This window comes from Hemiscyllium ocellatum, chromosome 28, assembly GCF_020745735.1.
Source record: "Hemiscyllium ocellatum isolate sHemOce1 chromosome 28, sHemOce1.pat.X.cur, whole genome shotgun sequence".
Lineage (NCBI taxonomy): Eukaryota > Metazoa > Chordata > Chondrichthyes > Orectolobiformes > Hemiscylliidae > Hemiscyllium > Hemiscyllium ocellatum.
The window spans coordinates 31,563,225-31,707,403 of NC_083428.1; the positions used below are offsets into that span (position 1 = coordinate 31,563,225).

The 144,179-nt window shown below is 40.3% G+C and overlaps 2 protein-coding genes across 3 annotated transcripts in view; one reads left to right on the forward strand and one right to left on the reverse strand.

Moving 5' to 3' along the window:
* Positions 1–285: 285 nt before the first annotated feature.
* On the forward strand, positions 286–75,028 carry grin3bb (glutamate receptor, ionotropic, N-methyl-D-aspartate 3Bb). The gene is made up of 9 exons (XM_060846596.1): positions 286–714; positions 26,035–26,633; positions 35,664–36,711; positions 61,689–61,834; positions 69,083–69,198; positions 70,616–70,767; positions 71,410–71,574; positions 72,341–72,408; positions 74,558–75,028. The coding sequence occupies exons 1-9, from the start codon at positions 286–288 to the stop codon at positions 74,952–74,954; spliced, it is 3,120 nt and encodes a 1,039-aa protein (XP_060702579.1). The 3' UTR covers positions 74,955–75,028.
* A 22,133-nt stretch (positions 75,029–97,161) lies between these two features.
* Positions 97,162–144,179, reverse strand: part of tmem259 (transmembrane protein 259) — a 52,253-nt gene continuing 5,235 nt past the window's right edge. The window contains exons 2-11 of one of the 2 annotated variants that reach the window (XM_060846037.1): positions 132,013–132,264; positions 127,670–127,793; positions 124,525–124,635; positions 122,995–123,117; positions 118,510–118,610; positions 115,217–115,274; positions 111,152–111,235; positions 107,533–107,665; positions 106,297–106,396; positions 97,162–98,637 (exon numbers count right to left, since the gene is read on the reverse strand). In XM_060846037.1, the coding sequence (XP_060702020.1) occupies positions 97,873–98,637; positions 106,297–106,396; positions 107,533–107,665; positions 111,152–111,235; positions 115,217–115,274; positions 118,510–118,610; positions 122,995–123,117; positions 124,525–124,635; positions 127,670–127,793; positions 132,013–132,264 (1,851 nt within the window). In that variant the 3' untranslated portion in view covers positions 97,162–97,872. Of the gene's footprint in view, positions 98,638–106,296; positions 106,397–107,532; positions 107,666–111,151; positions 111,236–115,216; positions 115,275–118,509; positions 118,611–122,994; positions 123,118–124,524; positions 124,636–127,615; positions 127,794–132,012; positions 132,265–144,179 lie in introns of both variants that reach the window. The other variant, XM_060846036.1, reaches the window with a different exon arrangement.

Sequence of the window (144,179 nt, forward strand, 5' to 3'; positions counted from 1 at the left end):
TCTCTCTCAACCTCTCTTCCTTTTCTATTTACTTTCTCCCTCTATTTACCCTTTTCTCCCCCTCTACTTTCTCTCTCTTCACCCCATCCTTCCCTCATCAGCAGGGAGTGGGGAACTTGACGTGGCTTTGCAGATTTTGACCTGAGTGCCTTGTCTCGGTGCGGCTCCGAGCGGAGTGACCGGCTCCTCGCTCCCCTCCAGCCAATGAGGGCTGCGGCACTGAGCTGGCGCGGAGCCGGGACTCTCTGCACATTGCTGCCCACGGCAACAGCTCACACCCCGGCCATGGAGTGCAGGCAGCGCCTCTGGACCCTGCTCGGCTTCCTGCACGCTGTGCTCAGCCTCTGCCAGCCTCACCCGCAGCCGTGCCACATCCTGAACCGGATCGGACACACCGTGAGACTGGGCACCGTGCTGCCCGGCTCCCGGAGAGCCCTCCTGCAACAGGCGCTGCTCGAAGGAGTGGAGGCGGCCTTAAGGGACACCCTACTACCCTACAACCTGAGCCTGGAGACGGTCAGCAGTCAGGGCTGGCAGCCCGACCCGCAGTCCCTCCTGCAATCCGTCTGCCAGTCAGTTGTGGTCCGGGGAGTTGCGGCCATTCTGGCGTTCCCACAGTCTACAGACCAACTAATCCAGATGGATTTTTTAGCATCTTTCCTGGAGATCCCTTTCATCAGTATCATGGAGCGAGGAGAAGGGCTGGTTACTGAGGTAGGTGACAGAGCAAGTTATCCAACTTTTATCGGCGTTAAATGGGCAATTCCGCTCTGCCTTAAGGAGGTGCGTTTCGTGCCAGCGGTTTATTGTGGAGTGAAGTGATGTACAGAGGATAGTGTGGAGTGGCAGATTGTGGATTGTGGAGTGGTGTGTTGTGACGTATTGTGGAGCAGGATGCTGTAGCATGGGACATTGGGGATGGAATGGTTAATTGTGGAGTGGAGTGTTTTGTAGCGTGTTATAGAGTGATGTACAGTGGAGTGATGTACTGTATAGTGGAGTGATGTACAGTGAAGTGATATAGTGTTTAGTGGAGTGATGTATAATGGAGTGATGTACTGTATAGTGGAGTGATGTACTATATAGTGGAGCGATATATAGTGGAGTGATGTATAGTGGAGTGATGTACTGTATAGTGGAGTGATGCACTGTATAGTGGAGTGATGTACAGTGGAGTGACGTATAGTGGAGTGACGTACTGTACAGTGGAGTGATGCATAATGGAGTGATGTACTGTATAGTGGAGTGATGTACTGTATAGTGGAGTGATGCACAGTGGAGTGATTTATAGTGGAGTGATGTAGTGTTTAGTGGAGTGATGTATAGTGGAGTGATGTAGTGTTTAGTGGAGTGATGTATAGTAGAGTGATGTATAGTGGAGTGAGGTACAGTGGATTGATGTATAGTGGAGTGATGTACTGTATAGTGGAGTGATGTATAATGGAGTGATGTATTGTGGAGTGCTATACTGTACAGTGGAATGATGTACAGTGGAGTGATGTACTGTATAGTGGAGTGATGTATAATGGAGTGATGTATTGTGGAGTAATATACTGTACAGTGGAGTCTTGTACTGTGGAGTGATGTATAGTGGAGTGATGTATAATGGAGTGATGTATAGTGGAGTGATTTATAAGTGGAGTAATACACTGTACAGTGGAATGATGTACAGTGGAGTGATGTACTGTGGAGTGATGTATAGTGGAATGATGTACAGTGGAGTGATGTATAGTGGAGTGATGCATAGTGGAGTGATGTACTGTAAAAGTGGAGTGATGTACAGTGGAGTGATGTATAGTGGAGTGATGTATAATTGAGTGACATATAGTGGAATGATGTATAGTGGAGTGATGTACAGTGGAATGATGTATAGTAGAGTGATATACTGTACAGTGGAGTGATGTACAGTGGAGTGATGTACAGTGGAGTGATTTATAGTGGAGTGATGTATTGTGGAGTGATATACTGTACAGTGGAATGATGTACAGTTGAATGATGTACAGTGGAATGATGTATAGTGGTTTAGCGTGGAGTGAAGTGGTGTATATCGGTGTTTTGTGGATTGGTGGTATATAGTGGTTTATTGTGGAGTGGAGTGGTGTGGATTGGTGTGTTGTGGTCTCTTGTGGAATGGTGTGGTGTATATTGTGAATTGGAGTGGTGTATAATTGGGTGTTGTAGAATGGAGGTGCATATTGTAGAATGGTGTGGCGTACAGTAGAGTGGTGTACTGCGGTTTAATGTGGAGTAGAGTGGTGTATAAAAGGTGTTATGGAGTGCTGTACTCAGTGGTGTGCTGTGGAGTGGAGAGATTGATATTGTAGAATGGGGTGGTGTATAAATGGTGTGTTGAGAAGTGGTGTACATAGGGGTGTGGTGAGGAGTGGTGTACTCTGGTGTGGTGTGGAGTGGTGTACACAGGGGTGTGGTGTGGAATGGTGTACACAGTGGTGTGTTGGGGAGTGGTGTACACAGTGGTGTGGTGTGGAGTAGTGTACACAGTGGTGTGTTGGGGAGTAGTGTACACAGTGGTGTGGAGTGGAGTGGTGTACACAGTGGAGTGGTGTACATGGTGGTGTGATGTGGAGTAGTGTAACAGTGGTGTGTTGGGGAGTAGTGTACACAGTGGTGTACACAGTGGTGTGGTGTACACAGTGGTATGGTGTGGAGTGGTGTACACGGTGGTGTGATGTGGAGTAGTGTACACAGTGGTGTAGTGTGGAGTGGTGTACGTTGTGGTGTGGTATGGAGTACGCTGTGGTGTGGTGTGGAGTGGTGTATACAGTGGTGTGGTGTGGTGTACACAGTGGTGTGGTCTACACAGTGGTGTGGTGTGGAGTGGTGTACACGGTGGTGTGATGTGGAGTAGTGTACACAGTGGTGTAGTGTGAAGTGGTGTATGCTGTGGTGTGGTATGGAGTACGCTGTGGTGTGGTGTGGAGTGGTGTATACAGTGGTGTGGTGTGGTGTACACAGTGGTGTGGTCTACGCTGTGATGTGGTGTGGAGTGGTGTATACAGTGGTGTGGAGTGGAGTGGTGTACACAGGGGTGTGGAATGGAGTGGTGTACACAGGGGTGTGGAGTGGTGTACACAGTGGTGTGGAATGGAGTGGTGTATACAGTGGTGTGGTGTGGTGTACACAGTGGTGTGGTCTACGCTGTGATGTGGTGTGGAGTGGTGTATACAGTGGTGTGGAGTGGAGTGGTGTACACAGGGGTGTGGAGTGGAGTGGTGTACACAGGGGTGTGGAGTGGTGTGCACGGGGTGTGGTGTGGAGTGATGTACACAGGGGTGTGGTGTGGAGTAGTGTACACAGGGGTGTGGAGTGGAGTGGTGTACACAGGGGCGTGGTGTGGAGTGGTGTGCACGGGGTGTGGTGTGGAGTGATGTACACTGGTGTGGTGCACATAGTGGTGTGGTGTACGCTGCGGCGTAGTGTGGAGTGGTGTACACAGAGATGTGGTGTGGTGTACGCAATGGTGTGGTGTACACTGAGGTGAAGTGTGGAGTGGTGTACACAGGGGTGTGGTGTGGAGTGCTGTACCCAGTGGTGTGGAGTGATGTACACGTGTGGTGTACACAGTGGTGTACACGGGGTGTGGTGTACACAGGGGTGTGGTGTACACAGGGGTGTGGTGTACACAGGGGTGTGGTGTGGAGTGCTGTACCCAGTGGTGTGGAGTGATGTACACGTGTGGTGTACACAGTGGTGTACACGGGGTGTGGTGTACACAGGGGTGTGGGGTACACAGTGATGAGGTGTACACAGTGGTATGTAATGGTGTGGTGTACACAGTGATGAGGTGAGCGTGGATCCCAGTCTCTCAGAGTAGCTTAGAATCGAAACTCACTCGGAGAGGAGAGAGCTTCACTCGGGTTCCTCTCGTGAACTCTCCCCGGGGTTAAATGCGAAGCTTTCTCCTGTACGCAGCAGAACTTCAGTGAAAAATTTAATAGTTCTTAATCCACAAATCATTTCATTCCTGGACAACCTGTCACTTTGAAAGCAAATGATTTAAACCTGAAAGCGGTGCAGTCTGGAGGCGCGTGTACAGTGAATCCTCCTGAGACCCAGATTAACCGGTCACTTCAGAAATCCGGTTCGACAGAGCGAAACCACAAGTGGTGATTATTCATTTTAGTACAAATAAGACAGTCCATTCTGCATTGGGCACCGTCCTGTATTGGACCCGCTATACAATGTCAATAAGAGATTGTTAAACTGAACTAACTCTCTGTCTCGGGAGATTTGAATTACACTTTTAAAGTATTCCTTTTTCGAACTAAAATGACTACCAGTGAATAGCTGGTGTTGATCACTGAGTCAGAGTAATCCACTGAGACTTCACCCTGCAGCTGACTGGGTGCAACTCAGTGTTCTCTTGGTCTCGGTCCTGCGATCTCCAATGATCTCATCGACAGGCTCGAGTTCCTGCCGAACCGTGGGTTGAGGAGTGAAGTTCACTCTCGCAATGTCTAACCCCTGGGAGAGACAGAGATGGTTGGGAATTGTAGGATCCTGAATGGAAAGAGAATGGTTTCCACCATAAACAAAAGTGTTCCGTTGTCAGTGACCAAGACTCGAATTTTGTTTTAACATTGTACATGTAATTTACCACGTAAAACCTGCACAGTTTAACATTCCTGGTGTTCCATGAACCCAGTGGGTAAATAGACCAACCATTGTGATATTCAATCAAGGTGTGGCATATACATGAGAGTGAGTGCTTTGATCTCAGACCCTCCAGGGGTATGTGGTGGTGGTGGTTCAGGACCAGGCAATGGGACAGGAATGCTGAGCCCTGTGCTGCTGAATGATGGATATGGGCTGACGTTTGAGTGAGAGCTGTATCAAGTGATGCTCTCATTGTAGAATAGCCTATTGACAGTCTTTGCCTGTACTCCTAATTGAAGATTAACTATGTGTACAATTACTACAACAGCCAGCTCCTTCCTCCAACAAGAGAGCTCAACCACTTCTCCTGAATCTTTAACATCATCACCACCTCCAAGAGTAGTGTTCCAGCTCTCTGTATATACATGATGGATACAGCACCATTTTGGCGGACACCCAGTATCCTGAGCAGTATGTTCAGTCCCTGCATGTTCAGACCTTACTACCTACAGAGAACACTTCCATGGGGCTCACCATTGACTCCAAAACTCAATAGCTATGCAATTAATAGATACAAGTAATAGATCAGAGACTCCCTATTCTTTGGCAAGCAATTCCCATTGTCTGTCCATAATCTACAAGGCTCAGGGTCAGGAATGGAAGGAAATATACTCCCCTTACCTGGACAGTTCAGCTCCAACAGCTAGGTACTGTCCAAAGCAAAGCAGCCCATTTAATTGACATGCCATCAACTGGCTTAAACATCCACTTCCTACACCATCCACCTACAGTGGTTACAGTGAGTACCATCTACCACACGCATTGCAGCATGAATGTTTCAATTACCCACTATGCCATGGGTAATAGGTATACAGGAACATCAGTTCGTCTCAGTTCCCCTCCAAGACAGGAGTCTGACGCGCCCATCTTAATAGTTCTGTAGAACACTTTCACTGTCCAGACAGACAACAATGGTCCACCACTGTCTCATGGATGCTCAGAATGCAGGAAAATGCAGGGTTTGCCAATGATGTCTCACATCCTGAGAACATAAAAGTGGCCACACCCTCATGAGAAGGGTGTAGAGAAATTGAGTAGACCTTGAGTAGAGAAATATAGAGAAGATGTTTGATTCTATGACTCTATGTGGCTGGAGATGTGGCATTATTTATCTCCAACTTCTCTTGCCCCTTTCCTGGAATGAGTGCTGGCTGCTGACTTGGCCTTGGGAAGGTTATAGCTGATCCTGATCTTCTGTCTTGAAATTCACAGTTTCCAGCAAGGGCCAATGTATTGTAGGCTTACCTTTCCCTTTGGCTGAGCACTGAGCAGACCATCATTTTTGTTACACTCTTGTCTTAGCATCAATAGGTGTCACTAGTGTGCTGTAACTAGGTAGTAATTGGTACAAAGTGGAATGAACTGTATTATTGTTGGTGATAAAATATAGCAGCAATAATATGGTTTTGGGTGAGTGATGAATGACTGGTGCGTTTAGTTTAAATGCCGTATGCTTCAGCATTTCACTTGCTAATTAGTAAGATACCCTTTGGCATAGTTCCTGGTGCAGTCCTGGGGCAATGCCAAATAGTGTCATCATTGCAGTTGTACAGAATGGACCAGGGCTATATCAGTTAGTACTGTAATCATTCTGTGCGGTGGTCATATTTTATTTTTGACTGACTGCAGTCTGCTGAGATATAGAGTGGCATGGGTAGCTTATAACATTCTGGGTTAATGGGCAATGAATATCCCAACCAACACTTTCAGACATTAGAGTCCCTTCTCAGGAAGGAACTTAAACAAATATCTTGCCTTATTTTTCTTCCATGCGCTATAATCCCCTGACCCTCAGACTCACAGGTTCTTCAATGTACCACCCAAATAACTATCATTCTTGTGAGAAATTAGATGGTGTGTACTGCTTGATATTCCATTTATGGAGGGCACTACAACTGAGGTTGGTTCAGTTCTCATCCAATACGCACTCCATCAGGAGTCACTGAATAATAATTAACAAAAAGAATCAAGAGTGTTGAGTTTATTTATAAAGTCTGTGCTAATACTTACGGATCATTTAAAAAATCTGCTCAACATGCTTATGATAAATTCTTTATATTTGGAATTAACTTTAGATCTGAATGACAGCATAGCAAAGATTAAAATCACTATCAATGAATGTTCATACTTGAACAAAATTCAATTCTGTTCAGTGCAACTTAAGCACAAATGTTGGCAGGTGCTCAATTACCATGCCATCTCTTATAAAGCTGCCTGATTATGACAAACAACATCTTCCTGGCCTTTGTACTATGTGAAGATTCACTGCCATATTCTTTTATCACCTGAGACCAGCTGGTGAAATGTACCATGCAAGGTGCTCCCAAGTACGACCCTCAATCTGTGTTGAGTTTAGTATATCTGAGCTGAACTGAAGCTAATGTACTAAAGCTGGCAGCACCTAAACTACGGAGAGAAAATCAGCCAACGTTTTTTCTCATAGGATTTCGCTGAGTGATTTGTGCTGCAGATTCATGTGTCACTGGGCAGGGACAAGATTAAACTTAGCCATGATATCCATCATGCTGTCAAAACTCAAAGACTGGCCAGAAGCAAGCCCTAATGAGTTGTCTTTTGAAATGTTACCCCCACAGTGTCAGAGGTCCTGAATTTATGAAGAATTGAGGAAATGGGCATTCCTGACTGGAAATCCCGCATTTGGTCTTCCTCAGATAGCCTTCTGAAATTAACAATCGGACACCTTTTAACCAGGTTTCCCTTTGGACTGATTGCTTGGCCATCTCCTCCCAGACCACATCAAAACATCTTATAACGCAGCTCAAACATTAAATCCCCAGATTATTCCTGTTTTAAGCCTTGGACTGTGGCCAGATCGCAAGGACTAACAGGGTTTTAGATTTTCATTGCAGAAACAAACATTAACATGCAGCAATAAAAAGTTAGTCAAACCTTAATCTTGCACATGTTTGAATCAAATAAAAATAAAAGTTTAATCAGTTTTTTCCAAAACTTGAAACATCTGCTCACTTTTTCTTTCTGATTTCCGTTCTGTTTCACCTTTCCTTTTTTTCCTCTTTATGTATTTTTAAAAATATTTTTAAGGTTGTAAATGTACAACTTTGCTAATTTCTGCTTCACTGCCTAAACAAAAAGTATCCTTGTTCAGAATATGCATAGTTTGGATCTGTTTGTTAATCATTTGTGATTGAATAGCCGATTGTTGCAGGCAGAATGGAGGTGTATCAGAGGATGCTCAATGCTACTGGAAACTGTACCTGAGCAGCAATCATTGTCTTTAGGACAGTGTGGGGTGGAGGAGAGGGGATGGGTTATGGGGATAATTAACTTTGTCATTATTTTTAATTTGTCAAAGGAATAATCAATTTCAATCTGTGGAATAGTTACGAATTAGGAGAGATTTACCTGTGAAGTCAGAACTATTATTCCCATCCAGAATTATTGACATTATCATCTGTCTCCAACTCTAAAGATCAGATACTTCATTAAAGAATTCCCACATCCAAGAATCTGTATGAATGTGCAGTGGCATACTTAGAACTAAAACTAACTAATATTATCTACTGTACCATTATAGAGCATTTAAGCAGCTAAGCACATAAACTGACATTGCCTCCCCATTTAGAACCAAGGTAAGGAGAAATTTCTTCACCCAGAGAATAGTGAGCCTGTGTAATTCACTGCCCCTGAAAGTAATTGAGGCCAAAACATTGAATGTTTTCAAGAAGGAGTCAGATATACTTCTCAAGGCTCAAGATATCAAGGGGTATGGGGAGAAAGTGGAAATGGGATATGAGCAAATGATCAGCCATAAACATATAGATGGTGTCACGGCTTCGAGGGGCTAAATGGCCTACACCTCTTCCTATTTTCTATGTTTCTACGCAAATAAATACATACATTCTGCATTCAATCCAACTGGTCAATGTTGATGTTTACACTCCAACAACCCTTTTCCAATTCATTTTAATCTAACCTTATTAAGACATTCTATTCCTTTCACACCTATAAATTGCCTAATATCCCCATAAATACATCAATGCTGTTTTGATCAGTTAGTCCATGTAGTAATAATGTACCCACAGTGATAAGTGGACCTGGCGTTTGCATTTGTAGGAGTGAATTGTGTGGCAATTCAAGAGTAGAACGGTAGGTTAGTTGGCAGGTAATTTCAGGCCAGTGCTGAATTAGCTTATCATAGTTACAGGAAAATCAAACCAAGCTCCAGCTTCTAAACACTATGCAGTGATTACTGCTGGAAGTGAGTGTTAATTGAGGGCAAACAAATGAGCTGAAGAATGATGCACTTCATCATAAAACATCTGACTACTTCTCAAAGATTTGGGCAACACTAAAAATGCTTTTCTTGGAACCAGAACCAGAACCCTGCATGAGTCAGCAGTGTAGGAGAGGGAAGGGAGGAAATTGGAATGAAAAATTATAGAATTAATGGTGTTAATCAAGTAATGATCCATTTTACATTGACGCATTGGTTTTTCTCTCCTTGTTTCTGTTTGATGCCTGATATATGCAAGTACACTGCACAATGCAAGCAGAAATCTTTGCTTTATTTGTCTTTTTAATTGATTTGCCTTAATCAAAGTTGACTTGTTTTCTTTCATTTTCCTGCTATTCACTATATTACATCACTGCTTTAAAAAAAATACAGAGATTCCCTGGAATAGCAGTTAGTGCTCCATTGCATACCTATCATTAACAGTCTGAATGAAATGATTTATATCCACTTTCAGGAAGTCTACAATGAGAGCGCAATGCTAAAGAATCATACACACTATGTAAGGGAAGGTGAATAGTGTGCACATATGTGTCTGAAGTGGGATTTCTTTGTTCCAATTCAACTGTTTACAGTATTCATGTTCATTAGTCATTTCAAATTCAGTCTTATTCTAGGATTGCATTCTGAGTCCCAGTCATTTTACAGTGAAATGTATTCATTGAATCCTATCTGATTTTGTGATGATGTATCCATTGCCCTTGCCTTAGACTTGTCCATTTTTATTATTCCTGTTGTGTCCTTTGTGACCTCATGTAGCATAATGAAGGCTGGTGTTCTCCAAGTTTAACTGTAAAGATTTAGTGCAGGACAATGTGTAAAGACGAAAGCACTGCGTTGGATTTTTCGGACTTCCTCCTCTCCTGCCCTGCAAATGTAGATTCATCCAGGGTTGGGGAGGAGGTTAAATCAGAAAGAAGTCATGTTTTGATGAGTAGTAATTTTGCTGAAAATTACTGAAATCAGTAAGGCAGGATCAGGCTTACCTTTTGACAGAATCACAGGATCAGGCTCATCAACGATGCAGTCTGCAGGACTTGACAGGCTCACAAATGAAGAATGGCCATTTGTAACAGGAATGAAGGATATCTGTGGAAAGTAAATCCCAATAAGATTCTTTACTTTCAATAGATGAGGGGACATCAAACGCACACAAGAAAGTAATTAAGCTATCTCATAGAAGTAACTTTTTAAACGATTCCAAAAGGCATTTTCAATGTAGTTAAAATTTGCTGATGGATGTTATCAATTGTATTAATATTACAGGTATTGGCAGTTTACTTAAAGGAGGGTGGACAATTTGGCTGACTTTGCAAAAATAATACAAGTATCTTGCCAACCAGCTTCATTCAGTTAGGGTCTATTTTCACTTTGGCTTCTCTTTTCCCTTCTTATATATTCAATGAAGATGTTGCTGTCCATTTTGAGATTTACAGATTCCTTCAAGATTCACAGCTGTTTCACTGCTCATGTTCATATAACATCATTATATTTGGCTCCGGGACACCCGCACCAATCAACCACACCGCCATTTCAACTCCCCCTCCCACTCTGTCGAGCACATGGAGGTCCTGGGCCTCCTTCACCACCGCTTCCTCACCACCAGACACCTGGAGGAAGAACGCCTTATCTTCCGCCTCGGAACACTTCAACCCCAGGGCATCAATGTGGACTTCAACAGTTTCCTCATTTCCCTTTTCCCCCACCTCACCCCAGTTCCAATCTTCCAGCTCAGCACTGTCCCCATGACTTGTCCTACCCGTCTATTTTCTTTTCCACCTATCCACTCCACCCTCCTCCCTGACCTATCACCTTCATCCCTTACCCCACTCACCTATTGTACTCCATGCTACTTTCTCCCCACCCCCACCCTCCTCTAGCTTATCTCTCCATGCTTCAGGCTCTCTGCCTTTATTCCTGATGAAGGGCTTTTGCCCGAAACGTCGATTTTGCTGCTCCTCGGATGCTGCCTGAACTGCTGTGCTCTTCCAGCACCACTAACCCAAAATCTGGTTTCCAGCATCTGCAGTCATTGTTTTTACCTTATATTCGGCAATGCTTAATGTCCCCTTCAGCATTAACTCTTTGACAATCTTACACACTTATAAAACATTTCCCTACAAGCTTTTTCTCATTACTGATATTATACATCAGTGTATATAATTACATTTATCATGACTTCATCAGCTCCCATGTCTCAGATTTCATAAATTTGGCAACTTAGAGGTTTCACTGTTCACCCAGAATGTATTCTGTTTGAACTTGGAACATTGATAGGTCTCTAGGTTGAATTTTTAAGCTGTTCACTTTGACATTGTTCTGAACAGTGTGAAGTCTGTGACTTCCTTTGAAGTGGAGAGCATTTTATCTCTCGGATTTCCTTCACTGAGGATGTCTGATAGAACAGGCAATTGTTCCATTATAATATTTAGATAACTTTTAAACTCAAAGATTTTGGTCATGGAGGATAGCTATGTTGGTAAAACCAGTGGTTTCTTTTTTTCTCTCTGTCTTGGGTCTCTTGGCCAGGCAAGTTCTTCCTTTTTTATGATATCCTGGATCTCCAAACCAGGCAGTTTTCATCCTTAATGTAACATTAATCTGTGTACATTGATCATGCCATTTCACTGTCAGGTTCATGGACTTGCATGCACTATCTAATCTGCGTGAGCAAATTTTTATTCTCAATTTGCCAGTAAATTTGTAAAAAGGTGTGTAGACTATTTACCTCAACTGGTTCAATAGATTAAACACCCTGTTTTTGCCCACAGTGATTGCATGATTGATCAAACCAGCTTGTTTACTTCCTCAATTGTACGACTGGGGATTGCTTCTTGTTGGCATAATCTTTGACTTTATTACTGATGGTTCTTCCTGTCAAAATACAGGAATAAAACACTCTGCATGAATTTGTGTTTTCTCAACATCTGATATCAAGCTTGAATCTGTCATTACTGCCTGTTCACCAAACTGTAAAGCAGTCTGAATTCCATTTGTTGAGGATTCATCACTGAGTTCCAAGTGGGGTATGCTGCTCAATTGCTGTCTTATCATCTGCGTTTCCTCACAAACTCTGCTGATCGGTGTTGATAGCTGGGGACAACATTTCTGCCAACCTTGTATAGTGATGGGTTTCAACCTTTCTGACAGTCTGAAACAAAGTTCTTAAGCTAAAATAAAGTATCACAGTGGATTTTGTCTTCTGTTCCACTATTTATCGAGGAAACCCTATAAAACCTTTCACTGGTTGTCTTTGACTGGTTGTTCAGAGGCAAGAAAATTCTTTGACCTATTGCTCCATTATTGGCTGTTCCTTGAACAAAAGTGTCTTAATTTTAATTAATTTGCCACTTTTCCACTACTTAAAAAAAATTCAAGTCAAAGCATACATTCATGCTCAAGAATGAAAATTCTGTATAGCTTTATCTTTAATCCTAAAAGTCACACCACCTGGATCATGTGATTGCTTGGCTGTCAGCTGTAGATAGTGATCCTTCAGCCATGCTACACTATTTGGTAATAATGTGGCACTTGTCTCTGTATCACATTTGAAATTGGTGAGAGGCCCAGTGACATAAATGTCTGCTTTCTAAAATGCTAGGTCAGGACCATCTACCTTCCATGGGAACACTGTAGGCTTTCCTCCTATTCTAGCTCAAACTAATGAAATTTGTTTCAGTAGGTATTTACTTCTTATGCCTTGAGATTGTGTCCTACATAACCATGTTTTTTAAAAGTGATGGTATGTAAAACACACTTTTTTAAATAACTGGGCACTGTTTGTATCTGTGTGGTGTCCTTGCTCTGTGGCACTGAAACTAACTGTCGTATCTGTGTCTGTCCTACTCTCTGAACTATCTTCTTCTGATATTTTGCACCTTAACAACTGAATAGTTTCTGCTGATCTCTTATGATGACTATGATCCTCTCCTTTAAGATTCGGTCTACATTGCTTCTAGACTTCTGCTTCACCCACAATCAAAATGGTTTTGTCCTGAGTCAAATTTTATTTGGACTGTGACTAATCTAACAACAACTCATCAGCAATTCCAATAACAGTTGAATTTTGACATTCAAGTTTCAAAGTCACATTTCTCTACTGCTTGGAGGTCATACGTGAAAATATCAGCGGATTCCCCAGATGCTGAACTCCTTTGTTAAACATTTCTCTTCAAGAATTTTATTTGTTCTAAGATTAAATTAATTCTCAAAGACTTGCAGAACTTGATCATAGTTATAGAAGCATGCAGCACAGAAACACAGTTTGGCCCAACTCATCCTCGCTAACCAGACTCCCAATCTGATCTAGTCCCATTTGCCAGCACTTGTCCCATACCCCTCTAAAACTTTGCTATTCATATACCCAACCAAATGCCTTTGAAGGTTGTAATTGTATCAGTCTCCACCACTTTCTCTGGCAACTCATTCCATACATGCATCACCCTCTGCATGAAAATGTAATCCCCTCAGGTCCTTTTTATGTCCTTCCCTTCTCACTTTAAACTTATGCCATCTCGTTTTGGACTCACCCATTCTAGGAAAAAGACCATGGCTATCCACCCAATCCATGCCCTTCACGATTTTATAAACCTCTACAAGGTCACCTCTCTGCCTCCAATGCTGGAGGGAAAAAAGTCTCAGCCTATTCAGCCTCTCCCTATAACTCAAACCCTCCAATGCTGGCAATATTCTTGTTATTCTTCTCTGCACCCTCTCAAGTTTAACAACATTCTTAAAAAAAAACTGTTAGCTCCTTGTATTACTTGGCATGCTATAACATCATCAGCTATAGTCCCAGTCAAATACAGAAGTGAATTAACTTGTTCAGCGTCTGGTTTAGTATCTAGTTTTAAAGCCATTCTATATATTAGGAATTGTTTTCTCCAAGATGTCCAGTTCTGTGTTATATTTAGCCAATCTTTGAACCTAAATCTTCCTGGCAATATTATTTCTGCAGCTATGTCTTCCTAATGTGACTATTCATTTTCTTTACTTCAAATGCTTTTATTTCTGAAGTGTATCTATGTTGCTACTATGTATTGCTATACTGGACTGTTTTCATGCACCATTGTGGCTAAGTGGAGCCCTATTCTTTGTTAATAATATTCCTTTTTTGCAGCTTCTCTAGGTGATTCCCACTAATCATGTCTTTAATAAATGATTCCTAATTCCTCAATAGTTTCACGTAGTGAATCTGCTCTTTGTGGCTTTATGCGTTAAATCAGAAATTGTTTCTGTAGCCCTTGATTTCCCTTCCTCCTGCTTCATGATACCTGCATAGTATGGAATTGTTGCTTACTAATGCCTGTGAGTACTTTGCTGATGTCTAGCTTGTGCAGCATGTAAACTTTGCTACTTTTAAAGATTTGTATTTAACAATAGGGACTTCAATTTTGTTCTCAAAACCTCTGATGTCTGTACACTTTCCAGCTGCACCTTTATTCAGGACTAACCCTGAAATCTGTAACCCTTTGGGTTTAACTAGCGCAGCAACTCCATGCAGTTTCTAAGTCATGCTAACTGAAGCACAAGTTCAATCAAGTCTGAAATACTTTTTATCATCACGTGCATTGCAAACAAATATACCAGTGAATAGGGAATAATGGACCATGCAGCCCTTTGAGCCTCCTCTGTCATTCATTAAGTTCATAGCTGATTGTAATCTCAAACTTACATTCCTGCCTATACCTAATAGCTTCTCATCCCTTGGTCACCAAGAACTTATCCAATTCTGCTCTTTAGAAACTTGCCTTGAGGTTCTCTTCTACAATATTTGGCTCTTTCAGCTCTGTTTCCTCACATGGATTCCTTAAAACTGTCTCTGATGAATCTTCAGACCTCTGCAGTTACCAGAATTTCATATGTTACAGTAGTATGGAATCTGCATCAGCAGCCACCTTGTTCAGATGAATCCTCACCACAGATCATCATGATATAAGAGCTATTCTGATGATTTGCTGCCACCATCCACTTTCCTGTTGGTAATCTATGGTCTTGACTTCATTTAATATGGTAGAGAAAAATCAACTGCTAGCTAAAGAGAGGACTCTCTTGGCTTAAACAAGATATAGTTTATTGCATGACCGCAACTAAATATAAGTGACATTTATATGATGGACACTGTTATTGAAAGAAGTAGGGAGATCTTGACTTAAAATTTTACTCCTTTGAGACCTATAGTTGTTTCCCCATCTATGTCCATATGATATTATCATATTGAGTAATACTGAATGAGCTCTTCACCCTTTCACCTTTATACAACACTTTCATGGTCCAGCATCAAAAACTTTCATGATTTTTGAAACAGCTGCATTTTATTTCAGAAAACTATTTATGTTTTCTGCATTTCCCTGTAGAGCACTGTATTTGTGATTATAACATAAGCACATGTAGTCTGGAAGCAGTATTTGGGGACTTGTCAGTGAGAGAGGAGTGATGGGTAATGGCAGCTCCTGTACTTGCATAAGGAAATGTCACTGGAAAGGGAGGGATAATTGGGTGTTATTGTTCCAGGTAATATTGTATAGGAAATGGTTCTTTTGAAGTGCTGAAGATTGTCATGCTGGAGATAGTGAAAATGGTAATGGTGATCTATTGTGAGTGAAGACTGCTGGGTTGAAGTCAAGACAAGCCATTTTGCTTCTATAAAAAGAGGATAGGATCAGGGCAGAATTGTGGAAAGTGGGAGGAATATGGTAGCCCCTATAAACTACAGTTAAAACACAAATAAATTATTGTGGGTGAAGCGAATTAGCACACAAGGGAGTATCATTCATTAATGTAGGCTGGGTACAAAGATGTTTGGTATCCGGAAATACAGGTAGGTTAACTAGGGACAAATCCTGCCTTGTATTTGTTAATGCTTAGTTATCCATCTCCCATTTGTAAGTTAGTTATGTTTTTTTGTTTCAGTTTGGATCATATTCCTGTTTTATATCATGCTTGCCCAGTCCCTGAGGCACATATATTGGAACTGGCCCAGCCAAGGTAGTATGTCTGATTGACAGCTATGTCTAAGACCTTTGTGAAAGGAGTAGGGTTATTGATTGCCTGTACTGAATTTTGACATACTGTGGTGGCTAGGGATCTCCAATTACAGGATTAAATTGAACTTCAAGGGTTTGTCAAGATTTAGTTCTGCAGCCTGCAAGTAAGAGTTTTATATTTAAGTCCTGTGCCATCCAACAGAACAGTTGAGCTAGATTTGAAATAGAGCCTGTTCCATAGTGTGATAAGTGATTTTCTTTTTGCCTTGGTGTGCATATTGCTGTGGTGTTTTCATTATTAACAGACAAGAAATTTGGTATGCAATAATAGCCCAGAACATGCATTTAAAAAGGGAGACATATGAATGGACACATAAGATGAGGATCAGCCAGAAAGGGGTATCCTTTGAATTGCAAAGAGCCACAAGTTACTGGTTGATTTGACAACTCCAGCATTACTTTCACAAAAATGACATTTCATCCTGAACTTTCTTTTGAGTTCAAACATGATGTGCTCATTAAATTTATTGCATAAAATTAGGCGTAGCATTTAATCACATAAAAATAAATAATGATGGCCAATCAACCTCACAGTACTGGAAATTGAGCAATTACATTTTTAAACAGGTAAATACCTACACACAACAGTGTATAAATCTACCTTTTCTGGCCTTTGTAATTTAACTCCCAGCATGATGCTGGTCAATCCAGTGTACAACTCTTCCACAACTGATATTTTTTTCCCTGAGATGAGGTGCCTGGATATTTCCGGTGAGGATAAAATCCTGGATATGGAGATTGAGTCTGGATCAGGTAAGGATGTAAACAGTATTCAGCAAAGGGAAGGAGAATCACATGATAGCAACTTAATTATTTCAGTATTTGGAACAAGAGTTTTCTGTTGAGTCCCACTCTGTTTACTTGAAAGTAGGACAAAAAAAGGGGCATACAAAATATGCAAAATTTTTGTCCATACTCAAAAATGACTCACCACAAAATACCAGAAAAATCTATCACAGAACTCTTGCTAACCGTTTTCAGGACACAGATACTTTGAAGCTTACTCCTTCAGAAGATTATTTCATTTTTCTCCTACCTCACATCTCAACTGATCGTTGTGCAGTCCTGTCATACTCCTCACTCAGCCTCAAACAAGCTACTAGGCATTTAATCAGCTCTGACTGATGTCCCACTGGTATAGCTGTGCCGAGTGTCAGCCTTGAAATTGTTTACAACTTTTGTTACAGATTTTTGACAGAAATGCTGATCCCAGTTCTCTCTCAGATGCGCTCTTTCTTTTTGTTTCAGTCAAATTCAGTTTTCAGCCAAAGTCATAGAGATTTCAGATTTTTAAAACTAATTAGAGTCATAGAGGTGTACAGCACAGAAACAGACCCATCTGTCCAACCCATCCATGCTGACCAGATATCCCAACCCAATCTATCCCAACTGCCAGCATCTGGCCCATATCCCTCCAAACCCTTCCTATTCATATCCCTCCAAACCCTTCCTATTCATCCTATTCAGATGCCTTTTAAATGTTGCAATTGTGCTAGCCTCCACCATTTCCTCTGGCAGCTCATTCCATACACGTACTACCTTTTGAGTGAAAAAGTTGCCTCTTATGTCTGTTTTATATCTTTCCCCTCTCACCCTAAACCTATGCCCTCTAGTTCTGGACTTCCTAACTCCAGGGGAAAGACTTTGTCTATTTATCTTGTCCATGCCCCTCGTGATTTATAAACCTCTACAAGATCACCCTCAGCCTCCAACGCTCCAGGGAAAACAGCCCTAGCCTACTCAACCTCTCTCTATAGCTCAAATCCTCCAACCCTGGCAATATCCTTGTAAATCTTTTCTGAACCCTTTCAAGTTTCACAACACCTTTCCAATCAGAAGGAGACCAGAACTGAACACAATACTCCAACAGTGGCCGAACTAATGCCCTGTACAGCCACAACATGACCTCAACTGTCTGTTTAATTCAAAGTAAAATGGGTTAATGAAGAGATTCATGTCTTAAATGTTAAAATTTTTAACATCATAGTTTTAAATTTGGTGACTTGATTGTCAAGTTGCCGTATGAAGTCAAGAGGGTCTGTGACAAAATATTCACACCTTGAAACAAATGCACGAGCAGCTGGGCTGACTGCAGGCATACCTTTAGTCTCTGAGATTTCAGGCAGGGTAAAAAAGCAAGAGGTCTCTGTCAGAGAGACAGTGGACTGCAGTTTATAAGGCCAGCAGGCAGCAAAGTAAGCCCTTCCTGTGGACTGCTAGACAAAATGCTGAGGGAAGGTTGTTTCTGGTTAAAAAGATGTATCCCATGGCAATCTCAGCAATTTGGAAAATTTGTCCTTGTATGTCCAGAAAAGCAAATTGATAGACCTTAACTGCTGGCATTTTGTTCAGGTGTTTTCTGGAAACTGAATTATCTATTTAAGTTTTCAATGACTTGATGTTATATCTGCACTAAATTGTGCAAAGCAGATCAGTTGCAAGCTGAGAATGGTGTTTGATTAGTTCCTGTGAAAGCTGTAATTCTGCAGAGAGAGGCAGTGAAGTGTAACCCTGTGGGGTTATTATTTTGTTAAAATTTAAATATAATTTAGAATACCCGTTGCCATTAAATAGTATATAGTTGACATTGCCTTTAGTTTGCATGTTATAGGAAAAGTCTTGCTGTGCATTTCCATGAAGTTAGTCACTGGTAATTCAGATATCTTTTAAAATTATTGATCTCTACGGGGATTGTAGCAGGACTGTGGAAAAGGCCCATTCCTAAATGCACTTGAAAGGGTGGTGGTGGTGAGATGTTTTCTTCTTTTGCTGTAGTCAATGTGCAGCAGGTGAGGGAATACCAGGAATCAGGGAATACTTGATAAAAATTGCAACAGAGTAGATCTCATCAGCTCCAATTGTTTTTCTTTTTTTCCTCTCTTTTTGTTCTTTTTCTTCTCCTTTACTTATCCCTTCTCCTGAGCTTAAGCAGCACTGGTGGCGGTGAGTGAGCACAAATGTGAATGCTTTCTCATGGCGGTGAATGAGCCCAGCGTGGACAGGAATGAGCTCCCACTTACTTTTCCGGGGCAAGTGCAGGACCTAGCATTGGAATTGGTAGTTGTTAGATTGGCAGAGACAACATTGGCGAGGTATGCCCAGTGGCAGAAAATGGCCCTGAGGATTGCCAAATTCATCGATTGGCAGTGATGAAACAGTGGTGGGAGGGCATCACAGCAACATCGATGAGGTGGACGTCCTGGTGAGAGATGTGACTCTGATGCAGTTGGATTTGGCACAGATGGCGGAGAGAGGGTGGTGAAGGAAACTCGGCTCAGAGGCAAAGATGGTGCTTGAAGAGTGGAGACCTCAATTTTGGCTATATTCAGTGTAGGCAGTGATACCAGGCATCATTGATGATGAGCTGGTTCAGGACTGATGGATTCTCTTTAGGCTAAATCTTTCTTTATTTTTCTTGTACTTAAAACTATTCAAAATGGCTCTGAATCACAGTGACGGTGGAAAAACATGTCACTTTTTCTTAATGTTTTCCTCATGTAAAATACATACAACAATAAAAATCATTCAAAAATAAAAAACATTCATTTAAAAATTCAGATTGACAGAGATGGTGAAGGAATGTTAAGATAGACTGTGTACAGAGTGAAACCAGGAGACTGTTGGAATAAAGATGATCAAGGCATGAATGAAAGTTTGAGCAGATGAAAGTTTCAGCTGAGCTATGGATGTTGTTCTGGAGGTAGTAGTGATGGCACAGATAAGTGATCAGAACCCATATTAGAGCAAACAAAACTTAAATGCAAGGTTGTAGACCATCTGGTTCAAATCTCAGCAAGTTACTAGGGAAAGGGATTTGGTAAAGGACACAAATACCATGACATACACAAGACTCTGTGGACTGTAGACCTTTACAAATAATAGATAGGATCCAGATGAGGAAGCCTTGCTCTGTTGCAAACATTATTGTCAGTGAGGGGAAAGGATTTATTGATTTATTTATTGTCATGAGTAGTTATTACATGTATCTGTTATAAATACAATTGTTCCAAGGAAGTTAACCTGCAGTATGAGAGTCACAAATTGGTATACACTTAATGGTAATGTCCTGAGGAGTGTTGCTGAACAAAGAGACCTTGGAGCGCAGGTTCATAGCTCCTTGAAAGTGGAGCTGCAGGTGGAGAGGATAGTGAAGAAAGCATTTGGTATGTTTGCCTTTATTGGTCAGTGCATTGAGTATCGGTGTTGGGAGGTCACCCTGCGGCTGTACAGGATTTCTGTTAGGCTGCTTTTTGATTTTGTGTGCAATCCCAGTCTCCCTTCTGTCAGAAGGATGTTGTGAAACTTGTAAGGGTTCAGAAAAGATTCACAAGGATGTTGCCAGGGATTTGAGCTGTAGGGAGAGGCTGATAGACTGTGTGTATTTTCCCTGCAGCATCAGAGGCAGAGGGGTGACCTTATAGAAGTTTACAAAATCATGAGGAGATGGATAGGGTAAATAGATAAGGTTTTTTCCCTGGGGTAGGGGAGTCCAAAACTAGGTGACATAGGTTTAACATGAGAGGGGAAAGATTTAAAAGGAACCTGAGGGGCAACATTATCATGCAGAGGGTGGTGCGTATAAGGAATGAGTTGTCAGAGGAAGTGGTGGAGGCAAGTACAATTACAACATTTAAAAGGCATCTGGGTGGTATATGAATCGGAAGAGGTTTAGAGGGATGTGGGGCAAATGCTGACAGATGGCACCAGATTTATTTAGGATATCTGGACAGCGTGGACGTTTTGGACTAAAGGATCTGTTTCCATGCAGTCCATCTTTATGCCTCTGACTCCAGTGCTCTTGAAGAGTGTTAAAGCAACATAATCTGAAGTGTTTTTAATTCCCGTGCTCTTTAAATATGAAATCTGTCACTGAGAGTAAAAAAGCTCTGTGGATTGCTGTGATTGACAGGCTAATTAGTGTAGTTTATTAGAAGAATTCCCATCTGTGACTGTAATAGATTTTCAAATGAGTTCTATGTTGGTATTTCCAAAATACTGTTGTGTCATTGGAAGGTTTGGCTTAATTTTAAAAGCTCATTTATACTAGTGGGTGTTCTGTGTGCACATTTTGATTGGAACTTGATAGAGACCATTACAAATTATTTGTGTCGTAGCAACTGAACAGAACTGTTTTTGGTATTGGAAATTAAACACGAGACTTCAGAACTTCAAATTTGTTTTATTCTTTGGGAATTAAAATAATGATAAGACCATAAAAAGTAGGAGAATCATAAAAAGTAGAAGATGTCAGCCATTTTTCCCATCAAGTCTGCTCTATCATTCAATATTGTTGTATTCTATTCCCTTTGAAATAAAGGCTAACATTCATTTGCCTTCCCAATTAGTGCTGAACTGGAATGCTAGCATTTTGTGATTCATGTATGAGGGCCTCCAAATCTCTGTGGTGCAGCTTTCTGCAGTCTTTTGCCATTTAAATAATATGCAGCTTTCTGTCTCACATTTGTCCACATTATATTCCATCGGCCAAGTTTTTTCCGACTACTTAACCTGCTTATACCTCTCTGTAGACACATTAATCTCACCACTTGTCTTCCCACCTAATTTTGTGTCATTTTATTTTCATTATTAAATATATATGGATGAGAGTTCTATTAGATTGTTAGGAGTTTGTTTATTTTTCATCTCTACATGGTCCCTGAGGTCTGTAAATGGTAGATACAAGGAGAGTAGATATGAAAGTGGAATTAGGGAACAAGGAGTGACGGGGGATATGTCTCTCATTATCCGCCATCGTGCCTCATTCCCTAATCACATGACCATCTACAATTTTCCCAAGGGTGGACAAGCCCAACTTCACTATGCTCCACCTCCCCAAGGGAAGATTGGTTTGAAGAGGCCATTTAAACCAAGGCAGATCTGCAGAGTCTGGAAATTTCTAATTTGAGTTATCAGCTTCTGTCAGTAAAATCTGGCCCTTTATCTTTACTGTAGAAGCTGGAACAATGGAAGGAGGATGTTGGGAAACAACTTGGAATTGAAAGCTTCTTTCCTGCCTTCTGGTCTTTGTGCTATACCAAGTTAATCTCAGACTCCATGCTGCATTCTTTAGCAGTCTTACAAATCCCTTGGCAGGAGGTAGAGAAGAGTAGATCTCCTGGGTAACATTCCTCCCTCATCATTCCACCAAAAATAACTTGATTGCTATTTCTCTCCTTTGCTGATTTTCTTAATTTGTACCTTACTACTTTATGTTCAAAGCATGCTACCTGTTGGGCATGCAGCAGTTAAACATCTCTGTCTTTAGTCTCTTCAGTTTTCTTCAGTTCACCCAGGAGGAGACATTTGCTTTCTCCTTCTCTCTTTCTTTAGTATATTCAGTAAAGGAAGGAAGAAACTGGGCATCAGTCCATTGTCTCCATGCTACTGAGCTATAACTTTTCCAATGCCAATGCAATATGAAAGATAACAGCATACACTTCTGTCAGGTTTACTGCTCTAACTTGTGTGAAATATTTCAATTTCTGTCATCAAGCTTCAAAACAATCTATAAACCATGTCCTCAGCATTGACCACAATGAATGCTTTGATAAGATTCTTATTTAAAAACTGTTTCAGAGCCAGCACTATATCTCATTGTAAAGCAATTGTACTACACAACAAGGAAGGAATACATTTATGTTGAGTACAAAAGACCAGACTAATTTCTTTCTAATAGTGAATTCTGGTTTCTGGGTTATTTTTGAAGCACAGAATGAATGATTTTATTGTCACATATATCTTGAAGATATAGTGAAGAGTTTGTCATCACAGTCTGGTGCCATTTGGGCTACAAATAGAATAAAAAGAAATTACTTAAATAAGAATTTATCTTCTGTTCAAGTTGGGTCTCAAGCCACAGCTCCAGGGCTTCTGTGAGTTCTCTGGAAGATGTTCTAGTTCTAAAGGAGTCTGCTCCGGGAACAGCAATGATGATGTCAATGCCCCAGGCTCTGCTGCCGTTAGACATTGTCAGAATCCAGGCTCTAGGTCTACTACTGCCAGTAGTCCCTGCTCCAGGTACTGCCACCACCAGAGGTCCAGGCTTCGGACGTATCATTGCCAGGTGTCCCTGCTCCGGGTACTGCTATCATCAAAGTTCCAGTTGTGGTCCTACCACTGACAGAAATCCCCTGCACCAGGCATTGCCACCACCAAGAGCCCAGATTCCGGGCCTACCACTGCAAGGTGTCCTCACTCCAGATACTGCTGCTGCCAAGAATCCAAGATCCGGGCACCAACACCCGGAGCCCTGATCCATACTGCTGATGCTGCAGCCACGACCCCACCAACACCGCTCTGGCCTCGAAGGTGAAGAAAGAAAAAAAAAATGACCAAAAAGTACACAAAGAAAAGGATATCGCCAATGAGACTACTTACTATGCTGCCATCTTGATCATGACAGGGAGGGGAGAAATGAATTGCAAATCATTAATTTCTCTCCCCTAAAATTTTAAACGCTTCAATATGCAGACAAAAATCAAGATGTCAATTCATTCTTTGATTTCTGATGTTGATATTTTCATTCCTCCCAGTTCTGTCTCGACCTCCCTAGGGCAGCAACTCCTTTAGTTTCAGGGAAGCTAATCTTGTGGCTTCTAACAGCCCACATGAAGCATTGATTATTGGCAGGATAGTCATCAATGAAGTTAGTTTTGGTGGAGGCTGCTGCCAGACTCGATGGAGCTAGTTGGTTCAGTGGAATTTTTTTCTTGAGCTGGGTAACTTTGGCCAAAATAATAGTTTAGTGGCAGTGCCACTGGATTAATAATCCAATAGGCCCAGGTAATGTCCTGAGGATCGGAGTTCAAATCCCACCATGGCAGAAGATAGAATATGATATATCAGAAATTAATATTAATGATGAATATTATTGACTGATGTAAAAACCTATCTGATTTACTAATACCCTTTAATTAGGAAATCTGCCATCCTTACCTTGTCTGGCCTACATGTGACTCCAGACAATGTGGTTGATTTTTAATTGCCCTCTGAAATGGCATAACAAGACATTCATTTTTATCAAATATTTAAAAAGTCTCTAAAAAGGAATGAAATCTGATAGACCACTTTATGTTGACTAAAGCACGAGAATCAACAATGGCACACATAGCTCCATCAACCTTATGAATTCCTCCTTATCTACATCTGGAGGCTAGTGTCAAAATTTGAAGAGTTAGTCAAGCGACAGCCTGACATAGTCAGACTCATGGAATCATATCTTATAGACAAAGACACCAACAACACCATCACTATCCCTGGATATGGATGTAAGTTTGCTTACTGAGCTGGAAGGTTTGGTTTCAGGCGTCTCGTCACCATACTAGGTAACATCATCAGTGAGCCTCCGACGAGTTCTCCAAACTCACTAATCCTTGGATATGACCTGACCCTGGCAAGACAGAACCAGCAGAGGTACGGCACAGTGAAATACAGTCAGGAGGAGCAGCCCTGGTTGGATTCAAATCTGGCACATAGGAAGATGGTCATGATTGTTGGAGGTCAGTCATCTCAGCTCCATGACATCTCTGCAGGAGTTCCTCAGGGTAGTGTCTTAAGCCCAATCATCTTCAGCTGCCCTACCAATGACCTTCACTCCACCACAAGGTCAGAAGTGGGGATGTTCAATTGAGCAACCACCATGTCCTACACCACTTCCAACTTCTGAAATACTTAAGCAATCTATATTCAAATGTACAAAACCAAGATAATATCCAGGTTTGAGCTGACAAGTGGCAAATGCCATTTACACCACACAGTACCAAGCAACAAGAGAGAATCTCACAATCACCCTTTGACATTCAATGGCATTACTATCACTGCTTCCCTCACAATCTACATCCTAGGATTATCATTGACTAGAAACTGAATTGAACTAATCATATGAATATTGAGGCTACAAAAGTCAGTCAGGTGCTCGGAATCTTGCAATGAGTAACTCACTTCCTGACTCCCCTAGGCCTGTCTATCACCCACAAGGCATAAGTCAGGCACAAAGCATGAAGTACTCTTCACTTACCTGGATGGGTGCAACTCCAACAAAACTCAAGAAACTCCACACTATCTAGACCAAAGCAGTCCATTTGATTGGCACCAAATCGACAAACATTCAATCATTCCACCACTGATGCTTAGTAGCAGCAGTGTGTACCATTGTCAAGATGCACCACAAAAATTCACTGAGGCTCTTTAGGTAACATCTTCCAAGCCCATGACATTTAACATCGAGAATAACAAGGGCAGCAGATACCTGGGAACACCATATCTGCAAGATCCATTTACAGACACTCAGCATCCTGACTTGGAAACATATCACCGTTCCTTCAGTGTTGCTGGTTTAAAATCCTGTCCTCCTTCCCTAACAGCATTGTTGAGTAACCTACATCAAATGAATGGCTGCAGTTCAAGGAGACAGCTCATTACCACCTTCACAAGAACAATTAGGAATGGGTAATAAATGTTGGCCCAGCCAATGACATCTATATCCTACGAATTAATCAAACTTGCATTTAAATCACCAGATCTGATGCTCACTGTGTTTAAATGAACTGAGGATATTTCAAAATCAATTAGAGCAATAGAACCAGTGAAGAGTGAAAAAGTAAGTTTACAATATTGCTCAAAAAAATAAATTGCACAGATTGATTAGATAGTTTTTTTTAAATGTCTTACACATGAAGTCCTAATCTAAGCACTGGGAACCTCCATCTATAAAACTATTACAGAACACTCATTCTGCATAGAGCAGTTCTCCAGCTACCTCTGCAGGATAGTAAAATCTGAGATTTAGAAAATTGTAGGTGTGGAGTGGTCAAAGCTGAGAACTTGGAGGAATTCAGTGAGGGCACTGGATGGATGGGATGATAGACCGGTGAATTTACTGAGTGAGTTGGATACAGATGTGGGTGTGTTTGGAGCTGGAATTAAATGCCAATCTGGTTTTATTCCTAGCATTATGAGCTTAAATGCCTTATTTTATCCTTAATGTTTTAGATATCCGTATTTTCAAATTCCAGTTCCTAACTCTAATTTATTTTTCAGAATCCTTTACATCTGCAGATGAGCATGGAAAGCTCAGTCACCTCCTTGATGGATTTGCTCATCAGTGTCCTTAAAACCAACTCCTGGTATGATGTCAGTGTGATCTTGTGCCACAGCTGGGATATCTCCAGATTCCTCAGTTACCTGAGCAACAACTCAAACTTTGAACTGCGGGCTTTACTCAACTTAACAGACATGGATGATGCGGGCATCATTCACTTTTTACACGAGAAATTGAATGACTTAAAGGACTCGTCCACTTCAGTTTTGATGTTTAGCAGCAATGCCAAATGCTCTGGATTTGTCTTTGAAACTGCAGCTGGCCTGGGTTTGACCTCCCCTGAGTTTCACTGGGTTATTGGTCATCCTCTGAACGTTGAGGACCTGCAAACCACAGGCCTACCTCTAGGTCTGCTTGCCTACGGTGAAGTGAACAAACCTGTTCTGGGAAATTATGTGAGGGATGCAGTGGAGCTGATAGCTAGAGCTATATCCACTGCTGTGTTCATTCGGCCTGACACAACACTCATCCAAAGCATGGTGAACTGTAATGACAAACAGAAAGAAGGTGTGCTATCTTCAGGTCAATATCTTTCAAGGTAAAACATTTAATGTAAATATTTTAACGAACTCACTTTTCTTTTTTAAACTGTTTTCTCCAGCCTTTAGCTGTGTTTTGGGTTTTGTGTTCCATAGCTACTGACCATGTTGAAATAAACCATCCCAGTGTCCTTCCATGAGTGAGGTGTCAGCGGCTGTTTGCGCACAGTAGCATGTGGGGAGCAGGCATCAAGTAAATTACAACTACAAGAATTCAGAATCTCTGGGTCTGATGACAATTAATCAACATTATAAAATTAAAGTGGTTCCTTCCCAAACTCTCAAGATGTTTAAATGTCCTTCCTATCTGCAGTTTTCTGCTTTTGTTTTTGTTTTATTATTAATTCTGGAATTAAGAGGATTGGCTTATGAGGAGAGATTGAGTAGAACATAGAACATAGAACAGTACAGCACAGAACAGGCCCTTCAGTCCACGATGTTGTGCCAACCATTGATCCTCATGTATGCACCCTCATTTCTGTGACCATACACATGTCCAGCAGTCTCTTAAATGCCCCCAATGACATTGCTTTCACAACTGCTGCTGGCAACGCATTCCATGCTCTCTCAACTCTCTGTGCAAAGAACCTGCCTCTGACATCCCCTCTATACTTTCTTCCAACCATCTTAAAACTATGACCCCTCGTGTTAGCCATTTCTGCCCTGGGAAATAGTCTCTGGCTATCGACTCTATCTATGCCTCTCATTATCTTGAATACCTCAGTTAGGTCCCCTCTCCTCCTCCTTTTCTTCAATGAAAAAAGTCCGAGCTCAGTCAACCTGTCTTCATAAGACAAGCCCTCCAGTCCAGGCAGCATCCTGGTAAACCTCCTCTGAACACTCTCCATCCACATCTTTCCTATAACAGGGCAACCAGAACTGGACACAGTATTCCAAGTATGGTCTGACCAAAGTTTTATAGAGCTACAACAAGATCTCACAACTCTTAAACTCAATCCCCCTGTTAATGAAAGCCAAAACACCATATACTTTCTTAACAACCCTGTCCACTTGGGTGACCATTTTAAGGGACCCATGTACCTGCACACCAAGATCTTTTTGTTCCTCCACACTGCCAAGAATCCTATCCTTAATCCTGTACTCAGCTTTCAAATTCGACCTTCCAAAATGCATCACCTCGCATTTATCCAGGTTGAACTCCATCTGCCACCTCTCAGCCCATCTCTGCATCCTGTCAATGTCCCACTGCAGCCTACAACAGTCCTCTATGCTGTCAATGACACCTCCAACCTTTGTGTCATCTGCAAACTTGCTGACCCATCCTTCAATTCCCTCATCCAAGTCATTAATAAAAATTACAAACAGTAGAGGCCCAAGGACAGAGTCCTGTGGAACACCACTCACCACAGACTTCTAGGCAGAATATTTTCCTTCTACTACCACTCACTGTCTACTGTTGGCCAGCTAATTCTGTATCCAGACAGCCAAGTTCCCCTATATCCCATTCCTCCTGACCTTCTGAATGAGCCTACCATGGGGAACCTTATCAAATGCCTTGCTGAAGTCCATATACACCACATCCACAGCTCGACCCTCATCAACTTTTCTAGTCACATCCTCAAAGAACTCTAAAGTTTGTGAGGCATGACCTGCCCCTCACAAAGCCGTGTTGACTGTATTTAATCAAGCCATGCTCTTCTAGATGCTCATAAATCCAATCCCTCAGAATCCTTTCTAACACCTTGCAGACGACAGACGTGAGATTGACTGGTCTGTAATTGCCGAGGATTTCCCTATTTCCTTTCTTGAAGCGAGGAATTACATTTGCCTCTCTCCAGTCCTCAGGTACGACTCCAGTGGAGAGCGAGGATGCAAATACCTTCACAAGTGGCAAAGCAATTGCATTTCTCATTTCCCAAAGCAGCCGAGGACAAATCTGGTGCCTTGTCAATCTTAACGTTTGACAAAAGTTTCAGCACATCAGCTTCCTCCATCTCTATCCATTCCAGCATGCACATCTGCTCTTCAAAGGTTTCATTCACTACAAAGTTCATTTCTTTCATTTAGGGCTTCCCCTACCTCCTCAGACTCCACACACACAGGTTCCCTATGCTATCCCTGATCGGTCCTATTCTTTCTTTGACCATTCTCTTATTCCTCACATAAGCGTAAAATGCCTTTGTGTTCTCCCTAATCTGTTCTGCCAAGCCTTTCTCGTGCTCCCTCCTGGCTCTCCTCAGACCATTTTTGAGCTCCTTCCTCGCCTACCTGTAATTCTCTAGAGCTGAGCTTGACCCTAGCTTCCTCCACCCTCTTTCTTTTGACAAGAAGCTCCACTGCTCTCGTCATCCAAGGTTCCTTTATCTTACCCCTTGCCTGTCTCAGAGGAACATATTTATTCATCACTAGGGTGTAGGTTTGCTCGCTGAGCTGTAGGTTTGATATCCGGATGTTTCATTACCTGGCTAGGTAATATCATCAATGGCGACCTCCAAGTGAAGTGAAGCTGTTGCCTCCTGCTTTCTCTTTATATCTTTCTCCTGGATGGGGCTCCTGGGGTTTGTGGTGATGTCATTTCCTGTTCATTTTCTGAGGGGTTGATAGATGGCATCTAGATCTATGTGTTTGTTTATGGCATTGTGGTTGGAGTGCCAAGCCTCTAGGAATTCTCTGGCATGTCTTTGCTTAGCCTGTCCTAGGGATAGGTGTGTTGTCCCAGTTGAAATGGTGTTTTTTTTTCATCCATGTGTAGGGCTACGAGGGAGAGAGGGTCGTGTCTTTTTGTGGCTAGCTGGCATTAGTGTATCCTGGTGGCTATTTCTTCCTGTTTGTCCTACATAGTGTTTATGACTGTTTGTTTTTGCATGGAATTTTGTAGATGACATTGGTTTTGTCCATGGGTTGTACTGGGTCTTTTAAGTTTGTTATTTTTTGTTTGAGAGTGTTGGTGGGTTTGTGTGCTACTAGGATTCCAAGGGGGTCTCAGTAGTCTGGCTGTCATTTCTGAAACTTCTTTGATGTATGGAAAGGTGGTTAGGGTTTCTGGCTGTGTTTGGTCTGCTTGTCGTGTTATTCATCACTCACAACAACTGTTCCTTAGGCAGTCTCCACATGTCTATAGTGCCTTTACCATGGAACAATTGCTCCCAGTCCATGCTTCCTAACTCATGTCTAATCGCATCATAGTTTCCTCTTCCCCAATTAAATATCTTCCCATTTTGCCTAATCCTCTCTTTCTCCATAGCTATGTAGAATATAAGGCAGTTGTGGTCACTATCACCAAAATGCTCTCCCACCACAAGATCTGATACCTGCCCCGGCTCATTTCCAAGCACCAAGTCTAGAATGGCCTCTCCCCTCATCGGCCTGTCAATGTACTGAATTAGGAAACCCTCCTGAACACACCTTACAAAAACAGCTCCATTCAAATCTTCTGCTCGAAGGAGATTCTAATCAATATTGGGAAAGTTAAAGTCACCATTACAACAACCCTACTACGTCCACACATTTCCAAAATCTGCCAACCTATGCTTTCTTCCATCTCCCTGCTAATATTGGGGGGCCTCTAGTAAACCCCTAAAGAGGTGACTGCTCCCTTGCTGTTTCTAAGTTCCACCCATACTGACTCGGTAGGCAGATCTTCCTCGAGAATGGAAGCTTCTGTAGCTGTGATACCCTCTCTGATTAGTAGTGCTACACCCCCTTCTCTTTTTTCCCCCCTCCCTATTCTTTTTAAATACTCTATGGCCACAACATCATAACACCAGGTACTGATCCATGCTCTAAGTTCATCACTTTTATTCCTGATAATCCTTGCGTTAAAGCAAACACACTTTAACTGATCCCTTGGTTCCTTTGCAGGAAAATCCTTCCCACTGGCTGGTCTACCTCTTGCTATTGCCTCATCTGCATCAATTCTCACCTCTGGTATACAGCTCAGGTTCCCACCCCCGGCCATACTAGTTTAAACCCTCTCGAACTACTCGAGCAAACCTTCCACCCAGGACATTGGTCCCCTTCCAGTTCAGATGCAACCCGTCCTTCTTGTACAGGTCCCACCTTTCCCAGAAGACATCCCAATTATCTCCATATCTGAAGCCCTCCCTCCTACACCAGCTGTGCAGCCACGTGTTAAGCTGCGCCCGCTCCCTGTTCCTCACCTCGCTATCTCGTGGCACCAGTAGTAAACTAGAGAACACTACTCTGTTCGTCCTGCTTTGCAGCTTCCATCCTTATTCCCTAAAATCACTTTTTATATCCTCAATCCCTTTTCTGGCTTTTTCATTAGTGCCAATATGTAACACAATTTCTGGCTGTTCGCCCTCCCCTTTTAGAACCTTATACACCCGATCGGAGACGTCCCAGACCCTGGCACCAGGGAGGCAACATACCTTCTGGGAATCCTGATCCTGACCACAAAATCTCCTGTTGATTCCCCTAACTATCGAGTCCCCTACCATGAGTACTTTTCTATTCTGCCCCCTTCCCTTCTTTGCCACAATGTCAGGCTCAGTGCCAGAGAACTGACTGCTATGGCTTTCCTCTGGTAGGTCATCACCCCCCCTCCCCAGCAGTATCCAAAACGGTATACTTACTGCTGAGGGGAATGTCCACAGGGGATCTCTGTTTTGTCTGTCTGTCCCCTTTTCTCCCCCTAACTGTAACCCTCTATCCTTGTCCTGAGCCTTAGGAGTGACCAACTCCCAGTAACTCCTCTCAATTACCCCCTCAGCCTCCCGAATGATCCGTAGTTCATCCAGCTCCAGTTTCAATTCCCTAACACGGTTTTCAAAGAGCTGGAGTTGGGTGCACTTCCCACAGATGTAGCCAGTGGTGATGTGTGCCATGTCTCCCACCTGCCACATTCTGCAGGAGGAGCAAGCAACTGCCCTAGCATCCATACCTGACTTATCTGAACACCCACTCGGTGCTAAAGTAGAAAGCTTAGTTCAAGTTGCTATAAAATTAATAACAAACTTATATTCAATAGAGGAAGTTTAGAATGAACCTTACCTTATTAACTAGGTTAGAGGAGGAGGGTGGGTGGCAGACACTACAGAGTAGACTGGGACTAAACTAATTGGAAGTTAGAAGAATGAGAGAGAAAATTATCAAGAGAATAGAAAAGATAGAAGCAGAGAGGTTGTTTCCACTGGCAGATGAAACTGGAACTAGGGACATAGACTCAAAATAAGGGGGAACAGATTTAGGATTGAGTCAAGGAGGAATTTCTTCACCCCCAAAGGGTTGTGAATCTGTGCAATTCCTTGCTCAGTGAAGCAGTTGAGGCTACCTCATTGAATGTTTTAAGGCAACAATAGATAGAGTTTTGAACAGTAAAGGAACTAAGGGTTGCAGTGAATGGAAGGCTAAGTGGAGTTGAGTCCACGTAAAAGATCCAACATGATCTTATTGAATGGCAGAGCAGGCTCGATGGGCCAGATGGCCTATTCCTTCTCCTATTTTTTATGTTCTCACGTATGCTCAGGCAGTGAGTGCTGATTGTGAGAAGTGACTGGGCAAATGTGTAGCTTTTATCAACCTACCTGTAAGTTGATACAGCTTAGTTATTATTGCAAGCAGTTCCAACTGTCCATGTTTACCAGGTGTCCCTTGACCATTAATCTCTGTAACAGTTAGCAGCCAGCTTTACCCTATCTTCCCTCTTCTCTGTACACTGAAGTACAAAGTGGCTCAGCTTGGTCAAATCCACTCAATTCACTCACCCAACTCCAACTCACCAAACTGGAATACAGGAGGAGCCGAATAATCCAATGTATCGTTGTATCTGGAAGGATCCCAGACATTAGTTTTCCCACCCTGCTACTGATGGGACAGCTTGGACAGGAGATGAAAAATTGCATTCCACACCTTAAAGCCTTCATCTAGAAAAACAAGGGCGGTAGGTGCATTGGGATAATATTATCTCCAAGACACCCTTGACTCATCCTAACTTGGGCATGCATTGCCAATCCTTCATTGTGGAATTCCCTATCTAACAGCCAAATGGAAGCAGATTTGCCAGAACAACAATAAGGGTTCAATAGTGAAGAAGGCTCACTGTTACCCGTTCAAGCAACTAAAGGTAATTTTGCTCTTGCCACTGATGTCCGTGTCCTGAGAATTAATTTTAAACATGTCCCTAATCCAAAGTGTCCCATCTACAGTTGTCAGTCAGTGGTGGGAGATGCACCTCCTGGCAGCAAAGGGTTATCAGTTGCACAGTGAGAAGAGAAGGATTTTCATTCTTAACTGTTACTAACAAAATTGTTCTATATACGATCATTTACAAATCACCATTTCACCAAATTCGCCAAGATCAAGCAGATATTATCTCTATTGTGGAGGTTAAAATGATCAGAAATACAGGCAGGAGTAGGCCCACATCTACCCCACCATTTAATAAGTTGTTTTAACAACTCTTTTAGTAAGATTTAATAACTGATGCCAACTTCAGCTATCTCTTCCTACACTATCCCCATATCCCTTACATCCTTTTTTGTCTAAAATCTGTCTTGATTGCATTTAACATCAGAATATTCATAGATCTCTGGCTTAGACACCTAAAATTTCATTTGATTTGCTTTTACATGTGATGTGGGTGTCACTGGCAAGACCATCCAAAATTTGTGTTGAACTGAATGCTTTGCTCAGCAATTTCAGAGAGCAATTATGAGTCATCGACATTGTGGTTCTGGAGTCACATATATGCCAGACTGGTTAAGGATGGGAGATTTGCCTCACTAAAGTACATTTGGGAACCACATGTGTTTAGACTGATGGGTGTTTCATGGTCACCATTACTGGGACTAGCTTTATAGTCCAGATCCATTGATTCAATTTTAATTACTCAAGTCGCTGTCATAGCACTTGAACCCCTGATCCCAGAGCATTGTCCTGGGCCTCTGAATTACAAGCATCATTTTATACGCTTCAATAGATCACCTCTCCGTATTCTAAATTGTAGAGAGTGTAAATCTAGCCGATTTGATCACTCTTCATAAGTCACATTCGTTTTCTCTGTAATTTGTTTGACATTCACGAGGGTCTCGGTATTTTCAAACATTGCATGTGAAATATAGGCTGGCCACCGTATCCATTGGTTTCAGTTACCCACGGTTACCACGGCCCGAACATATTACAGGGAACCTTCTGGAACCAGGAACCCGGGGGCTACTGGCAAGGTAGATTTCCTATTTAAGTGAATGGGATCACAACAATCTGCAGTTCCGGGCTTCCACAGTAGTTCTTGGAACTTATCCCCTGCGGGTAGGGAGGGACTTCTGTAAAAACATTTTCTACCTTGTCCAAGTATTTGTGTGTGTGGATCTGGTTCCAATTCTTTCGATTATCCTGAAAACACTAATTTTCACAGGGGTTTAAGAGTATGTATAACATGCTTTCCTCCAGTAGCTCACCCAAATGACCACTCCTCACCTGTGTATCCTTGACAGTGAATACCAGAGTGATAGTCTGTCATGAGAGACATCACTCCTAAAATATGGCATTTGAAAAATAAATGATGTCCTACACAATAGAACAGAATCAATTGTGAGAAGTGGTTATTCAAATTATGCAGCTCGATGCGGAAGTGGACAGTATTAGAAAAAGTTAGGAGAGTGAGGGGTAGATTTTTGAGTATCAAATAACTGAATGATTAACTTCTGCTCATTATTAGATTAGTTTCCCTACAGTGTGAAAATAGGCCCTTCGACCCAACAAGTCCACACCGACTTTCCAAAGAGTAACACACCCAGACCCATTGCCCCTGACTAATGAACCTAACGCTATGAGCAATTTAACGTGGCCAATTCACCTGACCTGCACATCTTTGTAACTAAGGAGGAACCCGGAGCATCTGAAGGAAACTGACACAGACATGGAGAGAATGTGCAAACGCCCCACAGACAATCGCCCGAGGCTGGAATCAAACCTGGGACCCTGGTGCTGTGAGGCAGCAGTGTTAACCACTAAGCCACCATGCTGCCCCAATTGATGAAAACAATTTACAAAGTCACATGTGAGCCTTGATGGTGTAATGGTAGCATCTCTACTTCTGACCTTTTGAAGGCCTGGGTTCACATCCCACAGAGGGGTCATAATACCTGTGCACAGACTGATTAAAAACTTATAAAGTCATCTGCTGAAATGATAAGGTTTTGTCTTCTCGTCTTGTATGTTAACATACATTATGTTGAGATTACTTTACTTTAAACCTGTAGTAATTTTCATGTCAATGGTATACTCCTGCCTTAGCCCATCTGTGCATTATCCATGCTTTTATTCATCTCCAGATTCACATACAGAGGAACCTCGATTATCCAGCATTCGATTAACTGAATGTCGGATTAACTGAACAAGACGACAAGGTCCCGATGCTTGGCTAAGTTTGTTATCCGGCATTTGATTATCTAAACAAAATAATCCCCAGTTGTGTCCTTCAGATAATCAAGGTTCCTCTGGGGGGAGGATTCCAATGCTTTGGCAACGCTTACACTGCTGCTCACCATATACTTTGGCTTATTCAAAAATCTGCTGCTTGTGTCCCAACTTGCAGCTGTTCTCATTCATTCATCACCCCTGTGCTTACTGGTCTTGATTGACTTTTGGTCCTACAATACCTCCAATTTAAAATTTTTATCTTTGTGTTCAGATCCATCACAGTTTGACCCTCCCTTATCTGTGAAACCACTTGCGCAATTGTTAAAAAAAACAGTGTGACTCCAATTCTAGCCATAGGTGAATCTACAAGTTCCTTTGCCCCACTTTTGGATCCATTCCTTTCATTTCTCAAGCCGTTGTTGCACTGAGTGTTGATGTAGACTTGTTGGGTTAAATGATCTACTTCAGTCTCTTAAGTGTTATGGTCTTATGCTTCAAAATTCCTCCCTTTATCTATCTAGTTCTTTTCTCTCCCTTAAGCTGCACTTAAAAATCTATTTCTTTGGCCAAAGTTTGTCGCAATATCTCCTTTCGTGTTTCAGATTTTGTGTAATGATATGTCTTTGGAATATTTTGCTATGTTAAAGACACAATGTTTGTTTCTTTCCACATTTATTTTCTTCTAGGTTTCTGGCAAACACATCGTTTGATGGGGTAACGGGTTATATTCATGTACAGGAGACATCACATATCCGCAGCGATCACCGGTACCATATCTGGAACCTGCGGCAGGATCCACTAGGAAAACCCACCTGGGTGAGGGTTGGCAAATGGAACCGCCAGAAGATTGAGATCGAACAAGGGATTTGGCCCAGTAGAAGTCATAATGAAGTGAATCAACAGAGCAGCTCATCTCACTCCAAGCTGCGGGTGGTCACCTTGGTAGAGTTGCCCTTTGTTTTTACCAGGGAGGTTGACCGTGATGGTAGTTGCCCTGCAGGCCTTTTGTGTTTGGATCCTCACACCAAAGACCCTGCTGTGCTGACGCAGCTGTTTGAGGAGTTGAACAACGAAAATGGATCAGTGCCGACAGAGTACAAGAAATGTTGCTATGGCTACTGCATGGACCTCCTGGAGAAGCTATCAGACGACCTTGGTTTTGATTTTGACCTGTACATTGTCGGAGATGGGAAGTATGGCGCCTGGAAAAATGGTGGATGGACAGGACTGGTGGGTGATCTCCTCAGTGGTGCTGCCCACATGGCTGTCACTTCCTTTAGCATCAATTCAGCGCGCAGCAGGGTGATAGATTTCACCAGCCCCTTCTATTCCACCAGTTTAGCCATCCTTGTGAGGTCTCGAGACACAGCTGCTCCCATTGGTGCTTTCATGTGGCCACTGCACTGGTCAATGTGGGTTGGGATTTTTGTGGCTCTCCATCTCACAGCCTTGTTTCTGACACTTTATGAGTGGAAAAGTCCATTTGGAATGACACCCAATGGAAGAAATAGAATAAAAGTATTCTCTTATTCCTCAGCTCTTAACCTATGTTACGCAATCCTCTTTGGACGAACTGTTTCTAGTAAGACACCCAAATGTTGGACTGGGCGTTTCTTAATGAACCTCTGGGCAATCTTTTGCCTCCTTGTCTTATCCAGTTATACAGCTAACCTGGCAGCTGTCATGGTCGGTGAGAAAACCTTTGAGGAACTTTCTGGAATTCATGATACTAAGGTAAGAAAATGTTTTAACAATAATTTACTTTGAAGGAAAATGGAAACATATTCAATAATGTAATTCCAAAGATGATTTTTAAAGAGGATATCAAATGTAATCTTAAAATGATCATGTCAGTATTCAAGTTCTGATCTCCAGACTCGTGAGAAAGATTTGCTTGTTTAAAGTTTTACTTCAAGTCAACTCTGAACATTTCCAAGGGCACTGCTGAATGCTAAGATTGTGTTACAGGGAGAGTGTTGACCTAAACATCATGGACTAGGAATGAAAAAGATCTGTGCCCCAACCCCAGATGCTAGTGAGCGGTAATCTGGTGGAATGTGTGTGAATGTTAAATAAAATAAGACCTAGATTGGCTGCAATGACATTCTGTGTCAAAAATTCTAGTCAAGCAACTGGGCTGGGTAGCCAACAGAAGTAGGAAACCTGAGATTGAATTTCCTTTCTGACCCAGGTCCTGTGAAGCCACCTAAAGCACCACTCTTAGTTCAGGTCAGTGCAAAGCAGCGATAGAAAATGGAATCCTCCTATTGGGTTTCTGTTCATACAACATCCATCTGGACCTTTATCTATTTATCTACTAGGCTAAGATAGGAGCTCACAATTTACACTTCCCATTGGACTCGTACGTCAATTCCCACTAATTTTGAAAAGCTGTTTGCAGAAATGTCCCAGTTAGAAATAACATAAGCTTTTAATATTAGCAAATGCAGAATATGAACCAAGCCTTGATTTACAGCGTGGATTTGAATTTTAGGGTGAATCTATTTATCATTCCAGAGTTTTAGAGCACTGAGACAATTCATTAAGACTGTTGATTTACAGCAACTACTTACTTTTTCAAGTTTTGACAAAGGGATTGTCTCATACATTTTGTGAAACACTGTTGTCCAAGTGCTAACCTAAATTCTAAGACTGCAGATAATTAGCTGAAAGCACATGCAAACTTCCAGCAGGATATACAAACTCCTTCATATTGGATAAGGTCCACACCATCCTAAACCTAGCTTTCGCTGAATCACTGCTGATCCCTAACTGAACCCTTGAAGCCCTAAACCATAAGCATTTTGAATTTAACAACCATTTATGCTACAATTTGTATTCCCCTCCCCTGGCTGTTAAAAGCACCACTGTGCTACCAGGTAAATCTATATTAAGTAAATTAAGAATGAAAAGCAAGTTAGGACAACTTCCTCCCTGCAATGGATAATCATGTTACCAGGGAAAGGATTGAAGGAGATTGTTATAAGGTGGTTCACAAGATCATTAGATGTGTTGTTGGAGAAAAACAAAGAGCCTTAAAGACAATAAAGATAAGCAAGGGATAATTTGAGTTGAGCTCAAGCTCATGGAATGGTATGATGGCTCAGTGGTTAGCACTGCTGCCTCAGCGCCAGGAACCCAGGTTCAATTCCACCCTCGGGTGGCTGCCTGTGAGACATTTGCACATTCTCCCCATGTCTGCGTGGGTCTCCTTTGGGTGCTCTGGTTTCCTCCCACAGTCCAAAGTAGTGCAGGTTAGGTAGGTTGGCCATGCTAAATTGCCCATAGTGTCCAGGAATGTGCAAGCTAGGTGGATTAGCCATGGGGAATGTAGGGTTGCAAGCATAGGGTAGGGATATGTGTCTGGGTGGGATGCTCTTTGGAGGGTTGGTGTGGACTCAGTGGGCCAAATGGCCTATTTCCACACTGCGGGGTCTCTATGATTCAAGTGAAAAAGAATGGACTTTAGTGTCAAATTAGTTTCTTCCATTCCAGGTACCCTTCACCTTCCCTGCTTTTGTTCAGCCTTGCCCTGCAGTACAGCTATTTTCCATGCTATTCCATTGAGAATCCTTGTTGAAGAGCCAGGGCTCCCAATACAGGACATCACAGTTGAATAACTTAGGAGAGAGGACAAACTGAATCAAACAGCACAATGGTTAAGTGACGCCAAACTAAGATTTTAAAATCCTGGAGGTTGCAACAGGAGGGAAAGACATAGGAAGATAAGCATGTAATGAGAAGGAACAAATTATAGGAAGAAATTATTCAGATCAAGGAGGAGAAAATACATGCAGGATGGGATTTTGGCACTTAGCGTGAACAAGAGAGGGTAGTTCAGATTAGTGTCAATGCAATAGGCAGGGTAGGAAGATGTAATTAGAATTGGAGGAGAGTATAAGCATTGGCATGAATGATCTGTGCTGTGGATTCTTGACATGCAAAAATGATGGAGGAGAAGGGGGATGGGGAATTGTCATCGAAAAGAATCATTTTCAGCTTTTTCTGAAATCCCTTCCAGAGTGTAAGAAATGGTTTAGAAGACAATTCCCCAATGCAGGAATTGTAAATAGATTTGAGAATTTTGCATCGGGGGATCGGGTGCAGGGGATTGGCCTGAGAGAGGGAACAAAGTGTACTTGTTAAATGCAAAACATATCTAGAACTCTTAACTAGAAATAGTCTGTGCTATAATGCTGAGCTTTCCCAGACCACGTAAAATTAAGAAAGGTAATGGACAATCACTAATGGTAGATGTGCTCTGCTGTAATTGGAGAATGTCTCCCTGTGTAGAGCAGATTGTTAGCTTCGAAGTTCTGCACTGAGGATCAATGCTGGTTAAAGTTATCTCCATGTATCTGTCTGTCTTTAGAGGAATGCTAACTCCTGGAGCTGAAGGTTTGACAGTACCAGGACTTGATAAGATTAATGATATCTGTGCAAGAGTGTCAACATCCAGTCACATGGCCCTGGTAAAGTTATTTGCTAAATGTCAGCTCCTATTTCTGGTCTGCCTCCCACTCTTGATATGAATTCATTTATCAATGACAAAATAATTTTATCTCCATTTTATGAGGTAACCAATTTCCTCAGTAAGGCACCTCTATCTTGTTCATATCAATCATTTCCGGTTCTGTCAAAACCCAAAATTTGAACGCAATTATGGATTTAGATGTTTATTAATTGCAAACTATTTTTAAAAGGTTGTGGCAATTCTGTTAAAAAGGATGAATTAATTTCCATTGATATTGTTTAGAGATTAAACCCAGGGCAGCACTGTGGTCAATAAATGTTATGGGTTTCATGTTAGAAACAATGGGGAGGAAGGTTTCAGAATTTAAGTAACAATTGGACAGCATAGAGGAAGAATGTTAGGTTTTTTTCTGAATCAGTGAACTTAATTGGGTAAAATGGCCTTCGTTATTAGAAATATGCTATGCAATCTTACAGCCTACAAAGTATAATGTATTACTCTGCAATCAGAATTAAACATTGTGCAACCTGACCTAGCTCTCTCAATCTGCCATAAGAACAAATTACTCTTGTCACATCTTGTTGGTTCCTTAAAGTCCAATAGTATTCTTCTTTATGCAAGTTTCTCCCAATTTTCCACTATAACTTCGGAGAAGATCTGTGAAAAGGCTCGGGGAACCATGTGAAAGTTCCACCTTCAGTTGTTTATCTGTCGGTTGTCAGCAGCTGCTCGTCAAGCCAGAGAAAAAAAATAACATGTACATTTTCATATAGAAATCACCATTTCTTCCTCGCTTTGTATTTTGAATATTTAAAGTGTTACCAATACCTTCTAACTGAAAACGAAAATTGAATACTGGGCACAGAACATATTTTCTGGGTCCTGCTTCATGATCATTTTAAATTAATTGTGTGTTTAGTCCCAATATGAGATTGGTTCACGTGCAAGCTGTTTTCCAGAATTCTTTTGTTTTAAAAGAGAAACAGATTGTTGCCATTTTGAAGACATTGATCTGATCAAGTGAGGAGGGGTCAATCTTTTTAAATGTTCCTTGGTTTACAAACAAATACCTGTCATTAATTTTAGCAAACAGCAATATCACACTTCAAGTAATATTTTAATTCAAGTCAAAATTAAGGAGCCAGTTACACAGTTCTCTTGAGTGAAAGAAAAACTGATATTTATTTGTTACTACTTCAAGTAAAATAGATTTTATTAATTATTCACCCCAAGTTTGAAAAAATCCTTAAAATCCTTTTAACTTGAGATCACATTTGTTTAATTAATGTCTTACATCCTCAGTATCCTTGAGTTCTTCATGAATGGATGTTTCTCTGATTAGTTTCATCACTCAGTGCTGTTTTTGAGAGGCTGTAAGAAATATGAGGGAGGGCAGAGAGAGAGAGAGAGAGAGAGCACAAACATTCCAGATTTGCTGAAATCAATTCATTTTGCTTCTCTGTCTCACTGCCCAAGGGCTAGTGCCTTGAATACAGTATTCCAGCATCAGGCTTAATTGTTTTTTGTCAACTTGGAGAATCTGCCGACAACATCCAAAAAGGTGTAATTCAACCAGAAGGTACAGAGTTGCTTTTTGATGACTTTAAAAAAATGTTAATTTCAATTCCGATGAATTTTTTTTCAATTAATGTTTTCATGAGCTGTGTCAACCTGGGCAAGGATACACGCTGCAGCCATTTTAGGTCAGTGTTATTTTTTATTAAAATCAGTTTTTTATTATTAAGATAAAATGATGGGTTGAAAATTGATCCATTTCTATTACTATCATAACAATATAGAAAAGGTCTTCATTCAGAAAATACTTAGTATCACAGGAACCAAGAGGTCTCTAACTAAAAAGAAACCTTTTAAACAGATGAGAAAGAAGACTAGTCAGTTTAATCTCATTTTTAGTTGATCTCATCCTCACTCTTATTGACTAGAGACTATAGCTTACTTAATGAGTAAGTGACCTAAAAGTAACTCAAATCTCCCTGAACATTAGAAGAATACATTCAACAGTACACAGTGCAATACGTTTGTCCTTATAAAAGTTTATCATACAAATAATCTTCAGCAGTGCCTTATAAATTATACATTTTAGTCTAGTTGAGGCTCCTGAGCCCATCTGCTTCTTTAACCAAGCTTGTCTCATCTTTTTTTAAACATTTTTTCATTTATTTATATTTAACCTCAAAATTCATCAGAACTTCTTTTAATGACTTCAGTGGAGAAAGGATGTTTCAGGAGGCTATTGCAGTCGTGCAGGCAGTGTGGTCCATTCCTCATGGCCATTGGGGCTGTGTCCTAGTGGTGGTCCTACAGAGTGGTGGTCTGCTTTGGCCACTTTTGTGATGATGTGTGTTCGGTGCGTTGGTGGTCTGGCCCTGGATTCCAATGGGCCTGAGATTCAGTGGCTTTAATTTCACCTTTCCGCAACGGTGGAGAATGTGCTCCCTGTCTTTTTCTCAACCTTGGGAACCCATAAGCCATGAATTGAACAAAGGTGGACTCTGTTTTATTTCTTTTTTATGTATGTGATTGCTGTTATTAATATAGGTGCGGAAATATGGTGACTTTAAACACTTTTCACTGTACATTTTAGACAATAAATTACTATTCTATTCTATTTGAAATATGCATAAAGTTGGAAAACATCTCTCGTTTAGCCAAAATGGTGCCCGAACCTCTCCAAAGAAGTACTTCTCCTCTCCGAAGAACTCCAACATTTTTAGAAAAGTCTAAAGCTCGAGTGTCATATTTTTGACATCAGACTATTGAAAATTGGACTTCATTGAAGGCAGCTACACCCTAGCATATGTCTCCATAAACCATAGATATGCAAAATGTAACCTGCCTGTCCTTCTATCTGAAGAAAATGTAGTTGCTGTGTTTGGATAGTATCTGTCCCCTGGATTTTTCCATTCATTGAGTTACTCATTATTATAGAGATTTTGAATAATGGATAAGATTACCTGAATCATTAGTTCAATTCTTATAACATCCACATCTCCCTGCACTCCTGCTTCTGGAAAAGGATATTCAAATTCCCTCACTAAACTGGCTATCTCTTCTCCAGCCTTGGTTCTACATGCTGGATCATGGATTTCCATTGGATTGGTCCATTTTTATGGGAAAAGTACTTTAGTGCTTTACCATTGTTTTTGGTAGGATGGCTGCGCAGAGGCGTCCTGTTCTTACAGCCTACCATTAGGTGTATTGAATGGATTTTCAGACTGGTGACAAACCAATTTAGCCTCTTTAAAATGCACCTTCCATGGCCAATAATCTGGCATGGTACTCAAACCAGGAACTCGAAGTAGAATCATAGAATCCCTACAGTGCAGAAACAGGCCCTTTGGCCCAACATGTCCATACTGACCCTCCAAAGAGTACCCACCCAGAACCATTCCCCTACCCTATATTTCGTATATTTACCCCAAACCAATGCACCTAACCTACACATCCCTTGAAGACATACAGGGAATTTAGCACGGCCAATTCACCTAACCTGCACATCTTTGGATTGTGGGAGGAAACCGAAGCACCCAGAGGAAACCCACACAGACACAGAGTGAATGAGCAATCTCCACACAGACAGTTGCCTAAGGCTGGAATCTCACCAGGGTCCCTGGCGCTGAGGCAGCAGTGCTAATCACTGAGCCACCATGCCACCCCATGATATTACCATTGCTCCCCTAAACCTCCTTCCTCCAACTATCAATATCTTCCTGATTGGTCCTTAATCCAATACTGCTGGTTGCTGTCAGCAGATGACTGGAGTGTACTTTTTAATACCTTTATTGTCACACAGGTTCCCAGCTTTCCCATTAGCCCGATAAGATTATGTGTCCAACTAAATTCTCTAATGTCTCTACCTGTCTCATTCTCGCCTCCAATGCAAAAAGACCTATAAACTTTTTTTCCAATGCACGATTGAGGCTGTCTATGCAATCGCTTTAATGACCACTTCCTCACCATCCTTATCAATTTCCCATTACCTTTCTGTCCTTTGCCTAAACAAACCGAGACATTATTTTCACCCTATGATTTCTGCATCACAACCTTCTAGGTATCATTAATTTGAGCATTAATAAACCTGGACACCATAGTTGAAAACCTGCTTCTCTTTGTCTGTTGTACTCTTAGCTCTTGCATATCAATCAATAAACAATGTTTTAGCAACCTCCGTGCATCATTTGAACCAGGGTTAAGCTTCTGTGGTTTAGAGCTCACAGTTCATTTATTACTAAGACTTCTTCTTCAACATCATCCATCTTCTTTGCTGCCACTCCTCCAGTACTGCTGAATTCTTTATCAAAAATATTGTTACATCAAGACTTGATTTCTTGAACACGATTCCTTACTAATAATGTGGAGAATGTAAAATAATTAAGATTCACCAGCAGAGATTTCTAAAGGGAATGGGCATTCCAGTCATTTCAATGGTAACATGGAGAGGGAAAATTAGCTGATTGGCTGACTAAAAGTCAAGGTTTTAGCAAAAAAAAGACAATCATGGACTAGAAAGATATGAACGTGATTACACCACCAACACTTTATTTGCTGTTTCTAAAGTGTAGTTTATTTTATATGACATGGGATTGCATAAGAAAGCAACCATCGCATTATAGAGGAACTGACTGGATGATCCACTGAGGTTTGTTTTGAAGCCTGACTTACATAGAATCATAGAGTCATAGAGATGTACAGCGCAGAAACAGACCCTTCTGTCCAACTTGTCCATCCCAACCCAACCCAGTCCCACCTGCCAGCACCTGGCCCATATCCCTTCAAACCCTTCCTATTCATGTACCCATCCAGATGCCTTTTAAATGTTGCAATTGTACCAGCCTCCACCACTTCCTCTGGCAGCTCATTCCATACATGTACCACCCTCTGTGTGAAAAAGTTGCCCCTTAGGTCTCTTTTATATCTTACCCCTCTCACCCTAAACCTATGCCCTCTAGTTCTGGACTCCCCCACCCCAGGGAAAATACTTTTCTATTTATCTTATCCATGTCCCTCATGATTTTATAAACCTCTACAAGATCACCCCTCCGCCTCTGACGGTCCATGGAAAACAATCCTAGTCTATTCAACCTCACCCTATAGTTCAAATCCTCCAACCCTGGCAACATCCTTGCAAACCTTTTCTGAACCCTTTCACAACATCTTTCTGATAGGAAGGAGACCACGCAATATTCCAACAGTGGCCTAACTAATGTCCTGTATAGCTGCTGCATGACCTCCCAACTTCTGTACTCAATACTATGACCAAAAAAAAGGAAAGCATACCAAACGCTGCCTTCACTATCCTATCTACCCGTGACTCCGCTTTCAGAGCACTGCTTCTTCGTCAGGTGGGAGGTCCACAGCCACCTGATAAAGGAGCGGAGCTCCAAAAGCTAGTGCTTCCAATTAAATCTGTTGGACTATAACCTGGTGTTGTGTGATTTGTAACTTAGAATAAGATAAGTAGTGATTGTTTACACTGATCAATGAATGATCATGTATGCTAAAATAAAGTGAAGCAAAGGTTTGAACAAATTTATTTCTGATGATGGTGGTAAGCATCTGGAGTTCTCTGCTTTAAACCATTGTGGATATTGGGTTCATCCAAAGAGAATTAGGTTGGTGTTTGAACAAGAGACATACTAAGGGTGTGGAGGTGAACATGATCAGCTGGGTCATGTGGTGATAAACTCTAGGGTAGTCTTATGAACATTATGCAATTCTTGCATGCAACCTGAATCTCAAATCTTGGCTATGTTTGAATCCTGGTCCCAGAGTTATGCAATATAGCACTGCAGGGATAATGAAGGATGACAGGAATATCAGTGTAATAGATTTAGGATGATAAACAGCTTTGTTATGATGCACACTAGCAGCAGCTTTCATAAACTATGACAGAGGTTGACTGCTGCCTCGAGACACAGCTCAATTCTTAAATTGATTTTAAAATATTTAACAGAAGAAGAGATTGGAAAATTGAGAGTTAGCCAGACTATGAAGAGCTGCACAGAATGATACCTTGGTGGCTCATATGAGCTAATTGAATATAGCAGGGCATCAGTAGAGTCATAGAGATGTACAGCACGGAAACTGACCCTTCAGTCCAACCCGTCCATGCCGACCAGATATCCCAATCCAATCTAGTTCCACCTGCCAACACCTGGCCCATATCCCTCCAAACCCTTCCTATTCGTATACCCATCCAAATGCCTTTTAGATGTTGCAATTGTACCAGCCTCCACCACTTCCTCTGGCAGCTCATTCCGTACACGTATCACCCTCTGCATGAAAAAGTTGCTCCTTAGGTCTCTTTTATATCTTTCCCCTCTCACCCTAAACCTATGACCTCTAGTTCTGGACTCCCCCACCCCAGAATTGATTTATTCTATCCATGCCCCTAATGATTTAATAAACCTCAATAAGGTCACGTCACAGCCTTCACCCTAGCCTGTTCAACCTCTCCTTTTAGCTCAAATCCTTCAAACCTGGCATCATCCTTCAAACCTGGCATCATCCTTGTAAATCTTTTCTGAACCCTTTCAAGTTTCACATCTTTCCGATATGAAGGAGACCAGAATTGCATACAATATTCCAACAGTGGTCTAACCAATGTTCTGTACAGCTGCAACATGACCTCCCAACTCCTGTACTCAATACTCTGACCAATAAAGGTACTTTGTTTAAATTGGCCTCTGTGTCTGAATCTGATCCATAGAAGGAAGAGAAAGGAAAGCAACCAGTGGCTTTATTGATGATCATTGACCAATGGTCACAGATGGAAAGTGTTTATATGTATTTGAAGCAGCAGCAGGGCATTTGGTCCTCCAGCCAGGCCTGTCATTTAATAAGGCCATGGCTGACCTGATCACAAACTCAAATCCAGACTCCACATCTGCCCAATAACCTGTGGAAAGACAACAACTGAGTCATAGGCTGAAACTGCGAAGTGGGACTTCAGATCACAATCTTATAACTTACGGGTTAAGAGTGCAACCAACTCTGCTAAAGGCCATCACATAATAGGTACAGCAATGAATGTTGGGTAAGGGTACAATCAGACCACATTGTGACACCTACTAGAGTCAAATAACTGTTTGATCTTGGAGCAGTAACACAGCATCCAGCAAACAAATCTGTGAACCTGCAAACATAAAAATCAGAGACAAATAACCAGAATGCAGAATGTTGTTTTATTCTGCATGGCATACTGAAGATGACAGTCATTTATCAATCTGATTAATTTTGTACTGTCTCTGCAGTTTGGTTAGAAAGAACTAAAGATTTGCTGGCTGCATTTATTGGAATTTTGATTTGTTTTCCTGCATTTTAGTTTGTGTATTATTATTTATTAAACAAAGTTTATCGATGCGTTTCAATGCTCAATATTATTATAAATTCACTAATACTTTCCGAATCAATGACAGATTCCAATTATGATTAATGCTTCCGGGCTGACAGATTTCATTGACCTTCAATAAGAGGCCAACTCTTATTTGAGAATGCCTTAGGTGGCTGCCTGCATCAAAACATGTCCCTCTTCCATTCTCTGATTATTCAATGCTTGCACCAAATTGTTATTCTTTTCGCCTCCCGCTATATTTGTTCATGTACTAACATACAGCTTGGTGACTGGCCATACAACAACAACTTGATTTAGATGGCACCTTTAACATCTTGAAATACTCCTCAGTGCTTCACAGAGTGTGGTCAAATCAAATTGGACACTGAGCCACATAAGAAGATAGGATGACCAAAAAGCTAAAGTGGTAGTCTTAAGGAGCTTTTTGAAGGATGATAGAGAGAAGTTGAGAGGCGAAGAGATTTTGGATTGGAATTTGACAGCATAGACCCATGTAGGTGAAGGCATGTTGGCTGATGGGGGAGGAATGAAAACTGATGGCGCAAAATGCAAGAATTGGAGGGGTACCAAGATCATTGATGATTGTAGGTTTGGGGAAGGAAAAGATATGAGCAATTGTGGGAAAGATAACTAAATAGAAGTTATAAATTTGTGCACACTTTTAACGGCAGAGTGAGAAGTAGAATTGCTCAGTAATGGACCTCCAGGAATAGAGTGGAGTCAGCTAAGGGTGGACGAGAGATTGGAGGAGGATCCAAAGCTAGAGACTGATGGTCATTTGGTGGGATGTAGGACTGAGACATAACATTCAACAGAGCATGGAGAAACGTTCCCCCTTGATTATAAGACTTGTAAATTCAATATGCTTGGAAACAAAGAGCTAACAAGGACAGGGCTTCACTCTGTGGCTGTTAAATTGCTAATATTTCAGATTGCAAGCAGGAAAGTTTATAAACTGTCTGAGGTGTCAAACTGATCAGGTGAGCTTTGGAGGTGCCTTTGTACCAGATGTGAGTTATGCTGTACTCAGTAGGAAGCCAGAAGGGTATAAAATTATCCACAGCAAATGGCATTACCTCATACCAAATTCTGTCAGGGAGAGAATGGTCTGCTTGATGTCAATGTAACTTCCTTCGGGCTTCTGCCATTATTAATTCTGTTTTAGCTGAGGGTAGGGTGGAGAAGTGGGAGAAGAGATTCCAAACCTGTCCCTGGATTTACTGTCTCCCACAAGCACAAAAGTAATTGTACACTAGTCTTAATACATTGCCATAGCTGCCCTTTTATGAGTCCAATATTTTGTGCAAACCTGAAATTTAATTAATGGGAATAATATATGGAAATAAGAAAAGCCAGTAAATTTTAAAAATTTATGTTTTGTACCAGTATCGTGATTTATAAATTTAACCTTAAGTTTAACCTTCATGCGTACATGGCGTAAGACCTGTCTACTTTACATGACACTACTTTCCATCAGTGTCTGTTCACACTGTGATAGTCACACATTCAGTTTGACAAATTAACCTCCTAATAGACCTTTTCTTGGCTGTTCTCTGCTCTCCTTATTCCTACCAGTAAAGATGCTACATAAATCAAAGTTTTTAAAAGCAGGGATGTTTCTGCTGATCTCCTGCCCAAAGTTTATACCTTAGCCAACATCTCTAAATCAGATTTTCAAACTGTACTCACGTTACTGTTTGTGAAAGTGAACTGTGCACAAATTGGGTGCAGTCTTGTTGAGTTGACAGAGAGAAGGTATGAGGATAATACTTGATGCAATGCATATGGGCTTCTAGAACATGTTTGCTGAGGTGCCAAAGAACACATGGGGACAGTGGGGACATGGAGATGTAGTTGTTTGAGTTGGAGATTAGAATTGAGCAGTTGGATTTTTAGATTGGAATCACATGGATTTCCCTGTAGCTAGTGTTACCAATGTCTCAATCTACATTAATGAATTCAATTAGGAGTACCAGGTAAAACTTCAAAAAATCACAGGTGAAGCAAAATTTGGAAGTGATGCAAACTATAAGACTGCTCATGGTAAGCATCAGTAGCAACATACATAGTTTGGCGAATGGGTATACAAGTGGCAGATGAAATTTAACACAAATAATTGTGAATTAGTTTAGTTTGGTGACAGAACAAGGAGAGGCAATACAAACTGAAGGATACAAATCTAAAGGGGATGGAGGAGGATAAAGCCTCGGGTGTGTGTGGGCCCAAAAATCATTGAAGGCCACATGGGAGGTTGTAAAATCTTTTCATAAAGAATTTGGGATCCTGCACTTTGTAAATAGTGACATAGAAGTTATGGCGGCCCTTTAACATCATTGGTCTCAGATGGAGTATTGTGCGCTTCTGAACATCACACTTTAGGAAGGGTGTAAAGGCATTAGAGAAGATCTAATCGAAAGGTAATTGGCCATGGGTATCTAAGGAAATAAGACAGGCTATCAAATTGAAAGAGAAGGCATACAAAGTGGCCAAAAACAGCAGGAATCTGGAAGATTGGGAAAACTTTAAAGGACAACAGAAAGCCACAAAAAGAGCTATAAAGAAAAGTAAGATACAGTATGAGAAAAAACTAGCATGGAATATAAAGACAGATAGCAAAATTTTCTATAAATATATAAAATAAAGAAGAATGGCTAAAATAAGTGTTGGTCCTTTAGAGGATGTGAGGGTGCAGTTAGTTCTGGGATATGATGAAATGGCTGAGGCATTGAACAGGTGCTTTGCATTAATCTTCACAGTGGAGGACACCAATAACATGCCAGTAAGTGACAAAGAGACAAAGGTAGTTGAGGACCTGGAAACAATTATTATTGCAGAAGAGCCAATGGAGCTAAGGATAGATAAGTCTCCTGGCCCTGATGGAATGCATCCCAGGTTACTAAAAGAGATGGTGGGAGAAATAGCAGCTGGACTGGAAGTAATTTTCCAAACTTCGCTGGACTCTGGGGCAGTCCCAGCAGATTGGAAAATAGCAAATGTGAAGCCACTGTTTAAAAAGGGAAGTAGATAGAAGATGGAGAATTATAGACCAGTGAGCTTAACCTCTGTAGTGGGGCAGATGCTTAAGTCTATTATCAAGGAAGAAATAGCAGGGTACCTCGAAAGAAATTGTCCCATTGTACAGATGCAACATGGATTCATGAAGGGCAGGTCATGCTTCACAGGTTTTTTGGAATTCTATGAAGACATTTCAAGCAAGGTGGACGTGGGGACCCAGTGGATGTGGTGTACCTAGATTTCCAAAAGGCCTTTGACAAGGTGCCACAAATGAGGCTGCTGCATAATATAAGGATGCATGGTGTTAGGGATAGAGTATTGGCATGGATAGAAGATTGGTTGACTGACAGGAAGCAAAGAATAGGATAAACTAGTGCTATTCTGGCTGACAATCAGTGACTAGTGGTGTCCCTCAGGGATCAGTGTTGGGACCACAATTATTTACAATTTATATCGATGATTTGGGGTTGGAGACCACGTGAATGGTGCCAAAATTTGTCTATGACACTGAGATGAGTGGCAGGACAAAGTGTGCAGAGGACTGTGAAACTTTGCAGAGGAGCATAGATACGTTGAATGAGCGGGCAAAGGTCTGGCAGATGGAATACAATGTTAGTAAATGTGAAGTCATACATTTTGGTAGGAGTAACAGCAAAATGATTATTACTTGAATGGTAAAATGTTGCAGCATGCTGCTGTACAGAGGGACATGGGTGTCCTTGTGCATGAAGGTTGGGCTGCATGTACAACAAGTAGCCAGGAAAGCAAATGGAATTTTGTCCATTATGTGAAAGTATTTGATGAACAGAAAATCCCTCAAAATAAATTTTGAGAAGACTGAAGCAGTTGTTTAGCTTTGCTTCAAACTCTCTTCCCAAGCTGTCAGCTCTTCCACTTCTCACCTCACAACAGTCTGTGATTAATCAAGTCTGTTGGCAGCCTTGGTGTCATGTTCGATCGCAGGATGAAGTTGCAATTTCATATTCACAGCATCATTAGTACTGTCTACCTTCATCTTTGTAACATCATCTAATTTCATTCCTGTCTCAGTTTATATGCTGCTGAACCCTAATGCATACCATGTTTTACATTGATATTAAATTATCCAAACATCCTCCTATCTAACCCCCCCCCCTCATAAAATTGAAGTCATCCAAAATGTTGCTGTCTGAGTTACAGCAAGTCCCATCCCTTTGTGACCCTTGTTCTTTTAGGTTAGTGGACACTAAGGAGAGAGTAACTAAAGCCTGTAAGAAACTAGACAATTAAGTCAGTGTTACTCAGGGGAAGAGTAAGCAGGGATCAGGTGATGTATGCATAGGGACAGGTGATCTGAGGTGCATTTGTTTTAATGCAAAAAGTGTAGTAGGTAAGGCAGATGAAATTAGGGCTTGGATTAGTACCTGGGAGTATGATGCTATTGTTATTACTGAGACTTTGATGTGGGAAGAGCATGACTGGCAACTAAATATCCCAGGATATAGATGCTGCAGGCGGGATAGAGAGGGAGGTAAAAGGGGTGGAGGAGTTGCATTACTGGTCCCAGAGGATATCACAGCTGTGGTGAAGGAGGGTACTATGGAGGACTCAAGCAGTGAGGCAATATGGGCAACGCTCAGAAATAGGAAGGGTGCAGTAACAATGTTGGGGCTATACTACAGGCCTCTCAACAGCGAGCCCGAGATAGAGATACAAGTATATAAACAGATTATGGAAAGATGTAGCAACATCAGGGAGGTGGTGATAGGAGATTTTAATTTTCCCAGCATTGATTGGGATACACTTAGTGTCTGTCAGAGGTCTAGATGGTGCAGAATTTGTAAGGAGCGTCCAGGAAAGGTTTCTAAAGCGGTATGTCAATAGTCTGTTGAGGTTAGGGGTCATATTGGACCTGGTGTTAGGGAATGAGCCAGGCCAGGTGGTAGACATTGCAGTGGGGGATTTCTTTGGGAATAGTGACCACAATTCTGTAAGTTTCAGAAACTCATATACAAAGATGAGAGTGGTTCTAAGGGAAGAGTACTAAACTGAGCCAGGGCCAATTATATCAAAATTTGGCAGGAGCTGGGAAATGTGGATTGGAAGCAACTATTTGAAGGGAAGTCCACATTTGATATGTGGGAGGCTTTCAAAGATAGGTTGAAGATAGTGCAGGATAGGCATGTCTCTTGAAAACAAGGGATAGGAAAGGCAAGATTTGTGAATCGTGGATGACAGGAGAAATCGTGTGACTAGCCAAGAGGAAAAGGGAAGTGTACATAATGTTCAGGCAGCTAAGAACAGAACGGGCCCTGGAGGAACATCGGGAGAGTAGAACCAATCTTAAACGAGGAATCAAGTGGGCTAAAAGGGGTCATGAAATAACTTTAGCAAGCAGAATTAAGGAGAATCCCAAGGCCTTTTATTCTTATATAAGAAGCAAGAGGGTAAGTAGAGAAAGGGTTGGTCCACTAAAGGATAATGAAGGAATGTTGTTTGTCAAATCTGAGAAAATGGGTGAGATTCTCAATGATTACTTTGCATCCGTGTTCACTGAGGAGAGGGACATGACGAATGTTGAAATTAGAGATAGAAGTTCGTTTATTCTGGATCACGTTGACATAAGGAGGGTAGATGTATTGGGTAGGCTAAAGGATATTAAGGTGGACAAATACCCAGGTCCAGATGGGATCTATCCCAGGTTGTTGAGGGAGGCGAGAGAGGAAATAGCTAGGGCCCAGACAGATATCTTAGTAGCATCCTTAAACACAGGTGAGGTGCCAGAGGACTGGAGGGTTGCTCATGTTGTTCCCCCTGTACAAGAAAGGCAGTAGTGATATTCCAGGTAACTACAGACCAGTATGCCTGACGTCAGTGGTGGTAAAGTTGCTGGAGAAGGTACTGAGGGATAAAATCTATTTATATTTGGAAAAAAAATGGGCTTATCAGCAATAGGCAGCATGGTTTTGTGTGGGGAAGATCACGGCTTACCAACTTAATAGAGTTCTTTGACAAGGTGACCAAGTTGACAGATGAAGGAAGGGCTGTAGATGGCATATACATGGACAAACATGTAAAGTGTTTGATAAGGTTCCTCATGGTTAACTAATGGAGAAAGTAAAGTCACATGGTGTACAGGGTATTCTAGCTAGGTGGATAAAGAACTGGTTGAGCAACAGGAGACAGAGTGTAGTAGTGGAAGGGAGTTTCTCGAAGTGGAGAAAGGTGATCAGTGGTGTTCCATAGGGATCACTACTGGGGCCACTGTAGTGTGTGATATACATAAATGATCAGGAAGAGGGTATTGTTGGTCTGATCAGTAAGTATGCAGATAGCACAAAGATTGGTGGAGTAGCAGAAAACATAGGGGACTGTCAAAGAATACAGAAGAATATAGATAGACTGGGCAAAGAAGTGGCAGATGGAGTTCAATCCAGGCAAATGTAAGGTGATGCATTTTGGGAAGTCTAATTCTAGAGCGAACTGTACTGTAAACGGAAGAGCCTTGGGAAAAGTTGATGAACAGAGAGATCTGGGAGTTCAGGTCCATTGTACCCTAAAGGTGGCTGCACAGGTGGATAGAGTGGTCAAGAAGGCATATGTATGCTTGCCCTCATCGGAGGCATGTGGATGCTTTGGAGAGGGTACAGAGAAGAGTTATGAGGATGTTGCCTGTATGGAAGGTGCTAACAATGAAGAGAGGTTGAGTAGGTTAGGATTGTTTTCATTAGAAAAAAGTAGATTGAGGGAGAAAACTGATTGAAGTCTACAAAATTATGAAGGTTATAGACAGTGTAGGTCGCGATAAGCTTTTTCCCAGGGTGAGGGATTCAATAATGAGAGGTCACATGTTCAAGCTGAGAGGTAAAAAGTTTAAGGGGGATACACGTGGAAAGTACTTTACACAGAGGGTGGTAGGTGCATGGAACACTTTGCCAGCAGAGGTAGTAGAGGCAGGCATGGTAGAATCATTTAAGATGCGTCTGGACAGAAGCATGAGTAGGTGGGGGGCAGAGAGATACAGATGCTTAGGAATTGGGTGATAGGTTTAGACAGTGGATTTGGATTGGCTCAGGCTTGGAGGGCTGAAGGGCCTGTTCCTGGGTTGTAAATTTTCTTTGCTCTTTGTTTCTGGTAAATCCACATTTGATACATGGGAGGCTTTTAGAGTGATTAGAGTGCAGGACAAATACGTCCCTGTGAAAATGAGGATAGAAATAGCAAAATTAGGGAGTAATGGATGACAGGTAAAATTGTGAGATGAGCTAAGAAGAAAAAGTAAGCATACATAATGTCTAGGCGACTGAAAACAGGTGAAGCTTTGGAAGAATATCGGGAAAGTAGGACCAATCTGAAATGAGAAATTAAGAGGGCTAAAAGGGGTCATGAAATATCTTTAGCAAACATGGTTAAGGAAAATCCCAAAGCCTCTTATTCATATATAAGGAGCAAGAGGATAACTAGAGAAAGGCTTTGCTCACTCAAGGACAAAGTAGGAAAGTTATGCGTGGAGTCGGAGAAAATAGGTGAGTCTTAATGAGCACTTTGTATCAGTATTCACCAAGAAGAGGGACATAATAGATGTTGAGGTTAGGGATAGATGTTTGATTACTCTAGATCAAGTCGGCATAAGGAGGGAGGAAGTGTTGTGTATTCTAAAAGGCATTAAGGTGAACAAGTCCCCAGGTCTGGATGGGATCTATCCCAGGTTGCTGAGGGAAGCAAGAGAGGAACTAGCTGGGACCTTAACTAGCTGGGACCTTTTTGCAGCAGAGAGCGGCGGGAGCTGGGCAGAAGTGAAGTCGGACCGCAGAGCTGGTCGGGAAGGTAAGTGATTGTTATTTGAGTGGAGAAGGAACCCGAGACACTACACGTGTAATGTCTCCCACCCTCCCTCCTCCTCTAACCTAAAAAAAAGGACTCAGTCTGCTGAATAAGTAAGCTACTTAGTGTTCTTGGTTTGGAGACTAAGTGTAGAGTTATGGCAGCACAGGCAGTGGAATGTTCCTCCTGCAGGATGTTTGAGGTAGGGGTGACCACCAATGCTGCTGCTGACTTCACCTGCAGGAAGTGCAGCCAGCTCCAGCTCCTCACAGACCGCGTTAGGGAACTGGAGCTGGAGTTGGATGAACTGAGGATTATTCGAGAGGCTGAGAGGGAGATAGATAGAAGCTACAGGGACGTAGTTAAGCCAGAGAACAGAAGTAGCTGGGTAACAGTTAGAGGTGGGAAGGGGAGGAAGCAGGCAGTGCAGGGATCCCCTGTGGTCGTTCCCCTCAACAATAAATATACCGCTTTGGATACTGTTTAGGGGGGACAGCCTAGCAGGGGTAAGCTGCAGTGACCAGGTCTCTGGCATGAGGTCCGGCTCTGAGGCTCAGAAGGGAAAGGGGGAGAGGAGGAGAGCGCTAGTTATAGGAGACTCTATAGTTAGAGGGACAGACAGGCGGTTCTGTGGACATGGGCGAGACTCTTGGATGGTTTGTTGCCTCCCGGGTGCCAGGGTCTGAGAAGTCTTGGACTGTGTCTTCAGAATCCTTAAGGGGGAGGGTGTGCATCCAGAAGTCGTGGTGAACATTGGCACCAACGACATAGGTAGGAAGAGGGTTGGGGAGGTCATTCAGGAGCTCAGAGAGTTAGGCTGGAAGCTAAAAGCTAGGACAGACAGAGTCGTCATCTCTGGGTTGTTGCCGGTGCCACTTGACAGTGAGGCAAGGAATAGAGAGAGAGTGCAGTTGAACACGTGGCTGCAAGGATGGTTTAGGAGGGAGGGCTTCAGGTATTTGGACAATTGGACTGCATTCTGGGGAAGGTGGGACCTGTACAAGCAGGACGGGTTGCACCTGAACCAGAAGGGCACCAATATCCTAGAAGGTAGGTTTGCTAGCACTCTTCGTGGGATTTAAACTAATTTGGCAGGGGGATGGGATCCGGACATGTAGTCCAGTAAGTAGGTTAGCTGTTTTTCAGGATGTCTAAGAATGTAGGGAGGTTGTGAAGAAGGTGGCACTGACAGGGGAGACTTGCGGACACAGAGATGGGTTCAAGTGCGTATACTTCAACGCAAGGAGTATCAGAGATAAGGTGGGTGAACTTAAGGCGTGAATCGGTACTTGGGACTACGATGTTGTGGCCATCACAGAAATGTGGATAGAAGAGGGACAGGAATGGTTGTTGGAGATTCCTGGTTACAGATCTTTCAGTAAGATTAGGGAGGGTGGTAAAAAAGGAGGGGGTGTTAATTAGAAATAGTATAAAGGCTGCAGAAAGGCAGTTCGAGGGGGATCTGCCTTTGGAGGTAGTATGGGCTGAAGTCAGAAATAGGAAAGGAGCAGTCACCTTGTTGGGTGTTTACTATAGGCCCCCCAATAGCAGCAGAGATGTGGAGAAACAGATTTTGGAAAGGTGCAGAAGCCACAGGGGTAGTAGTCATGGGCGTTTTCAACTTCCCAAATATTGATTGGAAGCTCTTTAGATCAAGTAGATTGGACGGGGCGGTGTTTGCGCAGTGTGTACAGGAAGCTTTTCTAACTCAGTATGTAGATTGTCCAACCAGAGGGGAGGCCATATTGGATTTGGTACTTGGTAACGAACCAGGACAAGTGATGGGCTTGTCAGTGGGTGAGCATTTTGGTGATGGTGACCACAATTCTGTGACTTTCACCTTGGTTATGGAGAGAGATAGGTGTGTGCAACAGGGTAGGTTTTACAATTGGGGGAAGGGTAAATACAATGCTGCAAGACAGGATCTGAGGAGCATAAGTTGGGAGCATAGGCTGTTAGGGAAGGATGTCATTGAAATGTGGAACTTTTTCAAGGAACAGATACGACGTGTCCTTGATATGTATGTACCTGTCAGGTAGGAAAGAGATGGTCGTGTGAGGGAACTTTGGTTGACGAGGGAGGTTGAATGTCTAGTAAAGAGGGAGAAGGAGGCTTGCATAAGGTTGAAGAAACATGGTTCAGACAGAGCATTGGAGGGATACAGGATAGCCAGGAGGGAGCTGAAGAAAGGGATTAGGAGAGCTAAGAGAGGGCATGAAAAGTCTTTGGCGGGTAGGATCAAGGATAACCCCAAGGCCTTTTATGCGTATGTGAGAAACATGGGAATGACGAGAACGAGGGTAGGTCCGATCAAGGACAGTAGTGGGAGACCACTGTTAGGTGGACAGGCAGGTAGTACTGAGGAAGTGGGGAGGCTGCAGAAGGATCTAGACAGTTTGGGAGAGTGGTCCAGGAAATGGCTGATGGAATTCAATGTGAGCAAATGCGAGGTCTTGCACTTTGGAAAAAAGAATACAAGCATGAACTACTTTCTAAACTGTGAGAAAATTCGTAAAGCCAAAGTACAAAGGGATCTGGGAGTGTTAGTTGAGGATTCTCTAAAGGTAAACATGCAGGTTGAGTCCGTGATTAAGAAAGCGAATGCAATGTTGTCATTTATCTCAAGAGGGTTGGAATATAAAAGCACCGTTGTGCTACTGAGACTTTATAAAGCTCTGGTTAGGCCCCATTTGGAGTACTGTGTCCAGTTTTGGTCCCCACACCTCAGGAAGGACATACTGGCACTGGTGCGTGTCCAGCGGAGATTCACATGGATGATCCCTGGAATGGTAGGTCTAACATACAAGGAACGGCTGAGGATCCTGGGATTGTATTCATTGGAGTTTAGAAGATTAAGGGGAGATCTAATAGAAACTTACAAGATAATACATGGCTTGGAAAGGGTGGACGCTAGGAAATTGTTTCCGTTAGGTGAGGAGACTAGGACCCATGGACACAGCCTTAGAATTAGAGGGGATCAATTCAGAACAGAAATGCGGAGACATTTCTTCAGCCAGAGAGTGGTGGGCCTGTGGAATTCATTGCCGCGGAGTGCAGTGGAGGCCGGGACGCTAAATGTCTTCAAGGCAGAGATTTATAAATTCTTGATGTCACAAGGAATTAAGGGCTACGGGGAGAATGCGGGTAAGTGGAGTTGAATTGCCCATCAGCCATGATTGAATGGCAGAGTGGATTCGATGGGCTGAATCGCCTTGCTTCCACTCCTATGCCTTATGGTCTTATGGACTGTGTATTGAGTTGGAAGAGATAGGAGAGGTCTTGAATGAATGTTTTTCTTCAGTATTTACAAATGAGAGGGACTGTATTGTTGAAGAGGAGAGTATGAAATGACTGGTAAGCTAGAAGGAAGATGTGTTGAGAATTTTGAAAAAATTGAGGATAGACAAGTCCCCCGGGCCTGACGGGATATATTCTAGGATTATGTGGGAAGCAAGAGAGGAAATTGCAGAGCCGTTGGCAATGATCTTTTCATCATCACTGTCAACGGGGTGGTACCAGGGGACTGGAGAGTGGCAAATGTTGTGCCCCTGTTCAAGAAAAGGAATAGGGATAACCCCGGGAATTACAGGCCAGTTAGTTTTACTTCGGTGGTAGGCAAAGTAATGGAAGGGGTACTGAGGGATAGGATTTATGAGTATCTGGAAAGACACTGCTTGATTAGGGATACAGCCAGCACAGATTTGTGAGGGGTAGGTCTTGCCTTATCAGTCTAATTGAATTCTTTGAGGAGGTGACCAAGCATGTGGATGAGGGTAAGAGCAGTGGATGTAGTGTACATGGATTTTAGTAAGGCATTTGATAAGGTTCCCCATGGTAGGCTTATGCGGAAAGTCAGGAGGCATGGGATAGTGGGAAATTTGGCCAGTTGGAGAGAACTGGCTAACCGGTTGAAGTCAGAGATGGTGGTAGATGGTCAATATTCAGCCTGGAGCCCAGTTACAAGTGGAGTTCTGCAGGGATCAGTTCTGGGTCCTCTGCTGTTTGTAATTTTGATTAATAACTTGGAAGAGGGAGTCCAAGGTGGGTCAGTAAATTTGCAGATGATACGAAGATTGGTGGAGTTGTGGATAGTGAGGAGGGTTGTTGTCAGCTGCAAAGGGACTTAGATATGATGCAGAGCTGGGCTGAGGAGTGGCAGATGAGTTCAACCCTGTCAAATGTGAGGTTGTCCATTTTGGAAGGACAAATAAGAATGTGGAATACAGGGTTAACGGTAGGATTCTTAGTAAGGTGGAGGAGCAGAGGGATCTTGGGGTCTATGTTCATAGCTCTTTGAGAGTTGCCACTCAGGTGGATAGACCTTGTAAGAAGGCCTATGGTGTATTAGCGTTCATCAGCAGAGGGGTTGAATTCAAGAGTCGTGAGGTGATGTTGCAGCTTTACAGGTCCTTGGTTAGGCCACATTTGGAGTACTGTGTACAGTTCTGGTCACCTTACTTTAGGAAAGATGTGGAAGCTTTGGAGAGGGTGCAGAGGAGATTTACCAGGATGTTGCCTGGATTGGAGAATAAGTCATATGAGGATAGGTTGAGAGTACTAGGCCTTTTCTTATTGGAACGGCGAAGGATGAAGGGTGACTTGATAGAGGATTATAAGATGAATAGGGGAATAGAGTAGACAGTCAGAGACTTTTTCCCTGGGTACAACAGAGTGTTACAAGAGATAATAAATTTAAGGTGAAGGGTGGAAGGTATAGGGGGGATGTCAGGGGTAGGTTCTTTACCACGAGAGTGGTGGGGGCATGGAATGCGCTGCCTGTGGGAGTGGCAGAGTCAGAATCATTGGTGACCTTTAAGCGGCAATCGGATGGGTACATGGATAGGTGCTTAAGCTGGGACAAATGTTCGGCACAACAGCGTGGGCCAAAGGGCCTGTTCTGTGCTGTATTGTTCTATGTTCTATGTTCTATATCTTTGTAGCATCCTTGAACATGGGTGAGATCCTAGAGAACTGGAGAATTGTTAATGTTGTCCCCTTGTTTAAGAAGGGTAGCAGGGATAATTCAGGTGAATATAGACCAGTGAGCCTGCAGGAGAGATAAAGAAGGTACTGGAGAAGATACTGAGGAAATGGATCTATTTACATTTGGAACAAAATGGGCTTATCACTGATTCGCAACGTGGTTTTGTGCAGGGAAGGTCATGTCTTACCAAGTTAATAGAATTCTTTGAGGAAGTGACAAATTGATTGATAAGGGAAGGGCTGTAAATGTTGTATACATGGACATCAGTCAGGTATTTGATAAGGTTCCCCATGGTAGGCTGATTGGGAAAGTGAAGTCACGTGGGGTCCAGGGTGTACTAGCTAGAGGGATAAGAACTGGCTGGGCAGCAGGAGACAGAGAATAGTAGTGGAAGGGAGTTTTTCAAAATGAAGAACTGTGACCAGTGGGGCTCCACAGGGATCTGTTTTGGGACCATTGTTGTTTGTGATATACATAAATGATCTGGAAGAAGGTATAGGTGGTCTGATTAGCAAGTTTGCAGATGACACTAAGATTGGTGGAGTAGCAGATAGTGAAGGGGATTGACAGAGAATTCAGCAGAATATAGATAAATTGGAGAGTTGGGCAGAGAAATGGTAGATGGAGTTCAATTCGGCCAAGGCAAGGTGATGTATTTTGGAAGATCCGATTCAAGAACGAAATATACGGTAAATGGAAAAGCCCTGGGGAAAACTGATGTACAGAAAGATCTGGGTGTTCAGGTCCATTTTTCTCTGAAGGTGGCAACGCAGGTTGATAGAGTGGTCAAGAGGGCATATGGCATGCTTTCTTTCATTGGACGGGGTATTGTGTACAACAGTTGGCAGGTCATGTTGCAGTTGTATAAAACTTTAGTTCAGCCATATTTGGAATACTGCGTATAGTTCTGGTTGCCACCTTACCAGAAAGATGTAGATGCTTTGGAGATGGTGCGGATGTTGCTTTGTATGGAGGGCACTAACTGTGAAAAGAGGTTGAGTAGTTTACATTTGTTTTCATGAGAAAGATGGAGATTGAAAGGGGATCTGATTGAGGTCTACAAAATCATGAGAGGTATGGACAGAGTGGATAGCAAGAAGTTTTTTTCCCAGAGTAGGGGACTCCATTATTAAAGGTCATGAGTTCAAGGTGAGACAGGAAAAGTTTAAGGGAAATATGCATGGAATGTTCTTTATGCAGAGGATAGTGGGTGCCTGGAACATGTTGCCAGCTGAGGTGGTAGAGGCGGGCACAATACCATCATTTAAGATCTATTTAGATAGATACACAAATGGGCAGGAAGCAGAGTAATACAGGTTTAATAGGAACAGGTTTAATTATAGGATCTGGATTGGTGCATGCTTGGAGGGCCGAAGGGCCTGTTCCTGTGCTGTAATTTTCTTTGTTCTTTGTTCTTTGATGTTGCATCGATTTCCAGATGAGTAACATCGTGATTTTGAAATTCTCAAATTTGTTTTCAAATCCCTCCTAGAGTTTGTCATCCTTAATCTCCTGGAGCACAATAACACCTGAGAAATTTGAGTTCTGGACTTTGGAGCATCCACTATTGTAAATGCTGCACCATTGATGATCATATCTTCAGAAGACTCCAGGCTCTGAAATTTCCTCTGTACACCCCTCCACTCTGCTTCTCGACATCCTCACCTTCCTTTAAGACGCTGTTTAAAACATCCTCTTTTACTAAGCATTTGATCATTTGACCTAATATCTCCTTTATTATAGTTTGGTCTCATAGTCTGTTTACTAATACCTCTGTGAAATGGACATGATGGATTAGCCATGGTAAATGAGGGGTTACAGGGATAGGGTGGCTGGGTCTGAGTGGGATGCTCTTCAGGGGCTCATTGCAGACTCGATGGGTCGAATGACCTCTTGCTCCACTATAGAGATTCTATGATTCTATAACCCTTTCTTAAAATAAGATGAATCAACTTGGGATGTTTTGTCACTTTAAAGATGCCAGATAATTATACGTTGTTGTTGGATGGTATGCATTACTTTTCCAAGTTGAATTTAGCTTTGTTATATTTGTTGTTCAGCTTCATCATCCGTCTCAGGGTTTCCGGTTTGGAACAGTGCGAGAGAGCAGTGCTGAGGACTATATGAAGATGAGTTTTCCTGAAATGCATGAGTACACAAGACGGTTCAATGTTCCAACTACATTGGATGGAGTGGCACATCTGAAGTAAGAAAAATGACAATGCAGTTACGACATAACGTTGTATCGATCTGTGTCATTTGTATGCACAGGCACGTAAAGCAATCCTTTGACTGAACTCAATAATAAATGCACATTGCAGATTCACAATGTTCTGATATGAGATACTGATGATATTACAGCTGATGTTATTGCAGGACAAGTCAGATCTCCGATTGAAATCTGGTTTGATAGATTATATTTTTCTGGTTTAATGAGGTATTTGAAGATGGTGAAACACAAACATGCAATGTCACCGATTTAGATTTACTAATACAACTGAATTATGCAAACAAAATAACTATAATATAGAATAAGCTGTTTACATATAACACATGTTGAAAGATTTTGAAACACATGGTAAAATATGACCCCACTAATCCCAAAACAGTAATTTACAGTATTCATATCAGAATGTATTGTTTTCTCCATTTCACAGAGGATTTGACTTAGCTGAAGCCTCAATAGCTGGTCATGAGAATCTGATAGCCTCTGCCTTGATTCATCATATAACTGAGCATAGATCGCCTTAGCTTCTCATAACCCTTTCAGGATTATGATCAAATACTCCTGGTCTGGAACTTTTAAACCAAACTCCTTACACTTTTTCTTCACAATCCTAAACTATTTCCCTTTCTGGAAGCAACTGTTTTCCATGTTCAGCTACAGCCAAGTCTTCTGCAGAACAACCAAACTAAATCCCAAAAAACATTTTATCCAGCAATGTATGATTTCCCCGCCACACAAAACAACAATTCCAGAATCTTTGATCTGAAAGCTGAACATGCTACAATGTTTACTCTGTACAGTTATAAACCTTCCCATTGTAAACAAATCCCCATCATTCTCAAAGATGTTTCCCTCTCATCCTGTGTTTTAAAAGAAATGACCATGACTACAATCATACTACAGGTTTGATCCTTTCAGACACAGAGAAAATCAATATGCCACTAGTTCAAAATTCAAATATTCAAAATAAATTACATTGAAAAATATATATAAACACACCTCACATCACATCTCCCCCAAAAAAGAATGTCAATATAACTGTAGAAGTATTTCCATTTTTTGTAAAGCAACTTAACAGTATTTTTATGTCACACTAATAGTAATAGCAAATTGACACTAAACATACAGTGGATTATACAACAATCTTATTTTACATTGGTTCATCTGCACCATATCACTTAATGTCCTTCACATGTGCTCTTAATAAAGTGTCTGCTATAAAATTGCCATTTACCAGCATAGAGTCATAGAGATGTGGAAACAAACCCTTCGGTCCAACCCATCCGTGCCAACCAGATATCCCAACCCAATCTAGTCCCACCAGCCAGTACCCGGCCCATATCCCTCCAAACCTTTCCTATTCATATACCCATCAAAATGCCTCTTAAATGTTGCAATTGTACCAGCTTCCACCATTTCCTCTGGCAGCTCATTCCACCCTCTGCATGAAAAAGTTGCCCCTTAGTTCCTTTTTATATCTTTCCCCTCTCACTCTAAACCTATGCCCTCTAGTTCTGGACTCCCCGACCCCAGGGAAGACTTTGTCTATTTATCCTATCCATGCCTCTCATAATTTTGTAAACTTCTATAAGGTCACCCTTCAACCTCTGACGGTCCAGGGAAAACAGCCCCAGACTGTTCAGGCTCTCCCCATAGCTCAAACCCTCCAACCCTGGAAACATCCTTGTAAATCTTTTCAAATTTCACAACATCCTTCTTACAGGAGGGAGACCAAAACTGGACACAATATTCAAAAAATGGACAAACCAATGTCCTGTACAGCCACATTTACATATATATATTATCCATGTTAAATTCCGTCTGCTACTAATCTGCCCATTTGACTAATCTGTCTATATCCTCCTGTAACGTAAGACTCTCTTCCTCACAGATTCTGTGACAGCACACATTGTTCAGCCACCTGTCAGATCCTGCCCATTGTGTCTTCAGTTGTTGAAGACTTTTGCTAACATGCATTCAGTTTCTTTGAAAAATTGCTAACAAGTCATTCAATCCCCATCTCATCATCTTAGAGTAAAACAGCCCCCACACCGATGTCACTGGCATCAACAGCCAGCATGGCTAAAACCAGGGGAGCTGTCAGCAGTGCTTTCAAGTTTTCAGACATGCTTTAACACTCTCTGGAATCCATTCAAATTTTCTTCTGTTCTTCAACAGAATCATAATGGTTCTGAAGCTCTCAATAAAACCTGCAATAGAATCTACTCACAACAACGTAAGGCAACATTTTACATTTTGTTCTTGGCAAGGGAAAACAGCCTGCACTTTCCCTTCTTTAGCTGCTACTTGACTTTGTTCCACAATGTGGCCAAAATAAATCACATTTGCCTTGGCAAAGTGACTCTTAGCCAGATTTATCACCAAATTGTTTTTTTGTAGCTGATCAATTTAGTTCAGTTGAGTGGTGTAAATGTTCTTCCTGAGTTGGACCAAAAACAATCAACCAATCTAAGAAAACCTCAAAATTACAGATTCCTTCTATCACTTTTGGTTAATAATTGGTGCATTATTGATTCCAGACAACAATCATTTGCATTGATAAAGTATACCTGTTCTTTGATGCTATCAATCAAAGAAACTTATCAATATCCCTCTAGCAAATTGACCTTTGTGATAAATCATGCATACCTAATTGATTCAGAGTATGAATTTTGTTACCACTAACCTTGTGATAAACAATACAGAGCCTTTGTGACGTATCTGGTTTTGGCACCATCACAATAAGTGAGCTCCAGCTACTGTGACTTGGTTTAGAAATGTCATTGCCTATTATAAACTTAATCTCTTCCTTTACTTGTGCTAATCTGTTCAGATTGTGTCTGTAAGGGAATTGTTTTATAGTTAGTACGTGTCTTACATTAAAGAATAACAAGCCTGTTTATCTTTCCTCAATTCCACACATTAACTTAATTCTGTAATAGCCTTTGGAAGTCATTTCAGTTGATAAAACATGATGTTATCTTAACCTTTTAAACATCTTCATGTTTCCAATCTATTTGTTGGAGTATCACCAATTGAGTATTCAATTTCTGGTGGATCTCCAACTGTTCTAATGTTTCTATTTCACTTGCTATTTCTTTCACAACCATAAGTATGCTTATATCCTAATTTTCATCCTTGTCATAGTATCTTCTAATCATGTTAACATGACACAATCACTGATGCTTTCTTTTGTCTGGACTATTCACTACATAATTCCCCTCAGTGAGTTTCTTTCTGATGTGACAAATGAATCGTTCTTATAAAGGTTTTACAGAGACTGATAATAACAATTTGTTTCAGGGAAAAAGAAAACTTTGGTCTTTTTAATCAGCTTTAGTTTTCACTGTGTATTGAACATCCTTCAAATATTTTTTAGCCAGCTCACATGCTTTGGTGACCTTTTTGTCTAACTTCAAAACATATGTAGAAGTATTGTTTTTGAACCCTGATAAATCCAGTTGTTTTTAATTGGTCCTCTCACTGCATGTCCATAAATCAGTTCAAAAGGACTAAATTATACTCACTAGAAGCAATCCTAATGGTGAATAGCAATAAAGGAATTCCTTTACTCCAATCATTAAGACATTCTTGACAATAAATTGTAATCATAATCTTCATACTTAATGTGATCTTTCCAATGGTCCTTGAAGTTATAAGCAAAAGATGTAAATTGCATCATTCCCAAAATAATCATAACTTATTTGAACATTTTTAACTTAAAATTTGAGCTTTGATCTAATTGTATTTCATTGGGTAATCCATATCTTGTTAATAATTGAACTAACGTTTCCAATGTCTTTTTGTAGTAATTTCCCCGAAACACACTGCTTCAGGAAATTTTGTGGTTAATGATTAAAATATACTGATTCCCATTCCTGAGTTTGGGTTGGTGTACTACACTATCTATTAAAGTCCTGCTGAATGGTTCTTCAAAAGCTAGTTTCATAATTAAAGCCGCAGGTTCCATCGAGGACTGGGGTTTCCCCACTATCTGCCATGTATGGAATGTTTGACAAGCTGTGACTACATTTTAATGTAATGCAAGCAATTAAAAATATTTTAATATTTTAGACTTTTTCCAAATATCTATGTAACCTGCTGCTGGAATTCCATGAACCACTTATAACTTTTCACTCTGACACTCAGTTGGAATTAATATTTGATGGACCACTGTCCATTCCTCATCAGCTGATACTTGAGGTGGTCTCCTTTCATCATTAATACTTTGCCTTTCCAGTAATAACACTCTAGTACTGTTTCTGCTTCAATTTCTGAGTAGGCTGTTTGTTGTACCTTTTCCAATTAGGAACTCATCTGTCTCCCTTTGCTTATTTTCTGCAGCTTTATGTCCAGAACTATCATATACTCTTAAAATAAACACAGATTTCTTTTAAATCCACTGAACTAAAAAATCCCACCAAATGCTCCCAGTTGTTGTGATCTCAGTTAATGTTGTTACTGAACAAACATCTAACTTTCTAGGTTTTTCATTCCAATGAAATCCTCTATATAAAACATTTCCTAAAGACAATCCAATTTCTGCAGGCAGGGAAGAGATGACAGGCCGTTCCCCTTTTATCCAGCTCTCAACCAACCACAAAGACATGTGTTAAAAGAAAATTGTTTCAATCCTTTTGAATATAACTCTCAAAAATAAATGATAGATTTTCTCATAAGTTTCAAAGAAAAGAAAGATAAATTTTTGTTACTTAACAGCAGAAATCTATTTGCAATAACATTCATTTCCACACTCAAGTAAACACACACTTAAGGAAAAGTGATTACACAAGAGTAACGTACTCTCACCTGAAAAAGTTGCAGGAATCACTGTGACACTCACTTCTCCTGAGATGTAGTCTTGATACATGGCAGGCCTGTGAAGAAATAGGGTCTGAAGATTACAGATTTACAATGGTTTACTGTTTGACATGAACAAGTGTCCCTGTTTCACTCCAGTCGCGATCTATTGAACCCTTCTTTTGTAAACATTATTTGCTCCTTCACATCAGTAAGTAAAGGCTGGTTTAAATTCTCTGGCTGTTGGTGGATCCTAGTCAGTGCCTGTTTATTGTCTTGTCTGGGTTTTTTTTTCTCATTTTTTGCTATTCCATAAATGTGTCTTATTAAATGTCCCTCAGCAGGAGCCTTGTTTCTGTCTTTTGACTATAGTATCTGTCTTTTATTGTCCTCTCAAGTGGTCTCTGATGACTCAGCCGTTGTCAAACAATGGGACACATTCTTACCGTCATAATAGAAAACATTTTTTGCCAAATCCATTCTTTGAAATTCCATTCTGAAGCTAAATTAAGTTCGTAAGTCTATTGTGAACCATTTCTTCAATTATTGAGTAATGACAATTTCTAATCCACAGAAGTCTATTGTATTTGCATACTGTCTCAACAGTCTGTTTGTATTTTATCATTTTGCCCTGACATGAATGCTGGTTCCAATACTTTGTGTAGTTCTATTTTTACTAACATGAATAAAAGGGTCACCTGACCCCACAACTCAATCCTATTTTTAAAATAATATGTCTTTTCTCTAAAATCCATTAATCCATTTTGCGAGTGTTTGTGCATGTCTGCGGAATACTTGCTACTAACATAAAACCTTAAGATTCCATGGTTTTGTACAGTGATAAATTTTATAAAATTTGGAACTGTAATACAATCTACAGTACATGTACAATTTATTTCTAACACTCAGAATAAACATATGGTAATCATGGGTGCTATATCAAACATTCTTTAGAACACAACACATAGCAAATGTGATCAAGAAAAATCAGTAATATCCCCCCTGAGATATTAATGACACAGTGGGTCATCAATTCTAATTAAACTTCACTTTTGCCGATCTGACCTTGAAGCCCCCTCTCAGAAGTTCCTCCATCATGGACTGCTTCAATGACTATGACTGTTTTGGTTGATAATGATTCTTTCCTGTGTCCATGATCCTCTTGTAGTGATTGTGATGATGTCAACCAGCTGGACCTAATAGAATATGAGTTCCCCAATTGAGGCTGTTAATCTGGTCCAATCAAGGAGCCCTAGTGGACATAAAAGGGTGAGAGACACTCTGGTACCTGACTCTGAATGAGGCAGTACTAAAGTCAAGGACTGTTCATGTATAAATAAAGGGTGACTTGTTGATGGGACACTGTCCTCTGTGAAGTTATTTCACTCTTCAACTCTAAAAACTGAGCTCCAGTACTTATTCTTTGGTACAACTCCAGCTTTTCACTGATAGTACATAAAGGTAGGGTTTTTTGTACAAACAATGCTGAGAGAAAAAGAAGGATTCCATCACACTGTCATTGCAGAGTCAATGCCACGGTAGATTCGAGTATGAATTGGCTGCTCTTTTAGAGATGCTGCTGAGCCCCTATATATCAATCACCCAATGACAGAAAATCTCAAAAATCTCTAGTCAGCTGAAGTGAACAGTGAGTGTTGTTCCTTTATCATTGACCATTAAATTTGTAGTACAACTTCTAATCCAATGTCACATACAAAATGCTTTCAGGAAAAGTGAATTTTGTGTAATTCACTTTCATCACAATAACTGATATTTGTATATTCCAAAATGATGTCATAAGCAAAATGTTAATATTACAATGAAATGTATCTCATGCAGAAATTCAATTTACCCACTGATCTAAACGTTTCAGTTGAAGGCCTCAGTGTTCCACTAATGTTAGCCTTAGGTTTGTTACTTTATGATTCTGTTCACTAAATACAGATTGTGAACTTTGAGCATATGCACTATACCCAATTTTCTGGGATGTGTCAGTACCAGTGAGTTAATTGATCTGCTGAAGAATTCTCTGTAGCTTCTATACATTTCTGCTCGATTGTTTTTCAAAATCCTTTGTAGAAATATGGTTAGAAAATTTATTGCAGTTTGTATCAAGTATTGTTTTTAAATAAAGAGATATGCATAAAAAGAGAACCTTGGTTTAATGACCTTTCCAAATGAATGCACTTGTAACAATGCAGTACTACTTCAATATTGCATTGAAATCTTAACCTAGGGGATTGTGTTTGAATCTGTATTACTGTATATTTAGATGTAGTGGTGAGAGAACTATGAACTGTACCGTGCTAAGAACTTCAGAGACAAACAGTTGCAGCAGTTGAGATGAGACATCCTGGTAGAGATAAAACTTTCTGTTCTGTAAAAGATAGAGATCTCACTTTTAATTACAATTACTTTGAATTGCAGGAGTGATCCATCAAAACTGGACGCATTTATCATGGACAAGGCTTTGTTGGATTATGAAGTGTCAATTGATGCTGACTGTAAGCTGATAACAGTGGGGAAGCCATTTGCCATCGAAGGTAAGAAACTACTGTTCTGAGTTGTACAAAGTTAAAAATTACACAACACCAGGTTATAGTCCGACAGGTTTATTTAGAAGCACTAGCTTTTGGAGCGCTGCTCCTTCATCAGGTGGTTGTGGAGTATAAGATCATAAGACACAAGAATTTATAGCAAAGGTTTACAGTGTGATGTAACTGGAATTATATATTGAAAAAGACTTGAATTGTTGTTAAGTCTCTCATCTTTTAGAATGACCATGTTGGTTTTAATTCTTTCATAGATAAATTCCTGAACTTTTTTGAAGTTACATTCTCAGGTGAACTTTAACATAGGTGCCATGTCGGCCCACATCATGCATTGAAGGTGTGACGTGCCCTGTGTGAGTTGTATACAAGTCAGACAAAAACTCAGAAAAATTAAAAGCAGCATTGTGTCACATTCTGAATTCTTATAAAATTAGAATCAAATGCAGAGATCTTCCTTGATAGTGCTTTATTTGCATCCTTTCTCCAACCCAGTGCTCCAGTTTCCTCCCACAGTCCAAAGATGTGCAGGTTAGGTGGATTGGCCATGGGAAATTGCTCACAGTGTTCAGAATATACAGGCTACATGGATTAACCATGGGAAATGCAGGGTTGTGGGTGGGGGGTGCACTGGGTGGGATGCTCTTCGAAGGGTCAGTGTGGACTCGACAGGCTGAATGGCCTACTTCCACACTATAGGGATTATATGATTCTAAAAGCCACAGCTTTCAGCTAGGGCCTAAAATGTACATTTTACCTTGTATCAGATTAGGCATTCTCCCTCAGACTTTACAGCAGCACAGTATTTCCTGTTTATTTATATTACGAATGCACAATGTGATACCTAATCTTAGATATCAAACAACTGTCAAATAAATCATAAAACTAATAAATAACTTCATTTTTCTAATGTTCGTTTGACTTGATTGGTAATGCGTGCTCCTCTGATGTCAAGAGCTTGTACATTCAAGCTCATTTACAGAATTTCAGCACATAACCGATATAGACACTTCAACATGGTACTGAAGGAGAGCAGCATCATCAAAAATCCATTTTTTGCATGAGATTTATACCAAGGGCATATCTTTCTCTTCAGGGAGATGTTAGGAATCCCATGGCACTACTTGAGGGAGCACAGTGAATGATGCCAGTGCCCTGGCCTTATCATCTATCTATTTGAATAATTAGCCAGAATCATGGCTCTTTGCACTACTGATTATACATCTCAGATTACCAGCCTGTGCTAAGATGATCATCGCTCTGCCAGCAACTGATTTTCATAAGTCAGTGCTTTAAAATTTGGACAACGGTTCAGGTTCCTGAGAAACGCCTGCCTGTTTTGTTAACCTCTTGAGGATTCACTGCTGTTGGTGAAGATCTAAGCTAAAATATTTTTCTTTTGTCTTTATAGGGTATGGAATAGGCTTGCCGCAGAACATAGGGTTAAATTCCAACATTTCTGAATTGATCAGTCGCTACAAATCTGATGGATTCATGGATATGCTGCATGACAAGTGGTACAAGATGGTCCCATGTGGAAAACGAACGTTTGAGGTGACAGAGGTGAGAAACATGAAGCCTATTTGTTCCCAGCCTTATCTAATATCATTAGCTAAAAAATATTCACAAAATCTGACCTTACTGTCAATGCATTTGGGGGGGACTTTGCATCTGTAAGTGTCATCAGAGCCAATATTACACTGTTACAGCCTCCAATTAGTTTCGTAGGTGATGCCATTCTCTCTACCCCATCTGAAGTTCATTCCATGTTTTGTTCATTCCAGTCAGGAACAGCTTCCTGAACATCAGTTCTACATCTTGATGGTGAACTTGTGTTATCCTGTTCTATCAAACCTATTTAGTTTGAAGTAACTTTTAGTACATGCCTTTTTCATTGCTTTTTGTGTTTCATATGCCTCATTAAGGTCACCTCTCAGTCACCTCTGCAGTGATTATGTAGATAAAATGAGTCAGCTACTGATTTGCAATCAAGTCAGGAGACTCGCATTCCCTGGATGCTGACAGCAGCTAGTATGTCTCATGGAACACAGAACTGTGAATGTAGTGATGAATGTCCTCTTGTCACTCTGGTGCAATACATCTGAGACCACGAGAAGCTGATGTCTGTTCCAACACACAGTCTCGCACTGACTTCTCCCTAACTCTCTTTTCTGAGACTAAAATTTGAAATATGTTTTTTTGCAGACATTACAAATGGGCATTAAACATTTCTCAGGGCTGTTTGTTTTGCTGTGCCTGGGCTTCGCTGGCTCTTTACTGACGACTGTTGGGGAACAGATCGTCTACAGACTGGTCCTGCCAAGGATTCGGAAACGGAAAAGGTTTAAGTATTGGCTCCACACAAGCCAGGTGAGACTTTTCATACCAACACTTTGCTCTTTACAACTTGGAAAATCAAATTGAAAATCGTCCATCTCTGAACTTTATTCACTCTCAGCCTTTTAATACAAAGAAACATATCATGCACATCCAAAACTAAACCTTCATTCGGTCAACTCACATGATGGTAGGTGAATTCCCCATTAATACTCACCAGCTGAATACTGTTAAATTACTGAATGCAATTTACACAGTCCAAAGTGAGGAAAGCATTGAATAATTTAGCATCAATGCAGTAGCAGATGGTATGTGGATCCTCGTGTCGTTGAATTGTGATTATAATCAGAAGACTCTGAGCGATGATCACCTTATGTTGTCCTATGTATGCTGAAATGAAGCAGCATAAAAGGAATCTTGGGAGCAGTTTGCTCACCAACCCATGTCTCATTGTGTAACTGATCCTCCAGACCATGAATGCTCCAGGTGCTGGAGAATCGGCAGCGTCTGCTGAAATACCTGATCACAGCTAGACTTACAGTGGTATTCCCAATATCCCAGTATCACTGTATTCCAGAAAATGAATACATGGAGTCACTGACTGGAGTCTGCATCAGGCTTTGCTGTCCTGACTGCACAGTCCTCTCACTCACTGCCCAGCCACACTCAGAAACGACACACCACTTTTCAAGTTGTTTTCTAACTTTGTCTGTCACCTGATTGTTGGTCTTTTATTTATGACCAAGTGCAGTAAATTCTGTTGTCTCGAGTGATAACAGATCATCATTCCTTTTTGTAGAAAATCCATCGCGTTTTAAATATGAACTTTGAAGAGCAGAAAATTCAGAAAGTGAAGACAGATAAAAGGTGAGGCTTTTATATGAATATTAAATAATTAGAAATAACTGCTCTAAGGGCAGTATTGGTCAAGGAATAATATAAAATACAGAGTTAATATTGATAATAAATTAAAATCAAGTCCCAATCCCTGACCCCAACCACTTATTTGGCATTTTTTATCCGTAGGATTCAAAATCAAGATTCTGTTATTCAGAGATACATAGAAGATTGGAATTACTTTTTAAAATGGGAAGGAAATATGATGCAGAGTTTGCAGAGGTGGAGGTGATATCAAAGTCAACAGCAATTTGATTTGCTGAGGAACACAGAACTAGGACCTATGGAGCAGTAATTGGCCATTCAGCCCCTCACATTCCACTATTCTATGATGATTTATATTATAGCTCCAATAGGCAAAAGTGAGGACTGCAGATGCTGGAGTTTAGAGTGTTGGAAATAGCAGGTCAGGCAGCATCCAAAAAGCAGGAAAATCAATGTTTCGGACAAAAGCCCTTCATCAGGAATGAAGGCAGGGAGCCTCCGGGGTGGAGATATAAATGGAAGGGGGGATGGGTCTGGGGAGAAAGTAGCCAAGAGTACAATAGGTGGATGGGGGTGGGGATGAAGGTGATAGGTCAGAGAGGAAGGTGGAGCAGATAGGTGAGAAGGAAGATTGGCAGGTAGGACAGGTCATGAGGATGGTACTGAGCTGGAAGTTTGAAACTAAAGTAAGATTGGGTGAGGGGAAATGAGGAAGCTGCACTTTTCCAGCACTTCTCTAAGATAGACTCTTATAGCTCCAATAACCTGCCTTGGCTCCATATTGTTTAATAACCTTGGCTATTGTAAATCTGCTTGCGTTAGGTTTCAATTTAGTAACTGAGTTCATATCTGCTGCTATTTTTTGGCGAGTGGTGCTGTTTCCCAACCCAATGGGCAGCACGGTGGCACAGTGGTGAGCACAGCGCCAGAGACCCGAGTTCAATTCCCGCCTCAGGCGACTCTCTGTGTGGAGTTTGCACATTCTCCCCGTGCCTGCGTGGGTTTCCTCCGGGTGCTCCGGTTTCCTCCCACAATCCAAAAATGTGCAGGTTAGGTGAATTGGCCATGCTAAATTGCCTGTAGTGTTAGGTGGAGGGGTAAATGTAGGGGAATGGGTCTGGGTGAGTTGTGCCTCAGCGGGTCGGTGTGGACTTGTTGGGCCGAAGGGCCTGTTTCCACACTGTAAGTAATCTAATCTAATCTAATGCTCTTTCCTGAATAGTCGAAAAGTGTGGAGCTGGAAAAGCAGAGCGGGTGAGTCGATGATTTGAGTATAAACCCCTCATCAGGAAGCTCTTCATCTTCTCCTGCTCCTCAGATGCTGCCTGACCAGCTGTGTTTTTCCAGCTTCACACTTTTCGACTCTGATCTCCAGCGTCTGCAGTCCTCACTTTCTCCTCTTTCCTGAATAATCCAACCCCAACTTTAAAGATTATATACCCTTGTTCTTAATTGCCTGCCTATGGAAAATGTTTGTCTCTGTTGACCCTGTGAATTCCTTTCAAAATCCTGAAACTTCAATCAAATTATCATTTAGCCTTCTATGTTCCATGAAATATAGATCTAGTTTCCATAATCTCCCCTCATAACTCACCACTTGGCAATCCTGTTTACATTCTGCTGAATCTATTCTGCACTCCTTTCAAGATCATTGAATCCTTTTTAATCTGTGGTGTCCAGAAACGTAGACAGTATTCCAAATGTAGCCACATTGGGCTTTGTGCTAGAGAGGATATGGTGAATTATTGGACAAAGCCAGATGTTCAGCAAAAGCAGCCAAAGTTGTAACAGTTTACACCCATGGAAAAGCATTTGGATTCACACCTGATGACCAAGAAGAAACAGGAGGATATTGGGATAGATTAAACATTCCACGAGATACCATTGGAGATGGGACAGATTGCAATGTTATTGCTAGAGAGCAGATTAAGTGATATAGCATAGAGGTTGCCTTGATAATGTTTTGGCTGTTGGGCCTGATTTAGCAAATAGTGCTCAAAGTGCTGACACCTGAAAGAAATAATGTAGTTATCTCAGATGTTCTGCATGACTTAAGAGCTGAGCAATGAGTTACCCTTTAGCAAAGCTGAATGGAGATGTAGGAAAGGCATGGTAATAGCTTTGTGTTTCACAGATGCACCTTGCAGAAGATCCAGAAGGTGCCACCCACTACGGTGCGAGTGACTTCCCAGGCAAGGTGGAACAATGTGAGAAGGGCAGTGGTCAAGGGCAACAGGAGGACCCAGTCTGAGCTTCAGGCCTGTCCACGGGATCCTTACATGGTCAAATCAGAAAAGGAACCACCTGGGGTGATCTGTGAGAACGGCGGGATTGAGCACTATCAGCAGGGTGAGAAGAACGTACGTGACATTGAACTAAAAGAATTGGAGCAAAGGATACAGGTGATCAAAGAACAGCTGCGAATTGCCATGAACAAGAGGGATGAATTAGCTGCTTGCATTGATCTGCCTAAAGACAGTCACCAAACTCCCACAGACACTGGCAGTAAAGAAAATCATGACAAGAGGTGATGGTGGCCGTGAGTTTACACATAAGTGGACCTTTTGATTGAAAAAAAAATTGGCTGCAACCTTTCAGAGATCTTCACCTGACCATTTGGAATTCCATAAAGCACATTTCAGAGCACTTTTGCTGCATGAGCATCACTTGCAAGCTGATTTAAATAGAAGTTGACACTAACTGATGCAGTTATTTTTTAACTATCACAGAAAAATTCAGGTGCTTTCGCTGAACCTGAAACAGCCAATTCCAGGATGTTTAATAATAAAAATCTTAAGCCTATGTATATAAAATCTGCATAATATTGTGACAGAATCTGAGGAAACCTACTTCACCAGCATCAGAATAGAAAGGTTTGGAGGGTGGTGGGCAGGGATAGAAAGACTATTTTGAAACTGCAATATATAAAATGTGTCGATTTGCTGCTAGTCTCAGACAATCGTCGTTGCTACTTACAACATTTCAGGTAATTGATATGTTTTTCTTTGCTATTAATAGTTGATATGCTTGGTTGCAATAGACATTAAAAAGAAACCACCTTTGACTTGAATTGCTCCAACATTAGCAGGACTATTGTTTAAAAATCACAACACTGAGTGCTCGGACTTTCTCATCACAGGTTTTTTGAAACCAAAACTCTTCACCTTCTTTGATATTGCTTTCCATACACATATACAGTAGCAAACTTAATATGGTCGATCATTAATTGCTGATATCTCTTTATTGTCTCCCATCTCTTTAAACAAACTGTTCACCTAGCTGTCGCAAGCTAAAACAAAAGTAGGCTCTGTTAATAAGGAATGATAAGTGAAGAGAAACTATCTTGGCTCAGAGAACCAAAACATAGAGTTAGTTTGGATGGAAATATGAAATAAAAAAGGATTATAATGCAATAGAATTTCACATCCAGTTTGAGGGTGGGAAATCTGAGTCTGAATTTATTGTCTTAAACATAAATAAAGGCACGTAAAGAGTAGACTTGCCTAAAGTGGGATGAAAAATATGTGAAAAGATGCTAAGGAAACAGGGGCAAATAGTTAAGAAAATATTTCATAATTGTTAACAAAATATATTACAGTGTGAAGGAAAAGTGCTATGAGAAGGATGCAGTATCTGTGCTAACTATAGGAAGTCAAGCATAAACTTGAATAATATATATTCAGCACTAAAAATCTTAGCTTTCTCAAAAATTTTAGAAACAAGCTGAAAATGACTTTAAAAAGACCCAGATTGGAAATTGGGGAACAGCTAGCAAAAAAATATAAAAACAAGTATATAAAAGAAAGAGACAAGTGTAACATTTATTACCTCCCCTCCTTTATCAGCATTCTGCAGGAATCATTCCCTCCAGGATTCCTCAGTTCATTGAATCATAAAATAGAGTCATAGAATCCCTACAGTGGGCAGACAGGTGATTTGGCTCCTTGAGTCCACACTGACCCTCCAAAGAGCATCCATTTAGACCCAACCACCAACATTATACACGTAACCCTGATTTCTCATGGCTAATCCACCTTTTCTGCACATCTGTAGACACTCTGGGTAAGAGGGCATGGCCAATCTGCACACCTTTGGATTGTGGGAGGAAACCCATTCAGACATGGGGAGAATGTGCAAGCTCCACACAAATAATCGCCCCTGGCTGGAATCAAAACCAGGTCCCTGGTAATGTGAGGTAGTATGCTAACCAATAAGCCACTGTGCTGCCCCATTCTTCCTCCACTCCCCATACCTTCAATGGCACCATCCCATGAAGTCAGAAAGTGTAATACCTGCCCGTTTACTTCATCCCTCCTCACTATCCAAGGCCCTGGACATACTTTCCAGGTGAAGTAGTGATTTATTTGCTGTATTTATTTACAGTTAGTCTCCCCTACATTGGGGAGATAAAACACAGACTGAGTGACTGCTTTGCAGAACTTCTATGTTCTGTTGGTAAAATGAACTTCCAACTGTCTGCCACTTCAACACCCCACAGTGTTCCCTTGCCAACATCTTTGTCTCAGGTCTGCTGCAGTGTTCCAGTGAGGCTCAGCCAAGCTCAAAAAACATCTCATTTTCCACTTTGAGTGAACAACATGGTAGAGAAAGTTGAGATTCTGCAGAGAGAATGTAGGAAACTAGGTAGGACGTTAAAAAATAGGCCCTCGACTGAAGGAGATTATCTCTGAGTGCAACAGGATCTTGATCAGATGGGCCTATGAGCTGGGGGGTGGCTGATGGAATTTAAATAAATGTGAGGTGTTGCATTTTGATAAAGCAAACCAGGGCAGGACTTATACAGTTCATGGTAGGGGCTTGGGGAGTTCTGCCGAACAAAGAGATCTAGGGGTGCAGATGCATCGTTCCTTGAAAGTGAAGTCACAGGTAGACAAGGTGGTGAAGAAGGTGATTGACACATTTTCCTTCATTGGTCAGGGCATTGAGTACAGGAGTTGGGATGTCATGTTGTGGCTGTACAGCACATTGCTCACAGAGTCATAGAATCATAGAGATATACAGCACAGAAACAGACCCTTCCATCCAACTTGTCCACGCCAACCAGAGATCCTGACTTAATCTAGTCCTATATGCTAGCATTTGACCCATATTCCTCTAAATCCTTCCTATTCAAATATCCATCCAAATGTCTTTTAAATTTTGTAATTGTACTAAACCCCACCACTTCCTCTGGCAGCTCATTTCATACATACACCACCTTCTGCATGAAAAAGTTGCCCTTTAGGTCCCTTTTAAATCTTTCCCCTCTCACTCTAAAACTATGCCTTCTAGTCTGGAATCCACCACCCCAGGGAAAAAGACCTGGTCTATTTACCCTATCCATTCCCCTCATGATTTTATAAACCTCTATGAGATCACCCCTCAGCCTCCAACACTCTAAGGAAAACAGCCCCAGCCTGTTCAGCCTCTCCCCATAGCTCAAACCACTTTTGGAGTACTACATACAAACCCAGTTGCCTTTATATAGGAAGGACGTTTTTAAACTTGAGAGGGTGCAGAAAAGAGTTAGAAAGATGTTGCCAGGATGGGAGCATGAGCTATAGAGATAGACCAAATTGGTTGATGCTTCTATCCCTCAAGAATCGGATATTTCCACATCTGAAAGAAATTTGCGTGTACTTCCACACACATCAGCTACTGCATCCCTTGCACCGGATATGGTCTCCTCTACATCAGGGAGACAGGACGCCAACTTGTGGATCGTCTCAGAAAACATCTCTGGGGCACCCGCACCAACCAACCTCACCATCCCATGGCTGAACACTTCAACTGCCCCTCCCACTCTGCTAAGGACATGCAGATCCTGGGCCTCCTCCATCGCTAAACACTAACCACTTGACACCTGTAGGAAGATTGCCTCATCTTCTGCCTTGGAGCCCTCCAATCACACAGGATCAATGTGTATTTCACCAGTTTCTCCATTTCCCCTTCCCCCATCTTACCCCAGTTCCAACCTTCCAACTCCGCACCATCCTCTTGAATGGTCCTACCCGTCTATTTAGTTTCCTAACTATTTGCTCCACCCTCCTCTCCAACCTATCACTTTCACCCCAACCTTCATCTACCTATCACATTCCCAACTACCTTCCCCCCTCCCCCCCCCCCCAGCCCCACCTCCCTTCCCATTTATCTCTCGGCCTTCTTGGCCCATAAGCCTCATTCTTGATGAAGGGCTTATGCCTGAAACATCGATTCTCCTGCTCCTCAGATGCTGCCTGACTGACTGTGCTTTTCCAGCACCATACTCTTCAACTCCACTCCCACACCTGGTCCAGTCATGACATGGGTTGTGTTAAACCAACCCATTTTGACCCACTCTCAGGCCTATTATGACATTACATGAGTTGCTTTAAGCACAACTTACTCGTTCTCTCTTACTCTCAGCTCTCATTATCACTTATTCAGCTTTCCTTCTGTCCTGGTCTACTACCAATAATCCCCTTGTCTGCCTACCCCTTTTGTAGTTCTTTCTCTCACTCTCTCTAGGCCCCTTCTCCACCTAACTCTCACCTCTTTCCCTCCCATTTGCAACCTCGTATTCAGCGTAATTACCATTTTTACCTAGCAACTAACAGTTCTGATGAGGAGTAATTGACTCAAAAAGATAATTCTGCTTTCTCCCCACTGATTCTGCCAGACCTGGAGTCATAGAATCATAGAGTCATAGAATCATACAGCATGGGACAGAACCTTAGGTTCAATCTGTCCACATTGTCCAGACATCCCAAACTGACTAAGTCCCTTTTACCTGCATTTGGACCATATCCCTCTGAATCCTTCTTATTTATATACCCATCCAGATACCTTTTCAATGATGTAATTGTGTCAGTCTCTACCACTTACTCTGGCAGCTTGTTCCAGTCATGCACCACCTTCCCTCTGCTTGAAAATGTTCCTCCCAGATCCTTTTTAAATTCTTTCCTAAATCTGTGCTGTCTAGTTTTGGACTTCCATCACCTAGGACAAAGACCTTGGCTATTCATCCTATCCTTGTCCCTCATGATTTTATGTACTTCTGTAAGGTCACCTTTCAGTCCCGATGCTCCAGGGAAAGAGGCCCCAGTGTGTTCAGCTCCTCCCCGTAGCTCAAACCCTCCACTCCCTTCAACAGCCTTGTAAATCTTTTCTGGACCCTTTCAAATTTAACAATATCCTTCCTATAGAATGGCAAGCGTCTGGTGGTGAGGGAGCGGTGGTGAAGGAGGCCCAGGACCTCCATGTCCTTGGCAGAGTGGGAGGGGGGTTGAAATGTTGGGCCACGGGGCGGTGTGGTTGATTAATGCGGGTGTATCGGAGATGTTCCCTAAAGCGCTCTGCTAGGAGGCGTCCAGTCTCCCCAATGTAGTGGAGACTGCAGCACCCTCGAGTCTTACAGAAAATAACTTCTGATGTAGTGAATTTATTGACTGCAATCTTCCAGAATACCCTATTCAAGAAATGAGGGAGACAGAAGACAAGAGCTAAAGACTAGTTAATACAGCTTCTGCCATTGGGAAAACAATAGAATCCATTACTACAGAGGTAGTAACAGCTCATTTGGAAAATCAAAAACAAAATCAGACAGAGTCAACATGGATCTTTGAAAGGGATATTGTGTTTGACATACTTATGAGAGTTCTTTGAAGGTATCATGGAGTGAGTGAGAATAAATGGGGAACCAACAGTCATTTTAAAATTCTCCAAATTGCTCAAGCCTCTGTTTGGGTTCATGGTAAGACAAAAATTGATAGACAGCAATTTTGATGTGACAAGTTAAAATAATTTGTTAAGTAATAAAGCAATACTTAACAACTAGATGATACTTTAGAAGTCACACTGATCTCTAATCTTTGGGTCTACTCAGACATATGTCGACACTGGCTCTGGTCTGATCTGACTTCTTTATTCTCTTTCTGCCCTTATCTCGTCCAAATTATTTTTATTTGTGAATCTGTACATCTATAAATTGGACTATTTTGGAGAGATATTTTAATCCTTTCTTAGCTCTGGTATCCAACATTCTCTTACCATATTTGGCAGAAGCAATTGATTCACAAGTTTCATAATAAAACGAAGATTGTGGGAGAAGTCATTGCTGTTTGAAAAAAAATGCCTTAAGATTCTTCACGTCCTTTGAAAAATAACACTGCTATTAATGCAGAACATTCATCTCAGCCCAGATTAGAGATTGCAGTTCTATATTGAAACTTAGAATCTTTGGTCTATTGACTCAATGACAGGAATGCTGTTAATTGAGACAAGCTGACATTTAGGGATATATTTAGTATTCAATTCTCCCAGGAGATCTGCTGTTTTCAAGGGTGACACAAATAGGAGAATTAGTTATCTCCAACTCATTGTGAAGGCACTATTACATATGTATTTTTGTGAATTATCATGAGAAACCAGTTCTAATGAGTTTGCCGCTATGCAGCACTTTCCTCCACATGTGATATTATGAATAGATGCCATATGGATTTCATTCCCTTTTGCCTTCACTGAGGTCAATGGGCTGACCATCTTTTTTTGTAGTAAATCCTACGCATTGTTCATTTTGAAAACATCAAATTATTTTACCCCCGTTTGTGACTTCTGTCCACCAGAAATAACTTTTTGGTGATAAATTGTTTTTATGCAAAAAGTGTCACTTTTCCATACCAATCTTTGTTTAATTATACTCAGAAACCAACAACAATTGAGACTGGTAATTTGCTAAACAACTGAATCAATATGCAACAACTATATCATTTATATCCTTTAGACACTTTGTTAAATTTGCATGGCAATTTATTCTTAAAAGTGCATCATTTTGCATTACATGTGAAACCTTAAAGCTGACATTATGGACTCAATGTGATCTGAACTGCTTTTGAGTAATGTAGTTTGGTCTTACTGAGAGAGGACATGCTATAAGCGAAGTAAATAAGCTGTGCTATTTTATCAGCTTTTCTTGATTAAGTAGCCCTGTATCAAAGCATATTTTTACTATTTGAATTTAGGTACAGAGGAACAGGAGTGGACAATTCAGCCCACTGTGTCTGCTCCACTTGTCAATTGGATCATGGCTGATCATCTAACTCAATGGCACTTGCTTGCACTATTTCCATATTCCTTGATGTTATTAGTCTTCAGAACCTCATCAATAATGTCATGAGCTTCCACAGCCTTGGGTAGATAGTTCCAAACGTCATCACCCACTGGGTGAAAAAATTCCTCCTTATCTCAGTTTTAAATGTGCAATCCTTATCCTGAGATGATGTCCTCTGGTTTTAGACTCACTAGCCAAGGAAAATATCCTAAAGTTTCAATGAGACTACCTCTCATTCTTCAGTCTAGAGAAAATACAAACTCAGTTACCTCAGTGTCCACTCATAAGACAATCCACCATCTCAGGGATTAAACTGGTGAACCTGTGTTGCACTCCCTGTGTTGAAAGTACATCCTTCCTTAGACAAAGGACCAAAGTCAAATACAATAGGTGTATAGGTGAGATCTCACCAAGACTGTATACAACTGCAGCAAGGTAACTATACTCAAATACCTTCCTGATGAAGGCTAACATTACATTTGCCACCTAAGTGATTGCTGCATCTGCATGTTAGCAAGTGACTCATGAATAAAGACACACAGGTCTCTTTGAACATCAGCACCTCCTAATCATTCACATTTAAGAAATATCCTTTCTGTTTCTTCTTCCAAAGTGAATCACTTCACACTTAGTCACATCATATTCTGCCATGTTCTTTCTACCTTATTCATTTAGCCTGTCCAAGTCCTCTTCAAGCCTTCTTACATCTTCCTACATTTCCACCCCATTTGGTGTCAGCAGCAAATTTTGGAATGTTATAATTGATGCCCACATCCTAATTATTTCATAGGAAGTGTGAATAGCCATGGACCCTTGCAGTACCCCACTGGTACAGTCTGTCATTCTGAGAAAAAATAATTTATTTCTACTCTAATTACAGTTTTGGGAACCAGTTCTCAGTCAACCATAAAGTATTTCCCCCCAACCCAAAATGCTTTTATTTTATTTACTAATCTGTATGGGACCTTTTCAAAAACCCTCTGAAAATCCAACTGCACCACATCCATTGGATCTCCCTGATCAAAGCTACAAGTATGTTCTCAAAAAGATATGTTTGTCAAACGTGATCTCTCTTTCATAAATACATGTACTCCCCAATCTTTTTTTTCCAAACGTCTACCTATCACATCCTTTTTTATAGATTATAACATTTTCCATCCTATTAGCATCAAACAAAGACATCCATGGTTCTCTATTCTCCCTCTTCGCAAATACTGGGGTTACATTTGTCTTTTTTCAGTCTCCAAGAACCTTTTCAGAATCCACAGATATTGGAATGATAACCAAGCCATCCACTTTCTCTTTAGTCACCTCCTTTAATGCTCTGAGATGAAGCTCATTTGGTGGAGCAAAATTATTAATGTTCAATTCAATTATCTTTTCAAGTAGTACATCTATATAAATATTAACTTCCTTTGTTCCTCAGTTTCTTAGGTGTCTAAGTCCCTTAGTCACCTAGTATATCTGTGAGATGTTAAACAAAGAAATAAACCGTTCAGCTCAGCTGTTGTATGCTGACGTTTAATGTACATTAACCTCCTCCAATCAAATGAGGTCTTCACACCCTATTTCCACATCCCACTATTCTCTTCTCTCTCAGGGATCAAGCCTCCACTTAAAGGTATCAAAATTATCATATGGTTCAGAGGATCTTTGCACAAGGACAGAACTGTCCGTCACACATCTAGTTGATTTTTTTTGGAATAAACGGCAGATATATTGGACAAGTCATGTCTTCACAGATTGGAATGCCTTAATCAGCTTTTACCTACTTCTGACATGACAACTCAGTTGTGTTGCAATACCTGATGGCTGATATCCAGGCATTCACTGCAGTATAACGTCAAGAAATGTCTGAGTGCTGAAGTGGAAATTCCTACTGAGCTTGTGAAATACAACCTGTTGCTGTACAAGCCCATTTGCACCCCACAGGCTTAGAGATGAGATTGGTGAGTTGAATATTTCATGGAGCATTGGATATGTATTTGGATAAAGCTGTAATGGAATGGCTGTTTTGTGATAGAGTTTATTCCAGGATTGTATTCAAGAGGATGCAGCTGAAGGTAAGATGGGGTTAAATGTTGAAGAGTGCGGATCTTTGTTTTCATTCAGGGTAACTGGAATCTGATGAGCCACTCATAGACAGTCCACCTGGAGCATGGACAAGACAACTGCCTCCACATCAATTTCATTCTTCTCCTCCTTTTCCTCCTGTGAACGTTGTCACCAAAACACTGGTGCCAAGGAAGGCTGTCCACTTATGCTGCAGGTTGCTGAGTGTACAACAGACCCAGCATCAACTATAACATCACTGCAAGGTAATATGGGAGGGTTTCTTCCAAATGGCCAAGACAGTCAAATCGTTGCTTCAGTTCAGTAATTGACTGCTTAGCCGTGTCGTTTTTGTAAGAATGGCCCTCATTTAGGCACAAACTTCAAGTGGTGGAGTTGTGAAGGGGATTCCTCAGCTATGTTTTGGGCAGAAAGCCCTTGTTACTGAATGGCCACTTTCTGGTTCAACTGAATGACTGGCTAAGAGGTTGCTGGTCCAGTGGATAGAGGGTGTAATGAAGATATCACAATTTCTGCCAGGATCACAGGTGTAAACAGGCTTAATTACTAGGTGCTTGCAAACACAACTGCACCTCTCAATACAGTCACAAGCCACTTCTGTACAATTGACGGCACCTTACACGATGGAGAACCCTCCTGGCAAACCCATGTGTGAACAACTCCTGCTTCTCTCCATTTAAAGAAGGGTCAAAGCCTCAGTAACCTTCTGCATGCAGTAGATGATGAACTACAAGGTGTTTGCTATATTGTCTAAATGAGCCTGAATGGTTTGCTGGTTTATAAAATAAATTTGGGATTAGGTGATCTTGATTGCCTGACAGTAATGTCCATTCTCTGCTTAAACGTTTTAAGTCTTGTTCCAAGGAGGAGTACGGATAGGTTAACCTTGTAACCATCTTGGTGAAAGTGCAGCTGGAAAACACACCACTCCTGCTATAGGTACAACTAGGAGAAGTATCTCTTAGCACCCTAAGTGATAAGGCAATCTGTGAGAGTTCTTTTTCTTTTCTCTTAATGAGCAGTTAACCTCCTTTTCTGCCACTGCGTTTTCTTCCACTAATGCTGCAGCCAAAGGATGACTGGACACTAATCTCCATCACAGAGACTTTGAAGTTTTGTAACAGCAACCAAATCCTTCCCAACACTCTCTACAGGCTTTACCAACTTCTTGGAACAACACCACTTAGTACTTCTACAAACACAGCAAGATCTAAGTACTATGCAACTACTCTGTAAGCTGGACAGTGATGTCTTTAAGTAGCGCTGGGGGTCTGGGGTGATCTGTTCTGTTACTGTGTTTAAGACAGTGCCTTAACTAGAGCAGCCAGGTTGAAAGTAGTCAGACGTAAAATCATGTGTTAGTTGTAACCAGCCCTGTCTGTACACTATGGCATTCAGTGTCCTCACTAATACTTTCACCAATGTGGTATTTGGAATGACTCATACAAATAGTGAATGGGAGGAATACCAATGCCAACTTTCCCCTAAATTAATGCCCATAGCATCAGAATACCAAGGCATAAAGTAAGATTTGCAGCTCACTTGATTCTAGACCCAAGAGTTCTTTTGGACTATCACTGCAATGTCTTAACCTGTAAAAAAGCGCCCTCTGGTGCTGCTTTGCAAACATTTTTCAAACATCAGGGCAATTTGTCTAAACATAAAAATTACATTGCATTCTCCTTCATAATGTGTTCCTTTAAGAGTTTTATCTTTCTCATTCTGCAGTTACAACCCTAAGACTTATTTCAAACCTCTATTCAGATATCTTAATTTAGCTGGAATTAGAAGTTTCTTTCTATTCTGAAACATTTTGGGCAATAATGGCTTGATTGAACTTTTTCTTTCAAATTAAAGTGTGCTAAACCTTCTTGTACAACCTCTAAACTCTCCTCACAATAGTTATTTGACAACAATTTCTTGATCCTGTGAAATTCTCTCATATCAAAGGAAACAGTTAATACTGGCAATGCAGTACTGTGCTCAGGTGAGTGTGCTGTGCAGGTGACCTGTTGCAGTCCATGTGGTGAATGTGCTCCCACACTGTCTTTAAGAAGGGAGTACTATATTTTCACCCAATGATAATGAGGGAACAGTGATGTATTCCCAAGTTACGTTGTTGTGTGAAAGATAGTGATGTTGTTACGTGTCTGCTGACCTTACTCTTCAAGTGGGTTAAGGTAGCAATTTTGGGACAAACCTTGGTTAACTGTTCCACTGAAGAGTCATACTGGACTCAAAATGTTAACTCTTTTCTATCTCCACAGAAGCTTCAATTTCAGATTACCAGCATTTGCAGTACATTGCTTTTATTTACATGGTTGACCTAGTTCAGTTTCTGGTCAATAGTATTGACAAATGCCTGAACCATATGTTGATAGTGGGGAAATGCAACAGCAGTGATGTCATTGAATGTCAAAGGGATCTGGTTAGATTCTCTCTTGCTGGAAATAATCATTATTTATTATGTGTGTGGTGCAGTGCAATGTTTATTTACTACTTACTTACAATCCCAAGCCTAAGTCTTACCCACTTATTGTTGCATATGGACACAGACTTACTCAGGATCTGAGGAGTTTGCAAGTGGTGCTGAATATTATGCAATCATCCGTGAACACCTTCATTTTTTATCTTATGATGTAGGGAGAGATATCTGTGAAGCAATTTGAAGGAACTTGGCCTAGGGTTTCAGTTTTATGATGTTGCTTGACTGTGACCAAAAATCCTGAATTAAAATTCTCATTAGCTATAGAAAGGATCAAGATTGAGTGAGGGGACAGAAACTGGTTTCACTCAGGGAAGCTACATGGGGAAATCCTAGAGCAAAGGCTACATTGATTTATTTAATTTTCTTCATTCATTTCGCAAAAATCCAGACTATAAGAATTGAGAATCCAGAAATGGGCGGAGTAGTTGTGGGTTTTTGGCACAAAGACAATGAATTTCATTAGTGTCAGTAAAAGCCTTCAGCCATCCCACAATTGCTTTCTGTGGATGAGGATGCTTTCCTAAAGAGAGAATACACTACATTCAAAGAATTTGATGGCATAAAACCATAGAATTCCATGGTCTTTTGGTAGCCTGGTGTGGCAGTCTCTAAGGGGTCCCCCGTGTGGCCTCAGCATGGATTTCTGGCCTCAAAATGATTCCAGAGCAGTCTCCTGGGCTTGGAGATGAGGCCCAGCGTGATCTGAAGTCAAGGCCCGGTGTGGACTAGAGGCTAGGTGCCTACATTTACAAGGTTTGAAGGACTATTATTCTGAACTTGTTATTTCCTTTTTTTTAATCTTTTCTCCCTAAATATTTTCTCTTAAGAATCTGAACCTAGATGCCTTTGTACTTTACAAGTCACCACTTATGGTGCTATTTTAACTTTTTGCTATACTCATTTGAGTATGTGTACAACAAAGCTAATTGTGATTCTAATTCTAATTTTATTCCATTGTGTCTACAGTGAATTTGCTAGATTAACCTGAGAATAAACCCAATTCCTTACTCTCCCTTTAACTCTACATCTTTAAAATGAAAACTAGAAATAAATTTTAAATGAGGCCCTCTACCTCATCTGACAGCAATATTTCAGGCTCCAATAATGCACTGTGCAAATGAATTTTTAACCGTTCTCCCTATCCTTCTGCAGTTTTGAATTGTTGATATCATTATCACTGACTCCCCAACTAGAGAAAATTATCTTTCACTAATTCCTTTATCAAAACTTTACAATTTAAAAATGTTCCATTATACTTTCTTTTATATTCTGCTCCACTGCAAATCGTCCCAGGACCTCAAACCTCTCATAACTAAATTCCCATCCTAAGTATCTTGCTGGCTTGCTAACATAATTTTAATTAGAATAATTCCTCTTAAAACAAAGTTTGGGAAACTAAGTTTCAAATTAATTTCTGCCATACTTGGACCTACACCACCAAACTCTCAGAAATGTGAAAGCAGCTTATTGTAATTTTAAGATTGGGCCAAGTTATTTGTTAGGGTGATGCAAAGGAAGCTTTGGCCTGTACTAGACTAAGGAACCTTACTTTGCAACTATAAATATTTTTAAGAGTGCTCATTGCCAGATATGGAAATATATGGGAAGAATACCTCATCTGCCACCTTGGGATCCTTCAACCCACATGGCATCAACATTGACTTCACTAGTTTCCTAATCTCCCCTCCCCCCCACCTCATCCAACCTTCCAACTCCGTACTGCCTTCTTGAACTCTCCCACCTGTCCATCTTCCCTCTACCCTCTCCAAACTATCAATATTGCCCCTCTCCCACCCTGGATCTATTGTCTTCTCAGCTACCTTTCCCACCACACCCATACTCCACCTCCACCACCACCCCTACCCCCACCTTGCCCCACATTCCTGATGAAGGGTTAATGCCCGAAATGTCGATTCTCCTGTTCCTCAGATGCTGCCTGACATGCTGTGCTTTTCCATCGCCACACTTTTTGACCCATATATATGGGAATGTTTTATTCCTGAATATTAACATCTTTCAAGCAGTTTGAATATAGAACTTCTCATTGGGAGAAGGAAGAAATAAAAATCTGTGTTTCTCACAGAAAATTATGTAATAAATCTGACTGCTTTCGCTATTGTGGCAGCTTGGTTTGGTTAGTAATGCAATCCCAGCAAGTCAGAAGATTGCATATTAAACTTTTCTTCAGTACTTGAGCACAATCTAAATTGTCAATACTCCCTCAGAACTACACCATCAGCAGCACCTTCTTTGGGAAAGATTTGGATTAGCATCTCATTCAAAGTGGAGGTCAGGGCCCCAAATGAGACTGCAAGCTGAAATTTTGTGGTCACAAGTTTAGAAGCAACAATGACCACCATGATTATTTTTTTTTCTTCCTGTTTATGGCCAGTTTGGCCAGGCCCAGGAGCAGACCCATGAGGAGGTCCTTTGACCTACTCTTCCTCCCTCCACTCCAAGTGGATCCCCTGTTAATTTTTTTCTTTTTTTTTGCCCTTCACATCAGCTCCCATTTATTTTTTTTAATATTTTTTTCTTTCTTTTTTTTTTCCTTTTTTTTGTGCAGGTGTGAGACACAGTGAGAGACAAGGTGTACAAATCTTTATTCAATTTCCACCACCAGGAAGATAGGAAAACACCCGAGTGGCCTGTGACAAGCAGTGCCCCTCACAAAGGGCAATGCTGTGTGATCAAACAGTGAAGGGGAGGGTAGGGACTAAATCAAAATAGAGTTGGAGGGGGAAATGATGCACTCCACTCCCTGCGGCGCCCACCTCTTCCTGAACAACTCCAGGGTGTTGGTGGACACCGCGTGCTCCTTCTCCAAGGACACACGGGCCCTAACGTAACCGCAGAAGAGGGGCAGGCAGTCGGCCCTAGCGACCCTCTCCACGGCCCGCTGCCTGGACCTGTTTATGGCCAGTTTGGCTAGGCCCAGGAGCAGACCCATGAGGAGGTCTTCAGACCTGCCCTCCCTCCTCCGCACCGGGTGCCCGAAGATCAGGAGCGTGGGACTGAAGTGCAACCAAAAAACAGAGGAGAAGGTTTTTTAGAAAATCAAAGAGGGAGTGCAAACGCCCACACCCAATATACACATGGTCCACGGACTCCACAGCACCACAGAACAAGCAGTTGGGCTGGGAGTCCATGAACCACCGCAATCTGCGGTTGCAGGGGACTGCTGCATGCAGCACCCTCCACCCCAGATCCCCGAGAGAAAGGGGGAGGACTCCCGCGTAGAGGGCCCTCCACTGGGGATCCCCACCGCCCGGTGGCAAATGGGCACTCCAGGGCGTGTCCGGGTGGTGGATGAGGGAGAAGAGGTGGACGGCGTGCAGCAGCAGTCGATACAGGGCACGCCTTTTAACGTCCTTAAATGGGACAACCACCATGATTATTAAACACTGCCCATCAATCTACACTTGTTAACAGCGATTATTAAAACAACAATCAGGAATGGGACCTATGAATGGTCTTCATTTTCCCTACATAGAGGTGCTGAGGCCAACGGTAGCTTCCTATTGCTGATCTGGTCGAAATCAAAAGGCAACAACTCATCTTCTGTGGAGATTGGAAATAGTTTTAATGACCAGCAACAATTACATTCTGTTCCTGACTTTCACAGCTATACTCAAGCAAAACTATATACCATCCAGCTGTTCAAGCCCTTTCCACCATTTAGTATGATGACTGGTTTTTACCTCAACTCCACTTATCTGCAGAATCCCTACATCACTTGATGTCTTTAGATCAGAAAGTTTTGAATATCAGCCTCAAACACTCAATGGCCGAGTGTTGACAGCCTCCAGATTTCAAAGATTCACATTGCTTAGTGTAGGCATTTCCCATCTGAAGAATCGCCTGGCAGACAAACTTTTGTCAAGCAGCCAGCATCAAAGGAGCTTATGAAGCATTATCGATTACAGAGACCAGTTAACAAATTGCTTACTTACATTACTTGGGCAAACAACTTTCAGTTGCTTGTTAATTATTTACTATCTTCTACTTTCAAAATTAAAATGAATAAATACATATTATTACAAAATCAAAATTTTAAAACAAACTTGCTTCCGAGTCCATTTTGTGAAAATTGGGCATGAAGTCCCAAAACACAGCACTCCTTACACTACAAATTATGCAGCACTCTCAGCACTTCTCAGCTCTTGGTAAACCATCCAAGCTGCTTATCTAATATTTTTGCTGGATGAGGCAGAAACATTAGGAGTACTGAAGCCTTTGTCGCTGAACCTGGATTCTTAGCTACCAACACTCCAAACCTCTTCCTAGCAATAATCTGAGTTTAAACCAGTCTGTTTGTAAGCCTGGTGTCAGTGTGTGATACATTTACATTTGCAGCTGCATATTCATAGCATCATTTAAGGTGCCTATTTTATACCTGTAACATTGTTGATTTTGCCTTCTGCTGCTGCTACGCCCTCCATTCATGGATTCTTTTTCCTTCTAAAGTTCAAATTCTATTCAAATGCATGGGTGAGCATGGAAAAGTAAATTGATACCGTAGCAATAATGTCACTGGACTAGTAATCCAATGATGCCCATATCCCATTGAAGAATAAAGTAAAACATCTGGTTAGTCTCTACACTATGTAAATGAGTGCACCCAGATTTCAGCTGTGTCTTAACTCACACCATAGCCCTTTCCTCTATCACCTGTGTTTGTTGATTAACTTTGGCTCCTTAGTCAAGCATTATTTTGACTTCAACATTCTCATTCTTGTTTTCAAAGTCTTCCACGAACTCATGCCTCGCAATAGCTGGAAACCCTTCCGGTCCACAATCCTTTGAAGTATTTGCACTCTTCTGGATGTCGAGTAGCTTGCTAAGCTGGAAGGTTCATTTTCAAATGTTTCATCACCATACTAAGTAACATCTTCAGTGAGCCTCCAGACAAAGCATTGCTGATGTTTCCTGCTTTCTATTTATATGCTTAGGTTTCTTTATGTTGGTGATGTCATTTCCTGTGATGCCATTTTCTATGATGATGTCATTTCCTGTTATTTTTCTCAGTGGGTGGTAAATGGGATCCAAGTCAATGCGTTTGTTGTTAGGAGTTCCGGTTGGAATGCCATGCTGCTAAGAATTCTCAGGCGTGTCTCAGTGTCCTAGAATGGATGTGTTGTCCCAGTTGAAGCGAGTAATCTCAGACTGCTCAGACCCCTTGGCATCATGGTAGCCCACAAACCCACCAATACACTAAAACAGTAGCTAATGAACTTGAAAGACCCTATACAAACAACAAGTAAAACTAATATAATTTACAAAATACTGTACATGAACATCAACTAGCCACAAAATGACATGACCCTCTCTCACTAGTATCCCTACATAAAAGGAGGACACTATTTCGTTCAAAACTTGGGGTCATAATTTTAAGGTGAGAGGAGAAATATTTACAAAAGGTCTTTGGGGCAACTTTTTTTAAACACAATGTTTTGTGTACACCTCTCACAAGCTCCTCAATCATCTCAGGCACTAACGCTACTGCAGGCCCCACAATTAAGATGGAGTCCACACCCTCAGCCTGCACTCAGGATACAGCATTACAGTTACGGGACATTGCCAAAACAGGCAAGACGATAAAACTACACCACATACATGCACACCAAGAACAAGAAACTTGGCATCACCACCAGCAGTAGCCAAGCCCACACTGGCACCACAATGGAAAATGTTATCACCATTGGAAAGTCGATCGTCAACTTATTGGACCACAGCCTTCAACCGGAAGAGACTGAAGTTCTTGGCAGGGGTCTCAATTTCTGCCCCACCACCAAAATGGACCCCATGGGTCTTGCAGCAGACACAGAGGAATTTATCAGACAAATGACACTTTAGAAATCTTTCAAGATGCCACCAGTGATCCCAGTGAGACCACTGCGGGACCAGAACAGTCATCACAGGGATATGTAGAGGAGCGACCAAAGAGGAGTCAACTTGGATCCCACCGGAGGCCCACTGCCCTGGGCTTGACATGTATGTTCAAACTCAACTCAGGAAATATATTAATGCCAGATTCATCAGCCGCACCGACAAGGTAGAGCAAAACATCACCTGATCACAACGCAATGCAATGCTGTCAAAACCAATCCCTTTGTCATCAAACCAGCAGATAAGACAGAAGCCATCGTCATTCAGAATAGAACAGATTACTGAAAGGAAGTGTACTGACAACTGAATAAGTAACACTACAGGCAGCTACTGGCTGATCTGACCAAAGAGCACACTGTGAACTAAATACATTGATCAGGACTTAGGATCCTGTCCTTCTGAGTTCCCTACACGCCCTCAATCCACATACTTCTCGTGTAGATGACTTCTACTGCCTTCCAAAAGATACACAAAACCAACACACCAGAACATTTCATTGTATCAGGCATTGGGACCCTGTGTGAGAACCTCTCTATGTCAAAGGCATCTTGGGGCAGCATGGTGGTTCAGTGGTTATCACTGCTGCCTCACACCACCTGGGTCCCATGTTCGATTCTAGCCTTGGGTGACTGCATGGAGTTTGCACATTCTCCCAGTGTCTGCATGGGTTTCCTCTGACAATCCAAAAATGTGCAGGTTAGGTGAATTGACCATGCCAAATTGCCCATAGTGTTAGGCGCATTAGTCAGAGAGAAATGGGTCTGTACGGGTTACTCTTCGGAGAGTCGGTGTGGACTGGTTGGGCTGAAGGGCCTGTTTCCGCACTGTAGGGAATCTAATCTGATCTTGAAACCCATTGTACAGGGGAGCCCCAACTTCTGTCGTAACACGACAGATTTCTCACAGAAACTCAGCACCCACAGACCAGTTGAACCGGGAACATTCCTCATCACAATGGACGTTTCAGCACTCCACACCAGCATCCTCCACAATGATGGCATTGCGGCAACAGCCTCAGTATTCAACACCAACAACTGCCAACCTCCAAACACCATCCTACAACTCATCCACTTTATCCTTGACAATAACATTTTCATTTTTGACAATCAGTTCTTCATCCAGACACATGGAACAGCCATGGGGACCAAATTTACACCCCAATATGCCAACAGTTTCATACACAGGTTCGAAGACTTGTTCTCTACGGAAGATCTCCAACCAACACTATACACCAGCTACATCGACGACATTTTCTTCCTCTGGACCCATAGCAAGGAGTTACTGATATCAACAAATTTCATCCCACCATCAAACTCATCATGGACTACTCTCTCTACGATCTATCTGTCTCATTCTTGGACACATGCACCTCACTCTACTGCAAACCCACAGATAACCTCACGGTGCTACACTTCTCCAGCTTCCACCTGAAACATATTAAAACAGCCATTCCTATGGATAAGCCCTACACATATAGATGAGGAAGAACATGATAGGCATCCGGAAGTACTGAAGGATGCCCTCATAAGAATGGGGTACGATGCTCAACTCATCAATCGCCAATTCCGACCTGCCACAGCGAGAAACTGTAATGACTCCTCAGGAGACAGACATGAACTGCAACTGACAGGATACCCTTCATTGTCCAGTACTTCCCAGGAGTCGAAATACTACACCGTGTTCTTTGCAGCCTGCAACAAATCAATAAGAATGAGCACCTTGCCAAAACATTCCCCACGCCTCCACTTCTCGCTATTAACCACCAAGCCTCAAACAGATCCTAGTTTCCAGCAAACAGCGTGGCCTTCAGGACAACACCATACAATCCTGTCATAGTAGGCGCAAGATGTATCAGTGTGAACATGGATAGCACCATTGCATGTGGGGATGCCTCCCACTGTGTACGTGGCAGGTACTCATGCGACTCAGCCAACATGGTCTATCCCATATGCTGCAGGCAAGGATGCCCTGAGGCATGGTACATTGGCGAGACTGAGCAGAGGCTACGGCAACAGATGAATGGACACCACCCAATCAATAGACACCACACAACAATCAATAGACAGGAGTGTTCCCTCCCAGTCAGAGAACACTTCAGCAGTTTGAGACTTTCTACCTCGGACGTTCAGGTGACCATCCTCCAAGGTGGACTTTGGGACAGATAACAAAATGGCTGAGCAGAGGTCGATAGCTAAGTTTGGTACCCATGGGGATAGCCTTAACCGGGATCTTGATTTCATGTCACACTACAGGTGACCCCACTACAGTACACACACTCCTACAGACCCATACTCTCTCTCAGACTCTCTTCCATAAGCTCTCACATAAACTCCCACACTCGCACAGACTTATACCCCTTTACACTCACATGCGCGCACACACTCTCACAGACACGCATAACCAAACCCTCCCCCAAACACACACCCGCATGCACACACACAAGTTTGTGGGGTGTATTTGTACTTGCAGAATTACATTTGATTTTGCTCAAAAACTGCATGAATTCCATGTAAGATTCCATAAATCCATTATCTGGGCCGACATGACACCAATTGTTAAAGCTCACTTGAAATGTAACTTAAAAAACATTCTTCAATTTACATATGAAAGAACTGAAACCAACACGTTCATTCTAAATGAGAGACTTAAAACAATCCAGGTCTTTTTCGATATATAATTTCAGTTACATTACACTGTAAACTTTTGCTATAAATTCTATGTCATACAATCTTATAATCCACAACCACCTGATGAAACAGCAGCACTCCAAAACTTAGTACTTCCAAATAAACCTGTTGGACTATAGCCTAGTGTTGTGATTTTGAACTCTGCCAGAGAAAGTGGTAGGTGCAGGTACAATTATATTTAAAAGACATTTGGATATGTCCATGTATAGGAGAGGTTTGGAGGGAAATGGGCCAAGCACAGGCAGGTGGGACAAGTTTAATTCGGGAACATGGTCGGCATGTACTATTTGGACCAAAGGGTCAGTTTCCATGCAGTATGACTGAGTTGTAGTAGAAGAGAGCATCAAGAAATATAGAGAATAACACTTAACAGCAACTTCGCAGAGCAGACTGTATTGGCTGAATGGCCTACTTCTTGCCATTGGTGGTTGAGGATTTTCCATGGCAAATGCACCAATTAATAATGACTGACAGTTAACTGCTGAGATGTATTTAACTTTATACTATGCAGGTTGACCCATTGGTTAGCTACCTGCTTTAAATTAAACAAGGTTTAAGAGTTAACGGTCAGCCATCATCTAACACTTTCCATGACCATACTTGAGAGTCCACCTGCGAATTATTCTCATTAATACCGTACTCTGATGAAAACTTTGTCAAAAAGTGTCTTTTGTCAGCAATACTCATTCTACCAAATTCCTATTAATGTAGAGGTTTCTACAACCTTCCTGTATTGACACAGAAGCATTAACCTATTCAAAGTAGACAGGGAAGGGTGGCACAGTGGCTAGCACTGCTGCCACACAGCATCAGGGTCCCACATTCAATTCCAGCCTCAGGCAACTGTATGTGGAGTTTGCACGTTCTCCGTGTCTCCATGGGTTTCCTCCCACAGTCCAAAGATGTGCAGGTGAGGTGAACTAGCTCTGCTAAATTGGCCAGTGTTCAGGGATGTGTAGGTTAGATGCATTAGCCATGGAAAATGTAGTGTTATAGGTTAAGGGGATGGGTCTGGGAGGGATACTCAGAGGGTCACTGTGGACTTGTTGAGCCAAATGGACTATTTCCACACCGTAGGTGTTCTATGTAACTTCTACTTTTAATATAGCAGGCAGATAATTGTCACATGTACAAATTAAGCCTTGCAGACATTGGTGTTGCAAACCTTAATGTCCAAGTTTAAAATTGTAGTAAATAAACTGTATGTTGTATGCAGCAGCTACCATATATAGTTGTGCTGCTCTTGGAAATGCAGCCTGTGCCAATTAACTAAAAAGCAGATGACTGATTCAGCTGCCAATGCAACCTGGTGAGACTAGCAACCAAACTTCCAAAGACGGCTTTTACAATTTTTATTGTATCCTTGTGCATAGTATTCAATTTGATAGCAAGTGACCAAAGAGCAATCTAATCAGATTTGCATTTAATTTAATAAAGCAAGCTTGGAAATGTAATCAGTGCACAGAATTCAAAAACCCTCAATTGTTCATGTAATTTATTGGGTCTGGGCGGTTTTATTAACAAAGGTAAGAAGATGGCAAAGTTACTTTAATTATGAAATCAGTTAAGTATTTAAAAAGGAATATGAAGAATATGGGAAAGGTAGAAAAACAAAAGATTAGAACACATTGCCCCTTACATGAGTACTATGGGGTAAATTGCTTTTTTTGGCACTGAAATTTGGTTGACAATTTCAGAAATTAGAATCTACCACTACAAATGAACTGGTCATACTGCATAAAAGCATCTATCATTTGGCTTTGGAGAAATAAGTTGTAATGGTATTATTAGAAATCCAAACAACTTGACAGTTCAGAAATGGCACGTTAACAAGAAAAAAATAAAGTTTTACTTCAGCTGTCTGTTTGTTATTTGTTCCTCATTCCTGATGAAGGGCTTTTGTCCGAAACACTGATTTTACTGCTCCTCGGATGCTACCTGAACGGCTGTGCTTTTCCAGCACCACTCTAATCTAAACACTGCTCGTTATTTAAGACAGCCACCTGCCAGACCACAGCACTGGAAGAGCTCCAATTCCTCAACAAAAGGCTCATTCTTTAGAGTGTGATCCAGGTGAGGGATCATTTTTATGCTAACCTGGGAATTCGTCCTCCTTGTCCAATTACTAGAGACTACATGCAACATTATTATTTTTCCCCAGCTCAGATCAGCTGACTCAATGTAGACTGAAGACATAACATTTTTGGGTTTGCACAGCTAAGCAATTCAATGTCTCAATGGGTTGAGTTAGCAGAAGAGCTGCAGAATGAAATTTCATGTTAGTGCAATTGGGGTACTCTCAAGTTTCGAGCAAGGTTGGAATACATACTGATCCTAAGCAGAGACACAGTGCCCTTTAATCTTGCTGAATCCAAAAGTCCAATTTCAATACCTGGAAAAAAAGTTACAGTTTTTTGCTAAAGCCACAGAATATTTTTTCTTTAGGGATGTCATTCACGACAGATGGCTCATACATTTTAAAGTAATTCACAAGCATGTTTAGATCTCATTTATTTTAATATATACAAAGACAGAAGCTCTCACATTACATTTAAATACAATACCATCAACAGAAAAGTCTATCAGAATCAGATCCAAATTAGTTAGATTCAAAGTTTATTAGAAGTTACAGGGAATTTCTGACACTACTGCCTTTCAAATCTCTTCTATATTTAGGCACCAGTTCAAGAAACAAGACTTCTAAGAGTCTTTCAGGTAACGAGACCTTGCAGAATAGAGTCAATACACATCAACTTATTGCACCGTGGAATCAACTTACATGGATACTGCGAGTTCAAAGGAACAAGCCATCTTCTACTGCCATTCAGACACTTGCCTTTTTACTATACAGCTGTTGAATCAGCTGCTCTCTTTTTCAAGGGGCGGTCTTCCTCATTTTATATACTGTTAGTGTTCCTCAGTACTTTAGCTCAAATATCACAGTAACGCACAGCAGTACTAAAGAATATGGATTCCGTGACTGAATGCAGGAGTTAATTGTTCCAATTGAGCTCTTACCATTAATGCTCACTGAACAGCATACTGTTTCTGCCCTCAACACTCCATTTCCCGGAACCAACTGAAAGCACTGGGATATTTTGGTTTTACAGATGAAAACACGATGTAATAGTAATTCCCCCATACACACACTACCATACACTTGCTGTGAACTTCGCAAAAAGATCTTCCAATAACAAATTTCCATACAGAACAGAAAATAAGAGTCACGAGGTTCTTGAAATGCTGTGACCATTTGTCTCTGTTACAGAACTGTTTGAAACACTAGACTGGCTTCCGTGGTCCATCTGTGATTGCTCAAAGCTAGTGTCATTACCATGCACTGGCAAAAGCCCATAGGTCTCACTATCTTGTGTGGGAGACATGTCCTCATAGTCAGTTTTAGTAAGAGCCACCTCTTCATTCTCAGTTGTACAATAATTTAACATGTTATGGTCTATTTCTGTTTGAAGATCAACACTTTGTGAAGATACTGCTTTTTTGTTTTCTTCAGAACTTGCACCAGGTTGTATATGGTCAAGGGCATTAGAATCATTTAATAGATCCTCAGTATTTGAGCTGTCATTGCTTAATGGCTGAATCATGTTGCTGGAGCTCTCGGTGGGTGTACTCCGTTCTGGAGCTGCAATACCTTCTGAAATGATAGCAGCAGTTTCTGCTACCCAATTCAGATCACCACTTAACGGTGTAACCTCAGAGCCTGGATTCTGCATACGGATAGGCTGAATGCTGTCAGCCAAGCTGGGAGTACCAGTAAGTTGGGCTGCATCAGTACTTGCTGTAAGATGGTTGCCTGGGTCAGTGGGGCTTGGCTGTGTGCTATCTATTGCAGTGTTATTGTTGAGGTTGTCCTGGAGTGTTGTCTGGTTGGCCTGGCCAGCCTGTTGATTCTGCAGCAACATTTCCTGAATGCGAATTTGCTGAAGGATGGCAGGCAGCTCATAGTGATGGAAGAAGTAGATCATTGAATGCTGCGAGGAGAAAATATATCCAATTAATGAGATGTTGTAAACTACTCAAATTTTACACCAGGCCTCTCTTTGTACACACACAACAGAACCTGGGAACAAATACAACACAATGCAAGTGAACTATAGTAGTCAGCAATTAATATCCTGCCCTTAACAAGTGATTGTCCTTTGCTTAACAAAATTGTAATTTATCAGCTATTTAGGCTCCTGCATGTAACTGCACCTGACATTTGGATGTTCGTTTCAAAGGCCATTAGCTACCTACTTGTTATAGGACTCAGCATAGTTGACTCTTGACTTCTCCCTGTTGATCTCCCTTGTCATATGGCACGAGTAAGAGAGCTCACTTATCCAGTCCTGACACAGTTCACATTCAGAGACAGTTTCTTAGAGCAGCGCATTCTGGAAGCGACCACAGACTAGGCAATATTAGACTTGGTATTGTGTAATGCAATAGGATTAATAAATGAACTCTGAGTAAAAACAACTCTAGGCAGCAGTGATTATAATATGATTGAATTCAAAGTTTGGGAGAAGATTTGTAGCTCAGGTGCTCATTGTTGTGGTTCTGTTGGCCGAGCTGGGAATTTGTGTTGCAGACATTTCGTCCCCTGTCTAGGTGACATCCTCAGTGCTTGGGAGCCTCCTGTGAAGCACTTCTGTGATGCTTCCTCAGGCATCCACAGATTCAATCAATAAGCACATCGACCTGGACACAATATACCGATCACTGCAGCGGACAGCTGGAACTGACAACCGGAAGCGGCAGATACAAATCACTATAAATGCCGGAGGAAACATCACAGAAGCGCTTCACAGGAGGCTCCCAAGCACTGAGGATGTCACCTAGACAGGGGATGAAACATCTGCAACATAAACTCCCAGCTCGGCCAACAGAACCAAAACAATATGATTGAATTTTATATCCACTTTGAAAGGGAGAAGAATGAATCTAAGACTAGCATTTAAACTTTAAAAAGGGCAATGATGTGGACATGAAAATTGATTCAGGTGAAATAAACTAGAATATTAAGATAAGAGATAGATCAGTAGAGAAGCAGCAGCAGACATTTAAAAGGACTATTTCAGAATATTCACAACAAGGACATTCCTACAGCAATGAACAATTCCAAGGGGCACCCACATCCGTGTGTAACTAAAGAAGCTAAAGAGAGCATAAAACTTGAGGAAAAATCATATGGTTACGCAAAGGTGAATATATGGTCAAATGACTGGCCAGAGTACAAGGAGTGGCAGATAATGATTAAAAGGTTAATTAGAACAAGTAAACTACAGCACGTCAGAAACTTAGCTGCAGCTTTAAGAACAGGTAGTATGAGATCCTACATCTAAAAAAATCAAAGCAGTACAATGAATGTTCATCTTTTAAAGGATGAGAATAGGGAGTAAATAACAGATAATAAAGAAACTGTGGATGTAAAGAATGAGTATTTTGTTTCTATTATCACTTAAGAGGACACAGAAAATATCCCAGTAACACCATAAATCATGACATTGAAAGAAGATAGGAACTTGGTGAAATTATAACCACTAGGGAAGTGGTATTGTGCAAGTTGATGGACTTGAAGTTTAAAAATTCGCTGGGTCCCGATGGACCTCAACATAGGAACTTAAGGTTGCTAATCGGGTAGAAGGCATGTCAGCGTGAATTTTCCAAAAATTCATTAAATTTCAGAAAGGTAACACTCGTCTAGAAATAGCAATGTAAGTCCCTTTATTCAAAAATGAAAGGAGACAAAAAACAGGAGACTACAGGCCAGTTAACATGGATATCAGTTACAGAGAAAGTGCCAGAAAGAGGTTACAACTGGGCATACTGAAAATTTCGAAGTAATGAGGAGGAATCAGATCAGTTTCATAAAATAGAAATTCTGTTCATTCAATTTATTGTAATTATTTGAAGGAATAATGTGCTGTGAATAAACAGAAGGTAGCTAATGCACTTTATTTGGATTTCTAGAAGTCTTTTGACAAGGTTCCACATAAACGTTATTGTGCACAGTGCAGGCTCAAGATGTAAAGCATAAAATACTAGCGTGGATATGAAATTGGTTAGTTTTCCGAAAACAGCGTATGCAATAATGGGTCTTTTAAAAGATTGAAGGATGCAACAAGTGGGGTCTGGTAGAGATCTATGCTGAGTTCTCAACTTCTAATAATTTTATAAATTACATAGATGAAGGGATTGAGGACACAGCAGTTTAAATTTGAAGATGATATAAAAGGTAGGCAGGAAAGTAAGCTGTGAAAAATATATAACAGGGATGCAAACTAATGTAGATAGGTTAAATTGGTTAGCAAAATTCTGGCAGATGGAATATAATGTGGTAAAATGCGAAGCTGTTCATTTTGGCAGGAAGAATAAAATGCAATGGATCACTTAAATGGAGACTGACTGGAATTCCAAAGTGCAGTGGGATCCAGATGGACAAGTTAGCCATCAAGCCCAAGATGTAATCGAGAATGCAAATAGGATGAATAGAATTCAATTTGCATTTAGATTGGTTAAATCAAATCACTAACAACACAATGGAGGAGGAATTTTGGAGTGAGAGCGCTGGTTATTTGGATCAATACAATGAGGAACCAGCTAGAGGACAGGCCAACCTGAACTGGATACTGGGCAATAAGAAAATAATAATTGACAAGAGTGACTGTAATGTGATGGAATTCTCCATTAAGATGGAGATAACATAATTGATTTTGAGGCTTGAATCCGGAATCTAAATACAGGAAACTATCATGGTTTGAGGCAAAAGCTAGCTAAGCTAAATTGGGGAGGGTTACTTAAAAGGTAGGACAGAGGACAGAAAATGGCAAACATTTAAACAGTGCATGGAACAACTGTTCATTCCTATGTGACACAAAAGCAAAATAAAAAAGATAGCCCAACCACAGCTAACAAGGAAAATTAGGAATAGTATTAGATAAAATAAAAGGGGTAGACAAATTGGCCAAAGACAGCAGCAGGCCTGATGACTGGCAGCAGTTTAGATTTCAGCAAAGAAGGACAAAGGGATTGAGTAAGAGGGGAAAGATAATGTAGGAGAGCATGTCTGGGGAAACATGCAAACTGGCAGCAGAACCTTCTACAGTTATGTGAAGAGAAAAAGATATGCAAAGACAATTGTAGATCTGTTACAATCAGAAACAGCAAAGTTTATTGGAAAACAGAGATGGCAGACAAAATAAATTCATAGTTTAACTTGACACAAAGGAGGATACAAACAACATCCCAAAAATGCTGAGGAACACGTGGTCTAGAGAGATAGACGGACTAAAGGAAATTGTTAATAGGGAAATGGCACTGGGAAAATTGTTGGGGATTAAATGCCAACACCTTTCCAGGGCCTGATAATCTAAATCCCAGAGTTCTCAAGGAGTAGCCCTAGACATAATGGATGCATCGATGGCCATCTTTCAAACTATGGATAGGACGGTGGCTAAAGTGACCTCACTTTTAAAAAGTAGGTAGAGAGAAAACTGAAAATTACACATCAATTAGCCTGACATCAGTAGTAGAGAAAACGCTGCAGTCCATGATGATAGATTTAATATCATGCCACTTGGAAAACAGTGACAGGATACGACAGTCAGCTTAGAATCCCTACGGTGTGAAAACAGATGCTTTGGCTCATCAAGTCCACACTGACCTTCCAAAGAGTAAGCCACCCAAACCCAATTACTCTACATCTACCCTTGGCTAATGCATCTAACTTACACATCCCTGAACACTAAGAGCAATTTAACATGGCCAATTCACCTAACCTATACATCTTTGGATTATGGGAGGAAACTGGAGCACCTGGAGGAAAGCCATGCAAACACGGGGAGAATGTGCAAACTCCACACAGACAGTTGCTTGAGGTTGGAATCAAACCCGGGTCCCTGGCGCTGTGAGACAACAGTGCTAACCACTGAGCCACTGTGCCACCCCATGAATTTATGAAAGGGAAACCATGCTTGATAAATTGATTGAATTTTGCGAGGATGTTAACTAGTAGAGTTGGCAAGAGGGCACCAGTGTATGTGGTTTACTTCGACTTTTAGTAGGCTTTCGACAAGGTTCTATACACAATATTATCATGTAAAATTAAAGCATGTGAGATTGGGGGTAGTGAATGGACATGGACAGAGAAATGGCTGACAGACAAGAAACAAAGAGCAAGAACAAAAGGTTGCTGAGTGGCAGCCAGTGACTAGTGAGATACTGCACAGATCAGTGCTTGGGTCCCAGCTATGCACAACATTAATAATTTCAGTGAAGTAACTAAATGTAATATGTAATAAAGTGTATTTTGCATATGATACAAACATGGTTGGGAGGCTGAACTGGGAGAAGGTTGCAGAGATGCTTCAGTGTGATTATGGACAAGTCGAGTGAGTGGGCAAATGCACAGCTGATGGAAGTATAAATGCAAAGTTCCACTTTGATAGCAAAAACAGGGAGGTGGATTATTGATTGAATGGCAAGATTGTGAAAGGAGGAGGTGCATAAAAACCTGCGTGTCCTTGCGCATCAATTTCTGGAGTTTAGCATGCAGATACAGCAGGTAGTGAAGCAGGAAACATATGCTGGTTTTCACAATGAGAGGATGACAGTACATGAGGAGACATAAATTGTTATACTCATACAGGCCTTGATGAGGCCACACCTAGAGTACGGTGTATAGTTTTGCTCTCCGTAGCGAAGAATGCATGTTCTGGAGGTAGTGCTCTGGGATGGTACGACTGACGCTATGTATCAATTTGGACAATTTTCACTGGAGTTTCGAACAACGAGTGGGGGACCTCATTGAGGTCCTATTATACTATTTTAACGTGACCAGACAAGATAAATACAGAAAGGATGTTTCCAATGACTGGTGAGGCCAGAACCAGGGGTCGCAGCTTGGTCTAAGTATATGAGGTAGACTGCTTAGGCCTGAAGAAGTAAAATGTCTTCATCCAGAGAGTAGAATCCTTTGCCAAAAAAAGCATTTGAGGCCAAAATATTGAAAAGTGTCAAGGTGGAGACAGATAGGGCTAAAGGGCCCAAAGGGCAGGGGAAACATGATACTGAATTGGATGATCAACCATGATCATATTGAATGGAGCAGCGGGCTGGAAGTACTGTATATTCCTATTTTCTTTATTATGAAAGGAATAGAACATAAAAATAAGGACATTATGTTGCTTTAGTTACACCCAGAATTGGTGAGACCACATCTTGAATATTTCCCGTTTGGTCGTCTCAGTTAAAGAAGGATGCAAATGCATTGGAGGCAGTTCAAAGGAAGTTTAATAGATTGATGCTGGAATGAGTTGTCTTATAAGGAAAGAATGGACAGGCTGGGCTCGTTTCCACTAGAATTCAGGAGGGGTAATTTGGTTAAACATAAGATCCTGAATGGTCTTGACAAAGCAGATGTGGGATGATTGTTTACTTTTGTGGGTGAATCCAGAACTAGGGACCAACCTTTTGAAATTAGCTGCCCCCTTTTGGGGCAGAGATGAAAGAAACCTTTTTCTCTTGAGGGTTGTGAGATTTGGAACTCTGCTTCATGGAGGCAGTGCAATTTAATATCATGAACGCAGAAGCAGGTAGATTCACATTAGGTAAGGGAATAAAAGGTTACTGAAGATAAACATGAATATGGAATTCTGAACAAATCAGCCATGAACTTATCGAATGGTGGAGCAAACTCGAAAGGCCAATAGCCTGCCTACTTCTGCTCCAAATTCTCATGTCCTTTCTCTTTTCAGATATTGCCTGAGCTTTTTCATACTTGCAGTTTTAATTTCTTTAAGCATTCAATATTTACTCAGTCGTCTTTTTTCAAAAGCGAGGATGGGTACAGAAAGTAGACAGTGTCACACAAATGCTGGTACCTGAGAAAAAAGTGACAAATGTTCTAACCTCAAGTCAGGAGAAAACTGACAGCTATTCAATCTTCAATCTATTCCAGCTAATCTCCAAAATCTTAGCACAAAAGAATCTCCTGAACTACTCACTGGAAGACAAAGATGCCTTGCCAAGCATGAAATCATTATCAAGTCCTGCTCTGCTCTGCTAGAATTGCTCATTAATGGATAATTCCATCTCCAATAATAAATGCAAAGAAATTATGGACTGAGATCAAGACCACCTGATCAGCTGTGTTCCGGTTTTCAACTAGTCCATCGGGCAAAACATCCTTTGAGGATATCTGCTAAGATAACCCTAAACCTACATCTTTCTCTAGTCCCATTCCTATGTTTCCTTCTGCACTTTGAGCTCACCTTGTACACAAGATGTGCTTCTGCTCTCTTTATTCTATTCCAACTATGCTGCTACTCAACATCTCCTAGTCCAATCTTAATATTTTTAAACAGTTCTTCCATTTCTTTTAACTCTGCTATTAAAAAGCCTCTGCTCAAAAATACAACTATTGATGTGAATGTCCTTGCAAAATCTTAGCCCATCTCCAAATAACCCAAAAACATTCTCCTTGAAAGTCTGAACATGTACCAGTGCCCAAGTCATAAGTGGCACCTTAAGTGACCATGACAAAGGGAAATTATTCCTCCTCATTTTTCTCCAACTGTCTGCAACTTTTAACATAGTTGACCCACACAATCCTCTTCCAATGCATTGCCACCATCATACAGGTGAATGGAATGTCTCTAACAGCTGGTCCTAATTGTACCTAGAGAATCAAAACTCCAAGATCAAAGACATTTTTCATCTGTTTTCTGTTCTTTAATCATCTTGTGTCCCTATTAGTATATTATCCCAACTCCATGAGCTCTTGTGCATCAACTTTACCTGGAGCATAAGAAATGCTTTTTAAAAATCCAAATAAAACCACATCCATTGCTTTTTCTTTGCCTATACTGTTAATTAAAACATACGATTTTTCAAATATGATTTCTCTTTCATAAAAACCACGAAAAAAAACACTGCCTACTCCTTTAAGTGATCAATTATTTAGTAACCTGACGATTGATGTCAGTTTAACTGGTTTCTAGTACCTGCCTTCTCTTAGCAAATATAAGAAGGTTACCTTTCAAAACACTAAGGCCATGCCAGAATCAGGTAACATTGGAATGTGAAAAGAAGCCTGGGAAGTAGGCCATCAAGTCTCGGGATTTGCTCAATTTTAGAACCACTAAATTCATGAGTACCTTTTAATTTATGAATATTAATTTCCTCACACATTAGATCATTGTTCCCCATCTTTTTTTGTGATGATTTATGTGCTTACCACTGAGAAAATAATCTCCAAAATATTTGTTTAATGGCTGTCATCTCCTTACACCCCATTATAATTTCTCATGTATCAGTCTTTAAGGATCAATATTTACTTGCTAGTATCTTTTTACATAGTTGTAGAAGATCTTTCTCCCTCCCATTTTTAGGTTTCTTGCTAGTCTACTATAATTTTTATTTACTCACATCAATTTCTTATCCTTCACTGTTTGCTAAAATTCTCTCAGTCATCAAGCAACATTTTAAACTTCTTACTTAATCTTATACTTTCCTCAACTTCTTTAGTTAACCACGGAGAAATCATTTTTTCTTCGGAGATTTTACATCTCAATACAATGCAAGTATCAATACATTCAAGAGTGATAGGGAGAAATTTGGAATAAAAATGAAGAACTCCAAGAATATACCTGAATAAAGAGCCATGACGTCACCAAAGCCAAACTGCTGTACTGCCCATTGAAGCGATAATGGTAGGCATAAAAGGCAAAGTGATACAAGTAAAAGAATCTGCAAAAAAAAATGTTTATTCATAAAATTTTGGTTGAAGGACATACATTAACTCATCAAATAAATTTGTTGAGATATGTACTTCAACAATACACACACAAATCCAGAGATTGCAGATGAAAAAAACTCAGTTTTTCCAGCCCTAAAATATTATGATCATCTTATGATCATCTAAACAACAGATAACTAGGACCTGGGACCCCAAACGAAATGTATCACTTCAGAGCTGACAGGGTTTGTTCTGATCACACCAATGGTGGGATTTGGCAGAGCTGATATAGTGTGGAGGGTCTAACAATTGGTCTTGGTGCCGTTTGGTTATGGAAGAAGTAGTCAGCCATTGTCCCTGTTTCACATCACTACACAGAGACTTGGTGCATGTCCACTAGAGTTAATTACTCTAACTGGCAGTCAAACATATACACCAATAATAGGCATTCAGACAAAGTTTGGAGACCAGCTTTCTTGCATTCATACTCCAATAAGGACAATCAGGAGAAAAAGGTGAACCAGAACTGGGAGAGAATTTGTAAGTTCCTAAAACTTCAATCAGAATGGCATAAACAGCAATTGTCAATGACTGAAGTGTACAGACTTAATCGATACATTTTGTGTGTTTGTTTTGAAGAACATTTCAAAATGGACCTTACTGCACATTTTTCTTCACATTGCCAATGCTTTTCTCTGCTTCAGTACAGTTTATTCAGGAATGCTGAAACAAATGGCAACCCAGTGGTTTTGGTGTATTGATTTTCTTGCCAACGTTCTGGACTCCAAAAGCCTGTCAAGCCATCCATCAGATTTTGCATTTTTCTTTTAATAGCTAACAACATTTATCTATACCATTACAATACAGTTTAGTGGAAGGTCCATATACAAGTTCAAAAACTACCATGTAAAATGTGCTGAACTTTTGCCTGTGGGTCTGTTGTAAAAACAAGCAACCTTAAATAGGAGGGCCATGCCCTCAAGCATACTATCATTGATAGAAAACTTTGCACCTTTTCCACCCTTTCTCTCTCTCCTCCTTTAATACAGAGTCAGTCTAACCAAACAAATTATAACAGATAAAAACTAATATTAAAAATTTTTGAAGTCATAGTAAGTTCAGGCATGGATATTGATTAAAAACCCACCTAAGCCAGTGCCGTTTGCTGGTGTTAGTATGGCAACAAATTGCATCGTACTGGTCTGCAAGCCAAACTATTAGAATAATATAAAATGCCGTCGTTGTGTCATTGAAGAATTCAGACATTATGGCTTCCATCCCTGGAGGAAGAAATTAACAAATATCAGAGAAAATGCATCTCAGACAAGGCTGCTCATTTAAAATGACTGACATATATATTAAAATTAAAAGAACCATCCTTTGCAAATATTACAATTCCAAAACAATGCTTGCAAACATCACAATCAGAGATTTAAAAGCAACCACAAGTCAGTCAGTAAGTTATGGACAAGAGTGCATTGAATGAAAAATAAATCTCTTTTATACTTTCCAGTGCAACTCAAAAGAAATCTCAGGTCCAAACTGTTATTATTGTACGTATGCCTTATTTTCCCCTTGACCAGCAGAACAGTTGTCTGGCTGCGGTATGACAAGCACAGAAAACACACCTCTGCTGTGCATCCATTTCCCAAAAACAATGTGAATTTAATTTAGTTTACTTTTCACAAGTTATTTATTTTGTCAAATTCTGTATTTCCACAAATGGCATGGTGTTGTGAAATCTCCCATTTTAGAACATTTCAAGACGACAACATTTTAGGTGACAATAAAACAGCTTGCCTTTTAATACAATTATTAAGCAAATGACTAGTAACTAAAAACACTGGGGTGTGGTTCAAGACATCAATAAGTAATTCTGCAAAATTTTCTTAGCATAAAGTCTTCAATAGAAGTAGCAAAATAAAACAAAACTGGCAACACTAAACTAACATAACGAAATGATCAGCAAACAAAATGAAGAAGGAACAAGGATGGAGATAATAAGTGATCAAAATAAACAAAATAAACAAAGGAAGAATAGAAAAGAAGAAGCAATCCCAAATTCCACTGCCAATGATGAATTGTAGAAATAATTTCCAAAGCAAACCTATAGTTACTTTGCAACAAAAGGAGCATATTCTTTTATAGTTGCAATCTTTTGGAATTATTTAGGCATATTTTGTAGGTATCTGGAAATTTGAGAAGGATTAAACTAGTAAATCTAAAATGAATAATTCAGGATAAAGCCACACAATGATCTTATATTAAAAAAAATTGTCTTTTAAATATATGCTATTTGGGATTAAATCATACAAGCTTACACAAGGATTACATTCAAGTTAATTCATTAGATGTTAAATGTTTGAATCATCCCAAGGATGCAATATATTTTTTGCTGGATGCAATTATTCTTTCTTTTCTAATTATTGTAAACACTGCAATACATTTCCTTGCTCCTATCAGCCCAGCATAATTGGGAAAAAAAAGCCATTCTTGTTACTAGGGGAAAATCCTGCTCACTTACATTACTGCTCAGCCAAATTGTCCCCCATAAATCCATTTTAAGGCAGGCTAAAAGGGTGCCATCTAAACTTGATGGGAAGCAATCCTGCACTGAAGTCAGCATTGATGGAATAATAGTATTAGAATCTCAAGGTGGGTTAGCAGCTTCCACTAGATGCTCATCTTTTGAAGCACAAACTAGCCATTTGCATCAAGTTGGCTGGATGAAGGATAAAAACACATGTAGATGCAGAAATAAATGCAGTCTTCTATTTGCACTACAACTGAACTTTTAGTCAATGCGTTGAGATCAGTTAAGAGTCATTCAACCTCTGAAGGCGAAGTATCTATAAATCCGCAATACTTCTTTGCGGAATTGATCAGGTAAGTAATGTTGAGATCCATGCCGGAAGATCTTCACTCCAATGCCAATTGATTACTTTCATGCATGCACTACATGCAATAGCTACTATGTGAAGATAGGAAAATGACAGGGAGACTGTAGACTCACAACAATTCCACCAGCTCCTGAACATGAGCTTATGGCAGACTGGACTGAATGCAGACAATTCTTGGTTGAATTGTTTTTGGATTTATTGCACGCAAGTATGTTTACTACTTCGTTACAGATGTCTGATTTGATGCTTTCTGGAATGATACTGGAGTTGATTTGAATGTGGTGCATGACTAATGGAATAAGTACGATCTCTTTTTTTATTAAATAAATGCTGGCATAGGATGATGACAGTTGTTGAGTAAGGCAGTCTTACTCTCTTTGAAAAAAACCCAATACCCTTCGATTGCAACTGCTGGTGGGACTCCCCAGTCATCGGAAACATATGTTCTGCACTTGGTCTGTCTAGTCCTGTTAGAATTTTATAGATTTCCCTCACTCTTCTAAACTCCAGTGAACAGACAACCCAGCGTCCCTTCATACATCATTCTTGCCATCCCAGGAGGCAATATGGTAAACCTTTTCACACTCCCTTCCATAGACACAATATTCTTCCTCTGATAAGGAGACCACAACTACGCACAATACTCCAGATATGGTCTCACCAAGGCCCAGCACACTTGCAGCAAGGCATCCCTGTTCCTGTACTTGAATCCTCTCATTATTAAAACCAACATACCACTTGCCTTCTTCGCTATCTGCTGCTACTGCACGTTTACTTTGTATGACCAGAATGACTAGATTACAGAATATGGAAAGGTTTGACAGGTTAGCTCGTAAGCGCTGAATTTTAAAGGAGCAGGAGATAACTTGATTGAAACATGCAAGATCCTTGGGCTACCAAATAGGTTGAATATGAAGAGGATGTTTCCTCTCAAGGGAATATCTAGAACTAGCAGCTACTGTTTAAAAATAAGTGGTTGGCCATTTAAGACAGCGATGAGGAGAATTTTTTTTCTTTTAGAGGGTTATGAGTTGACAGAGCTTTCTTCCTCAAAAGGTAGTGGAAGCAGAATCTTTTAACTTTTTAAGGGTGAAGTAGATAAGATCTGGGTTAAAAACAAAGTGGGTGAAAGGTTATAGGATAGACCTGAGGTATCAGATTGCCCACGCGTGCTCCTAATTTGTGTCTTCATATATCAAACAACTAACAAGAAAATTAATTATTCAACGTAATAATTAATTATATCTTCAGTTCCATTGGTATCTCAAGTTTTAAGATTACTGATAGGCTGATATATAAATTCCAGTTATGTTATCCACTAGGACATTTATCCTCTAAGTAGGTGTCACTCCCATCATGACTTGGGTCTCAAACAAAATGTTCACCTGTCTTTCTGTTTTAGACACCTGCTGTGTATTTCCATCAATCGCTGTTTTTATTTCAAACTTCTTGAACTTTCCTTTTTTTATTGTAGCCATTAAAAGGTATATACCAGTTTCAGAACTGCAGATGTACAATTGTCCTGTGCTGGCCACAGTGCAGTACACAGTACTAGTCAGCATCACAGCATGTTATTTTACTCAGGTCTGGTAGTAATTTCAAACTTAAAGAGATAATATTTCACGTGCTTAGGAGGGTTAGTCAACATCTGAAAGTAAGATGGTAAATATCTGAGGGATTCATCATATGGGCTCACATTAAAATAATTAACTGGCCTTCATTTCAGGAGATGAATAAACTATCACCAATGGAAATTTATACAGAATGCTCAACTATTTCCTCCTGTTAAATGTTTAATTTTCCATATTAATTTCAGAAAAAGACAGCAAGATCAAAAAAATGCTACTCAACACAAAACATTCTTACCAACAAGTGCTAGGATCACAGTAAGTAAAGGAGCTGCAGGAAATGCAATCGTCATATTCATCTCCAACATCTGCAACAAATCAACTGAAAGAAAAAAGTTCATTGATTGATAATGTATCATGCCCATGTTTCAGATCTTATATTAGACTATGCAGCCCCTTTTGAAATGCACAAGCCATTTTTTTATAATTAGGATGGACACAACATTACACCCATTATATTATTGCTATAGTTTCAAAAATTAAGAAGTGAGGAAGAACATTTTGCATTATTATTTGACCTATTCTTACTTGATTAGAACTACTGAACCCTAAAGGTAAATACAACATGGAATGTGTTGGAACATGTGGTACAGCCAGAATAATCACTAGTAATAAGATGGGTTATCGACTATTGCACAGACTTACACAAAAAAAAACACAGGATAGACCATTTGGCTGTATAGCTCCATTAGAACCTCTCGTGTTGAATCCTATCAGCATAATCATCTATTCTTTTCTCCCTGATGTGCTTATTTAGATTGGGCTGGCTCCTAATGTTATTATAGCATTACTTAACAGAAAACAGAAACTAATGATGCAGATTAATAAAATATTGACCTGATTGGCTTTATTTCTGGAAAAATAGAGAAGAAAGCTAGAGTTAAATTTATATTTAATTTTGATTCGACCCCACTTAGAATTCTGTATGCAGTTGAAGTCACCAAACTATAAAATGTATTAGGAGGGGCTCTTGACGGTGCAAAACATTTACAACGATTATACTAGAAGTGCAAGATAATAGCTATTAATAATGGTTGAAAAGGATGGCCTAACAGAGGGCTTTAGAATATGAAAGGCTTTGCTAGAGTGGACATAAAGAGAATGTTTCCACTTGTTGAGAAGACCAAAACTTAAGTGTATAACATAAAATAGTCACTGAGAAATTAAATGGGGATTTCAGAGGAAACATTTTTACCAAAAAAAGTCATAATTTACACAGATGCATTTGAACAGAGGCTAAATCCATAACCACTACTATCTGGTAGGACAAGGGCGATAGGTACATAGGAACACCACCAGTGTAAGGTCCCCCCAAGCCAATCATGCTGACTTGGAAAGATATTGCTGGTTCAAAATCGTAGAACTCTTCCCTCAGCAGACTACTGAAGTTCAAGAAGGCAGTTCACCACAACTTAGCCACGGGAATTAAATGCTATTCCAGCCAGCGATGCCCACATACCATGAAAGTAAAAGAACTCTAGGTTACAAGGCCCTATCTTGAACATCACCCTATTTCTAGATTTTGCTTTGGGTTTACTGTATTGAAGGACAATAATAATCATTCAAGTAAACTTCTGATGTGACCTAATGGTCCCAGGGTTGCCAGTCACTATTAGAAGCAAGCAGCATAGAAGGTCAACTGTATAACAATTTACTAGGTTGCAGAGAATTGGAACAAGACCAAAGGAACTTCCTATACTAAAAGTACTCCTCCCAACCTCTGGAGGGAGGCAGTGACATCAGGCCAGCAATGGACTTCAAGTGGTGTAAATATACACTGCATTAAAGATTAGCGCGCAATTTCCTTTTCTTTCTAGAAATTTTTTGAAAAGAACAAAAGCTGAACCGACAAGCCAAAACTCATGGAGACATACTTTGAATCAATGTGTGATGCTAGAGGTGAAAGTGAATGGCAACTATTTCCCAGAATATGGAAGGCAATGTCCTAGACGTTCCACAAACCAGAAACTGTACTGGACTAGCCGTTTAATTATCCTAGTTTTCATCTACAAGGCAGAAGGTAGGGTGCTATGGGATACACTCCACTTCTCTAGATGAGTGCAGTTCCAATAACATCAAGTAGTTCAACACCATTCAGGACAAAACAATCTATTCCACCTATCACCTTCAACAACTATCTCCCTTCACCACTGACACACAAAGTCAGCATGGTGTACCATGTGTAAGCAGCACTGCAACATTTCATCAAGATTACTTCAACAATACTTTCCATACCAACAGCAACCTCCGCTATCTAGATTTACAGGCAAAAAGATGCATGAGAACACTAACACTACCACCAGCACGTTCCTGTACAAATCTGACTTGCGAGTCACATGATCATTCCTTCACTGTTGGCTGGGTCAAAATTCTAGAACCCACTTCCTAATAGCACCTACTTTGAACGATATTGGTTCAAGAACGCAGCTCATCATCACCTTCGCAAGTGAAACGAGAGATGGGCAATAACTGCTGGCCTGTGTGCCCACATCTTATGAATAAAATATTTAAAATGTGGCAGCCTTAGCTCAGACCACAGCATATCCACCAGGAGTAGAAAGTTGTGGGTGGAATCTAAGGATATAGGGGAAGCGCTTAATGAATACTTTTTGTCAGTATTCATATTGGAAAAGGGCAATGCTAGTGAGAATATAGAGATACAGCCTACAAAATTAGCTGGGAAAACGTGAGGTAGTTCACTTCGGAAGAAATAACAGGAATGCAAAGTACTAGGGCCAATGGCAAAATTTTTGGCAATGTAGATGAACAGAAAGATCTCACTGTCCAGGTGCATAAATCCTTAAAAGTCTCCACCCAGACTGATAGGGTTGTTAAGAAGGCATATGGTGTGTTGGCATTTATTGGTAGAGAGATTGAGTTTTGGAGCCACATGGTCATGCTTCAGCTGTACAAGACACTGGTATGGCTGCACCTGGAGTATTGCATGCAGTTCTGGTCACCACATTATAGAAAGGAATTGGAAGCTGTGGAAAGGGTTCAAAGGAGATGTACTAGGATGTTGTCTGGTATGGAAGGGAGATCTTACATGGAAAAGCTGGGAACTGAGGCTGTTTTATTGGAGAAAAAGGAGGTTGAGAGGTGACTTAATCGAGACGTATAAGATAAGAGGGTGAGATAGGGTGGGCAGTGACAGTCTTTTTCGTTGGAAGGCTAACATGAGGGGATATAGCTTTAAATTGAGGGGTGATAGATTTAGGACAGATATTAGGGATAGTTTCTTCACTTAGAGTAGTGGGGGAGTGGAAGGGCCTACCTGCAACAGTAGTAGACTTGCCGATGTTAAGGGTATATAAATGGGCATCAGATATACACATGGATGATAATGAAACAGTGTAGGTTAGATGGGCATCAGATTGTTTTCACAGGTCAGCACAACATTGAAGGCTGAAGGGTCTGTACTGTGCTGTAATATTCTATGTTCTACATTCACCTCCAAAATCACAAGATTTGGGTTCAAATTCCACTCAGGGTTTAAGAGCAAAACTAAAGGCTGACACTCAAGTGCAGTTCTCAGGGAGTATTGTATTTTCAGTGATGCCACATTTCAGACTGAGCCATTAAACCCAAAACCCCATCTAATGCTGGGATGGCTGTTAAAAAAAAAATCAAATGGAGCTATTTTCAATGAGAGAAGGAGAGCTATCCATAAGACAACAAGATGGAGGAACAGAAATAGGATTTTCAGCCAATCAAGTCTGCTTCACCATTCAATGACAGCATGGGGTAATCTGACAATCCTTAACTCAATTTTCCAGCCGTTTCCCCATAATCCTCGATTCCCTTATTGACTAAATCTCTCTGTTTCAATCTGGAATTGGCCAATATTTACTCCTAAATCAACGTCACAAAACAACTCTGATCATTATCACACTGTGGTTTGAGAGAGTTTGCTACCTGGAAAGAGCATGTTTCCTACATTATACAAAAAGTACTTCGCTAGCTGTAGAGCCCTTTGATGAGTCTAAGGATTTTGGACAGCACGATGCAAGGATAACTCTCTCCTTTTTTGTTTTAATGGCGCTTCTATAATTTCATCTTAAACAGTCACCTGCTTGAATTTAAGTGAACCATTTCACCAGGCATTAAACACTCATGCATTAGTATTTCATCGCATAACATGAAATTGATGCATGTAAACAAGGAAAGGAAACCAGAGTTTATTTGGTGAATTTATGTCTTTTCTTTGTAAGCATTTGGAGAAAAACTTAGCAAAAAGGTTACAGTTCCTGTTCACATTATGTGAAATTCTCAATAATGAAGAAATCTTAAGGCGTGAACTTACCAATAAAGACAAAAATCTGATGATGAGAGTAACGTAATAGCATTGAAACTGATAGTGTCTGGGGAAGAGAAAGAAACCAGTCAAAGCTTCTCCTAAAACAGAGGATTCATTGCAACTTGTGACCTATAAATAATTTCTAAAATTCAACTGAAGATGAAAATTGCAAGCAACTAGTAAGTGTATTCCACAATATGCATGTCAGAGAGCGAGCGAGAAATTCACAACTAATCTTGGAGGAACCTGTTTGGGAGAGGCCACAGCACAGAAACAAATAAGCGAATATTTTAAGTGTGGTTTTACAGTAAGTCTGCAGTAGTGAGTAGAGTAGGTTCTTTCTTGATTATATGTTGTATTGCGATACGTCTTTTGATTAAACTTAAAAAAAAAAGCCGTAAGTATTAATTTAAACTGAAGCAGTGTTATGTAGAGGAATAAGACAGAGCTATTTTCTGGGTCTGTAGATTGAAAGAAGCAAAAACGAGTGATATACTCTTCTTGTTGGATGTGGGAGTTTAGGGAGAGTTTACATGTTACTGAGGATTATATCTGCAATAAATGCCATTGGTTGCGAACCCATTCAGGTCAAATGGATCGGCTGGAGAGGGGGTTGGAGGCAATGAGGAATTTACAAGATCAAGGTGATGTGATGGATGGCAGTTATAGGAAGGGAGAAAAGTCGCAAATACAGTCACATAAATGGGTTAAAACTAGGAAAAGTAAGAGAGGTAGGTAGGTAGGTAGTGCAGAAGTTTTCTATGGCGATCCTCATTTCAAACAAGTATGCTGTTTTGGAAAACACAGGGGGTGATGGATTCTCAGGGGAACATAGCACAAACAGCCATATTTCTAATATTGAGACTGGATCTAATGCAATGAGGGGTATGTCGAGTGTCAAGAGATCGATTGGGTTGGGGACTCTCTAACCCAAGGCACAAAGACATTTCTGTGGCCAGCAGTGAAAAATCAGAATGGTGTGTTGCTTTCCTGGTGCCAGGTTCAAGGATGTCTCAGAGAGGGTGCAGATGCTTTCAGGGGAAAGGGGCCAGGAGGAGATCATTGTACACACTGGAACCAATGACATAGGTAGGGGAAAGAGTTGAGATTCTGAAGGGAGATTAGAGAGAGTTAGGCAGGAATTTAAAAAGGAGGTCCTCGAGAGTAGTAATATCAGATTACTCCAGGTGCTATGAGCTAGTGAAGGCAGGAATAGGAGGATAGAGCAGATGAATGAGTGGCTGAGCAGCTGGGGTGTACGGGAGAAGGATTCACATTTTTGGATCACTGGAAACTCTTTTGAAGTAAAAGTGACCAGTACAAGGAGGACAGATTGCACCTAAATTGGAAGGGGACTAATATACTGGCACAGAGATTTGCTAGAGCTGCCGAGGAGGATTTAAACTAGTAAGGTTGCGGGGGGGGGGGGGGGAAGAGATTGGGACCCAGGGAGATACTGAGGAAAGAGATCAATCAGACTGGTACAGTGGAGAAAAGAAGTGAGTCAAATAGTCAGGACAGGCAGGGACAAAGCAGAGAACAAGGTAGGACTGATAAATTAAATTGCATTTATTTCAATGCAAGGGGCCTATAAGGAAGGCAAATAAACTCAGGACAGGGTTAGGAACATGGGACTGGGATATCATATCAATTACAGAAACATGGCTCAGGGATGGACAGGACTGGCAGCTTAATGTTCCAGGATACAAATGCTACAGAAAGGACAGAAAAGGAGGCAAGAGAGGAGGGAGGTGGCGTTTTTAGTAAGGGATAGCATTACAGCTATACTGAGGGAGGATATTCCTGGAAATACATCCATGCAAGTTATTTGGATGGAACTGAGAAATAAGAAAGGGATAATCACCTTATTAGAATTGTATGATTAGATAAATTACTTATAACCCAACAAGTACACACCAATCCTCCGAACAGTAACCCACCCAGACTCATTCCCCTACATTTACCCTTTCATCTAACATTATGGGCAATTTAGCATGGCCAATTCACCTAACCTGCACATTTTTGGCCTGTGGGACGAAACCAGAGCACCTGGAAGAAACCCACGCAGACATGGGGAGAACATGCAAACTCCACACAGACAGTTGCCTGAGGCAGTAATCGAACCCGGGTCTCTGGCACTGTGAGGCAGCAGTGCTAACCACTGCGCTACCATGCCGCAATAGAGGAAAGTATACTAAACACCTTCTTCACTCTCTGATCTACCTGCAACTCCTAGTTCCTAGGGAGTGCTGCTGAACAAACAGACCTTGGAGTGCAGGTTCATCATTCCTTGAAAGTGGATTCACTGGTAGATAGGATAGCAAAGAAGGCGTTTGGTATGTTTACCTTTATTGGTCAGAGTATTGAGTTCAGGAGTTGGGAGGTCATATTACGGCTGTACAGGACATTGGTTAGGCCACTGTTGGAATATTGAATGCAATTCTGGTCTCCTTCCTTTCGGAAAGATGTTGTGAACTTGAAAGGGTTCAGAAAAGATTTGCAAGTATGTTGCCAGGGTTGGAGGATTTGAGCTATTGGGAGAGGTTGAATTAGCTGGGGCTATTTTCCCTGGAGCGTTGGAGGCTGCGGAGTGATCTTATAGAGCCTTATAAAATCATGAGGGACATGGAGAGGATAAATAGACAAAGTCTTCCTTTTCCCTGGGGTAGGAGAGTCCAGAACTAGAGAGCATAGGTTTAGGGTGAGAGGGGAAAGATATAAAGACCTAAGGGGCAATTTTTTCACACAGAGGGTGGTATCTGTATGGAATGAGCTGCCAGAGGAAGTAGTGGAGGCTAGTACAATTGCAGCATTTAAAAGGCATCTGGATGAGTATATGAATAGGAAGTGTTTGGAGGGATACGGGCTGGGTGCTGGCAGGTGGGACTAGACTAGGTTGGAGTATCTGGTAGGCATGGACAAGTTGGACGGAAGGGTCTTTCCTTACTGTACATCTCTATGACTATGACTGTATGCTTCTTAAAACTTACCTTTTTAATCATCATCTGTCTCAATTGTCACCCCATGTGGCTTGACATTCAAACTGTGTTTAACAATGCTGTTGTGAAGTGCTTTGGGATGTATGACTATTATAATGGAACTTCGTGAATGCAAACTGGTGTTGGTTGAAGGACTTTCTTTGGTGGGGGCAGAGGAGAAAAAGAAGGTAAGTCTCCTGATGCCACGTTCAGTTCACAGTGTATCCTTGGGAGCGAAAAGAAGTTAAGCTTTTCCACCCATACATCTGGAAGTTGACTGCAGGAATAACAGACATTAATATGGCTCACTAACATACTTACAAATATAACCATGATGACAAAGGCTGCCAGGTAGGAGGTTCTAGCCATCCACATGCTAACAAAACGATAGTGTTCCCCAGACACTACATTGCGCAAAAATCCTGGTTGAAAAATAAAACATAGGTGACATTTAAGATGCAATCGCCACGTAAAACAAAATGGTAACATTTTAATTCAAATGGCTTCTAAAATCCTGCAATAAATTGTTTATGTCTCATCAACAATGTCAATTACTTTATTTGGAATGGAGTTCACATAAGGAGTTCGAGCTGTAGAGTTGCACTTACTGTTGCTTAAGTGGTTCTAGCAACATATCAAACTAAATTTGTTTGTATGGTAATTTCCATTAACAAATATATATATAAGTCCTTCAATGATTAATTATAAATTATACCAACGATTACAGAGTGAAACAGAATACATCAAGAGTAAAGATCCAAGAACTGAATCGATTCTGATATATTTTGAATTTAGGAATATCTGTTTCAGGGGAAGAAAGTTAAATTCTGAAAACATATTACAGACCGAGTTTGTGTTCCCTGAAGCACAGGAAATTAAGGAATAAACTTATCGAGTAGCAATTATAAGACTAGCAACCAGATCAGTTAAAAATTTAATACAGTGTAGACAACTATGAAAGAAATTGAAAAACAATTTTCAGTTATGTGAAGTCAAAATTGTCAAAAAGCTATGTAGACCTCAGGAGGTGGTTCAAGGATAGGCTACAAAAGGAGTCGGTATACAGAAGAAATGTTCAATTTGCATCAGTCCTCACTCTTGAAGACTATGTTCAACTAATAGAATTTCTTGATTTGAATAGTAAAACTCATTATCAGACTAACATAATATTTTAAAACAGAATTAAAAATTTGGAAATTGAGCAATTAAGTCAAATTGTATTTGCCCAAGTCTCCCCAGAGATTGGACAGATGTTACATCAACCCCAGTTGCATTTTAATACCTACTACATTTTGGGTTGTAGGCTATAAGGTAGCTAACTTTTGTCCCTATCTTTTAAAAAGCCGATAAGCCATGGGTAATGTCAGGCCCATTAATTTGATATCAGTAATAGGAAATACCTTTAAGAGAATCATTAGGGATGCAAAATATGCTTGAATATGGTGGGACATATTAGGGACACTCAAAAAGGTTTCATTAAAGGTTTCATGCTTTAAACACTAGTGTATAGTTGAAGTTCTCATGAAGATTATGAATGAGGGAAACCAAATAGACAATCTAACTTCCAAAGCTTTTGTTAAGTAATGTAACAAAAAATCTGTACAGGATTATACTTTCAGGAATCATAGTGAAATATTGGGTTGCTTTAGGAACTGACAGGCAGGATGCAGGCAAAGAGTTGTTATATACGGATTGGATTTGTTTGGAGCCAGTCAGGCTGCAGGGAATATTATTGGGACCACAGTTCTTTACAATTTTTCTTCATGATATGGATGCATTGACTGCAAATCTGTGCATAATATAGCCTGAACTCCAAGAATATTTATATACATACTGTGTTTCATTTTTGTATCAACCAAATAAACTATTATGCCTTATGAGTGTAAGTAATATTAAAAAAATGACAGTACAGTAGTAGCAGAAGGATGGCAAGAGCAGAGACAAGGGGCAATATGGCTAAAAGTAAACTAAAGAAAAGCACAAATAAGATAAGAATAGCAAGTAAAGGCAACTATGTTCTCATCTGAACACACACTAGACAACTCAATTGAAGTGATAAGCTATAAAGGGGAGCAAACCTCATAGAAATCATTAGGCCATCATGGACATTACACCTTTATTGTGTAAATAATGTACATCGGTATTGCCATAATAACACTGATAATAGTTTAGAAGCATTGAAAATAACCAAGAGTTAAACGAGACTACCTGGTCAAAGTAGGCAACAAGGAGTACATGTCAACTTTCTACTGGATAGGTTAATTCAGGTATAAAAAATTTATAATTAGTAAGCATTCCCTAAGGTTGCAGTAGAATTTGGCCAAGAGTGTGGGATCTTCTGACAGTCATTGCCAAGGAAAGAACCAGCTGTGTCCATTTCTCATTCTGTATGGACGATGATACTGGAGCACTAGCTGGCATGGTTACACTTGCGCAGATTGCAACTTCTGTTATTCCAGGGAACAACAAGCAATACAACACATCATTGCACGTTGGGAATTACTATATAGATACTATAACGTAATGAGCCTTGCTTCTACTGAATAAAATATTTGATCACTATCACTAATAATGGTCAAATCAAATCACTTGGAACTCAAGTTAAAAGATAGATCATCCAGAGCACTAAACTATGAAATTATGAAGGCCCGTATGAGTACTGGGATTGTAAATGATGCTTGCCTCTTCAACTGGATCTTAATTTATTATGAGATCATGCTCGTAACTGGTATGCTGTTTAATTTGAAAGTGCACTGTTATCCATGTGGACAAGTTAAATGCCCAATAGTGATAAACTGATCAAGCAAAGTATTTAAAAAGACATAGAAATAAAGGATTCTGGATGCTCTTAGATTTCTAAAGCAATATAGTGAAGTGAAAGCTAGAACAGAGTGTGCTGGGTGCATTTATAGGATCATTGATAAGTGAAGACATACTAATTTGACACTTACAAGACCCTGGTAAAGCCTCACTTCAAATACTGTCTGAGTTTGATGCCTTCACATGGCATGTTACATTGCAGCTTTTGAGAAAGTGCAAAGAAGATCGAAGAGACTAATTCCCAGCATAAAACATTTCAGTGATCAAGATATGCTGAGAGTTGCATATGCTTTACAGATGTGTAGACTTATTAATGATCTGACTACACTTTATAAGGCTTAGGCCTAACCACTGTCCATGGCATTACTATTTATATATTTCTACAGTCAACATGCTGGGAGTTACACTGACCAGAAATTGAACTGCTATCATCATTGGTCCCTCGCCAAAGAGGATGACTCTTTCCACTCTCAGGGTGGGCGTACAGGAGGACAACTTAGAAACTTAACACCACGCAGGACAAAGTACCCGGCTTGATTGGCACCCCATTCACCACCACAACATTCTCCCTTTTCATCACCAATGCACAGAGGCAGCAGTGTGGACCATCTACTAGGACCACTACAGTAACTGAAAAATTTCACCTAAAGCACCTTCCAAACCTGCAACCTCTACAGTCTAGAAGGACAAGGACAGCAAATGCATAGTCACAGCACCAGCTGCAAGTTCCCCTCCAAACCACACACTATCTTGACTCCAAACAATATTTTCATTCCTCCACTATCAATGGGACAAAATCCTGGAACTCCTTTCCTAATAGCACAGTGGATGTCCATACACCCCAAGAAATGCATTAGTTCAAGGTGCCACCACTTTCTCCAGGGGTAAATAGGGATTGAAAACAAATACTGGCCTAGTCAGTGATGCCCACTTCACAAGAATGATTTTTTTTTAAAAAAATGAATGGAATAGATTGTGTTCCAGTTGACAGTTTGACAACAATAAGGTTGGAGAAGAACCAGGTTCAGAATTCTAAGTTGCAGAAAGGTGTCATCTAGGTTCCACGTCAAATTATGTTTCTTGCATCAGGGAGTAATGGACCTCAAACAAGGTTGTTGTTTTGTGTGGCTCATGCTGATTTACTGAACAAGAAATGGGCCTGAGTCTGGTTGAGGAAGACATTACAACTGAAGATAGGTATGTCCTACAATGAATTCAGGGCCAGTGATCTTCCAGACCCATTTTCGTTTTAAATCTTCTGCATGCACGAGACAAGAATTTTCAATATTCCTTCTCCTCTCCATTTTGGTCTGAGCTTTTACTTGTTTCTTACTCATATTTCCTGTTTCTCAGATAATCATAGGGTTTTTATAGAATCGACGGTATCACAACTGTGTGAAACAGTCAGGTGGACCAAGGGTTTAACAGTCCATTGCTGTTCATATGTTTGTCAAGGATTTGATAGTCATCCCTTATCTTCTCCAATAAGAGTTCAGATTAAGGGTGGACAGCCATAGGAGTTGAGCTACTCAGAGATGATGTCAAAAAATGTTTTTTCACAAATTATAATGGAAATTTGAACTGATTCCCCAAACTTAAATCAATGATTTTTTTTTGGTGAGTAGTTTGTAACTTTGAAACAGAAGTGATGGATAGAGTTAAAATATATATCAGCTGTGATCTAATAGAATCGTGAAATTCCCAAAGGGCTGAATGGTATCCTCCTGTTTTCTTTTAAATTGTTTACTTGCCATCTGCTCTTAAAAGTCACCAAAGCAAAGTATATTAGTAAAATACCTATATCGACATATTACTGAAGGCAATAACTTTAACAAATTGACTCTTCCTTTTGTTTTTGATAACGCATGCTAACTAATTTTTTTTTGGCAGAACAGAAGATTAAATCCAAAGTATAAAGGTACAGTTGATTGGTTTAAATGCTAGCTGAGACTAGTCAGCCATTGTTGTGGTGTTGATTGAACTCACCTTTGTTTTCTTCATTTTCAGCCAATGCTTTCACACTGGACATCAGTATATCATCATAGCCTAAAAATTCATCCAAAAGAAATCGGCTAAATCCATCTCCAAAGCAAAGATCTTTTGTTGGATCTGTGAACAAAATTGCATAATATAAATTAGCTATTTGTAAATTCTGGTCACAATTTATGTGCTGCGTCAAAAGCACGAACAACAATCCTCACTATCAAGATATATTCTTTTTGACAGTGTGTAAGAGACCTTTTCACTCTATTTAAGAGCAAATCTTGGATTATTACCCAAGTATTCTCATGGAACAATGATCTGCATGAAAGGAGGAAAAGAAGTGAATGCCCTTTAAAATGCAAAACTGCTTAAATGATATATATTTGCCTTTCATGTAAAAAGTACCCTTGAAATCAGAGAAGAACCATTTAACAATGAAATCAGGCTTCAATGTTCTCTTCAAGATACTGGTTAACTGCAACACTACACCATTAAAACATTTTGACTGGAAATTATTGCATTCTGAATGGATTTTCAATAAACGCTGATTGAAGCCAAATTCAAACAATAAAATTGATTTTAAAACATGATTCACCCTGTAAACAAATCAAAATAAACACAGAGGCCTGCTGCATTCAAGAGTGACAAGCAAAAGATTAAAGATAGCAAGGCAAACAGAGAACAGGACAGCTTTCAGCACACCATGTCTTTGTCTAACCAGTGTTCTAAAGTTCCCCAAGAGACCCATCTGGCCTCAGGTGACAGGATCAAGGCAAAAAAAAAATCAGCTCATAGAGAATGAAAATAAATCTGGTCAGTTTCTGATTACAAATGAGATCACTAGATACAGAAGTCATCATAGGCATCACTTTAGAGCTTGGAAATCACAGGACTGGAGGATAACACATTCCTAAATGCCAAATATCCTGAGAAGGATGAAAAAACAAAGAATAGTTATCAAGTTTAATTCTTAAGAATGCATGGGAGATCATTTTGGTTGATAAATAACAAACCTAAACTGCAGTCAGGTGAAAAATGAAAATGTCTGGGGAAAGCATGTATTTCATTGTGATTTTGAACCTGGCACTTCAAAAGATTCAAAAGCTGTAGTAATATTTCAATTTGAAAATTCTTATGTAACGTTTTTTTATTTTAAAAGTACAGAACCTAATAACTTATCCAATAGCATACCAAATCATAAGGAACTATAAATATAAAACATGGAGTGATCACTGAAAAATATGGGGAAAACGGAGGAAAGAGACATATGTTCTCTGTTCGTTTTTGTCCAGCTTTCACTGTTACTTATGTTTTCATAAGGTGCATTCCGTTGCCTCTAATTCTGCTCTAGGGAATAAGCTGTGTGCGTAACATTTGTCTGTGCTGGAAGTCTAAATGTAAGCAGTTCTTGCAATCAACACATGCTGCTGCAATGGAAACAGAATTGACAACTCAGACACCCATCACTTATAAGCAAGGCAGGTGCTTTCCTGTAGTTCTAAACACAGTTTATATACCCATTCTACCTCTTACCTAGTGTAACTACCATGACTGGGATGTTTAGACGTTGCCTGGTACTCTGAGAGAGACGGAGAAATCCATACTCCAGTGAGTATTCAACAATATACTCTTCTTGTGGCCAAACTACAAAATGGAAAAAAAGTAAGCATTAGACATCAGTAAAGTGACAGGTTATACCATTTCCAATGGATAAGATACAATAGAGAATAATGCCATTTCCAATGTATGATACAATAGAGAATAACATGGGGCAACAAGCAAAGTTATAATTGGGAATATGCACTGTTAGCATTTCAAGATATAAAAGCACAACTGGAAAACAAATGTTAAGGTAATTCCCACTTTACAACCGTGCAGTTAATTAGCACAAACTGGAGCATTTTTAAAATAAATTTGTTGACTTTAGTTCATCTCTTCTTTTCTCATCTCCTAAATTTACTTAACATTTAATGTCTACTTTAGAAGACAGCTCCCAGTAATGATGTTGCTACATCTGGTACCTATATTCTGACAGCAAGTTCGTGGATTCTGCCATGTAAATAGAACCCTTCTGCAAAGTGAGTGGGAACCAGGGTAGATTGAAGAACACTGATTAATACAAACCTTAAAACAAAATCAGTGGTACTTGGAAGTACTACAGGACTAGTGAAGTCCTATTCAAAATAAATGAAATTAACTATAGCATGCTAGTTCCATTACATTAATGACTCCGGTGACAACTATGAACAGCACTGAAAACAATGGCGTTCTGATAATGGTACCCAATTTAAGTTTTTCCAAAAGACAAAATCACCAGGCAATTCAGAGTAGATTTCATCAAATCTCATTTACATCAGAAAACAGGAGTACAGAAAGTGGCAAAGTGATCCTCTCCCATCTGGTACATTAACAATGTTTAGACTGTCAAGAAGGTATAATTTATCTTGCAGAGGGAATTTTTAATTCTTAATAATCTAAAGTGGTAGTTCCTGACAGTGGAAGAAGCTCTGCTGTGTTGTATTCCCTACTGATGCTACTATTGAACAAGTCAGATCCCAAAATTAAGTCTGGCTTGACAAATCTTTCTTTTGTTTAACACGATGGTCATTCAGTGAAACAGAAATACACAAGGGTGCAGAATATTCTCCACACAAAAAAAAAGATTATCACACAAAAAAAAGGGAAAAAAAGCCAAGCTATCTAAAAATTGAACACAGTTTGAAAGTATACCAGATTACAAAACAAAGTCTTATCTATTCCTCGAACCCATCACATTACAGTTCCGAGTTCAGAGAATTTACCCCATAGGGTGGCACGGTGGCTCAGCACTGCTGCCACACAGCATCAAGGTCCCAGGTTCGATTCCATCCTTGGGCAACTGTCTGTGTGGAGTTTGCACATTCCCCCAGTGTCTGCGTGGGTTTCCTCCAGGTGCTCCAGTTTCCTCCCACAGTCCAAAGAATTGCAGGTTAGGTGAATTGGCCATGCTAAACTACCCATAGTATTAGATGCAATAGTCAGAGGGAAATGAGCCTGGGTGATTTACTCTTCGGAGGGTCAGTGTGGACTTGTTGGGCCAAAGGGCCTGTTTCCACACTGTAAGGTAGGTAATCTAATCTATATTAAATCTAAGACTGTCTTAACTGCTTCTCCCCAGTAGTGCTGTGAAAGTTTAAAAACTTTGGAATTCTCCTAAGCTTAAATCAGAGCTTGATTATCCTAAACCAAAAGCAAGTTAATACCGTTCAATGTTTACTCAGTGTCATTAATCCCACACTGTAAACAAATAATCTTCCGTTAACACTCCAAGAGATTTGCAGTTACTTTCTCAGACACATCTAGATTAGAACATTATTCCAGGACTCTAACTTTCTTTTAAAAATACAATCCCTCACAAAAATAAACACACACCCAACTTCACTCAGAAGTCAGTAATTAGTAACAAAAATCTAATTAATACTGTGTTCCTCCCATATGATTTCACAGTTCTTGACAGTTTCTTCTGAACCTCAACTGCACCATGCATCTCAGTTTCTCCTGAACGCTGACCAATACTCTTAGCTGCACCCAACAGTACTCCAAGCTTCACTGAGCCCAAAGAGCCCACTAATAACTGCACCTTCACCTCTATCTTTCCTTCTGTTCAGTGGATCCCTGTCTCTGTCTGTCAGTGGCCCCTCCTTTTTAAGGCATCAAATGGGGTCGGGTGATTGACGTTTTCCAAAACACACTGCCTTAAGGTGTGCTACTTGTTACCTTTAAATGGTCAAGCCCTTCAGTTTAAAAAAAATTAAATGGAGCATGCGTATTCTGTAACACTGCTGTTACTGCATGCAGCAGAAACCATAGGCCTGCAGTAACCAGGCAAGTTACATTTGTTCCAAAATCAAGGCAAGATGCATTTGTAACAATACCCCCACCTAAGGGAGGGAGAAAAGGCACCAGCATAGTGAAGGTTTCTTTCCAATGATTTTGCAATACCTTTATAAGTGCTTATCATAAATTTCTAACAAAGAGCTTATTATATACCATAAAGGCAACCTTTCCATTTTCTCTAAAATTAAAAAAGCAGGTTTAACCAAAACATAATCAAATATATGCGGCAAGTAGTATTACCTTCTGCCTGGAATTAAGGTAAGTTTGTTTTGTAAGAATGCCAACAATTTACATAGGAGTAGTGAGAACAAAATACAAGTGAAAAAAGGCTGTGTGTTAATAGATTAAACAACAATGTTTAGTTTTAAATTTGAAAGCCAGATTTAGATGCTAGTTAGTGTTCAGAAGCAAAAGCAGCAAACTTAGAGCTTATGAAGAGCTGTATAATTGTGGCAAGTAATCAATGAGTTTTGCATTAGCTATTATTGAAAGTAAAGAAATCTCCACAGTACGTTTTCTTTCAAAGCAAAAAATTATTTCAACTTCTAAATCAAGGCAATTTTCTTCTTAGCTTGAATAACGATCATCACTCAGGCAGTATTTCACCAAAGTTTAGGAGTGTGATTAGCAATTCTACATCTCTAAGAGGAACAAATAAGGGTCCTACCCAAGTGTAGAGTTTGAAAGATGTTGGAAGCAGGTTGGCAAGAAGGGGAAAAGTAGAGCTTTTATATCACTAAAATTTTACCTGCTCTTGTTAGCATCTCAAACTCGGAGACTGTTTCCTGCAGAGGCTGCATACCTTTACTAGGTGCCTCAGTGAATGAGAGCCCCTGGCTATCATTGTGTACCACCTGCGTTACAACTTCTGCTTTATTTCCAAGTGAGGGCTTTAAGAACACTTTGGGTTCAATGTCGAGTTCAAACTGTGAAAAGGAGCAGAAAGGCAAGAAAAGTTAGGCATGTGTTTTCTCTTTGGGGAAAAAAAAACAAGTGCTGAAAATGCAAAGCAGATTGGCCAATATTGAACATGGAAACAAATGAACACTGGTGGGCGAACCTTTCATAATTTCTGAATTAAATATAACCTTTCGAAGAATCAGGAGGGCTCCAGCACTTACCATCAACATTGACAAAGGTATAAGCACATTTCTGCATATGCAAAACTTGAATATAACTTACTGACTCTTATATTTATTACTCTAGCAGGTTTTTATTACAACCTATGGATCACTTGCAGAAGCTCCTCGCTCACTTTTTCCTTTGTTGCTCTTGGACTTAATACATCTGGACTATCAGTCAAGACTTGCCTAGCTGTTGGCAGAATACATAACTGCTGCCTGTCCCTTTTTCAGGACATGAAAAGCAGGCAGGAAATCCTATTGTGAAGTTTAAGCTTGTTCCGAGCTTTTCACTATGCAAGAACAAACAGCATCTTCAAAGAGAAATGATGGTCCTACAATTGACTAACATTCTAACAACTGACTTACAGTACTCCTGAGAGGAAACACAAATTTTTATAAGTGTTCCTCAAATGCTTGGGTTATGGTTCAAAGACAGTAAACAAAACTAACACTAGAAGGAAGCCATTTAGGCCATCACATTTGATCCCAACTCTTTGCCATAACAATCAAACCCACCATCCCATATTTTCTTCCCCACAAAGATGCTTTTAAGTAACATGAAACATGGGTTTTAGGAATGGGAGTAGGCAATTCATCCCTTTGAGTCTGTTGGGCCATTTAATAAGACCATGAATGATTTTATCTTGATCTGAACTCCTTTTTTGCCCTTTATTCTACTTTTCATCAGAAACATATCTATTTCTTTGTTGAATTTGTTGATTGATTCTGCCTCCAATGCAGTTTGGGGCAGGTAGTTTTCACTGATTCCAGTAATTGCTGCTCATCTTAGATTTGAGCTTACCTCCTTTCATTCGATATCTATGACCTTTTGTTCAAGATATCTGTTCAATATCCACCTTATCAATGCTCTTTAGCATTTTATATACCTCAATCAGATCCCCTCTCATCCTTCTGAACTCCAGCGAGCACCAGCTCAAGCTAGTCAACTGCTCCTTGTATTACAGCCCTTTCCTCCCTTAAATTAAGGTGGTGAAACTCTTCTGAATTGCGTTCAATAACACGAAATCCTTCAAGTAAGGAGGCCAAAACTGGACACACTACTCCACATGTGGTCTCAGTAACACCCTATATAACTGTAACAATACTTCTTTACTTTTACAACTCTGTCATCTTGAAATAAATATCAGGATTCCATTTGCTTTTGTTATGTGCTGCGCCTATAGACCCACTTTCTGCCATTCATGCACTATGATGCCCAGATCCCTATGAACTGACACACTTTGAAGTTAAATAACAATTTGCCCATTAATTGTTTCTAACCAAAATAAACTAAACCGCACTTATCCTTATTAAACTCCACCTACCATATTCTGGCCCATTTTCCTTGCCAAAGAAATGGCCATCTGTCTCCTCATCACAGCCTGCTTTTCCACTTAAATTAATATCATCCATGAATTTTGCTATATTACACTTTGTCCCTGTTCACAGATCATTTATGTAGATTGTAAATAGTTGAGGTCCAAGAAGCCTGTGAAATTCCACTAGTTACAGTTCACCATCCAGAGAAGAACACATTTATCCTGAACCTCTATTTCTGTCAAACAGCCAATCCTCTATCAAAGCAAATATCTATTCTTAACCCATGGGATCTAACCGTCTGAATCAGTCTTTTACGCAACACCTTGTCAAATGCTTTTTGGAAGTCTAAATATACCACATCTAATGGATCCCCATTATCCACCTTGCTAGAGGAAGGTACTCCCTACAGCAAAGCTTTCACAGTTCAACAACTGCCCAAGAAAAAATAATCAGATTTTTCTCTTCTAATTTACAGCAACAATTTTGAATTGATGACTTGTCATAAACTGCAATCTCTCTGCAAACTGAGCAAACTCTATTAACGCGAACAAGTTGTTTTTTTGCCCATCAACAAATATCTATCATTCTGCTTTCTATTGACTAACATCATATATTTGATTTTATATTAAAAGAATCTTTGGAATATTATCCAAACACACAATATCTACCACATTTCCTACATCCAAATGATAATTTCTTCAAAAATATACAAAATACATACTGACTGGACTTAATACCCCATTCTTTTCTAAATGCTCACCAATACGATTATAATAGATTCTCAGGGCTTACCCATACCTAACTTTAGACTGAGCTACAGAAAAGGGGAAATCAAAACTGTTAAAATTTGGGCAGTCAATGATTTCAAGGAAGTTTTTTAAGTAAGGAGGAAAAGAGTTCCAAAGGAGAGGAGTAGAGAGGATAAACAAATTATTAAAGATGGACTGAAGTTAAGTATATGAGATGATGCAAATTTGAAAGGGGCTATTATGCTCACGTTTCCTTTATACTTAACCTGGCAATCATTAAAATGAACTATTTTTCATGTTCGTTTCAATCCAGAAATTTGTACACACAAACACATTGATGGACATGTACACAAATATACAAGTATAGTTACATGCACACAGGCATGACAGCCACTAAATTAATATTCAGAACCATGTAGTTTGGTTCTAGTTCTGGGAATAAACTGAAGATTTGAAAAATAAACTGGTTGGAGACTGAAACACATTCAGACCCAGCTTGTAAACCAAACTGTGAGCTGCCCTCAAAATAAAGTAGTGACCTATACAGTTTAGATAGTTTCTGCTTCAAATAGTCTCAGATTACATGCAACATTTACCTTGTAAATATGGATGCACATACTAAAATATTGCAGCCCTTAAAATTATACTTCATCTGGAATTATATAAATAACTATGTTCAATAAAATCAAGCAAGTTCACATTTTTTCTGCTTTCCATTTGAAGTACTGTGCTGATGACACAGTAGATAGTCAGCAATAACTCCAATGCCAAATCAAGCCAAACAAATTTACTTCACTTCTTAATAGCGGGTATAATACAATAGCATGTAGAGGCAGTTTTATTAGTCACGTCTCAAATACAACACTGCATATACGAAATTTTCCTACTTCAACAGTGAAAAATAAGTGACATTTAGTACTATTAACACCAGGATGAAATACTGGTGATGGTGACTGCACAGCAATGGCAGAAAATGGAGGATGGATGGAGTATGTTACACAAGTGGTATTTTAGAGTGATCTTTTCCCCAGGTTTTAATGGCACAAACGCTTAACAAGTATAAATTCCTGACAATAAATTCCTTATCCTGCATTAGAATGTGTATCAGATTTCCTCACATCCAGATTATTTCAAACCTGAATATGGTAAATTTTGCAAAGTGCAATATTTATCCAAAGCTGATAAGACCAAATAGAAATCGAACAGGTGCAATCAGTTGTTTAAAAACTGGACTTATGCATTTTTGTCTATTCTGACAACAGCCTCAGAAGACTTACTTTCTATGCATGCAATCCATACACACCTATTGGTTCACTTCCTTTCATCTGTACATTTCACTAAATTTACCACTCCATATTTCAAAATCTCCATCGGTGGAACGTTTGCACTGCTGGGACATATTACTGTTCCATTTCCTTACTTAACTTACAATGAATGAAGGTGCAAGAAAGCTACCGTGGGCTAGGGTGCTTGAGAATCGGCAAATCAAGTGAAAAAAATAGTATTTTTAAATATCCTTGGTTTTTACTATATTTTTCTCACCCTGTGGAAACTGCATACACAGCAACTATCCATAAACTGAATTCAAATAAATGGGTCTTCACACACTGAATAGCTTCAGAGGTTTCCAAGGCTTTGTATCAAAGATGCATTATGGAACCTCAAGAAAAGCATTCATATACTTACAAATTTGTTGTAATTTGTTTGCATCTATAATTGTTGACACTACTGTGGAAAAAAGTTTACTTTACTATATCCCCACTTATCTTTAAATATGAAAAGTCTTTCTTTGCACCTCCCTATTTAATCCCAGAGTCACTGCAAAGCTGCAGCACATAAACTTAAATTACATTTTTAAAACATGAGAACTTCAAAAAGATGTTTTCATCCAAAACTGAATCTAAATGAACAATTTTGTATTTATTGTGCCTGCCTTGGCACTGTAATCTCACCTGTATAGAACTATTGTCAAACATTTCTACTGACAGTTCCTCTTCATCTTCTGTTGGTTCCTTTACCATACCAGCAAAGTTTTCTGATTCGTAGAACTGAAGGAAAATGGGGGCACGACTAGAATTGCGTTGGATTTCTACACGGAGGATCCCATCTCTTGGCCATTTTTCACGGACATGCTCCAGGCAATTAATTGGAGAGCGAGAAAAGGCAATATGAATGTAGGCCAAAATAAAAAGAACAAAGAGAGCCTGGAAAAGAAAATTACTTAATTAAAATTCCTTTGAAAAGCAAGCACACAGTTTTTTGGGGGACTAGGGTAGGGTTAGAAAACTTACCTATATATACCACACGACCAAAGTATTATGTTTCTCTGTCAGGGGTGCAAAATCTATTTCACGTTACATTTCAGAACAGGAATTCCTGCAGAATAATACTTCTTAATACTGATCATCTCAATTAAGACTAAAATCCAAATCAACATTGCAAAGTACCCATGATTAATACCCTGGATGTTACTAAAATAAAGTTGCCATAGTCCCAGACTATGAGATAACGCATGTTGAGTTTAACCCATGTGTCACAAAAACAAATTGAGGTGGGACCTTCACGGTGATTTCACCAGTGTGGGAAGTGAACTCAGGCTGATGGTTTCATTCGGCATTGCAATCAGCCAACTGAGCCAACCAACCCCCTTCTGGAAGTTATTATGAACTAGAAAATTCATTGAACACATCATATTACCATAATGGATTGAAGCAAGATTGAAGGCCAGGTAATTTGCAATGTGTACTACACCTGCTGGCCTCATAAAACTCCTCCATAATCTACCGATTTGAGGGGATGAAAAAATATTTAGCACTAGCCTTTATGCTGCATTCCTCAACAACATTCGGAATAAATAGGTTACCCATTCCATCAGCGCTATGATAATTAGACTCAATACCTAGTCCCTTCAATATCGGCAGTGGCTATAGAATGTGACACACAATGGCAACACACCATGATGTTGGGCAGAGTTTTACAAACAAGTTAATCAAGACCAACAAAGTTATGGAAAGACAACATCCAAGTAACGGAAAAACAACATCCAAGGAACACATGAACAAGATATACGTGGCCTTTCATTGCTGTTGCAGCCGAATCATAAGATTTCCTACATAACACCCTTGTGGGTGATTCAAACAACTACAAGTCCCCAAGGAGAACTAGGTTAATTAAATATATGTAGCAAATATGTCTTGACTGGCTCTCTCTCAGTTCAAGATCAATTTTTTAAAAAATTCACTTCAATAAATAAAATCATTCTGACTACCTTTACGAAACCGAATTGCCAAAGCTAGATAACACTGAATGAACCAGGATGGCAAACCTCAACTAAGAAGCATAGATAAACAGTGCAGCATGATGGACACGTGACATTCAGGGATACATCTGCAATCTTTCAATGGAATGGAAAAAAAATGCAGATGTAGACAACAACTCTTTCAGCTTAAAGGCACAAGTTCAATTCTAGTCCAGCCTCCAGCTGGGAGGTTCCTATACAAAATTAATGTGAGCAGCTACAGTACCACAGCTATGAGCAGTGCATTCGGGAACTCTCTTCAAATAGGATTGACATATTGATGCAGTAGACAGATTTTTACTAATGCTGCTTAATTTAAGACTTGCCCTCCGGTTCATTTAGTACTACCCAGCTAGCTCTATCAAGAGAGTCAGTTTGAGAACAAGTTTTAGCAAAGATGTACAGAAAGGTACAATCGCAGACGGTGGTACGTTTAATGCCAAAACTAGTGGACTCATTTCCATGATCTGCAAAAGAAATTATCTAACAACCTATGAATTAGCATCTATTTGAAAGCCCAAGATACATCAACTGTAAGTGCCAGATCTTGCAACCACTCCTTTTGTGGTTATAATGGACCCAACATTAACATCTTCAACTCAAGAGGGAAAAAGAAAATTGCAGTCTTCACATTAAGGAAACAAAAGATTACAACTATGAAGACTTAGAATCTAACAAGATATTAGGTAACTATCCGTACATTGTCAACAACATGATATATAGTTTCAGACACAATGTCTGTTGAACATCAAGCTGTTCCAGTCGCTCAAATATGCATTCAACTGGGTACACTGATAAACAAAATCAATATTATCAGTCTGTTTTAATGAAAGAGAAAAACAGAATCAGAAACAGGATTTTAGAGCATGAAGAAATTGTAAGCTTACTGCAAAATCTAAGTCCCAGCTTGAAAAATAATATAAATTACTCAGTGTTGTCATCACTAGCAGGAATAACTGAAAACAAGGAAACTTAAGAAATTTATCCAAAGGAATTTATCCTGATTAATAAGTTCCACAAATCTGCAACTGGATATATTCCAGAAAAGAAAATTGGATTAGGCCTTCTATATTAACACTAACAACAACCCGTAACAGACACCAGTGGTTCTCAATAGAAATTTAAAAGGAGCATAAACATAGTCAGAACCAATTTTTCAGGCAGGTTTTAAGAGTATCAGAAAATGCAAATGTGGTTTCCAAAATAAAACATGTTCACCAAAATTGTGTATTCCTCAAAGTACAGTTCAAGTTAAATTAGCTGTTTTAGGGAGACAGCTGTTTGCCCTGTGGACAATATATCTGTAGTTAACTCTTACACCTGGCATCATTCCAGCACTGGAACACTCAAAAGGGTCAAGCCAAGTTAGATCACAATATGACCATTTGAACACTGCACAATTACAATAGGACACTGTGCTCAATCTTAAAAAATACATTGATTTTTGGCAAGACGACAGAAACAGGAAGTAGATCTTAAACCAACCCAGTAAAATTCATAGACATGTTTCTGATCAAACATGCACTTTCCAGGAGGATCAAAAAAAATGTCAGTGCACACTTAACCTGAACAGGATGGGCACATTTTAGCAGAATTCCATTCATAAGAAAATATGTATTGAATAGCACAGAAGGAAGAAATAGTTAAGAGAAAACTGGAGGAAGTCAACACTTTCTTACATAATTACCTACTTCCACCACATTGCATCTTAAAGTAAACATTTAATTTTTCAGTGTTCATTAGTGGGCCCCAGGAGTTCTTGTTTCAATTCAATAAATTTTTGTGACGTGAAAATTAATCGAGGTTTTTCTATTATACATTAAGATAATACTGGCAATTGGTGGTCTCCAATGGGTTTTCTTTTCGAAGTGCTAACAAATTATGTTCAACTCATTACAAGATTCCTTCCCTTGCATAAGTCACCAATTTAAAAGCCAAAACTCAATAAACAGAACATATAGGTTCAGAAAAGATTTACAAGAATGTTGCCAGGGTTGGAGGGTTTGAGCTAGGCAGAGCCTGAATAGGCTGGGGCTGTTTACTCTGGAGCATCGGAGGCTGAGGAGTGACCTTATAGAGATTTATAAAATCATGAGGGTCATGGATAGGGTAAACAGACAAGGTTTTTTTCCCCTTTGTTGCAGCAGTCTAGACCTAGAGGGCAAAGGTTTAGGGTGAGAGGGGAAAGATTTAAAGGGGACTTAAGGGGTAACTTTTTCATGCAGAGGATGGTGCATGTATGGAATGAGCTGCCAGAGGAAGTGGTGGAAGCTGGTATAACTATAACATTTAAAAAGCATCTGGATGGATATATGAATAGGATAGGTTTAGAGGTATATGGGCCAAGTGCTGACAAATGGGACTATATTAACTTAGGATATCTGGTCAGCATGGATGAGTTGGACCGGAGAGTCTGTTTCTGTGCTGTACATCTCCAGAATGCCAAGACTCTTACAACCCTTTGTAGTTGGAAAATATTTACAATTTCATTGAAACTATGTATCCATGGTGGAATTTATTCACTTCCTATAATGGTTTCCTTTAAAGGGAAGTAATGTTTCAGCAGTACCACTGCAGGTCAAAAACAAAAGGTTGTGAACCACAAAATTGATTATGTTAATGCTCCCTATTGAAATGTTATAAATTGCAATCAGAATTTGAGATCCCCACTTATTACCCTAACATTTTAGTTATTTGTAGAACATTTATATTGTCATTTGTATGACATTCGTATAGAGTGGAGGAACAGAAATTTGGTGGATATGAAAAAATTTCATATGAACTTTCTTTTACAAGAAAAAGAGGGGGATACCATGTTATTTATGTTCAGACACTTTCGCCTGTCTTGGACTCAAGCCATTTCTTTGTAAAACATACTTAAAGATGCCATAACATTTAATTTCAAATCTACAATTAGATATTATGACAGTGTATCATGAAACTTATTTCAACAGTAGGAATAGAAGGTAAAGTCACCATAGTTTTTCCAAGGGTTGCTCTCTTATGAGAGGGAGAAATGCGACTGGTGGTGGTTTAACTTGTGGGTCACCATGCCTCAGCTGAGGGAAGGTTGAGAAGGAGAATCCTTAATGGTAACCTCAGCTGGTATGGGAATTGCTGGCATCAGTCTACATAATAGGCCAGCTGACCAGCCAAATAGAAATATTCAATCTTACAAGCAACAAATATTTGACTGAATTATGAGACTGCCTTCATGAGCAGAGCAAGAGAAACAGCACAGAACAAATGGCAATAATCACACCACAAAATACATAATTATATTAAAACGATCACTCATCTGGACCTAAACACTCATTAAATTTGAGATATCCTAAATTATCCAAAATGATATTACTTATCTATTTCAATATTAATAAGGATATCACCCTAGGATGTTTAGCATTTGTTTCTTAAACTGACAATTAGCTTGAATTTCAGCAATCTGTCATGGTCCTACACCATCCTTAACGGTCTTTTGACACTGCTGAAAAACTTTTTGCTAATAATGCTATAATAGCACACACCCTTATTTCGCACAGACATCTTGCCTAATTTTATGCCTATTTTTGTCTCTTGTAATTTGAATGCAATATTTTCCCTGTACTCCTAAGAGTCGAAGTGAACAGAAAGCAAAAATACTGCAGGCACTGGAAGTAGTGAAAAACAACTTGCAATTATACAGTGTCTTTAACATAGAAAAAATGTCTTAATGTGCCTCACAACACCAATATGAAAGCAACTTTGCCAAAAACTGAAATACTTTGAACACTCAGCAGATCAGGTAGCACGTGTGGGCATAACAGATAAACCAACAAGTGTCCCCTTTTTTCACTGAAAAATACCAAAATCTAAGCATATTAATAGAAGCCAACAATGGAGAGAAAAGACATGTGTTATATTATGTATATTTAATATATGAGACACAAAACAAATGCAGAGTTGAATCAAGTGTAGAATAGTGCAACAGACCATCTCAGTAAAAACGAAAATCACTGAATGGTCCCCACTCAGCAATGAAGAACTACTTACATTTTTTAAAAAACTATAAAATGCTCAAAACCAAAAATTAAATGCACACTTAATTCAGTGCTATTTAGGCTGAAAATTTCAAAAATTTAGAAGCCAACATGGCTCTTATTTTTGTACAGCACAGATACCAATATTTAGTAGTTAATCATTTATGGACTTTGAAAGAGAAAAGATATAGAGAGAGAGTGTGTGTGTGTGTGTGTGTGTGTGTGTGTGTGTGTGTGTGTGTGTGTGTGTGTGTGTGTGTGTGTGTGTGTGTTAAAATTCAGTAGGAGAAACCAACTTCTCAGTAAGCAATACAGACATTATTTACTGGACACAGGTGAACAAATTCCAAGGTCAAATGTGGTTTGTCACAGATAAACAGTAGCAGAACTAAATTGCAGTAAGATTTCTTTCTCAACTCTGGTCAGTACACATTGCAGATGGTATGGTTACAGTAAAAGCTACAGTAGCAATGACATTGTGAAAGAGAAGGCAGGGAATAAGAAACCAAAATAAGATATCCCAATGTGAAATATCCTATCATTGCCTGGTAACAAGGATAAATAGCAATTTTGATTAACTTTGAAAACGTTAAATGCAGGGCATAACAGGTATGCAATTTTCACTTCACAAATACATGAAAATGTAAGAAAACGCAGCATGGATAGGCCACTCAGTCACTCCAGCCTGCTCTGCCACGCAATCAGCTCATGGCTAATCTGAATGCAGCTTCACTCCACATTCCTGCCTGCACCCCGTAAACCTTTGGCTTCCTCGTCAAACAAAAATTTGTCTAACTCCGCCTTGAACATATTCAATGAGCCAGTCTCCGCTGTTCACAAAAAAAAAAGAGAATTCCAACCTGAGAAAAGAACTCCTTCTCACCTCTGTCTTTAACGACAGACTGCTTATTTTGAAACTGATGTTTGACAAATCTCTCAAGCCTCTCTCAAAAGTGATAGCTTGAACAGACTGCATAACTCAATATGAAATCGTGCACTGTAAAGGCTGTGTCTTTTTATCCTTATGTATTTTTAATTGTAAACTGAAACACAAAAATCACTGATTTAAAAACAATAATTATACATTTTTAAAAAGCAAATGACCTGACATTCATTGCAAGTACTGTTTTCACATCTGCTTGTTGAATAAGTAAAGGAGGTCTACCTTGCAGACAAGCTAGAGTCAAGGGTGTGTACGAACAAAACTTTGGCTGGAAACAAGCAGATTGATCTGTGGATGTGTGACCAGTTATTTTGACAATGGCCTTTTGCCTGCCAACATGACTGGCTCAAGTCTTTGAACATCTTGGAAATGTGAATCTTTTGACAAAAACATCAGATCTGTGGAGGAGGAGGAGCTACTTTTATTCTTCTGTAAATCAAAAGCTCAAGCCTGAATCTTTTCTGTAACTTGATTTTTAAATTGATAATTCAAAGACCTTTGTAAGTGGGAACCAGTCACTTGTTCCTCCTGCAAATAGTTAAAAGTATCTGGAGAAGGAACACTGAGAAGCAGCATTCTGGACACACAAATTCTCAGCAAACCCTGTGGACGGGAACTACGGAATTACCTTCCTAGTCCTTCCTCTGGCAAACAGTTCCCATTTTAGTTTCTGTATGAACGTGTAGAGGAGTTTACAAGAGGGTTAAGATCTTTATGGGTTATATATAGTCATAGTTCATGATTGTTTACTTGTCAGTCATTTTTGTTAAGTATGGACACCTAGTCCGTACTTTGTCAATTCTGGGTCTAAAATACAAGTAAACTAGGGAATTCTGCATGCTTTTTAACTAATTAACTTTTGTGACCATGCTACCACAGTGAGATAGAATATAGTATTGATTTTCCAAAGGAATTTGTAGAAGTGTGCCCAAAACCAGAGGGATTCAGGTATAGCTAGAGAATGGATAAGAAACTTGGTGAAGAACAGAGAAAATTAATAGTTACTGGTTGAAAGGGATAAGGAGATTGTGCATAGGAGTGCAGTGGAGAAGCTGGTGTGTAGGTCTGCATATGTGGACATGAGTGATTGAATTGCAAGGCGTTGGGGTTAGTTAAGAAAACCATGGACTTCAACATACATGAATCACTTGGATTCAAAAATTCATTGCAAGTTACTCAAATCTATAGATAACGTCACAACTGGATTCTCAAACAAAAAGGCAAAGTAAAAATTACAACTGCGGATTTTCAGATCAATATCAGAATAAATGGACTATTCAAAAGGTGAAATAAAGTCCATAGGTCCGAAAGCATGCATCACAATATTCCACAAATGGTGCTTAAATCAAAATGACATAGCAAACAACACAAAACAAAATCAAACAGACTGAAGTCAAAAGAATACTGAATGATGCTTAAAACAGTAGAATATGAATTAAAGGAAGGGATGAATGTTCAGGTCACACCATTCTTTGAGTACTGCGTTTAATTCTGGCTCCTAAGAAGCAAATGAGGTTCATGTTGAAGGCAACAGAGTACAGCCACAAGATTGACTCTTGATTGGAAATTGTCATAAGGAAAAACAACATGTTCATGTTATGCCTTTATTGCAAACAAATATCCTCAAAGTGAATCATAGGAAAATCATAAAACAAAGTTTGACAATGACCCACATAAGGTCATAAAAAGATCAGATGATCAAATGTTTTGGATACAGGTTTGCTCACTGAGCTGCAAGGTTCATTTTCAGACGTTTCGTTACCCTACTAGGTAACATCTTCAGTGGGCCTTAGGCGGAGCAATGCTGAAAATTCATGCTTTCTATTTATATGTTTGAGTTTCTTTGGGCTGGTGATGTCATTTCCAAAGACCAACCCAAAGAAACCCAAACATATAAATAGAAAGCAGGAATTTTCAGCAATGCTTCGCCCAAGACCCACTGAAGATGTTACCTAGTAGGGTAATGAAACGTCTGGAAATGAACCTTGCAGCTCAGCGAGCAAACCTACATCCAAAACCTCAACCTGAGCTAAAATCTTCTCAAAACTCGCTAAGATCAAATGTCTGGCCAGAGAGGTAGGTATCTTAAAATAAGGAAAGTCAGGCAGACAGCCATGTTGGACCAAATGATCCCTTAGTTAATTTCTATGCAAGCAAATAGCCTCAGAAAGTTACATTGCTGATAGACAATGGAAGTCATTACGAAGTTCACAAGTTTATGTCATAGCCTGCTCTCTGAAGAAGGAACAGCAAGCCTTCTGGTTCCATGTTTCTGTTATCCTCGAAATTTAACAAGTTATTGACAAAGACGACACTGAGGACCCATCCCATAAAATTTCAGGCAAAGGATTGAACTTGTCCATTCTCCAGTTGAGCGATCCACATGCTAATACTTCAAAGAGAATGATTTGTCCTTAAAAATGTTTCACATAAATTCTGAACTTAAGCATAGACAATAAGGAAATCCTGTCAGCACAGATGCTTATGAAACATTTGACAGATCAGTGTCCTTTTATAAACTGATCCCTCAGGTACAGAAATAATGAGCTTCACTCGTGCTAAACATGGCTGTTTAAATTGTTACATTTGCTCCTTGTACCTAAAGATATAATTTGGAAATCACACATCCTGTCTGTTATAACGTCACTCAGAAATCCAATCTCCAGTTTGATTTCTAAGGGGCTACAGGAATTATAGCAACTAACTGTAATATAAGTTATGGGGTGAGAGAAAATGCATGGAGAAAATTGATCTGTCCTGAAGATACTTGCCTTGCGCCCGATGATTAACAAAATAAAAAGTGCCACATGCTCTATTTGTCTGTCACTTTTCTTGTCATGCATTTCTATATTAGTAGTGAATACTATAGAATATATTTGCTGGACACAAACTGGTCAGATGAATGAAAATGGTCTTTTCTGGTGCTGCACACTCCTATCAATATTAAGCTAAAAGGGGGCATATTGGCAGAGTGGTAGTGTCAGTGGACTAGTAAGCCAGAGGCCCAGGCTAATGTTGTGGGCTAAAATCCCACAACATCAATAAATAAAACCTGGAATTAAACACTAGTTTCAGTGATACCAATATGAAACCATCATTGAATATCGTAAAAACATCTCAGAGAAAAAATGAAGCAAATGTAATTGCTATTGAGAAATAAACTCTTTAAATCTAAAAATCAGATTAATTTAATACATCTCTAAAGGGTATCACCAGCTGTACCAAATCAAAATTGCTAATTCATTTTTGTCTTTTTGAGCAGTCTAAATAATTTTGCTTAGTCAGTTAATAGGGAACCATGTTAAACTAAGGTCTGAGAAAAAGGATTAGAAATAACACATACAGCAGAAATGCATAGTCTTCCACTGAGATAAAAACTATCAGCAGAATGTCCTCACAGCCATATAAGCTATATCACACTCAGTGAATTCTGATGATCATACAACAGAATCAGCAATTAAGCAAACATAGATCCACAGGGCGTAATTTAACTTCCCTCTAACAGGTGGTGAATGAAAGATGAGGGTGGGGATGGACAGTATTAACTCAGGTTGTACAAGGTGTTTAGAACCTGCTTTCTCACAGGCTAACCCTTGAGTAGGGGATGGGTGGGGGCAAGAGAAGTTGGAGGTTAGCCACCTTTCTAGTGAAGGATATTGAATACAAAAGAGTTTATGTATCAGTATTGGAGGGCATTGGTGAGACCACACCTGGAGTACTACAGAAGTATTGTTCATATTTCAGGAAGGATGCAAATGCACTGGAAGCAGTTCAGAATGGGTTTACTGGACAATTTCAGAACAGGTAGGCTGTCTTACGATAACAGGCTAGGATTACATGTGGAGTTCACGGAGTAAGAGATGACTTCATCAAAACATAGAAGATCCTGAGATGTCATGATAGAGTGGATATGGAAAATATGCTTCTGCTTGTGGGAGAATCTAGAACTAGGGGTCACTGTTTAAAAACAAGGGTTGCCCATTTAAAACAGAAATTAGGAGAATTATTTTTCTCACTCAGGTTTGTATGCCTTTGGAACTCTTTTCCTCAAAAGAGGGTGGAAGCAGAGTCTTTTAATATTTTTAAGAGAGGCACAGTTACTTGATAAACAAGTGGGTGAAGAATTATTGGGCAGAAATGAATGTGGAATAATCAGATATGCTGTGATCTAATTTAATGTTGGAGAAGGCTTAAAAAGCCAAGCGTCTACTCCTGCTCCTATTTCATATGCTCGTCTGTACAGCCCAATGTCCATGCCAGTCTTATTCAAAGTACTGTCATGGTTACTTCAAATAGTTTGTTGCTCCTTTTACTTTGCTTTATGTGAATCAGAGAAAGTACATAAGCATATTTTTCACACATGTCAAAGTGCTCAGAATCATAGAATCCCTACATTGTAGAAACAGGCCCTTTGGCCCAATAAGTCCACACCAATCCTGTTAGGACATTTAATCAACCTACGAAATGAAGGAAAGGGGGTTACTCCTTCCAGTTACATCGGCAGAAAAAGTTTCAACATGCTTAAGGATTGGATTATTTCAAATGAAATGTGCTATTGAACCATAAAGGATAACTTGCACACATTGTATATAACTACTGAATTAAACTAATCATACTCAAATTTAGGCCAATTTCATATTGACCATTGATGATATGACAAATGTAACAAATCTTGAATATAAAAATTGTCTCAAATTTTTCAGTAAGGTTGATTAATGGACGAAACAATGACCCAAATCAGTAAGTGAAACAGAGGGGAGGTGAAATTAAAACCATGTACGAAATTAAACATAACAACAAAAGTTAGTAAATTTAAAAATGAGAGGTGGCAAACAAGAAGCCATAATATAGACTTAATCACAATTCACATTAAATTTAATTTAACGTGGCAGGGTGGCTCAGTGGCTAGCACTGCTGCCTCAACACCAGGGACCTGGTTTCGATTCCAGCCTTGGGCGACTGTATGGAATTTGCACATTCTACTGGGTGTCCAGTTTCCTCCCACAATCCAAAGATATGCAGGTTCGGTGACTTGCCCAAGCTTAATTGCCATAGTGTTCAGGAATGTATAGGTTAGGTGCATGAGTCTGAAAGTAAATGAAGGGGAATGGGTCTGGGTGGGATACTCGTTGAGCCAAAGAGCCTGTTTCCACACAGTTGGGATTCTAATTCTACATTTTGATTATCTCCATATTGTCCCAAAAAGACATCTCTCTTCATTCATCAAAACCAAGAGGGTTAGGATGAGGTAAGAAAACTTTCACTTTTATTGCCCAGCCCATATTCTTACCTCAGAAATGTGTCAAGATGCAAACAAAAAAGAACCAAATATTATTGTTAACCTATTTTTGTAACAAAATATTGTTACAAAAGACCTACTTCCACTATGAACTGGTTGAAACTCAGATACTAGATTAACAATACAGAAACTAATCAAGAAAATTCAACATGGCTTCATGAGGGGTAAATCACATCTGACAGGTATACAGTTCTTGAGGAGGTAACAAACAGAATAGATAGTCATAGAGGTCTACAGCTAGTCAGCCCATCAAGTCTGCACTGGTTAAGAACAACCAGCTAACCATGCTAATTCCATTTCCACCATTTTGTCGATAGATTCATTAGCTTTGGGGGAGCAGTGGATGCAGTATATTTGGATTTCAAAAGTCATTCACTTAGGTAAAATACTTAACATGAGAGCCCATGGTATTATGGTTAGCATAGATAGAACATTGGGTAACTTAACAGAAGACAAAGAATTGGTATAAAGGGGAAATTTTCAGCATGGCGACCTATAACTCATGGAGTGCCAGTGATTTGCACTGGGGCCACAACTATTTCCAATATGATTTGGATGATGGA

Excerpts from the sequence above, each read along its gene's own strand:
- grin3bb (XM_060846596.1), top strand. The coding sequence starts at position 286 with ATGGAGTGCAGGCAGCGCCTCTGGACCCTGCTCGGCTTCCTGCACGCT. Across the intron at positions 70,768-71,409 it reads GAACGTTTGAGGTGACAGAG|ACATTACAAATGGGCATTAA; the intron begins GTGAGAAACATG and ends GTTTTTTTGCAG. Across the intron at positions 71,575-72,340 it reads ATTGGCTCCACACAAGCCAG|AAAATCCATCGCGTTTTAAA; the intron begins GTGAGACTTTTC and ends TCCTTTTTGTAG.